The sequence below is a fragment of the Gymnoscopelus microlampas genome (assembly GCF_963454915.1).
Source record: "Gymnoscopelus microlampas genome assembly, chromosome: 4".
NCBI lineage: Eukaryota > Metazoa > Chordata > Actinopteri > Myctophiformes > Myctophidae > Gymnoscopelus > Gymnoscopelus microlampas.
Window position 1 is genome coordinate 30,311,422 of NC_139941.1, and position 124,205 is coordinate 30,435,626.

Genomic DNA, 124,205 nt, shown 5'->3' on the forward strand with positions numbered 1-124,205 from the left:
AAAGTGCAAACGTATTGGCATCAAAATGTACTTCAAGTAAAGTATAAAGTACTCGTATGCAGAATGTCCCATTTCACAAGTTTTCAAATGTATACAAATCTTTTGAAAATGTGAAGCATTGTGAGCTTGTAGATCGGCTATTTTCAAATACCCGAAATATATATATGGATGAAGTGGTTCGTTTTGTAATAATAATCAAAATCTACAAAGTAAGCTAGTAACTAAAGTTTTCAAATAATTGTAGAGTAAAAGTACAAAAATTTGGAAATACTCCACTATAGTAAAAAAATACCTCAAAATTGTTCTTAAGTACAGTACTTGAGTAAATGTACTTAGTTACTTTACACCACTGCAACTTTGAATTCATAGAAATGTGATTAAAAAAATAGGCTGTACATCATATGGTAGTTGGTCAAACTGGCGTTGATCTACTAAACCAGCCAGGAAGGATAGTGGCCATCTATTTTATCTTGTTAAAATGTGATCGAACTGATTATTAACATGCATGCATTATTTGCCAATTCCATTTGGGTACATAAATTAATATTGATTAACTTAGATAAACATAACATTCTGTTTTGAAGTGCTGTTACAGGTTTATGTTTTATTTCAGGGGAGCCAAGGAGGAATGAGCTCTACAATGTGGACAGATAAGCAAAGAGGAATCAGAGTTTCTCAGGCAGAACTCCTTTGCACGAATGTATGTGGGTATTATGGTAACCCTGCATGGCAAGGCTTTTGTTCCAAGTGCTGGAGAGAGAGAGCCCGTAAAGCTGAAGTTCAGAGGCAAGACCCTTGGTAAGGCCAATTCATGAAATCTTATTTTTGATCATGTTGAACTTTTGGATGTTGACATTTTACAAATAGGAAATTCGCTTGTATCTAAATTGTTTATGTTTGCTCCTAAAATTGTCATTTTGTGTAGCCAGAAGAATGAAGGAACTCCTCTCACCTTCTCCAAATTTGAGGAGAAAAAAAGTAGCGAGAAGGGTCGTCGAGTTAACACTATGAGGAGACTATTTTGGGGTGGGCCATCACCTCCAAAACGAGGTAAAAAAATCAAAAAATATATTCTATCTAATCTATTCTCCAGATGCTTGTCACAGCTCATGCTAGTATTTTTCTGTGTACTTGTGCAGACTTTGTGACATTTAGAGATATCCCACATTATCACTGACTTGCTATTTGCATGAACGCGATTGCTTGAAGTCAAGAGAAGTGGGCTAGTCTAATCATGGTTAATTTCTTCTGTCTTTTTAGAGTCTTCTGAAAGCCAAATAAATGCATCGAAAGCTTTCCAGAGCCTTGAGCTAGGAGACTTCACTGGTTTCTTGAAGCTACTCCGGAACCCTTCCTCACAGCGTTTACAGTCCCGCTGCACAGCTTTTCTCAATACAATGGAGGCTTACCATGTAGCTATCTTTTTTTCATTCTCTCATTGTCATAAATGTTATAATTCCACCACAAGATGATTTATGAAGCCTTACTTTAAAGCTGACTGAATGGTGTCATAACTTTATAGGACCTACCAGTACAAAAGCAGTCTGACCTTGTGCAAGATTTCTACCAGAATATTGCTGAGTATTTTAGTGGTGAGTACAAACAGATTTAACACTTTTCGCAATTTATTCTATTAGCTTATAAAGATGTCAAATCTTTGCATTTGTATTTGTATTCTACTTTCAGGTTTGAGTTTGACTGAGGCTCAGGTTTCTCAGATGATGGAACATGTAGAGAAGCTAATAATGACTCGTTTGCACAAATGGGTTTTCTGTCATGATAGCTGTGATGATGAACAGAAGGATCTAGCTCTCCAGAAGAGAATAAGGCAAGTTGTACATAAGTTCCTCTGCCAAAAACATTGCCTGTAGCATTTATCTTTGATGCCAGTGCCATCAATGCAATGGTACTCTATTATAACTTTTGTGATGTCTCGCAAAATTTGCTAGGTCCTTAAACTGGGTTACTCCCCAGATGCTGTGTGTACCATTTCCGGATCAAAATACTGCAATCGCAGTTGACCCCTTTCTACCTGCTATAACAGGTGATTCTCAAATTCAATACTTTGAGTGAGAAAAGTAATACTCATTAGATCATAATGCCTTTCACTTATACTATGCAGCAATTTATTATTGTGTTTCATGTCTACTAAGTCTTCTGCCCTTTGTTTTGACAGCTATAATTGAGATGGATGCCAAACGAGCACCACAGGACAAGCTTGCGTGTGTGTCTAAATGCAGTCAGCACGTCTTTGAAGCTCTTTCCACTTCAAATTCAGAGCCGGCTAATGCTGATGATTTTCTGTCTGGCCTAATTTATGTGGTGCTTAAGGCCAACCCACCTCGACTCCACTCAAACATGCAATATGTGATTCGCTTTGGCCTGCCCCACAGTCTAATGGCAGGAGAGAGTGGCTACTATTTCACAAATTTGGTTAGTTTACTGCAATCATAATGAAACTCTTATTGGACCAACACACTGCAATGTTTTTTCTACTGAGTATGATTCATGTTTGTTGTTAATATGTTCTGGTATTCCATTTTAGTCTTGTGCTATAGCCTTCATTGACAAGCTGGATGGGCCTGCACTGAATCTCAGTCCAGAGGAGTTCGAAGGCTACATGCTGCGGCGCCATGCTCCCTCTGTTCACAGAGGAAGTGAGAGGAAACGGATCGCCAGTGCAACACAAGATCTGCTGCATGAGCTGAAGGGTAGACAGGAAAAGCTGGACCAGGGAATGGATGCTCTCAAAGTGCAGTTACAACACTGGGAACAAACAGTTGAGGCTCAAGTGGATGATGCAATAGCCAAGTCTGTTCTAGTACAAAAAGAGATAACAGCTGAATGTGAGATGTCAAAATGTTGCTCATCCTCTGGTCAAGATGTAGCCTTGCAGGAGTCAGTGCTGGTGCTCAGGGATCAAGATAGCTGTCCACTAGATACAGACTGTTAGGTGTATTAACGGTAAGAGACTCTCTTGATTTGGTAATTGGCTATGTTTTATTTTAGGGAAGGTTGGGTACATCGGAAGTAGATTCAATAAATATATAATTACTCCAGAGAAAGGCCAGATATAAAAGACACGGTACCTCACAAAAGATCTGTTACTGCTGAGTTTGCAAGACTTAGAAGGCAACCATAACAAAGCTGTCAATTTTTAAACCAGTGCTAAATGCAAAGAATGAATATTTTTTAATGCACATTGTGAAGAGCCTCCATTTGTGCCTTTTGTGTGCATACAACCATGGTAACCGTATTATTTTTCTATGATACTTCAAGTTCATGTTAGCCTAATTGTTTGTATACATATTTTGCAGTTATAAGATTTGCACTTAAAGGAGAATTCGTATTTTGTGCACATTCCAGGTGGGTTGGCGTTAATTATAAGGTAGAGGTCTGTAGATAGTGCTTTAACCATACTTTTCACTAAGTATTGTTAAGCATTCGGGTCAAACAGAACTTATCAAACATTCTTAATGGCTTGATTTGAATATTTACTTTCTCAACCAGTGTGCCTATTTATGGACTTTTGTGAACTGTGAAATTTTAAGATGTCAATTTATAAACTGGGTCACTGAAATAAATAATGATGCTTTAGTCAAGTTTTACAAAGCTACACAATAGTTAATTGTATGTTGCCTTCAGCATATGTTTAAAGAAGAAATGACCAGAAGTGAAGTTGAAGTTTTTGTTAACGTAGTCCAGGTTATGATCTAACAATACAGGACTGTTTACATGATTATATCAACATAATATTAAACTTATTGATTTGTATGATTTGATACTTTCAGTGTCTTGTGTATTATAGGAATTAAGAAATTCATCTATATTCATTTTCAAGGATTTGACATGTTGAATCAAGTAGTTTTACTGTTGCATGGGATTAATTGAATAGAGGGGTTTTAAGAACTATATTTGGCACTTGGCATAAATATGTTTTTTGTGTTAACTGCTTCTGAAACAGAATTTTTAAAGATCACTATTATGACATCTGTTAAAAACAAAAAAAAATCACAAACGTATATTGATTATATAGTCTGAACCAGGGCTCTTGGCTAAATGTCTTCGCCATCCTCCTAGAACCTAACCTGACTCTGCCAGATGGGGGCGGTATTGAATAACCAGGTTCCCTGTGTGTGAAGCCAGCTTTTTGCATCTGGCGGAGCCAGGTAACCTGGAACCAACCTAAAAGTAGGGGCTCCCAGACCGCACCGAATCGGGGCCGAATCGGCGTCGGGAAGCGTCGTATATAGTCGGCCAGTCGGTTAGGGGTCCGTCGGGGGTCCGTCGGGACCTTTTCGGCCGACCCAGGGCCGACCGGACATGTCCAGTCGGGCTAGCCAACGGGCTAGCCGACTGGCCGACTGGAGTTGCCATGTGGCAGAGAAGTAGTGTCAACAACATGCAGCGTGCTATCTATCAGTGTTGCCAGATCATGTGAGAGAAACAAGCGACCATGTCTATGAAAACCTAGCCTGGGCAGCATTCCTTTTCGGGTATATGATCCGGTCGGAAAAAAAAAGAAAAGCGACCGGATCGCGACAAACCGGAAAGACGTCTCACCCCAAAATAGGTCCGTCCCCAAAATCCTTGATACGGCGTAGTTTAGCTTATTTTTTAAATATAAATGTGAGTGTACTTTCCAGAGACTATTTAGCGTCTGTATTATCCATATTATCCCACGGGGAAATTCTATTCCATTTAAATAGGGATTGGGGAACCAAAACAAAGCGGCACCGCAAAACCGGATCGCGACAAAACCGGAAAGAGGATGCTTTTTTTTTTTCTTTTTCAGTAGGCGTGGTCTAGACCGGATCATATGGGCCTTCAGTAACGAATACCAGGCTTTCCTCAGCTCCGTTCCGTCAGCAGAAATTGGACTTCCGGTTTTCGAGCTAGCAGAAATAAGGGTTCCGGTTGCCTTCAAAATAAGAGCGTGAATTTTTTATGTTTTTTAAAAGACACAAATCTAATTTAAAAAATACATTTATGATGTATGCCTTTTAAATGGCTCATACTAAAACACTTCTAAGTGGCAAGTTTAAAAAAGAAAGACACAATTGTATTTAAAAAATACATTTATGATGTACATATGTCTTTTTAAATGGCTTATACTAGATCACTTCTAAGTGCCAGGTTGTTCCAGTTTGAAATTGGCTATTGACCCCCATTAAATGTGCACTTAGCACTGTTTTGCACTTTAACTGGATATTGATTTGTGTGTGTTACATATATGTATTGTTTTTGTATTGTTTGTCCATTGTTGTAATAATGATGACTCTAGGCCAGGTCACTCTTGGAAAATGATGATGATATAATATTGTTTATTGCAGAAGCAAATAAACAATGATAAAAGAGACCACAAAATATGCTACAAATAATAATAGTAGATAGTGCAAGCGAGATAAAAAAAAAGAGAAGAATTTGGGGTTTATAAAGTTGATCTCACGTATTTAAAAACTAAAATACAATACAAATACAAAAGTAATCAGAAAAAAAATATTACAAATTTATATTATTTAACAACATATATACAACATGGAAACACAGCATAAAAAAAGATAGAGAAATATTAGTACATTTTTAGTGTGTGTGTGTGTGTGTGTGTGTGTGTGTGTGTGTGTGTGTGTGTGTGTGTGTGTGTGTGTGTGTGTGTGTGTGTGTGTGTGTGTGTGTGTGTACTTCTCCATAACTGAGCGCCCCTAAACTTGATAGAAAATGGATACAGACCAGTAGAGAATATTGGTGAACATTTGAGAGATAATTTGTAAAAAAAAAAAGAAAGTGGCAGGCCGCCCAGTGCGGCCTGACGTAAGAAAAGTGCCAATTTCAGACAATACTGGACACTGGACAGGAGACGGCTGTTGGCGCCAGCACTTTTTACATACGCACACGTTCAGGGAGACCCCCTCTACAACGCCACACTCTCCGCTAAGCCAGACAGGTGTATTTGGAAAAATGGCGGGCCGTCCAGTGAGGTCAGGGGTCAGAAAACAGCCATTTTTAGTGCATAGACTTCACAAATTGGGCGCTGGACACGAGACAGCTATTTGCGGCGGCACGTGTGACATACGCACGCGTTCAGGGAGACCCCCTCTACAACGCCACACTCTCCGCTAAGCCAGACAGGTGTATTTGGAAAAGTGGCGGGCCGTCCAGTGAGGTCAGGGGGCAGAAAACAGCCATTTTTAGTGCATAGACTTCACAAATTGGGCGCTGGACACGAGACAGCTATTTGTGGCGGCACTTGTGACATACGCACGCGTTCAGGGAGACCCCCTCTACAACGCCACACTCTCCGCTAAGCCAGACAGGTGTATTTGGAAAAGTGGCGGGCCGTCCAGTGAGGTCAGGGGGCAGAAAACAGCCATTTTTAGTGCATAGACTTCACAAATTGGGCGCTGGACACGAGACAGCTATTTGTGGCGGCACTTGTGACATACGCACGCGTTCAGGGAGACCCCCTCTACAACGCCACACTCTCCGCTAAGCCAGACAGGTGTATTTGGAAAAGTGGCGGGCCGTCCAGTGAGCTCAGGGGGCAGAAAACAGCCATTTTTAGTGCATAGACTTCACAAATTGGGCGCTGGACACGAGACAGCTATTTGCGGCGGCACGTGTGACATACGCACGCGTTCAGGGAGACCCCCTCTACAACGCCACACTCTCCGCTAAGCCAGACATGAGACAGCTATTTGCCGTGGCACTTACTATTACTTACTTACAATTATAACAATCTGTTCTTGCTTACAATTGGCCGCTGATCATTCAGGCTACAGTCACAATTTAACACAAAAAAATGTAGATTAATATCACAGACTGAGGTTACCTGTTGTTGTTTTTATTTCGTTTTAGTCATAGTCTTTTGAATAACATTTAATTTAGTTTTAGTCATATTTTATTCACCTTAAATGTTTGTTTTAGTGTAGTTTTAGTTGACTAAATATAATATGATTTTATTCGACTAAATCTACAGTTGATTTTGTCGTCAAAAATGTATTTTGGCAGGCCTTGATGGCGTCGTAATGCTACATTTTACACTTGGTTGCATGCTGAAATTAGCCAATCTACTGCTGTGACTTCACCTATCAAATTAAATAAAATACCTTTTAAAAAGTTCTATTGATGTCACCTCCTTATGACTCCATAATAAATCAAACCTACTCATTGGCTTTTTGGAAGAGGATGCAAGTCCCAGGAAGTGCCACAGAATATCATCAGGAAGTTTTAAAGCATCTTCTGTGTATACAGTACTGTTGCGTTGACCAGTTATTGATAGATATGTGTGGATACTCCCACAAAACAGACATGGCTATGGACAAGCCTTGCTTCTATTTCAGTTTCCCAGTTTGACATCAGTATAACATTTCAATACCATTATAAGGCACACACCAACATCTCGTTCTGTGTCTCTCTCCGTTCCTGAGATATGACTGATGTAACATTGACTGTGACTATGATTGTGACCTTGAGCCATTTTTATAGGGCAGCCTAGAGATCATTTCTACCAAGTTCCATGAAAATCTGAAACTCTCTTCTATCAGGTAATGGATGTGGAGCCATTTCAAAATGTGTGACATTTTCAAAGAGAACTCTGGAACTAATCTGAACAAGAATCAATAGGGATTTATTTGTCACTTACTCAATACAGGTACAAGCAGTGAAATGTTTGGGGCTGTTTCTACAGAGACTGTGCTAACACAACCAATATCTTTTTAGAATTATAGATAACAGAAATAAAATTACATTACATTACATTACATTACAGTCATTTAGCAGACGCTTTTATCCAAAGCGACTTACAATAAGTGCAATCAACAAAGGTAGGGAACGAAAGCTACTAATCACCAGAGGTTATAAGTGCATTTTCTGCAATAACAAGCAACCAAGAGCATACCTAGCGCTAAGGTAAAAGTGCAATATATCAGCTACCTATTTCCTTAAACAGATGAGACAAAGTAGTCAAATGAGCAGGAGCTAAAAACAAATAAAATGAAAGTACAGATGGAATGGCATGTATGATAAATCTCTTAAAACATGTATGATAATCTGTAGCAGCAGTGGCAAATGTGCAAAAATACAAGATAGCAACGCATTGCAGGCTTGCAGGCTTATGCAAAGGCTAAAATGTAATTAGATACCATGTTATGTAGACAGATGCCAGGCCATTGTTGACCTGGCATCCTATAGTTTGAATAGTTTCAATGTAGAGATTATAGATTTTTTGGGGGGATAGGGAGCTGTTAGACTGATGATTCTTGGTTTACATACAGTATGATCCTAGATTACTATTTCTATGCATTTGATGTATTACCTTGCTTACTGTAAATCGCTCTGGATTAAGAGCGTCTGCTAAATGCCTAAATGCCTAAATTGTAAATCACATTGTGAGCTTGTACAGTATATCGCCTATTTTAACTATTTTAAAATAGTCCCAGTCCCACACGTACAGTCCCAGTCGGCAAAGTGTCACCTGGTACTACCAGGTGACCAATTGACACTTATTTGCACAATGTTATTTGCACAATGCACTGACAGACACATCTAAGAACTCTCAAACCCATAGAATCACTTTACAAACAGACATTAAAAACACTTGATCAAAAACCCAACCGTTACCACCATTGCCGTATAGTTCAAAAGTATAATTTATTTAATTTTGATAGCTTTAAACATTTTGCAGATGCCTGTCTCATTTTTAAGGTTTTAAATGGGCTTGCACCTCCACCACTAAAACAGTTCATAGAGCGAAGGGAGAGTGGTGACAGATCAACAAGGGCAACTACCAGAGGAGACTGTGAGGTACCATTCAGACGGAGTGTGTTGGTAAAACAGTCTTCTCTGTTAGAGCCCCCCATCACTGGAACAGTCTTCCTACCGAAGTAAGAGAGACCAACAACTTTCTAACCTTCAAATTCAACCTTAAAAGATGGCTAAAAGCTAACCAAATTTGTAATCATGAGTAAATTTCGCCTCCATTAATCACTGATGTGTCTCCTCCTATTTTACTGTATTGTACTATGTCTACTTGTTTTGTATAGTTGACAATGTCTTTTTGTATGGATAACTATACCACTTTTTTAACAGCCTGCCCAGGGACTACAGATGAAAATTAGCCAACTCTGGCTCATTTACATGGACGTGAATAACTGACATGTTGATCAATGTGCATTGTCCCTGTTAAATAAATAAATATAAATAAATGTGCACTGACAAGTGATTCTGACGTATATCTGCATGCTAATCGTCTATTTTCACTATTTCAAAACATTTTTTTTTAGAGGGGGTCTGAAAATGGCTGTTTTCTGACCCCTGACCTCACTGGACGGCCCGCCACTTTTCCAAATACACCTGTCTGGCTTAGCGGAGAGTGTGGCGTTGTAGAGGGGGTCTCCCTGAACGTGTGCGTATGTCACAAGTGCCGCCACAAATACCTGTCTTGTGTCCAGCGCCCAATTTGTGAAGTCTATGCACTAAAAATGGCTGTTTTCTGACCCCTGACCTCACTGGACGGCCCGCCATTTTTCCAAATACACCTGTCTGGCTTAGCGGAGAGTGTGGCGTTGTAGAGGGGGTCTCCCTGAACGCGTGCGTATGTCACAAGTGCCGCCACAAATTCCTGTCTCGTGTCCAGTGCCCAATTTGTGAAGTCTATGCCCTAAAAATGGCTGTTTTCTGACCCCTGACCTCACTGGACGGCCCGCCACTTTTCCAAATACACCTGTCTGGCTTAGCGGAGAGTGTGGCGTTGTAGAGGGGGTCTCCCTGAACGCGTGCGTATGTCACAAGTGCCGCCACAAATTCCTGTCTCGTGTCCAGCGCCCAATTTGTGAAGTCTATGCACTAAAAATGGCTGTTTTCTGACCCCTGACCTCACTGGACGGCCCCGCCATTTTTCCAAATACACCTGTCTGGCTTAGCGGAGAGTGTGGCGTTGTAGAGGGGGTCTCCCTGAACGCGTGCGTATGTCACAAGTGCCGCCACAAATTCCTGTCTCGTGTCCAGCGCCCAATTTGTGAAGTCTATGCACTAAAAATGGCTGTTTTCTGACCCCTGACCTCACTGGACGGCCCGCCATTTTTCCAAATACACCTGTCTGGCTTAGCGGAGAGTGTGGCGTTGTAGAGGGGGTCTCCCTGAACGCGTGCGTATGTCACAAGTGCCGCCACAAATTCCTGTCTCGTGTCCAGCGCCCAATTTGTGAAGTCTATGCACTAAAAATGGCTGTTTTCTGACCCCTGACCTCACTGGACGGCCCGCCACTTTTCCAAATACACCTGTCTGGCTTAGCGGAGAGTGTGGCGTTGTAGAGGGGGTCTCCCTGAACGCGTGCGTATGTCACAAGTGCCGCCACAAATTCCTGTCTCGTGTCCAGCGCCCAATTTGTGAAGTCTATGCACTCCAGTGAACAGCATTTATCCATTTAGATACATTTTTTATGTTATTAAAACAGTTAAACACTTTTTTTATTACAAATATACATAATATGTGTTTTCTAGCTTCGTTTAAATGCTTAATTTATAGTTTTAATGTGCAAATGAACCGTTTATCAATGGTTTTCAATGGTTTCTTTTTACTCTAGAGGGTACTCTTATTCTGAAGAGATCGTCAACCGGAAGTCTTATTTCTGCTCCGTTATTTCTGCTGACGGAACACAGCTGCTTTCCTCCGAGGTGGAAAGACTGGTGATGCGAGGTTAATGAAAACCTACATTCACTGTTTCTCATTGTCGCTCCCAGAGAGAGAGATTGATTGATTTGACCTACTTTTGCGCTGTGGTGATGTAATTAATTGGGAGCAGGTGTGTAAGATTCCAATAGTATAAACATTTTAATTGGCTTTCATATACTCTTAATATTTTCTTTTCAAATTAGATTTGGCCTTATAGATCGAAATGTGCTCAGTTTTGGCTATTTTCTGGGTGCTAATTTCAATAAATTATTTAATGTATTTAATTTTGATTATTCGAATAACCGTTTTCAAAAATGTTGTGTACACGTCAGCAGTGGTGGAAAAAGTACTCAAATGTTGAGTAAAAGTATCAATGCACGATTTTCCTGTCAATAAGTTATTTTTTTTAGACACCAGTCCCCTGTTCGTTTGTCAACAATGATCTAAATGGGAAGTTTATTTCAGCAGCTAGAATGTGACTGGCTGTCGGGTGGAAATCTTGTATGTTCCTTTTCTATTATTATTTAAAAACAATTTAAAATCGTGAAAATAGCCAATCTACACGCTGTAATTATTAATAATTAAGAAATACTATATTTTAAAGAGTGAAAAATCAACTAAAGTCATTATTAGTGCAAGTTCAAAAATAGCAGATCTACAAGCTCAGAACGCGTGCATCGCAACACGTTGTGAGCTTGTAGATCTGCTATTTTCAAATAGATTATAGGTATAAAATAGGGCTAAAGTGGTTAATGTATGTTTTATAATGATTTATATCTGCAGATTAACTAGTAACTAAACATTTCAAATAATTGTTGTGGAGTAAAAGTATAGACAATTGGAAATACTCCAGTAAAGTAAAAGTACCTCAAAATTGTACTGAAGTACAGTACTTGAGTAAATGTACTTGTTACTTTACAGTACACCACTGCACATCAGTGAAGAAAAAAAGAAAAAACGCTGGGAACATCCATTTACAAGTGACTTTGCAGGGAAACAAGCCCAAAGTCGCTTATAATAAGCAGACCTGGCTGCCCTATACCCTAGGCTGAAAGCAATGTCTCAAGAACAGCAGAGGGGGCGCTGTTTTTCCTTTTTATTTGTAAATGGGTTCCCACATTGGGCTGGGCATTAGCATTTCAATGGCAAGTCGGCTGACAGACTAAATGCCAACTTTTGCCAACCAAATACCAGTCTGTTGCAGTCTGAAGTAGTCTGAAGTAGTCAGAACCAGTCTGTTTGGTCTGAAAGAATTACCAAAAGGAAAGCACTATGTGGTGACATAGCTACATATTCCATTTCTCCTTGTTCTAATTGAGCTCAGAGACGAGAAAGTGTCGCAGACATTTGCATCAGTAGGCTACAGTAAACCAAGCCCTGCAGAAGAAAGATTATTTGGATAACTGGAACTAGTTTGTGTCAGCCACAAACTATGTCCTGCTAAACTAGAATCAGCTTCAAGATGTCAAGATATGTTATACATAATAAATACATAAAATAAAATAATAAATTCAGCCCTTTTATTTTGACTACTGCTTACCTTGAAGGAGATGCATGGTGCAATTTGTTCTTGTGAATCGATGCCCGCCCCGATGTGTGAGCTTATGAATTTGGCCATATTCACAGTATATGCCAAGAAAGATGGGACTTGTCATGTTAGCGGTAGATGACATGCGTGGCATTATCATCAAAATGATCAGTGTCATGGCAAATCTGATGTTAATCAGATGACAAAATCTGCTAACCAAAGTTAAATATGTAAATCTTACTCAGACCAGGTGTAACAACACAAAATGTTAACATTACGAAATTGTCAGAGAAATTATGTTTATTATGCTACACCTACAATAGATATCATGCTCTCAGTACAAGGGGAAAACATCTAAAGACCCATATTTTCCATTAAAGTTTGTTTCAGGTTTAAAACATATTTTTTATTACATTTTTTCCAAAATGTTTCTTTCAGGTCAGATTATTTATTTTTTATATTATTATTTTAATTTTATTTTCTAATACAATTGGTTGCCCATGTCTAGATGCTCAGTTGATATGATTTTGTTTAGTTAAAGTTCCTGCTGCTTTCCAAACTAGTCTACAAAATAGACTGGTCTCAAGGCAGGGGGAAAATGGTGTAATGTTCCTGGTGTTTTTGCTCTCTAGAAGTTGCCAGGCAACCTAAAGCCAATTGTAAACAGCCAACGGACTCAAACGGAGGTCCTCTGAATGACTGATCAACTCTGTTAAGACTTTCTAAATTAAAAAGATAGATGTAAACTGCGTTTCTGACTGCATTTGTGGGATAAGGGGACACGTTGGAATGAACTATCTGTCTCCAACTCGGATACAGATATGGATTCTCAGATGCTTTCTTCTGTGTTGGAAAAGCAGCTTCACAGCCTCTGCCTGAATGACTTTCCTTGTGGACATGGCAGTTGGGTGAGTCAATTACATTTTGTGACATTTTCCAGATTAGAACTGATACAAGCCTCTATGGAAAATGTGTATCCATTTGGTCAGTATTATTAGTACAATGCAACTGTGTTAATTGTAGCATACTTTTCTTTTCACCAGAATGAAATACAATTTAGTATTAGTAAAAATGTGTGGCTTTGTTCACAGAAGGCCACCAGTAGCTTATTTGAAGAGCAGAGCTGGGGCTACACAGAGCAAAATGAGGGCCGGGAGGGAGCAGATAAAGAGGGCCAAGAGGCCCTTGTTGATTTACTGACCTGCCCTCACTCCCCATGGCAACATAAAGGATCATGGAGCCCTCAAGTTCCCGGCTTGAGACAGCTGTCTGTACAAAGATGTGAATGCCTTCATGACAACTTCATTTACAACTATTTTCGTACCCTACGCATAATAGACAAGGGAGTGAGTATACCAATTTTCTCTCCTCTCCCAGATTTTGTCACTTTAAATTTGCAAGTTAACCACTCTAAACCTGGCATTCCCATTTTGGTCATGTCATTATAGGTGAAAAATGTACGATCTACAAGCTCACAAGCTCCATCTGTGAGCTTGTAGATGGGTTATTTTCCCTATTCGTTCACTGACGTATTTAGGACTTAATTGGCTAACCCTATGGCCAAGATCTGCATGACACTCATATTTATGATAATCTACACAACAGTTAATGATGTGGTCTATTTAATTAAGTAAAAGCATGCACGTCCCAAAAAAAATAAAATGCTAGGTGCAGGGCAGAAGCGAACAACAGTGAAAGAATAGAGTCCACACACTGCAATATGCTCAAATCTTATTTAATTGTATCACTGCTACTCTAATTAGAAATCACTGAAACTCACTTAATATTTCCCACCTTTTCAAAAAGGATGATACTTTGTATTTGACCCTTGTCTTTTTCTTTGTATGTATTTAATAGGTATTCATCATTGATGATGGCCTGTTAAAGTTCTCTAACCTAGAGGAATTGGTGCTAAGCGCCAACAAAATCTCTGAAGTCCGAGCAGAGCATCTCCCCTGCTCTTTGAGAGTGAGTCACAGTTCAACATAAGGTTGTTAAGGTTTACTAGAATGTTCACAAGTTCACAGTGTTTGGGTGATGTGGATGGTGTGTGTCTGCATGTGTTTAATTTAAACCCATTAAGACCTGAGGCCGATTCTACAAATGCCTTCTAAATCAGTAGTTCTCACACTTTCAAAATGTTTCAAAAATGTTCAAAAATAGCAGATGTATAAGCTTGTATATCTGCTATTTTTAAGCTTGTTTATCTGCTATTTTTGAATAGCCAACACAACAATCTAAAATGACACAGATGCTTATTTTAATGTGTAAAAGTAACAAATTATGTCCTTATTGGTTTTTAGTTTGTTTTTAGTACATCAATTCCAGTTGATCTCATTCATCTGCAAGAATTCTGTTCTTTATTGTTGTTGTTTTTCCTTCAAAGGTTTTGGAGCTTTATGCCAACCAGGTGTCGAGTCTTAAAGGTCTAACTCACCACCAATGTCCTGAATTGCAACATCTGGGGCTTGGTTCAAACAGACTGGGTTCCCAGGAAGATATCCGGTACTTTACAGGAGCATTCTGGTGAGTCGTCACAGACATGAAGGCAAATTAAGTTTTTAAGGCCTGAAGTTCGATAAAACTGCCTTGGGGTTGTCAGTTAGTGCTGAAATTGAACACAATACAACTAGTGTAGAGGCTTCATGAGAGGACAATGCCTTTTGCTCACAACTTTAAAACAACACATACTATGAATTGGCAATGTTGGCAGCCACACATTTCAAATGTACAAAATATTAGAGGACATTTTCTGTCCTGTGTCAGAGGACAGAAAGCCAGTTTGCGTAAGACAGTTGAAATAGAGATTTCCAATATCTTATTTATTGTTTATTTATTGCAGCTTACTAGTACATACACCTGCAAGTGAATGGCAGTCTGTAGGCCTGTGGTGGTGTTCTACAACATCCTGGTTGTGTCTACACAACACATATACATTTTCAATGGTGGATTTCCTTCTCCAAAGTGCTTTACACTGTGCATTTCATTCACTCCCCAATGGTGGAGGAAACCATGCAAGTCACCTGCTCATCAGGAGCAGTTCTTGCTCAACAACACTTTCATGCAGCCAGGAGGAGACGGGTATTGAACCAGGATCCTTCCGATTCCAAGACAGCCACTCAACCACCTGAGCCACTGCTTTGTACAGGCCGGCAATCCACCTACAGTAGCCTGGAATCAGAAGAATCACTTCAAGAGGAGACTCTTCCTGGCAGAGCTTGGGCAAGTTTTGGTAAATGCTCTAATTCAATGGCACCACCACCATCCCTGTGAGGAGTGTGCAGCCCCCAGTCGCTCCCCTCCCCAACAAGGACAGAAAATAAGAGGTGCAAGCTTTATGGCACTAGAGACTGTAAAACCAGCCATATATATGCCACAAACCCCATGCCTGCCAGGACGGTTCATGTTGATGCTTTGTGCATAATATGGACTTTACAATACATTTTCATTTAGAAATACATTTTCAGTGTCTGTTCTTTGTATATTCACTAGAATACTCATGCCACTCGTTGAAGACATTAATGATTTATGGCTTTTGGGTTAAATGCTAAAAGTGTTCCCAGTAACTGAAATAAGAGGGGGTGCAGCGAACACTGGAGGAAGGTTGCGATGATGCGATACGATGCGATAGTGTCTCGCTCAGTGGTTCTCAACCTTTCCAGGCCGTGACCCCCCAAAATAATCATACTAGAACTGAGGACCCCCCAAGCACTTGGAATTGTAGGAGTTGACGCATTCAATTTTGTGTGACTCTGTTCCACAGATAAATATTGTGAAAATAGCCGAGCTTGTAGATCGGCAACATTTTTGCCTCTTTCTTATATTATTTGACAATTTGACCAATGTTGGATTTTTTTTTTATTGTATAGTTTGTTGACTTGATGACTTTTGATGCAGTAATGGTCTTTTTCTAATCAATTTAGGCATTAAAAAGGTTAAAAGTCCTTAAATTGTCACTTCACTGTCATCTGGGGACCCCTCCACCCCCCCCAAAAAAAAGAAATCTTGTGGGGACCCCCCTGTGAGAACCACTGGACTAGCTGACACCAACTCGGGACTCCTGAATCGCTGCCCTCCACTCCCTCCTATCCAGCATCAGGGTTGAGAGCCCTGGAGTGTTGCTAGCTCCGCTAATGTGTCTACGTAGGTGGTGCACCTCATTCTGCTCCTAGCTGTGCCTTATGTTGGCTCCCACAGCGTCAGTACGCTCGCCACCAGTTCTGGGTGCCACACACAGTGACCAGCAAGCCTCATTCTTTTCTCCCTGACCTTGTCCATGACCCGCAGGGGGCCTCCGTAGAGGTTCACATTTCTGATGTGGTCCACCCATGTGACATCAAGTGCCATTTAGCATTCTTGTGTAGACGCAATTCAGGGCATTTTCCTGCTGTGATGTTAGCGTCCATCTCTCTGCCCCTCATACTGTAGCCTCAAACAGCTTCCTCTTGAGGTCATCCATGTCAGATTTCCACACTCTCCTCATCTCATATGAGGCATTCCAGGCAAGTGCCCTCCGGACCTTCAGATCCTGTTCTGTCGAGGCAGTCCAGGCACTGAGATATTTGAAATCCTCGACTACCTCGAGCACCATCCCGCTGGCAGAAGCAATGGTTTGTCCTCCTTGTTAAATGCCATTACTTTTGTTTTCTTAAGGATAAGGATAATTCCTTTTAACAGGTCGTTCATGAAAGTCCTTGCGGTCTTGTTTCCAATGAGAACCTGTGAGCAATTAGGGGTTAAGAGTCTTGACATTGAACTTGAGGCCGATCTTGCTGCACTCCATTTCTACTGCCGGTAGTAGTTTCCTTCCTTTCTCTGCAGTGTCCGAGACCAGGGCAATGTAATCTGCACAGTCAAGGTTGGTGATCGCGATGGAATATGCTTTGCTTCTGTCTCTGGACCAGCGTGAACCCCAGTGTCTCCTCCCTGCCACTGATTGTGGTTAGAGGAAGGTTAACTATTGCACGAAAGTGGAGAAAATAACAATCACAATTTCAGTTTATTCCTGTGGAACTGTTTAAAATATTTAATCCATACTCAGATGTTTACAGATGTGTAAGATACAGTTGTACAATAACAAGGTGGTCATGCTCTCTCCAAACGTGTTTATTCATCAATTTCAGGCCAAAGCTAGTATCACTGGACCTGAGTTGGTGCGAGTTTCAGGTACAGCAAGCCCTGGTGGATGCCTTAACTACCCTACCTTGCCTCAGGACACTGGTGCTTGAAGGGAACCCTCTTACCCTGACACCTTCCTACCCAGGCTTCATCGTGGACAGTCTCTCATCACTTTTTTACCTTGATGCTTCACTGATCACCCCAGAAGACCGGCATAAGTTCAAAGGCCTTGCCAAATTGAGAAGTAAGACCAATCAGCATTGCATGTTTATTACATGTTCTGAGTATAAAATAATAGTATAGATTAAAATAGAACTGTTCAGTGATATCAGTGATAAGTCCCATATTTTGTATTCACATACTAACTGGTTGAGCAAAGACCTTTTGTCTCTCTCTTTTTTGCCTCATTTACCAACAGCTATTTTCATTTCCTCATAGCTTTGTCACAAGCACAAAGAAAGGCTACACTAAAATGATCATTCTCAACTTTAAAAAACAGAGAATATCACTCCTCTTTGACTGATCAATCTATACATTATTTTATATATTAATTTATAATTTCAGTTAAAACTAAGGTAGAGCAGGATTCAACAGTTAGGCCATGTATTTTACCTTTAAACATACATCATGGTCACTCTCTTTTAACAGAGTTGATCGTGGACCAGGCTGTAGCAACTGTAAGAGTGGGTAGGATCAGAGGAATCTCAGACCCTCATTTATCTGTGGATGAGAACACCCCAGAATACCCTGCCATCTCTTACAGCTATTTTGTTACATACGAGTTCCTGAGTGACCAACCATCTTCTGACACGGTAACCCTTCCCACATTTGCCTTGAACTATTTTGTGATGACAGGGGTTCCCTTATATTGATAGTTAACATTGTGGGACAATGTTCAACTTGATTTTGTTGATGTGGAAAGTCAAAGCATATAGCGGAAAGTGGGGAGATCAAAGAGAGAATAAATGTCTTGAGTCACATAAAATATTAACGATTAGATGGAAATTAAAATGTTATTTGTATGAGTTATCCTAACCTTTGCTATATTTTTTTCTTCTTGTGATCATTTCTTTCCTATAGCCAGGCAAATGTGACTCTGAATCATTATTTGACAAGGTTGCAACCATATCGCATACAAAGGAAGTTGATGTCACTGATATTTACCAAAAATCAAGCAAGAATTATGAACACATGTCAATGACTGACAATCCAGCGTTAAATATGGAATCTAGAGGAATTACGCATGATACACCGCCTGGTAATTATTTATTTTTATTTATGCTGCACTCTTCAGAGGCAATCTAATTTAGCAGCTTTATTGTGTTAATGTAAGACCTTATATTGCATGAAACACCCAGTAACATTGATACCAGGAAGGAAAATAATAATAATAATAGTAATAAGCTTATAGATGAATGCTGAGAGATGGGCAAGTTACACTCAATATTTGCTGCTTTTTAGTTAATAGCATGCTAAAAGAGAAGAGAAATTATTGTATTTTGAGATAATTTGGTTAATGTATCCTTATTGTAGCATTGTGATTCAGGGTGAGTTTTCTGTTATAGACTGTCCATTTTCTGTACACTTATGGCTAGACAGACAGTAGACTGACCATTATGCAACATTGTAGCCTTCATGACATGTTTGCTTGTGTTATTTATTTGTATACATTCTGTATTTCCCCACTCTCAATGGCCTCCTCTGGTTCTATTTCATATAGTGTTGAGACATAGTACATCAAAGCTTACGTGGGCAGAGTGCATGGACTTCCTCCATGCACATTCTTTCATTGTGAGTGATCTTGGTTCCTTGAAGAGATTCCTAAATGAAGGAATTTGGCTTAGGATAGAGGAGGAAAAGGTACAGCATATTTGGTTTGAGCTGTGATAACATTCATATGACATGGAATGATATACTGTTATATGATTATGTTAATCTTTCACATTTTAGGTCCTTTCATGGCCTGCACCTTCTTTGGAAGTCCCATTGACCAAACCCACCCAAAGCCAGAAAGACAAGAAAGCAACAAAAGGGAAAGAAGTGAGGTTATTATACTGTTATATTATCACTAGCATAGCATCCAGCTATGCTACATGCATAGCTGGTATTACATTTATAGGGGCCATCAATACAGCTAAAGTGGTATTTGACCCTAAAGAGAACACTGAAGATTGAAACACATGAATGGGCACATCTAAAAGACATCTGAAAATATAGCTACTCCCCTTTAATAGGGTGCTTTTCAATAATCATGCAAAGCATATGAATGTTGTTTTCTGGATAGCAAATATCAGTGTGAACTCCTAGCGAAATGTTCCCAAAGACTTGAGTGTCGTTTGACCAAAGAACTGCACATGGAGATATGATGAGATGTGGTGCGGGCCCTGGGCAGTGCGATATGGGTGGCTGTATGTGGGAGAAGGACACCAAATTAACTGGCAAAACGTTCCACTTTGGGGGTAGAGTGATATTGCTGTTCCAAGTAGATCACAATCAGGATGAAAGGATCAGCTTCAAGTTATTTTATCAGATGATTTTGAAATTGTGACCAGGCTCCAGTCAAAGCCAGCTCCAAAGACAGAAAGAAGAAGTGTGTAATTGACATGGTCCAGGATGCCCCCATCAGAACAGTCCTCAGGTCTGTCCATGTCCCTCTCCAGGACCTGGTCAAACAAAGTCAGAAAGTTGGGATTGTGGGTGACCTTGGTGTCCTGGTCACAGAGCCCAGCATGAGGGCTGTGGAACCAGTGGAAAAGGTAGGTGGAACACTGTTAATTTGTACACATACTGTACATTTGGAGTGCAATGCCAAAACATGTCACTTTGTCATTTTTAAATGATTACAATTACAAAAGGTCTAGATATAAAGCTAGTAAAAAAAGAGAAAAAGCTTAGAGACAAGTTGATTTGAATTTCCCAACGCTATGTTGTTTTAGGATTCAACAAAGAGAATCAAAGATGACAAAAAGAAGGACAAGAAATCCAAGTCAGGCAGAGACAGCACCGTTGGACAGAAGAATACACCAGTTCCCAAAGGTGAGCATAAATAAACCCAGGCTCCTTTATGCATGCTCTCAGAGCACAAGTTCACATCATAAGACATCTCCAAATTTGTAATCATCACCATCCAATCTCATCAGTTTGGGACCTGTCACAAAACAATTCATTTTTCTTTACTTTAAGTTAATCTTAGAGGAACAAAGACATCTTGTATTTCTAGTCAAAACGATCACTCAAACTTGGAACTTTCTGGAATCAGAGATAGCTTTTAAAGTCTTGTTTGTGTATAGAATACAATAAGGACATTTGATTTATCAGATTATCTTGCTTTTTAAAGTAGAACTTGTACACAACCATGACCAAGACCAGTGGTGGACAATGTACTCAACTCCAGTACTTGAGTCAAAGTATACTCCTGGTCAAATGGTACCAGAGTTTGCCTTTGAAAATACACATGTATTCAAAATTACATGCTTTTAGAAATGCAATTCAAACGTACAAATTACAAAGTCAATGCATTGCTGTACTGAAATGTAGACATTTCCCCCCAAAATTCCAATACATTTCAAAAATACAAATACTCAAGTACAGATACTCAAAATATTTATTCAAGTACAGTACTCCGCATACTTAGTTATTGTCCAGCATTGGCCAAGACTTTCTCTTGGCTGTTGACATCAAAGATTAGGGAATTCTAATGAAATACACTCTCAGATTTCAAAATATATTCAGTGAATTTATTGTAATGGCAGTGGTACGGCAGTGGCATTTCCATTCACATTCATTCATTTGATTTCCTTGCAATATACTATAGGTAAGGCTATTAAGGTTCAAAGCTCCTAAAGAACATTTTCACTGTCCATCCTAATTCTAAAAAGGTGGGTTAAGTATTACGTCCTCCAATGCATTTTCCATGCCAGCGTAGCTCAAGAGATTAATCCAGGGTTTATAAACGTAAGATTTAGGATTCAAAGCTCCCATAGAACATCTTCATTGTCCATCTAAATCCTGAAAAGGTGGGTTAAGTTTTATGTTCTCAGTTGCATCTTTCATGCCACCACGGCTAAGAGAAAACTCTGGGGTTTATAAACCGAAGGTCTAGAGTTTAAAACTCCTGGAGCACATTTTCACTGTCCATCTACATTCTATAAGGTGGTTTAACTATTACGTTTCCTTTTAGATTGTCCAAACCTGTGTGGCTCAAGAGATAAATAAAGGATCTGAAAGCAGAAGATATGGGGTTCAAGGCTCCTGAAGAACATTTTCTCTGTCCATCTAAATTCTAAAAGGTGGTTTAAGTGTTACGTTCTCTTTGTAGCATATATACCTGTGTGGCTCAAGAGATAAATACAGGGTCTGAGAGCAAAAGGTTTGGAGTTCAAACCTCCTGAAGAACATTTTCACTGTCCATCTAAATTCTATATGGTGGGTTAAGTATTACGTTCTCTTTGTATCATATATACCTGTGTGGCTCAAGAGATAAATATAGGGTCTGAGAGCAGAAGGTTTGGGGTTCAAATCTCCTTTAGAACATTTTCACTGTCCATCTAAATTCTATATGGTGGGATAAGTATGACGTTCCCAATTGTAGCTTCCATGCCAGCGTGGCTTAAAAGATAAATACGTGGTTCATAATGCCAGGGTTCCTGGTTCAAAGCTCACTCAAAACAACTCAAACAACAACTAAATAAAAACTGAAAGGGTGAAACAACTAAAATGAAACTGGGATCAATACAAAAACGGGTGGTGGAAAAAAAACACTGAATAATAAAAAAAACACTAAGCAATAAATAAATAAATAAAAACTCAAGCAACTTAATGTGAAAAAACAGAGCCCATAAAATCACAAAATTAAAGAAAAAAACTTTGCATAATATGTAAATTTCTTAAGCTCCTCCCCCTGGGGGTGGGCTCCCTCCATGCTCCTCCCTCTCCTACCGGATTCTTAAGCTCCTCCCCCTGGAGGTGGGCTCCCTCCATGCTCCTCCCTCTCCTACCGGAGCTAAAAGAGGGCGTGAGGAGGGAGGCGGGCTTCATCCATGCTTCTCGCCTTAAAAAGACCGAAAATTGAGATCTTCCCTGACCAAGATTCAAACCCACAACCATCCGCTTGTGAAGCCTATGCGTTTCTCTTGCACCACCAGGCCTTTCACATTAATTAGGATTTTGAGGTTATATTTAAAGTTAAAGCAAGAGGTGACAGGTCAAAAGATGAAAATCCACAGCAAACACCTCTACCCCTGACAGAATGACTGAATCTACTAGATACACCCTCTGATGATCAGGGAGAGGGTTCATTATGACACAACTGAGATTTAGGTTGTTTAAAACCATCTGTTAGAAAACGTTTACTCTGACTGAGTCTGAACCCAGATTTACACTTTCATTGAAAGCAAACAGAGAGATGTTTCTTAATGTCATAAAAATTCATACCCTTTTTGTCATTTATGAATTCCTTAGTTTGAGATGATCAAAACTATAGCAATTTTGGTGTTAAATCAAGTAGGCTACATTGTTCTCACTTTGGACTGGACATTAAAAAATATGTCTGTAAAGTTCCTCAAACAGTGCTGTATTATGACCACAGATCCTCTTTGATTAGCTGAATTAAGTTTAATAAAATACCACTTTGCACTCATGGCATGCAGCATATCAATCAAATCAATGATCAATTATAGGCCGAGCTCCATACTTTGTTTTGAGGTATTCTAGTGACTCAGGGATAACGAATTACGTAAATTGAATCCAACCACTTAAATGTAATGTATTTATTACAACAACCAAACAAGAGTTTGTAACAAAATGAGGAAACTCACACAAACAAAGAACGTTTAAATGATTTTATTAAAACTAACATAACCCCATATGGGTAACCGGTGTCCCTCAGGGCTCAATACTAGTGTATTTTCTGTTTTGTGTTATTGTGGGGAAAGCTTTGGCTGAAAATAGCCGATCGACAAGCTCACAACGTGTCATAGTGAGCTTGTCAATCGGCTATTTTCTGCTATCCCCACAATACGGATACTGGGGTGGTTAACAGTGCTTAAAGGGAAAGACCACTTGGTAGACGTTTGGGTTGTGTAGTTACCTTGCCATGATGCAACTCCAAAGGTGGGCAAGAAATCTAAAATAATTGCTCCATTGATAATTCAAAATATGCTCATTGAATTACATTGTATGCTGAAACAGCTCTCAAAGTCACTCTTTTAGCACAAACGAACGCAAATAAAGTTGATTCAGACAATATAAAACATCACCAAACCCAGTACCGTTTGTTTTTGAAATATAAGGCTAACATCCCGTTGATTTTGCCATTTTTATTTAAAAGAAAACCCGGACTGGATCCGCAGACCAGGATTCGGATCTTCAAATTGTAAAATCAGCAGTAAGTTGACATTTTTATAAAAAAATAAAAAAAACAGTACTGGGTTTGGTGATGTTCTATATTGGCTGAATCGCTTTGTGTTCGTTTATGTGCTAAAAGCGTGACTTTGAGAGCTGTTTTACCGTACAATGTAGGCATATTTTGAATGATCAATTTCTATTCAATGGCGCAATTATTTTAGATTTCTTGTTCACCTTTGGAGTTACATCATGGCAAGGTAACTAACTACACAACCCAAACCTCTACCAAAGTGGTCTTGTCCTTTAACAACCTAAATCCAAAAGGCTGGAGTGCTTCAAGTGAGCTTCATGGTGAGAGAGGGGAAAAGAGTGCAAACCAGCCACCTATTTTATAGAGGACAATCCAGGTGGGCCAGATCTCCACTGATGACACACTCCGCCCTCCAATCATTCTGAAACATATGACACATGATTAGTAGCCATGACAACCACACCAGTTACCCTGACAACCCCCACGATTGTCACAAGAATTAAATATAAAAATAGATAGCTGTGCTGTAAACAATTTAGGCTGACAAGAACAAAGTATTATGGCATTGAATAGCTTTCTTTTTTTTAACAACAGGACTATGGCATTTTGTTTAAACTAAAGTATTGTATGACTTAATTTTTTATGACACAGTTGATTTCTTATACCAGGGGTCTTCAACCTTTTCAGGCCAAGGACTCCTTAGCTGAGACAGAGATGAAGCAGGAACCCCTCTACATATTGTATAAAATTGTGTTTCAGATTAAACTTAATTGTTTACTTGGTCTGCTTTTTCCCCCCTCTACACCTATCTCTTTGCCAAAAATAGCCGATCTACAAGTTCACAATGTCAGTTTGTAGATCTGCTATTTTTGGCTAAAGTTCACCTCAGAAAAGGGATGCTAGGGTTCAAGGGGTTAAATATTGCATTATAGAATGGGTGATGTCGCTCCATGGCACTGGCATTGTTATAGAGCCAGCTTATCCAATCCATTATTGATAACCAATAGTTTATTTAATTGGCATTTTATAATAATAAAAAGAAGTGTTATTAGTTAGAATTTCAAACTTTGTCAAAGAAGAAATGGAGTGTACATATAAAAGGCTTGTACTGTACCTTATCGTTTCATATTTCCTCATACAATGTTTCTCAGTTGAAACAACTCCTCATTTTCCTGTATAGGTAAAGGCAAAGGACTAAAGGAAAGTGAGGCTGATGTCCGCATAGAGGACTCTGCAGCTCCCATCCAACATGAAACGTTAAGTGTGGAGTTCACGTTGCAGCTTGAGAAATGGCAGTCAGCATCTGAAGCCCTTCAACTGCTTTTGCCACAATAATGTGCTCTTCCAGTATTACTACTTAAAGCAACAATATGTAACTTTCCTCCTCTACCCCAGATTTGAACCTGGTTTCCTGCTTAAGTGCTGACATTTTTACCATTGAGCTAGGTGAGCCGGCCTGCTTGCCCCGGGGGATAAATTGAATGTTGACCATCAGGTCAGAATTCGTGTCAGATCCTGTGTCTAGGTGAGACATGACCTTTGACTCGATCTAAACGTCTCAATAGAAGAGCAGGGAGACAAAATACAACCACCAAATTTGTGTAAGTTATATTGTATTAACATACTCTACCATACAGATAGGACAAAATGTCATTTTATTTGTTAAAAAAAGAGGCTTTCATGTTTTTGTCTGTTGTCTTGAGTGTCATGCTCAGGGACACTTCAACATACAGCCGGGACTGGGAGACAAACCGGTGATCTTCCGATTATGACCTTTCTACCCACTAAGACAGGGATCTTCAACGTTATTCAGGCCAGATTAAAGATAGACTTTTTTGGGGGGGGGGGGCTCATTCCTGCCCTCCTGAAGCCTATTTTATGCCCCGTACACGAAAAGAACCGATTTTACGCATGAACGCATTATTAGTTTGAAAATCTGTCCTTAATGGCAGTGGTTCTCAAAGTCGGGTCCAAAGCAAAATGTGTTAATATAGCATCAAAATCTGTTTCAACCACTTTAACCCTACATACAGTACTGTACATTGGCTATTTGAAAATAGCCAATCTACAAGCTCACAATGCTTCACAATACGATGCGTTTTGAACTTGTAGATCTGCTATTTAAAATGTTTCATTTTAATTAAAATGTTGAATATTTTCAAAAAACACTGCTTTGTGACACAATTGTGTAACGGGGAGTATAAATTAAGATTTACCCAGGAAGTAACGGACACAATAACTTGTTGGTAGTGCACATTTTGTGCCTTTGCATGTCTCTCCTTTTGTTACAAACCTGAGCCAGTTGCAGTGGTGGACAAAGTACAGTATATTCAAGCAAATACTCAAGTATTCTACCCCCCCCCCCCCCCCCCCCCCCCGCCACCCAAACAAAAGATACCACGAAAAAAATAAAATAAAATAGCTGATCTAAAAGCTCACAATGCACATTGTGAGCTTGTAGATTGGCTATTTTCATCCCTTCAATCCCTTCCTAGAAATGAAGTGGAGTCAAAAGTACAATAATTTGAAATGTAGCGGAGAGAAAGTCATGAGCGAGCTTGCAAAAAAAATCTAAACAAAAAAAAACTCCAAAAATGTTTACGTGCAGTATTCAAAGTAAATATACTTAGTTACTGTCCACCACTGATCAGTTGTAACAGTATGAAGATTGCATACATGTATATGTTTTAGTTTTTCCTGGAGGGGGATTCTTTATTTCATTTGTGACATAAAACAAAATTCACACAATGATCTGTTCATTTTCTCCTTTTTTCATTTTGTGTTCCATGGATGTATATTGTCACTGTCAGGTGGAAACCTGTAGGTCCAAAACCGTTACTTTTCAGGATATAGAAAAAAGAACCTGTGTTCAAATAGATCCAATGTAGTTGTTTAGTGATACCTTTCATTGGTTAAACATTTATAAAACCCACTTTAAACACTTTTTTCAAAATAGCAGATCTACAACACAATGCGTTGTGCTACTTTTGCGTAACACTCTTGTACGAAGTAGGGCATTAATTTACGAAAACATAAAGGTTTAAATATTCAACCCCAATGTTATGTTAGCAAAATGGTAATATTAGCATTTGTGGAATATAAATAAAAACGTTATTTAATTGGTTGCGCAAACAGACACCTTTTTAATAATCAAGTCATTTACAGTTTCAAATAAACACCTTTTATGATATTACATTACATCCGTCACCCCTTGACATGTGCAAACAATGTTAGGATACTGATAAGTTAACAGATGTGTGGGAGACCTTTCTTTAACTAAAGTATCTTCTCACCCACACTACTGAACATAGCAACACAAACCATTTCCCATGCCCCCCCATAAAAACCAAAGTCACCCATTTAATCACAATACATTTATATTTGAATTATCTGCACTATGTAAATGTTTGGGTACTGACTTCAAGGAGACAGTTCTCCCATAAGAGCGCTTAAGGGCTGGCTTGGACATTAAAGATGCTTGGCAAAAACAAGCACACAGACACACACGTTACCAACACGCCCATGGGCACCACATATATTCTAATGTGCAAATATCTTGATTGTGCCAACAATGTTCCTGGGAAGGTTTCAGAAGGTCTGGTCGTCATTACAGGAATCGGTCCAATGGCCAAAGGCCTCACAGATATCGCAGTATGGTCGTTCGTCACCTTTACTGCCATGGTACGTGGTGTGTGGCACTGGCGGAGAGTCTGGCATCTGCATCTGTGTGGGGCAGTCCTCGGTATCGTGGAGGTCCCAGCAGTCGCAGATGTCACAGAACACCCTCGGCGGTTGTTTCTTCTTGACTGGCTCCTTGTTTGAACTGCAAATAGAAGTTGTTGATGCGACTCTCAGTAAAACTACAAAGTGCTGTAAATACAGTATCAATGAAAGTATTGCCATTTCATGTAATACTACAAAATGTCTGTTTATTTAATTGTGTTTGACAATTCCCACTTGACCATCCCCCCCCCCCCCCCCCCAATTCAGTCGTTATGCCAATACCCGATTCCCCATATGTTGCAGTCCAAATGTTTATGAATAGGTTTTGAAATATGATTTTTAAATGTAAAAAAAAGGGGGGTATTTACCTGTGACCCATAAAAGTGGGTCTGTGACCCACATATAAATCTCAACCCATTGTTTGGGAAACACTGTTCTAGTCCCTTGTCACTGCTTACCTGATTTCCCATGTATTCTAGTCACTAATCACTTGTCATTGCTAACTCCTACAGTTGGGCCAAGGGAGAGCATTGACAATCACGTCTCTCCCCCGGAACGTGACCTCAGTGACGCTTCTTTTCACATGACAAGGAGCAGTTTCACCAGGAAAATGTAATGTAACACATGCAGAGGTACAGTACATCCTACTGTACCCTATCCTACCTCCTAGTTCCACACCCCACTTAACAGGCCCTAACCCCAATTTTGTGCAAATGGACGCCTTGGCCAAATCAGAGGCACCAGAGGATTCAAATCCCTCGTCTCCACCTTGATGGGCAGGAACCTTACACCCTGCGCCACCTGGGTCCCTAATGTCAAATTCTTTTAGGGGAAGCTTGAAATAAGTTCATTATTGGATGTAGGACTCTAGGCTCACCCGTCATAGTTATCCAGCTCGTTGCCATTATTCCCGTTCAGAGGAGCCGCCGCCAATGTCTCAAGCTTGCCCTTGAGTTCTTCATTCTTCCGCTGTAGGTCAACGATGACAGTATTCAAGAATTCAACCTGCAAATGACAAAAAGATAACTGCAGCTGTAGAGTAATTGCCTTTTAAAGAAAGAAAACTTTCACTTTTGAGAAACTTTATTCTTTTCTCTCTATTGTTTTAACCCTTTCAGACCGAGAACGCATCCGTGTCATTTTAAGATTTCTTTGGCTATTCAAAAATAGCAGATCTACAAGCTCATAGTGCGGCACCGAGTGCCGCGCTACGAGCTTGTAGATCTGCTATTTTTGAAAAATTGTGAAAATATGTGCAAATCTTTGATGCAAATCTCTTTTAAAGCGAACATTTGTAACTCAAATATTTGCTTCTGGGGGGTCCCTGGAACAACCTATTTTGAGATGGAGTCGGCAGCTAAATACATATAATTTTGGGGGTCCTTGACATGAAAAAGTTTGAGCAACACTGATATAGAAACATACGTTTTTCAGAAAACTGTTCGGATTTAGAAGACATTTGTAGAATCGGCCTCAGGTCTTAATGGGTTAAATATAGAATAGATTGTCCAATGCTGTAAACCCAGCTTATTACAGGGTCCCCACACATTTTTAGCAATGAATTTCCAAAACTTTTCCAAAACTTTTCCTGAATATTTAGCCCAATTTCCAGGCCTATATAACAATCATTCGGCGCAATAATGTGTCTCTTACTCCTATGTAGAATGCCCAAAGATAGGCAGCGTAGCAAAAATAAAGTTTGAGACATACATTATTAGGCTGCCGTCACACAGCCCGTTCGGCGAAAAACTACTTATGTTACATATTTCGTGTAATATTATTCATGTTTATGAAAATGTTTTGTTTTAACAAAATCAATAGCCAAAAACTATGCATAGCCAAATATTTTTCCAGGACCCTTGATAAATTCCAGGACCTTTGATGATGTTTGATCAATTTCAAACCTTTTCCAGTACTGGATTATTATTTTTTTAATTTCAAAATATTTCCAGGAATTTCATGACCGTGGGGACCCTGTTATTATGTTGCGTATAAATTGGTTGTTATCCAATCAGCAACCTATCCTATTACAAGGACAATGAAAACCACAACAGTGCCTAGACATACAGTATCTTAAATATTAAATAAAACCAAACCCCTAAAGGTGTTTGCACACTGTACAATTTTGGTCATCTTACTCATTCATTGCATCACATATAAATATCTATCAAGCATCAGCTTGTAGATGGCCATCCATGACCCTGTGAAATGAACGACTTAAGACACATGTTTTTGACACAATGTAGACGTCTGAGACGGCCAAAATCGTACAGTGTATAAGGCAAAACTATACATCATCACCGTGAGTTTTGTGTGTAATATTGATCCCCGACAGATTGGGTGTATCAACCTTTAATGCCTCAACAATCTCACATGTCATACATTTCTAAAGCTACATATTGCAGAGCTCTGCGTCTGAGCCATTATATGGTACATTTTGACCATTATTATTTGACATAATGTTTTGCTTCCGACGCCCATGGTAGAGCCGGATTTGTCTTTGAAAGACAGCAAGTGGTTTTACCCGCCAAGAAATATTAATATAAGAAATCTGTACACATCATTTTCAGAATGTGAGTGCCTAACAAGAGCCACTGTGATATAAACAGACACACAAACATGCACAAGTGAAGCTGATGAAAAACAGTAACAAACCGCTGCCTGATGGTGGGATAAACATCAGAGACAGGGGAGGAAGAGGGGAAAAAGGGATTTAAGGATTAAAAAAAGGAGGGGGAAAAGAGAACATTGAGATTTGAATTAGATGGCAGACAGCATAGCAGAGCAAGCCATCACTAACAGAAAATACTGGAGGTATTAAAGAAGTCAATGAAGAGCTTCAGTTAGCCTATCATAATAGCACCAAATTCAATTGACATGTCCAATATATTATTACTGAAATAAAATGAGGGAAGCGGTAAAGTCGTGTAGGCAAACTTTTCATATTTTAAAATCTAATTTTACCTCTGCAATAACAGTGGATTACACATACTCATTTTTGTCTCTTAATATGAAGATCAACAGTGACTTCAAATGTAATTAAGACACTACATGGCAGACATAAATATAAGATATGTAGTATATTTCTGTAAATGGTCCAATGCCACACCACTGAAAAAAATAAACTCTGTACCGCTACCCAAAATATGGATATTATATCTTTAAAATATAGTAAGTGAGATTGATATATCATGACATGGGAAATCTTATGGGCAAAGGTAGAGAAGCATTTTTCACATGAAGATCTATATGACAAATTAACTTTATAAACTATATCATACACATTTGGTCTGCACCTACATGTACTGTAGGACAGGATTATGATTTAGTCAATAGTCATTATCATTATGGATACCTGACTCTCTGCAGTGTCCTTATCTTCCCTCAACTGGTCCAAGACTGCATCACCTAGAAGAATCAACATTCAGTACATTTAAAGATTACCATGAACCCTCAAATAGCCTAATAGTTGATTTATTAGCAAACTAAGACAGCAAACATTCAAGTTATCATCATTGCAAAAGGTACAGAAGAACTATTTTTTTTGTAGGCCTGAGTTGTGTTACCTGTGGGTTTACTGATGGCATCTGATTTTGCAGCCAGGTTTTTCTCCAGGCTGTGAACTTGTTCTTTGAGACGGGCCTTGTCCTTCTCTAAGGCTTGAATAGCACACTGCAGTGTCTTAACTGTGGCACTGTCTTCACGCAATACAGACAGCTGCACATGAAGAAAAACAAAGCAGGTCAATGGTGATAATGCCTCTGGCCTATATGATCCGATATGCCTGCTGAAGGAGTGATTCTGAAACACTGTAAGGAATCAGTAGCCTAATAACAGAGTGCATATCCAATTCTAACCTCATTTGTTAGAGTCTCCAACTCCTGGTTCTTCTCCGATATTAAGGCACTCTTTTTATGTGTAGACTGCTGCTCCTTGTCCAACTTCTTTTTCAAAGAGCTCTCACTATTAAATGAAAAGCACATGAGTAAATGGCAGACGTTTACAATCACACTGAAGAGGAGCTCCCAAGCAGGGGAAGAAAATCGGTACTATTTAATCAGAACCGTCTTAGTGGTATTCCAATCTTTGAATTTAGACTTAGCCCCAATTTATCTATGTATAGTGCTAATAGACCGTTTGTTCCCGCCACTCCCATGTTCTGAGAAATATTGTTAGTTGACAAATATTATAGTTTGACAGCTCGCACATTGATTTGCATTTGATTATCATGGTTTTTCCACATAAAATGATTGCTAATTTTTGGAGCCAGAGATAAAAAATCTCTTCCGCATCCCATTAACAAGACCTGCAGTATGCACGGGAAAAAACTAATAAACTACACAATAAACAAATAAAATACAGTCAAACGTTTATCACTACCAAAGAAAGATGGATCTACAGCATCTAATATCAATCAACTACATACCGCACAGTAAGTAAGACGACAAATACAGGTAGTAGCAGTTCGTAAATAGACAGACAAATGAATAAACATGTACCGGTAAACGAGCGGTATGGTACTAACTGCTCTGTCATTATGTGTGTTTAACTCGAACCAGATTCCAATACTCCTTTGAAAGCCACTGACTGTCTCCATCACAAATACACAACAGCTATCAAAATACAAATGGCTTACATGTGTTTTTAAACATGCTCATACATCTAATAAAGAGTGGTTCACTATGCACCATGCCAACAATGTAACCATGTCAACACATCAGTATCATTGAACATTTTAACGTTTGTTTTATATGATTTGTACCTTTATTACAATTCATGTAATTATAATGGCCGGGTTTCCCAAAGAGCTCGTGCGTAGAGCATCGTCGCAGGTTCTACGACGGGTCTAACGTGTGTCGTCACAGGCTGCGCAATACCTTAGCAGGCACGTAGATTTCATGTCATGCGTGGCCTACGCAGCTTGCGTTCACAGCTGGGACTCGGCGAAATCTACGCCTCTACCCTCATTAGTAGCAGGTGGTTGTGCCCCTACGTGCCATCTAAACTGGCTACGTGTGTGGTAAAAGTACATTCGTGAGACAGAATGCACACAGCCGTCCCCGCCTACTCCTGGGAGAGGAGTAGGCGGGGAGTACTGTCCTACGAAGCAGTTTGTTACGAGCGCTGACACCCATCGTAGCGAAATAGATGAAAAGACCGACGACCACACACACACACACACACGGCCGTAATTTTTAGATATATAAATTACGGCCGGGCCGCTGCATAACGTGCGATGCCTGCTGACAGCTTGCAGATCTGTTCTTTTGGGTAGGGCGAGCGGCTGCGGTGCTTCCTCTATGCATGAACCCGAAATTTACAAATTGTACTCTCACGGATGATCTGATCATCTAATAAAAATATTAAGCATATGCCAAGTTAACTAAAGATATATAAATGATGCTGAGCTAAACATGTTTCCTTCATTTCAAAGTTTTATAGTTAAACGTTATGATGAAAGTCGCCAGTTCCTCTCACGAAGTAACAGCTGTTGCGCTCGCCATGTTTCTGAATGGTTAAAACATCTTTTGAAAATAGCAGATCTACAAGCTCACAACGCATCACAAGCTTGTAGATCTGCTATTTTCAAAAGATTTTATGCATAGTAGACTTTGGAAACGGGACATTCTGGGATCGAACCCGAAGCTCCCACTCACCAGTCCGACGTGTTATCAGTCATGCCAATAAACCTGCCCGATAACCAGGTCTATTGCACGCTACTTCTTGCTAATTTGACTGTGGGGGCTACATATAGAACCAGCGCAGCAGTTATATATCTATATCTATATCGAGATAGAGATAGAGATAGATATATTCCTAAACTTTCCTAAAGTAAATTCCCCCCATTGATGCTAAAAGCTGTCAATCATGCAGGGGGACGCCCCCTCTATCCTCTATCCAACAATGGCCGCCGTCTGTTCATTTAAGAGCAAGAAATGTCACCTTAAAATGCATTTTAATACATTACAGAATGTACCTAAAACAATGTAAGTGTCCAATACATATAAAGGTAATTTAGATAAAGCTCCGACTTTATGTTTGTATATATACAAAAATCTGTATATATATATATATATATATATATATATGTATGCAAAGGGTGTTTAAACTATAGTAGGACAGCACTACGTCAGTTTACGTAGGCTTTACGTAGGCTTCGTCCAGGAGTCCTTTACGTGCATGCTGTCTCACGAATGTAGTTTTAGCACAGACGTAACGGAACCTACGACGATGGTGTCTCCTGAAGCCAATTTAGATGAGACGTTGGGCACACACAGCTGCTACTAACGAAGATGGTGCGCAGCGGGGTTGCTACTGCGCAGCTGCGTGGAGGCTCCTACGCAGCTTCTAGGCTACGCAGGAGCTCAAATTCGTTTGGGAAACGCGGCCAATATTATTGTCATCACCTGGGCAGGTGAGCTGTGTAATTTCACTGACATTAAGCTGTGTGTGTTTAACAGCACAGCCTGCATTTGTCAGTGCAGTTTTGAGCTTGGGGAAAGGGATGAAAATACCCCCTCCAACCGCTCTGGATACCTAGAATCACTGTTGCTGGTCCCCCAGCAGCAGCAACGTTTCACCATAGGGTTATTATGGTATTCCCATTCTTTTTATTAATGTTGCCAATTATCGTGTATGCGTGTTACTTTACATTGCATGTCAGGCAGCACTTGCTGGCATGGTATGGTGGGCGTTTATTTTTTTAAATAAAGTACACAAAAATAACTCAATTGATTTCATAGCGAATAGGGAGTGTTGGCATGGGAGGACATCTCTATGAGTTAGAGCACTATGGGAAAAATGACCTACTGTACATGCTGAGACAAGCTAGGTGGAATGATTAATGAAAATTGGCACCAAATGGCTCCAACGAGTTGGAAGTAATGTGACAGAATGTCACCCACCATTAAATAACCACAAAACAACAAAAAACGCATGCGTGTGGCATTATCTTTTGATATAAGACCAATGGATAATGATTGTCGCAAAGGAAATGTATCACCGTTATTAGGCTCTGCCTTACAATGATTATGACGTGTGATGTAACATTAAAAGTCATGGGATACCTGAAGGCATTGTTTGGTAGGCTTTGAGGGCAAAACACAACAATGTTAACACTTATAACAGCACATACATAGTATGATCCAGCCAGTCAGACTGGTGAAAAAGAAATCATGGTTTACAGCTCTATTATCCTTTTAATGGGACCACAACAGACTATTTAATGTGACGGCCCTGCCCCCTCTGCCTTCACTGATGGCTAGACGGCAGCCTGAGTGAGTAGGGCGGAGTCGGGCAGGCCGTTAGACCAACTGGGTGAGGTTGTTTGGAAGAGTATATAGGGAGCTCTCCCACAACCTCTCATTCTCTCTCTCTCCTCCCTGAAAGCAGGATCTCTGCTACCTGGCCTGTGGGGCCTAACACCTTTGATTTCAGTTCATTTACACACCTTATACAACACTCACACAGCACATTCCACACATCCATACACTGCATTACATTACTGATTACTGACTTACTCATACCTCATATTTGTTTTGCTTTTGATTATGATTACCTTGATACATTCTTTAATTAATTATGAACAATAAATATAATTTCAATGTTTGACCTTGTGTGGACTCCCTCTTTTTGCCATGTATAACCCTAGTGCATGACATTAAAGACATACTATTTTGATGGATCTGGAATTTAAAAGTTACTGCCACAACCAGCATCACAAAATTACTACTTGTACACTTACCTTTGTTTCAGCACCTCAAACTCTTTTTTGAGTTTTGAACACTCAGCCTCCAGCTAGAAAAAACAAACACATAGACGTTTATTTGTTCACTCTCTGTAAATGAACATGAACAATAAGTGCAATGCAAAATGTTCTATGATGTGTAGAAAGTCAGGTAGGAAAGATATTAACCTTGCTGTTGCTGTCAAGCTCCAGAGTCAACCTGTTGTTCTCCACCTGCAGAGATTCCAGGGACTGGGACTTCATGGAATTTACCTCTTTAAGTGCTTCACTAAACACAGAAATATAACAAATAGCTCATGAATTGCTAGTGTATCTTAGTTAGCCTAAGTCTGTGTACAAGCTTGTTGCATATCTCAAGCAAACTCCCACTAATGAAACTCAACAATGCCATTCGAGATTGACTATTTTCACCCCAAACTAAAAAATTATAGTATACTCACTTTTCCTGACACAGACTTGTGATCCTCTGGCCTTCAGAACCAAGCTGTTCCTTGGATACATTGAGATGATCTTGGTACTTGGAATTCTGTTGCTTCAACATTTCCAGCTAAGTCAGAAAAAATATAAACAATATTTATAAAAGACATCCTATATTAAAATGGGCTAATTGGAGGGCGGGCGGGTACTCTGACAAAGCCCCCCGATACTATGACTCAGAAATATCAGTCGGATTGGCGGTGTGAGGGCCCGAATCTCTAGTATTCCCAAATTTTCACAAAAGCAGTGGTACTACTCATACCTGAGTTTCCATTTCCTTCTTAGAACGTTGGAGCTGCTCCACCAAAGCCTGAGCTTCAGTCTTCTCCTGCAGCAGACTGATTTTATCTTTTGTCAGTTGGTCAAGGGCCTCAGCAGTCTTCCCAGAGACCTCGGCAACCTTGACAGTGAGGGAGTAAAAATATCTTGATAAGAGGAATACATTACCATCTGGACAATAGGGATAGGTTGCGGTCAACAGCTATTATACCCATATTACGAGATCTGTAGATATTACAAATGAAATAATTCCTATGCTAACATCAATCAAATTAAAGTACATATTGTGCAGAATTAAATTGCATGCCTTGTGTGTTAGCTATCCTATACATTGTGCCACTATATCAATTAGGATCTAAATATTGCAAAAGATCATGCCAATCTAAATTCTAAGAGATTTGTGCACGGTTCAGGGCTCTTTCCAAAACCAGGCACTACCTGTAATTTACGTGAAGCACTATGGAATTAACTTCCCAGATCTTAAAAGGACCATACTGCCATCAGTACATGTCATTGTCTATTCACTGCTTTGTCCATTTCATACGAACAATTTTCTGTAATAGTTAGCTAGGTATCAGTAATGGACCGGATTTGAATTTCCACTTCATGTTTTGGCCTAAAACTCTTTGATGCATCTCCCCATAAAGGCTATGCCAGTGAAGTGGCCTTTTATAGTGCCACCATGAGGCCGTTTTGAAAACTTGAAAAGGGGGTGGAGGTTTTTCCTTGGCCTACTGAGAGTGTGCGTGTAGCTTCACGCCGATTGGTCCAGTGGTGCTGGAGATTTGCTGCTCACAGACACATACATGGACAATTGTCACACAGACACATGGACGGATGGACAGGAGCAAAAACAGTTTCCGGCTTTCAGTCGTCCGGCTTGATGGAGACAAAAATGTAGTTGAATTGCCTATGTCAAGCAAGGTTTTTATGGAGGTGGATTTTCCACACTGCACTGGCTTTCTTGCAAATGAAACAGACTATGGTATGCTTTGGAAAATGGCTATGACTTGTAGTAAATGGGCTAACATGCCAGGCAGTATGGTCCTTTAGTCTAAAACTATAATTAAGGGGTAATGTATAATGAGGTGGTCATTAATGGAAAATAAACCAGACAACATATACAGACATTTGTAACCCTGTGGACTCAGAACGGATATTTCGTAAAATTGTTAGGGAAAGTAGTTTTTTAAGTATATAGCTCCGGAGAGCGGCTTTCTACTGATATTTCATTATTTGCCATCCCCACTTCTTTTGCTCTATAACTTGGAATTCTGATGAGAAGCATTTCTCATTAAATTCAGTCAAAGAGCTTGAAAAGTTGGGTCAAATAAAAGTAAAAATGAATAGTTCCAAGTAGGGTTATACATCTATATTTTGTAAACGTCAATAATGGAACCTGACCTGGAACCTTAGATCACGTTATAAGTCCACAGGAAACAACAATGGCTTGGAGATAGTTTACCAAATAGCAGTTAGTGAATGGAAGATAGAAATTAGACATAAAAAAGAAAAGCAGGACAAAGTGACAAAGCAGCAAGCATGCAGTGAGAAGAAGGCAATACATCTCCAGCCATTCTAACTGAACATGTAGGTAAGTGTCAGGGATTGTTATTAGGGGAATACCTCAAGCTGCTTAGAAAGAGCATTTTTGAGTTGGGTCTCAATCTGTGTGACTTGCTGTGTGGCTTCATCTCTCTCCATTTGCAGAGCATCTCTCTCAGCTCTTAGTTTCTCCACACTGATGGAAAGTTCTTGGCTTGTCATCACATTAGCTGATGCCTGTTTTTCTATAAGGTCTTTATCTTTTTGTAGGGACTTGGCATCAACCTCCAGTTGTTTCCGTGTAGCCTGCAACTTCTCCATCTCCTTAAGAAGCCTTGAACGTTCTTCATCATTACTCTCCTGGATACTGCGGAGAGAAGAAATGTCTTGCTCCAACATGCTTTGTGTAGCTAAAAGAGCTTCCTTTTCCTTAGCAATACAGGCAATCTCTTTGCCCATGTCTTGCAGCTTAGCTGACAAGCTTTCTTTATCTCCTGCCAACTGACTGTTTTCTTGTGCTTTCTGCTTCAGTTGTGTGGCCAAGGACTCAACATTCACAATTAAACCTTTCTTTTCCTCATCAGCTGTGTTACGGCAAGAAGACACGTTGGCATTTTCTTGTGTCAGCGTTAACAACCGCTTCTGAAGGTCTTCAATCTCTTTGGTGAGACCATCATTGCTAGAGGTTACTTTGTTCCGTTCAATGGTTTCAGCCTGGAGCTTGGTCTCCAGAAGCTTCTTGGCCTCTGACACCGATTCTATCTGACCCTTTAAATCCTGACTCTGCTGAAGTAAACTCTCTTTCTCTTTCTGCAAGGATTTAGCATTTTTGTCAGCTGTTCTCTGATGTGATTGTAGTTGGTCACAATCTCTAGTGAGATTATCTACCTGTTGAACAAACTCCAAACGAACCTTTTCGGCATCAACTTTCAGTCCGTTATACTCTTCAGAGAGTTGAGCTTTTCCTTTCTCAAGATTTTCCATGTCAAACAGATGCGTCTGCAATTTCTTTTGTAGGTCTGCCTTGTCTCGTTTTAAAGAACTCCTCTCTGTTTCCGCCTCATCTCTTTTAAGTTTGGTTTCCTCTAGCATTACTAACATACTGGAGTTCTCCTGAGTAAGATCAGAAATTGCTTTGGCAGAACTGTCCAATTGGTCCTTCATATTGTGGATATTACCAACTAGACCATCTTGCTCTTGAGAAAGAACAGTTTTCTCAGACATTGCCTTTGTGTATTTCTCTTCTAATTCTCCCTTCTCCTGTATCAAATGCTCAATCTCCACCTTTTGCTGCTCTAATGATGATTCTATGGTCATCTTCTGTTTTCGTAGAGCATGTAGAGATTTTTCAGTTTCTGCATTTTGGAGACGAAGTGCTTGCTTCTCTTGCTCAAATGATGAAGCTTCTCCTGTCATTTTCTCCTTGGATGCTGACAATTGTTCTGTTGAGACCTGAAGCTTTTCTTTTAATTCGTTTCTCTCCTTAGTCATTTCCTCCTTCTCAGAACAGACCTTTCGGTGGGATGCAAGCAAGTCCTCTTTCTCCTGCAGAAGGTGAACCCTTTCAGAATCAGTTACTTGACTGCTTGTCTTGAACTCTTCCAACATCTTGGCCAGGCTTGCTTTTGAGGCTTGAAGCTCTTCACAATCACGGACAGACTTCTCTAAATCTTTTTTACAGATATTAAGCTGATTCTGGAGCTCTACATTGATTGTCTGGAGGCTCTCTTTGTCCAAAATGGCTGCACTGATTTTAGTAGACATTTCAGTCTTCTCTTTTGTCAGTGTTTCCGTTTCCGTCTGAAGCTGTGTATTCTTCATAGTGAGCTCCTCTTTTTCTAGGCTCAAAGATTGAAGCTTAGCCTGCAACTCTGCATTCTTAGCATCAAGAGCTTTTTTTGCATTTCGGGCGGTGTCTCTCTCCAAAACTACATCGTCTCTCTCTGACGTCAACTTCAACCTGCTCTGACTAAGCTCTTCCTGAAGTCTGTTTCTCTCTTTAGAGATGTTTTCAAAATCTTCAACAAGTTTCTTCTTCTTCGCTTCAAGTTGCTGAATGTCCTGCTGATGCTTCAAGACCATCTCATTTTTCTCTATGTTTTCCCTTTGAAGTTCCTCAATGCGGGCTTGATGTTCAATTTCTGCATACTTCAGTTTTTTTGTTTCATTCTGAGCATCCTGAAGAACGTCTTTGAGCTTCTCCAACTCCTTGCACAAAGAAATCTTCTTTTCATCCAACTGCTTGTTGTTGATGAGTAATTCCTCTTGGTCTTTTGAAAGCTTATCTCTTATCATTAGGAGTTCTTCATTCTTGAGGGAAAGCTCCTGGTAAGTAACCTCTAATGCAGATAACTTGACTTGTACATCTGACACTTGCTTTTCCAGTCCAGCTTTCTGAGCTTTAACATCTTTACTTTCCTCAGACATGTGCTCAAGATCTAAAATTTGCTTTTCCAGGTTTTTGGACAACCGTTCAACATCCTGCTTGGAGGAGTCAAGTTCAGCAGAAACACACTGGGAGAGTTGGGGGAAAAAAGGGAGGGGCATATAAAAGGAAATGGTAAGATGAATCCAAACATAAACCAAGCAGATATGGGCAAAAATAATATGCAAATGGAAAGGTTAAGCTGGAAAAGCATACAAAAACAAAACCAAAGCAGCCAAAACCACACCTGGAACCACCCTGAACTATGCAACGTAAAGTTGCATTACAGTTTCACCTCACCACTGCAATAAATCTAAATTCCATCACCAGTTTTCCTCCGTGCTGTTACATCACCACCAGCCTATGTAAAACAATGCACTTTATCCAGTCTTAAGTAGAATTCCAGCGAGTTCCAGCGCAGAAAGAGCGAGCGCTCAACAGACAGAATGGATTTGGTCTGATTTAAAATTTCTATCCACTAGAGGGTCCTTGTGATCACTTTTTAAAACACCAATGTGCAACATTTCTACTTTAGCATAAAATAACCTGGACAAATCTGATTTGTAAACATGTCAATCAATCAAAGTGAACTTTTCAAAACAGACTTCCCTAAGCATGGTAGTTTATACAGGTCAAATCTAGCGACAGAAATGACAGCATGCTGACCTGATTCAATCTAACTTGAACCTAACTGGTGCATCACCACTATAATAATGTAAATGGTTAAGGGCTCACTGGTAGGCCATGAGGAGATCACAAGTGGGCCCCCAAATCTTTGGCAAAACACTAGGCCTTCTATGATAATGTAACATCCTATTAAATATTAATTCATATTTAATTCATATTAAAAGTCATTTTTTCTTTAAACCCTTGAAAAATCATTGTGATACAGATAAATAGGAACTTAAATATACTATATTGGTTCCGTTGCTCGAAGCCAGAACACGAACAATGTGCAACGATCGATCTATCGATTTGATAGATAGTTAAAATAAACGTGCTCTGAGAATGCACAGATTGGCTGCCGTGTGAAGTGGCCAGATGGGTGGGCCATGAACACTTTAGAGATGTTCAAGTGGACCCTGAGCCAGGAAAGGTTCGGACCTGTTGGCTTAAGGCGCTTCTTGGAGATGAACTAATCTCTTTAACAACCTATCATCTCATTATTATACCTCACTGCCTAATTGTCATCCCCAAGATTAACACACCTGACCAAAACAACCATTTCTAGGTACTCTGAAACATGGTAAACTAAAATCCACAACTCTGTGGTTCCAGGTACTCACCTGGAGCTGTTCCTTATATGATTGCAGCTCGGATACCAACTTCTCCAGCTCCTGGGTTCTCTCCTTAGAGGAGCTGAGCTCCTGCTTCAATTTGTCAGCCTGACTTTGCAGTTCCTCAACTTCCTTCACATGGAGCTCAGAAGCCTGAGAGATGGCCTTCTCCTGTGAGGCCTTCAGCTCTTTAACCACGGTCTCAGCTTGTTGCACATTTGTCTCCTAGACAATATAAAAGAAAAACACAATACATAATAAGCAATAACGTACTGTAGTTGTTTGGATGGGACAGAGTTTGATGGATACATTTACGGTGCTCAGGGGGATAATAATAACAATAGCTCAAATGTATATAGCGCTTTTCCAAGTACCCAAAGTCGCTTTACATAAGGAAAGGAAGGAACCAACTTTAATAAGAAAAAAACGAAAACACTAAAGACATAAGAGCTAGATTAAAAACAATAAAAATAACTTTTTATCATGGCATGGGTTGGAGAAACATTCTAACTAGACCTCAACTGGGAAAGCTATCCTGAAGAGATGTGTTTTGAAGGAAGTGATGGAGAGGGTGTCTTTAATATGGTTGGGGAGCGCGTTCCAGAGGGGGGGGGGGGGGGGGGGGGCAGGGATACATGTGTATGCAGGTGGAAAGTCTCGGGGACTGTCCGTGGACTTTTGCCTTTCATAGTCAAGTGCACTCAAAGCCCACCAACCCTATTTTAAAGACAGCATTTCCCATGGACAGGTCACAAGGACCTCCTTGGCAGATGTCTGCTATAATTATGTCTGCATGGACCCTGCAGATGTCAGTTTCCCCTGTCAACTCACCAAGTTAACAATCTTCTCTTGGAGGGTGCTTATTCGAGATTCAAAATCATCTCTGGTCTCTTTCAGTTCCTGGTGTTTGCGGGACAGTTCCTGTTGGTGTTGCTCGGATACGTGTGCCACCTGTTCCTTTCCTTCTGCCAGTTGGCTCTGTAACTCCTCCAGTCTCCTGTATGATTGGAGAAAGAACAAGTGTAGGGGTCCAACAGTTAATTGAACTAATCAATTTAATCGATTATAAAAGTATTTTAATAACATAACAACACATTCTATAATTTATAATCTCACAATACGTTGTGTTCCGCAACGTTTTGAGCTTGTAGATTGACTATTGTCACTATTTTTGCACAAAAACGTATTGATTTAGTTGGTTATAAAAAAATAAGTGTCAATTCGCTGATGTATCCAAAATAATCTCCCAAAAATAAGATAACATAATTATAATATAATATATATATAATATAATTCCAGCAAGAGATGAGTATTGATTACACAGATCAGTATGAAAATGAATATGAACGTATATCTGTGTTTCTAACAACTGAGATAAGCTTTACATTATGTTTTACAGAAATTCACTTGCACAGAAGGAGACACGTTGATTTGAAAACACAAGAAGCAACTTCTCATATTCCATTCTTTTGCATCTTTTACATTCATACGCATCAGCAACAAATTACTGATGCATACAGTGTCTGAAACCACAGTTACCTTTCTTTCTGCACTCGGTCTTCATTCATTTTGGTGAGCTGTACAGAACTACTGCCCGAAGACTTCACCATGTCTGAAATATCGCTTTCCAACTTGGCCTTGTCCTTAGTTAGCTGATCAAGTTTCTCATCTCCAGATTTTAGTTTCCTCTCCAAACCTAAGTAAAGATATGGCATTAAAGTTAAGGTCATCAGGTTTCTATACAGTATTAGAAAAACTGCCAACCTGCTTTGGGGTGGCATGCTTACTATGATTCTTTTTCTAAGTAATGTTACTATTGTGTTTGTTTATTTGTGTTACAAATTGTAAAACAAATTAATATTACATAAACAGTAATTAATCATTATTGTATTATTTCTGACCTGTAATTTGGCTTCTTAGATTCTCAGATTCAGTGGAAAGGGATGTGCAATGCTCTTCCTTTTTACTGAGCTTGTCAAGCAGTTCTGGAAAAAAACAAAAAACAAAGCTGATGTCAACAACCATCATGTCATTAACAGAATCATATATACAGCAGAACTTTAGATTATGAGGTAATACTAAAATCATGAGACCTATATCTGACTAGCATAACAAATGATCTCATTTACCTTGCATAGATTGTGCTGCTTTAGTCTGCTCTTCTGTGCTTTCAGCCAACGTTCCTTTCTATGAAAAAACATTTAATATCAGCTTAATGTAAAATCATGAAATGCGCCATGCACTGATATTACAATAATTCGCATCAAACTAAAAGCAGGGCCTGACTTTGGAACCCATCCTTATCCCTATACAATACATGCGCCTCATATACAAAATACACATATACACAAACATGACTATATTCACAAATTTTAATTGGCTATTTGTCTTCAGTAACTTCAGTAAGCTTTTTACACCATTTGCCCCTGAAATTGTTTGCATCATTAACATTCCTCAGTTATCACATGTGATGCAGCAGCTTTTCCTCACAAAGTGATAGGTGTATGGTGGAAATACGAACCAAGTAAGTTTAATTAAAAGTTTCAAGTAATCCCCCTGTAATTCTCCCAGAGGTCCCAAACAAAATTAAATTAAGAATGTTCATTTCATTCATAATCCCAAAGCAGCCACTTTTAAAGTGGAGTTTTATAGATTTACAAACTCGAGCTTTTAGATGGGCTATTTTCGTCGAGCGAGTGAGTATAAATCAGACATTAAGGCTCACCAGGGTTCCCAGATCCTGCTGCAGATTGTCCTTGTCCTGTTGTACAGTGGTCAGTCTCTGCTGTAAGGAAATCAGCTCCTGCTGTCTGCTGTCCAGCATAGAGCTCAACTCACTGACCTACGACACAGGTCAGATGATAATAGTATGGGTACTGTGAGAATAAAATATCAGAAGCAAGCAAAAGAGAGAAACTTTGTTCATCAATTATTTTCATTGTCGCCCCAATTTAACAGCGGCCCTTGACGGTTGGCCTGGGGAGGATGTAGACAGCGCATCTCCTCCAATACACATGGAGTCACCACCACTTCTTTTAACCCGAGTTTCACCGGGAGGGCCTAACGGGCACTGGGTTTTCACAACATCTCCCCAAGACCCACTACCCGCTGAACAGGCGCCCCCAACAAGCCAGTAGGGGTCGCTAGTGCAGTGACAAGAACACAATGCTCTGCTGGCTTCCCACCTGCAAAAACTGCCAATTATGTCGGTTGGTGCTTCCTGACAAGCCCTGGCCTCCGGAATTGAACTCAGGCCATTGTGGTGGTGGCCGACTACTTTATCTGTACACCATGCTTTTGTGTGACGCTGTAGTATGATCAAGTAGGGGTCAATTTACAAAAAAACTCAAAAAGTTAAAATATGGAGATGAAGTTTCTGCCCGACAGCGACGATATATAGCTCAAATCTAAGATCACAGAGATGCTTTACCGGCTTTAATGGGTTAATACAACAACATGAACATGACATTGCAGCAGCAAACAGCAAAGGAGGCAAAGGAACCCACCTTGACACCCTGTGAGTTTGCCAGGGTTTGGGCCTCCTCAAACTGGGTCTTCAAGGTGTGGAGTTCCTGGTTACCTTCAGCCTCCTTGGAGCGCATTGTCTCAATTGCTGCCATTTGTTCTTTGGTTTCTCTCATCTTGTCCTGCGCCTCTTGGGCCTCTTTCTCCTCCAGCTCCTTTATCTTTTGTTCAGCAGCATGCAGTTTACCCAGCACATCCTCCATCTCAACCAGATGTTGTTCCTCAGCAGTATCGATGCTGGACCGCACAGACTCCTCCAGTCGCTCCTTCTCTTCGGTTAGCAGCAGCAGCTTTGCTTTCAGAGCCTCCATCTCCTTAGCCCAGGCTCTAGTATCAGCCTCATGTCTGCATCCAGCATTTTCTAAAGCTAAAGTGTGCTCCACCTTCATCCTCTCTATGGTGCTCTTGGTCTCCACTAGCTCTGCTGTCTGGTCACCAGCCCCTTTGCTGAAGGACAACTTTAACTCTTCCATGGTCTGCTGGTGAGAGGCAACGTTTGACTCAAGCTTGCTACGCCATAGTTCAATGACGTCTGCATTCTCCTTCTCTGCCTGACTCAGGCGCATCTGTAGCTGCTCATTGTCACCAGACAGCTTAACGAAAGAGGTCTGAAGTTGTGCGAGCGCCTCACTGTGGGTCTTTTCTTGAGATTCCAGTTTCTCCTTGTATTTCACCTGTTCCTCTTGCTGCCTTGTTTCCTGGGAGGCCAGCTGAGCCCTCTGTGAGCTTATCTCTTCTAGGAGAGGTGAAAGAGTAGAGTCTGAACCCTCAGAGCCCTGCTGGGACTCTAGTCGTAACCGCAGATCAGCTACCTCTCTGGTTCGCAGCAACTGGTCCTTCTCCAACTCCATGATTCGGGATCTTTCTGAAACAGTGGCCACCTGCAGGGTGGATAAATCATCACCAATGACACAAAGGACAATCTCACGCATGGGAGGTGCGGAAAAAAAAAAGAACAACATGATTCCTTAAAAAGGTAGAGTAAGTGACATTTTTTGGCTAAAACAAAACTTTTTTATTAAAAGGTTAAAGCACTATATCTCATTGCTATAGAGTGTTTGTTCAGGAACAGGAGTCTCCCCATCTCTTCAGCTCTTTAATAAACAGTAAATACATTTTCAGGTAGGTGACACAATTTCAGCCAATCAGGAGAGAGTACCCATTTATCAGTTTCATTTTTATAGTGTTCCAGTTCCAATTGTGTATGCTCATTTCTTGGTGTCATCACTTCCAATTTCACTTATTTAATCTGTATCCGGACTAAGTTCTATATCCTGATTGGATACAATTGGTATCACAACCTGAAAATGCATTTTCTGTTTAATAAAGAGCTGGAGAGACATGAAGACTCCTGTTACTGAACAAACACTCTATCGCAATGAGTACTATCAGAATATAGAGCTATTTAACACTTATTTTTACCAAACAAAAACACGTACCGTACCTTATAATAAAGCTTAATAAAAGCCATAATTGGGCATTTTCAGATTATCCATAATGGAAATCATTCAATATCAGACACCAACAATTCATAGGTCAATAAAGAAAAGCAGTAAAACTTGGCCCAACCAATAACAGCTCTGATTCAATTCACTTGTTGAGTTTACAAGGCGGACACATGCTTACTTTTGATAGCAACACAACATTATACTGACCTCTTCTGGGTATAGAGGGTATGGTCAAAACTATAAAAATTGACAATTATTTCCACCACTGATATAAACACGTTATAGATTGGAATATTATGTTAATTATCATCACTGACGCTGGTATTTAGAAGATATCAGTGCTAAACATGTAGATAACTGGTGTTTCTATTTTCAGTCAAGTGTAGGGCATAAGGTATTGGGATTTAATTTGAATTTAAAGAACACTTTAGTGTAATTTCTGATATATATATATATACCAGGAACATTTACATTTTGTTCAGCTAGTTTAAATTAATATCAAAATGTGTAACTATGACTTTCAACCTCATCTGTATAACTAAGAGATTTAGAATTGTATAACTATGGATACCCCTTTGTGGCTGTGATACCCCAGGTGAACACAAAGCAGCACAGTCCAGGAAGAGGCACATGTTAAAGACTTGCAAGAGGTGGGGAATTGGACCCACCAAAAAGCAAAGACAAGCGGGAGGGTACAGGGAAGGAGAACAAAGGATAGTCAGGAAACAAGTAGTTGGGCAGAGGTTCATCTGATGAAACGGAGATACAGTACAATTTACCAGTAAAGCCAGGATTAGATCCTTCAGCAACATGGAAAAATGGGTATGAAAAATGTGACTCAGTCAATAGATGTAGATCTAAGTCTTTCAAGTTATTAAAGAAATAACTATTGTATAATTAAGTCAGAGTTTGTGAAGAAAATACCACACTAGTGAAAATTAGTGTGGTAGTGCAAATTAAAAGTGCCAAAGGAGTGAAATATAATAAACCAAAGGTCAATCATTTTCTTCTATTATGTGACGTTTTGTGGTGTTTTTTTATTATTACATTTAGTCTTGTTTTGTTATAAACCCTACAGATGGATTTGGGCGTTAACCACAAGCCCACATGAGGCCCTGACACTCCTCAGCAACACTTGTGTTCCCTTTGTCCATTTTTCTGCCATTGTCCCCGTCCCCCATTCCTCTTTCCAAGAAAGCAGCAAGCGGCAGAGCGGAAGCCATTACCCTAGTGTCTTCTAACTCTCTTTGGAGTTTCTCAGCTTTGGTCTTTTCAAAGAGCAGGCTCTGTTCAAGCTCCTTAATGTGGGCATGCTCCAGTTTGGTCTGCGTCTGTTAGTAGACAAGGGGAGAGGAAGAGAACACACCAGTGCCACCATCACATGCCAGCCCAATGCAGACAGAAAGGCCAGGGGGATAGAGTGGAGTGATTAGAATGTTGGTGTCTGTTTGTAGGATGGGGAGAGGAGGGGAGAGACAAGCAATGTTGAAGGGAGGTGATGTGAGGGTGAAAAGGTACCCCATGCAGAACATTCAGGTGGGGCCCTGAACAATGGTACACAGGGATTATTCCAAGGAGTGGATGGATGGAACGTTACATACAGTAACAAGCGGTTGTGTTATGGATATGCGTATGGGATGCATTTACAAGTAATCATGCAACATTATTAGACCTGGTGAAGAAAGCAAAGAGTTCACTGTTATGATTTACACATATTTTGAGTGATAAATTAGAAAAAAAAAACTGACTTCACCATGAAGGCCTACATTGAGAGAAAGCAGAAGTGGTTATGTTCCCCATACACTATTTTACTTAAATTTCCAACATGACTACGCATTCTTTCAGACATAAGTGAGGAATTTACATGCTTGTGTTCATATTAACCTAAAAAGCTTGTCAGGGTATCATAACCAACCTTGCTTTCTCTCTTATGTGATCAGGCCAATTTAAGTAGAAGGTCCATTGATCCTTTTTAAACAACATTGACACAAAGTGTAACACTTAAGAGTATGGGGCTATGGGATTTGTTTTTCGTATTACTTGATTTTTTTATATTCTCTCTCTACTCTTATCTGTAGGCTACCTATCCTGTTACTATTATTGCTGATACAACATTTCCCCCCAGGGATCAATGTATCTATCCATCAATCTATCTGGGTTCCCCATTCACGCCCTAAAAATGTATGGTGAAAAAGTATTCTTAATTGCATTTCAAGGATACCATTTAATTATCGATTTAGTGCCCCTAGTCTTACATGTTACAAAGTACATTCACTTTTAGTTTCATCACAAGAGGGGAATACCACTGAGTTTCAGCTTTTTATGGGACATTCTGTGCCCATGGCCAGTTCAGAAAAACATTTACTATCATCTTACTGAAGGACCAATAGCACTACAATAACATAACACTTAAGAATGTTGGAGGTACAGTGAAAAACACCCATAAAATGTGTCCCCCATACTGTGTCTATGGGTGCAGCTTCAGGCTGGAGTTTAATATGTAATGACAAATTAAGAGTTCTAGCTCTTAGATGTTTTTGCTTTGGGTGTGAAATATTGACTAATGATGCATGCACTGACCTTTCCCATAAAAAAAAAGTGCATGAATTCTTAAATTGAGTGCCATTCCCCTTTACTTGCATTTGGGGAGTTTGAATTGTGGCCAGTGACTAGGCAGTGAAATGGCAGGGGAGCATCTCCAGTGGTTCCATGCTAAGCACTGGGCCAACATGAAGGACAAGAGGAGGGGGGGATAAATCACATCAATGAATACAGAGGCACTTGGGGTTATAACACAACATTAGTACACCTTCAGCAGCTTGAAATCCACATAAAACAATAAGCAAGTAGACCACACAAAGTAGTGGCTTGGTCTCTTTCTTGTTTTCATTTTTTATTTTTATTTAATTTATGTATTTTAAGCTGCATGCATGTATTTAATACACGTGTAGACATTGGTAAGTATAAAACGGTTTGTTAGTATAGAAAGGAAGATAAAGGGGTATTCTAACCCTGTTGTATTCATTTCTAAAGATCTATTTTGAGGAGAGACGCCTTCAAGGATGATCACCTGACCGGTGTTGCACTGTGGAATAATAACATAAATCTTTTGATGAGAATCAATACAGATATGAGTCCAATTGTCCGTCTCGCAAACTTAAGATAGGGACATGAATCATCTGTGACATTTATCAAAGCGAAGGCTGTGTTACAATAGCAGCTGCAGTGAAATAACTGTTCATAAAAGCTATGACCTGTCTTGATGTCAGCGCCCAAACAGAAACAGTTTTCAGATGCTGGAGAACATGAGAGGTTTTGCGACCTCATGAATATATGAAGGACACCAGCTGTGGATATTAAGTTTTGTCACAGCAGAGCTCTGCAAGGAATGATGGTATTGATGACATTGTCATCAATACCATTCTTTCAATACCATGGAGAGAATGAGGTTTCAGACAAGTCATTTATGGAGGAGGAATGCAGAATTCATTCATCCATGCAAACAAGTTGACTGAGACTGGTTATCTATTGCCAACAGGAACTGCAGATAATGTAAATGCTCAGTCATTGTCATAATTAACTGGCTCTGACAAGAATGTCAGTCAATTGCATGTGGTTGCTATCTTAAATCATAATTAACAGCAGCCAAGTAGCCAACTGGAGATTAACTAAGATGTATCTTAATTTGTCAATTAAGTCTGTATTAAATGCATCTTCTAAATCACTCATGTCAAGGGTAAAGAAGCAGTCCTGAGATCCATTGCTGTTTTTTTTAAACAAATGTGTCACTGCCTGTACTTACCTCCAGATCTCCTTTGGTTATGCAAGCTTCTTCCACACGGAATTGGAGGTCCTCCACCTTCCTGTTAAAGATCAACAAATCCCTTATGTAATTTGAGCACATTGGAAGAAACTGAGAATGTCTAAAATGCAATAATAAATAGGGCATTTGGCTGAGCTGCTCCAGTCAAGACAAGGGTTTCTGCTAGGCATTTTATTGGCTGGCCGTGACCGGTAAGATTTCTCTGGCCAAACGTTACATTAATCGACCATAATGTAATACATGTACGCGTGTTTGCAGATACATGTGTGTGCAGTGCACCACCCAACTGATCGCTGTACCTCCTTACTGTAGTGCAGCGATTCTTGACACTTTTTTTACAGATGCACTGTAAATGTTCCTGTGTTTATCCATAGTTTCTACAGCATACCGTATCTACTCCATCATGCAAGGGTTTTACTTGCCAAAAAGAACAGATAGTCAGGACGGACGAGAGATCTGCTCTTGGTATGCAACACCGTCGAACTACAGTAGGGCTATAGGCTGAGCAGTGAGTATGTTTGGGGCTTTGCGTTTCTTTAAACCTTAATACCTAAATACAGTAACGTGCATTTTAGTTTGCTTTGTTACTGTTTAATGATGTCACAAAGTGCCTCCACCACATTACTCCACGTCATTGACAGTCCCTGTAACCCAGGGGTTCGCGGGAGACTGACGTGGGGTCGCGAAATTATTTTGGGTCATTAAAAAAAAAAAAAAAAAAAAACTTTTTTTTTTTTTTTTTTACTTTTTATTCAACAGAATGGATGAAATACCATCTAAAATGATCACAAATGGTACATTTTACCATTTTAATACATTACAAATGCGCACCGAACGTGCAAGTTTATGTGCATAAATGACCTCCAGGTTTAGGTGGGGTCGCGAGTCAATTGCCGCTTTATTTTGGGGTCCCGGGCTGAAAAGTTTGGGAACCCATGCTGTAACCTACTTGTATAACATCTACGACTATGCGAGACCTGTAGGTTATCCTGACTTGCCCCTGTTTTATTATGGTCCTTTGGGTCCGTGCCGGTTTACACCAATCTGCGTGAAAATGTGCACACACATTTTTTTTTATGCCGATCGATGTCTTGATCGAGACAAAAAAAATAATTCTTCCTCTTCCTGACTAGATGTACCTCTGGGAAACCTTACCTCCGCTCCTCCTCCAGCTGATTCAGCAGCTCCACTTTGTCTTTGTCTGCAGCCTCCACCAAGCCACGTAGCTGATCCATCTTGCCCTCCATCTTAGGCATGAAAATAATCAATATGAATATAGGGAAAAATGCAAGCACACACGGTCACACACAAAATGTTGCCTTTCCAGTTCATAGTAGTTAAGCCTTAATTGATGGAGGATGTTCATCACACACACACGCACAATGTAGACTTTCCAGTTCATAGTAGTTAAGCCTTAAGAGATGGAGGATGTTTATACATAGAGTGGTAGTCAATTAGCTGTAGACCGCAGGCATTGTGAGTTGGTGCTGACCTGCTCTTGGTCGTCCCTCATTATGTTCAGTTCTTGCTCCACCTCCCCAACATGGCTGGTGGCCTTAGCAACCTCAGCCCTCTCCATGTCCCGCTCACCCATCAGCTGTTCAATGTGCTGTTGCTTCTCCTTCAGTGCCTCCTGCAGGGCCGTGGTACCAGATATCTTACGATTGTACCGCGATGACGTCTCTGTGAGCTGCGTAGGGACAGAAGAGAACCATGTTCAAGTTGGTGAAATAGAGGAGCGCAAAAAGATGCCTTTCAGCCTCCTTCCACTGCCCCTCCACTGAGTTTATATGCCGGCAGGTCTACTGAACTCATATTCATATAGTTTTGCTGCTGCTGTGTGTGCACGTCTCACCAGGCCAGTGCGGCTGGGCTTGGCGCTGACAGAAGATGCCACAGAGCTCATGGTGCTGATGGAAGAGGCGCTGGGACTGCGCTTCAGGCCTGATGGAGTGGTCACTACCTTTCGAACGGTCGTCTTTGCTTTGGCTGGTGTGGTGGAAGGGAAGCCAATGCGTGACACCTTGTGGACTGGCGCAAAGAGGCCATACTTGGGCTGGCACTGAAAATATCTGAGATGTGATTGGCAACAATTAGACTAATAGGTTTCATAATATTCATGTAGCTGGTTAATCAAAAGTGCTTTTCTTTCTAGAGAGTGGTTTGTTTACCTTGTGCCTGCCACTGCCCCGTCATTCTTTCCTAAGGGTTCATCCAATTCCACACCGCACCACTCGCCTTTGGCAAAATCTGTTTCCCCAAGGAAACGTACCACTCCAGCTTTTGTACCACCAACCTGGAAAAGAAATGCAAAACATTTAATCCACACACAAGATCGGACAGGATTCGAGACCTTGGGTGAGATAATACCATCACCATAGTAAAAAATATATAGAAAAGAAAAGAAAAAACGAATTGGGTGCGTGCCTTGCAAACACATAAATGAAACTACTGTATGCTAAAATATGAGCATGTGATTACTTCATATTCAACTACACAGATGTATGGTCTGCTTGTGACTCAATTGATCTAATTCTTTTTGTGAGGGTATTTCCTCTCCAGCCTAGTGTGTGAGTTACAGACTTCCTCTTTTCATATTGTGCTATACAGCCTCCTGTGGAGGAAGGGAGAGAAAAAAGGATTCGGTCAAGAGGAAGGAAGGTACTTATAAAGGACAGCATATGGCTGTGAATAGGAGGACAACACAGACACGGATTAACTACACTAAATACAACGTCAGTGCTACTATTTCCACTGGCTAGTGAGGTGATAGGAGGGTGAAGCCAGGTGGGCTGAAGTGAAGAGGTCATATTGCACACATACATTCCTCAGAGATTACCATGGAGAAAGGGGAGGAGAATGCCAGTGAGTCCTGTGACTCCTGACCAATAACCCGCCTGTGTTATTGCGATTATGACACCTAAAGGGCAAGAGGTAGATTTCTAGCCACCCACCTTCCTTCTCTGGGATAATATCGGAAACAAGGATATAAAATCAATAATAATAAATGACTGACTCCAAATATGGCCCTTAAATACAATGTTCTTGACTTTTATTTTTTATTCCGTTTTCCTACTGGATTACACATAAGTGTTTGCAAAAATGTGTTTTTTTAAAAATTGGAAATTCTGAGATATATAACGGAATATTGTATAAACGTTACCAAAACACGGTCACCCATCTTGAGCTCCCTCTCTCCTTTCTTGACGGATCCAGTCTCTGAGAGGTTGGAGATAGATTCACTGTTTGCACGTGCCAAGTTGGAAGTTGTTATAGTAGCAGATGTGGCTTTTTTGGGTGTGGTTGAGGGAAGCGCTGATTTTGTAGAAGGTGTATGGGAGGCCACACTACCAACTGAAGGTGTGGGTGAAGCGGCACGGGATGGCGGAGCCGTTTCAGTTCCGTTGGCATCTCCTTCTGTGCGAGACAACTTAGACGGACGGGTGAATATCCCCCGCAAGGCCTCACACTGGAAGTAGCGGACCCCAGCTACTGACCCATCATTCTTCCCGATGGCCTCATCCAGAACAATACCTGCCCATTGTCCTGGAGCAAACTGTGTCTCCCCAAGGAATTGTACGACGCCTGGTTTGTTCCCATTAACCCACACACGCTCGCCAACATCAAAGGTTTCCTCAGAATCCTGGGGCTCTTCACTGACACTTGCAGCTGTTTTGTCAGCCACAGTTGCTTTGGGTCCAGCTATAAGGGAAAGAGTGATAGGGTGAAATAGCATGATATTCTAAGTCTTCTTAAGTTATCGTAACTGCTTGAGAAACCGTGAGCCCCTTATTGCAAATCAAAGCAGATTGTATAGGATCAGAGGAGAACTAACCTCTGACCTAGACAGTGCCACAATAGTGTCTTGTAGCTCATATTTGAAAAACATTCCAAATTTCTTCCAGTAGCAGCAACCACTGCTAGGAGGAGATGTCTGGTAATGGATGGTGATGGAGAAGTCTTACCTGTGCTTGGGGCAGCCTTAGTGGCTGCTGTCCCTGTTGTCCTGGCTATCTTGCTGGGCATTTTAATCCCACTGGGTTTGGCTGCCATGATTCCTCTTGTTAGTGGTGGAATCCAGAAGGCTTGTGTCTGTCAGTGGGCACAAACTGTCCGCAGACCATCAACACGGCTTGGCTCAGCTCTGTGATACCAAAGCGGTCCCCTCCGCAACAAAACAACAAGCCCAAAGTAAATAAAAAGAAAGAAAAAAAAGGAAAGGGGAGAAGGGAGTAAAAAGGATGTTGCTGAGAACGAACCTGTTGGGGAAAAAAAAGATGTTTGTACAAGTGAGTGCAGTAAAGTTTAACTGCACTTATACCTCACTGAAACATTTTTTAAAGCAATTGACATACCATTAATTAAGCTATGCAGTCACATTACGACCTGACCAATCTATTGGTGGAACAGTATTATTAGCCAATATTGTCCGTTAAAGGGTATGTTAACCATAGGGCATGAGAAGTGCACAATGAGATTTGATACAAGCACTTATGATAATCAGTAAGATTTTTATGTTAGAAAAATCCACAAAATACATGATTGTCAACAGATGTACAGGATTTATTTTTCTTCTTCCTCAATAGTACTATTGGACTTTTATAAACATTCACCAAATTCATCAGATATAAAGTCAGGCTGCCTAAAGAATAATACCTTTGGTTTACCACATGCTTACTTACAAGTTATAGCAGTTCAAATGCCATTCGTAGTAGCAATGACAGCCTTACTCAAAAACTTCTGTTTATGAGTCAACTAATAGCTAGCCTAAATGGAAAGTATACATGTGACTTTACTGCACATCATCACCCAGTGACATGGTGTGGTGTAGCGTCAGTGAAGGGGCGTTCTGGTTTTGTTATGACAACAAGCTCTGCGGCACAGGACAATCCAGGCAAGACCTAAAAATAATGGCTGGCACAACCCAGTCAACAAGCAGTCTCCATATCCTACCACCTTCATAGACATTTGTCATGCCATCAGGCCCATGATTTTGACCTGGCCATGAAATAAAAAACACTTCCACAACAGCAGCTCATAATCCATCATTCTGGGCTGTCAAATGGACTGACCGGTGGCTGCCTCCTTCCATAATCCCTAAAAAGAGATTACTGCAGGACCACCACAACCAGATTACTAGTTTTACCTATATAAGTGGAGCCGATAGCTGTATGCACCGCAAAGCATGGTCTCACTGTTGTTGCCTTTAAATACCCTTTCATGCCTTATGTAAAGCACTCTGAATTGCTTTCCTTTTATATTAAAACTGTCTTGTGGGCATCACAAATGTAACATCCAGATTTGATTGGCTAAATCTGGTTACAAACGTGTTACAAATGTAACATCCGGATTGGACTGGCCATGCTCTGATCAGCTCTACTAGATTTTTAGGTCGCAAAATGGCCTGAAAATCTAGATGTCAAGGCCCCGTAGTGGCCGGAACATCTATAGCCTTGCTAGCAGTCTGGCAATGATTAAATGGCCTTGACATAATCCAACATTCGTTGTTCAGAAATGTCTTGATGCCCTGGAAATTACTTAAATGATTTAATCCAATAGCAAACATCACCAATGAGCCTTAAATTTCAGGAAATCATAATGTATACTATGTTAAAACATAGACCTGTACTATCTGGAGCATGTTTCAATAGTGGCTTGTATCAGAGAAGAGTAAAATTATATTACTTTAAACTCAAACCACTCAAAATTGCAGCCAGGACTTTGCAAAAACTTCAATTGTTGTGTCTTACCATTATTGTGTCTTACCATGAGCAGGGTTTACATAAGTAGTATCATGGTAGTTGTATATGAAAGGGCAATTAGCACTTTCTCTTTCAGCACTGGCTGTTGAGGCTGTTTTAACAAAGTCCATTAAGAAAAATTACTAACAGGGCTGCAAATCCATTTAGCTTTAGAGCTTGTTTAACAACATCACAGACTTACAGGAACATAGCTTTGTTCCATTCCTATTAGCTGGGTTAACCAAAACAACTAAGAAGACACAGCCTCTTACTCATAGTCATAAACACACCAAGATATTCTCAGTTCAGAATGAAGGGTGGTCATCAGCTAGCACGGACCTACTTTGTATGCAGTGTTCCAGTTTTCCCCTGCTGTGCCTTTGAATGATACCGTTTGGTGCCCTCAGGTCAAGAGGACATTAAGTGCAAGCCCTTGAAAGAAAGCATTCAAATGATTGATGCTTTTGTGGTACAAAAAAGGATACAAGAAATGCAAGCCGACTGACTTGCTTCCAAAAACAAGTTCATTCTGCTCTGAACAAAAGCTTAATTGGTAGAAATAAATGAATTAATATGCAAAACCACCAAACATTTAAGACACTATGGATATATCATGGGCAAGATCAAGAGAATGTTTCAGCTCCCATTTGAGAGCTGGTGTAGTCAGCTGAAAAAGATCCACTTATGCTGCAGACGTCTCTCATTGGAGTAATGGTAATCTTTCGCTGCTGACTCCTACTCTAATCTGTAGCTAGGAAAAAAGCCAAGGACCATGCTCTGTCAATGTTTGAACTCAAATGAATGAATTCATTGTGTAATGTGTATTACAAGGACTTGTGTATTACAAACCCACAACCTCCTCACACTATGCTCAACTAGGCTACATTTGCTTAGGCAATACCAAATCTCTTATAGTTCAGATTAATGTATGTATTATTTAACAACATGGTTAAGGGCATGCCCTGTAAAACAGGGCAGAGATTTAGTGTACTTCTAACCGACTTCCAAGTGACAGAAGCTTATGAACCCAGCTTCAATGCAATGCACAGCCTTGCCCTCACTAGAGGAATAAAAACAAACAACAAACTTGTTAATTATATCAATGAAAATGAAAATCAATCAACACAGCTGATGCCAACCAAAATGTAAATTGGAGTTAGTGCATCCTGTAGAACATTCCACATTTAGCAGAAGCATGTTTTGCTGACATAAGTACAAAAAGCAATACACAGACAAGCAAAACTTGCACATTTTTACTAGTAGGAACTCTCTGAAAATGCAATGTTAATATCCATGTATGTCTTAACATATAGGGAGTGCCTTTTACTGCTTACACCAGTAACCTAAAGATATTGTGGCACTGTCCATATTGTACACCTTTACACAAGAAGCCAGAGGGCATATTTATGAGATTCTAAGACTTGGTATAAAGACTTCATTGCTAGTTTATAGTGAGTAACAAGAGAAAGCATGCAAGGTTGCTGCGGTCTCCATGCACTCAGAAAAGTATATTTTCGGATTCTTCTCGCATGGCCATAACTGAGTTAGCAGAAGGCCACACAACATAGTCTAATACTTCCTTTTGAGGAAACATCTGCTGGGATGTGTTTTATGACGCCCACACTCTGCACTGGCAGAGTGTGAAAGCGTGAACAAAGCATAGAGAAACATTTGTGCTACTTTTAGGCTTCTGTTGTTAATAAGTAAACAACACTCAGAATTAAACTTAAACTTATTAGATTTATCAAATCATTAAAATTAGACAACTGTGTATTAGCTCTGCATTCTCTACAGGCCTGAATGAAACTAGGGTTGGGATCCTTTAAGATTTTAACGATTTCGGTTGCTTAACGGTTCCATTTAACGATTCCTATAGGGGTTCCAAATGGACCCTTACAGGTCTGTAACTCGGAGAGTGCACAAATGGAACCCATTTGGTTCAATTTGTACAGTCTCAGAGTTATGGTGGTCCTTACATTGAAAAGTTTGAGAACGACTGGTATTGTAATTGTATAGCCGATGTGAAGTCCTAATACCGGCTTTGACAGTGTCATAAAAAAAAAAAGGTTCCGGAAACGGTTCCAAAAGTGATGGAACCGAATACCGATTCCGGTTCCTCAATGTTGGATCCCGTTCCTCCGGTGCCGGATCCCAACCCTAAACTAAACTGTCCAAAATACTGTAGCATAGAGAAAACAAGCACATGGATGCCATTGTCTTAGGTTAAGCTAAGAAGACTAACATCACAAACACTACAGGTCGAGTCAATTCAAGTTCACACATCATAAAAAAAATGAAAGAAAACGTTGGGTCAGGTGGGTCAAACAACTTTCTTCTTTGCAGAGCAGTCTAGTATAGCCTGAGCAGGATTGATGGCTTCAAAGCCCTTATATTCAATTCAAACAAATTGAAGGGGTTTTCACTTTCAAAAACTTCTGGGGTTATTTTAATCGTGTGGCCCCAGAAGTTTCTTGATTCAATATTTAGATATTTGATATTCATTTTATCAGACACGCCCACCTCCCTCCTACCCATTGAACTTCAAACTCCATTTGAACTGGGTTAGACTGAAAACACACGTTCCTGGTTTTGGTGACTGATATTGTCCTTCTAATGCGTTGGGGGGGGCGTGTTTTTTTCAATGAAATTTAGCTTTTTGTGTTGTTTGATCTTCTCATAATTAAAAAAATAAAAATAAATAAAAATAATAATTGAAAAACACGCCCCCCCTCACACATTAGAAGGTCAATATCAGTCACCAGAACGAGGGACGTGTGTTTTCAATGAGTCTAACATGGTTAAAATGTATTTGAAGTTCAATGGGTAATGGGGGGGTCTGATAAATAAATATCAAGTAGAAGTATCTAAATAATGAATGAAGCAACTTAAAAACTGTCTGCGGTGCACACAAAAGCCAGAGTAGACGTTAAAATGACCCCAGAAATTTTAAACTGTAATACCCATTTAAGTAATAATTGGGCTGTCTTGGTGAGTCAAGAAGAACATGTAGTCTTGAATTTGAGTCCTGCTTGTGATCTCTGTTGCATATCATCCCTGTCACTACTGTCCCACTCATGCTAATAAAAGCATTTAAAATAAGAGCTATGAAAATAATGACAAATGGGGAAACATGGTGAAACTAGTTGGTGAATAAGAGGTTACATAGCAGGCCAGGAGGGAGACGTCACATTTTGAGAGCACTAAATCACAGAATAACATGATGTCACAAGGTCACACCTTGACTGTTGTTGACTCCCCAAAACTGTCTTTAAAATCCACTGTCGTCTACCAACACAGTCCCAAACCAAACATCTTGTATTATGATTAAGATCCAAGGTATTTAATATGATATCGATCCACATATGAAACGCAAATGACCAGTCTACTCGCTCGATTTACCAAACTCCCAGGGACACACACAGCACACTCTCACTCACTACTGACTACTTGATGAGGTGGCACGTCTGGGTTTAGAAAAGTACATCCGGAGGTTAAATCATCTTAAAACCATATTTAATCATAATAGTACAACTTAAAAGGGCAACGTTGCATTATTTTCCGATCATTTGCATTGCCAAATCACTTTCACATACGAGTAAACAACCAACTACCTGCAACCAGTGACCAGGTACTTAGTAAATTCCACAAGTCCAACTCCGCAGTGTCACGGGGACTCTGAGCTCTGTGCCTCAAGTTGCCATGCCCAAATGTAGAGGATATAATGCCGCTAAACATAACCCGCTGTGTGGGTTTGTTCCATAATACACACCAACGTCATCTCGGTCGTGCTAAAACGGACCCCATCTGAGTCCTTTACGATTTAGATGCAATTAGTAGCTAACTAACGTTAGCACCGAGGCCCAGGCTAGCTAGGAGGGCTGGCTTGGCTTGGCTTGGCTAGCTGCTGTTCAACTGAACTGTCAACTTTTACCTGGCATTTGGTATTTTTGCCATTGATCCACATAAACGGGCAAACAAGTGCAATCGAGACAGATGAGCTCAACGCGAGCTTTTACTTACCCGATATATCGTCGATATGAATCGCGTATTTATGAAGAAAACTATATTTAGCCAACAAGCTAAGTGTTTAAGCAGCACGACTACTGCTTACAAGGAGAATGAGGCTGAGACAGAAACAGCAGGCATAGCCCAGCAGCTCCGCCGATGAGCCGTCTGTGGTCCGACCCGACGCACAAGGTAACTTTGTTTCCCTTGAAACAAGTGCAAGGCAGCTGCCTGGCTGACACCTACAATGCTCTCCTAGATCACAGGTTCGCAACCTGCTGTGGGTCACATGATTGTTTCTTTATTTTAGGGAGGGCCGGGGTCCCCAGATGACAGTGAAGTGACAATACATTAAATTAAATAAAAACAAAATAAATAAAATGGAAAAAAAGACCATAAAAACTGGTCAAACATTGACCAAATAATATAATAGGCAAAATATTTGAAAATAGCAGATCTACAAGGAGGCTTTCCATTTATCTGTGGAAGTTGGAACCGACTCAAACAATTCCTACATTCCAAGGGCTTGTCAGGCTCCCAGTTCAAATATTATTTTGGGGGGTCCCGAGTTCAAATATGATTTTATTTTCATTTGTATTGTTTTGTTTTTTTGGGGGGGGGGGACTGGAAACCAATTCCGCCAGACCACCACTGAATAATCTTTTTTTTTAAGCTCTCACAAGTCTGACTTTATGTAGGCTAGAGTTCTGAGTTTAGATACTTTATTATTTGGATGGGACAGGATATTGATTTGATCCATTAAACTAGAAAATAGACCTACTGTTCCTCAGTGTCTTGGTAGCCTAGTTATGCATGTTGGTAGTGTTAAGAGTAATTTATTAATTCATTTCAATAACTCTACGTGATTTAAGGCTGTGTAAGCGATGTTTGCTATACAGCCTACGTTGTTAAAAAGTTAAAACTCTATAGGCTATTCTGATCATTCTGAGTCATTGGCTTGTTCAGTCAGTAAGTGCCCTGACACACTGAAAGTCTCAAGATGCTTGCTTGCATCATCAAACCCCCATTGATTAAATTGATTACAATGGTTGCAGGCCGGACGGGCAAAATCTTTGTCGTTCAGAAGAGGCTACACTGTGGCTACAGAACTTTATATTTTCGAGTGTGGAGCGGGGCACATACCACCAAAATGCTCATACATACACAATTGCAGCACTTTCTCAACTGCAGATTCTGTATCCAGTTTACATGCACAATTCCCTGGAGAGACAACACCCCTTGCATGTCTCAAACACATGAACGTTACACACCTGATGATATAACAAACATTTTCCATGTATCCATGTATAACAAAAAAGTAAACCAACACATTGTAAAAACAATAAGATACTCCTCCTCCTCCTCCTCCTCCCACAACACAGTAACCGGTATGGTGTTGTGAGGACCCACAGATTGGCAGCCTACTATCTGCTTGTTCAGAAAGGTTTTAAATACCTGTGTCACTTATGACCTCACTCTATCTCTGCTTCCCTCTAGGGGCTACACGTGCTATACAGCCATCTTCCATGATTTTCTAGATCATCCTTCATAAGGCCATCTGTTTAACCAACCTCTTCCCTACCTCTGTCGCCCACCTGCAAGAACATCTGTAGGACTGAGCTCTTGGCAGTCAAAAACAAAGAAGAAAAAAAAACAAAGGAGGAAAAAAAGGAAAGAAAAAAACAACACTGATAAAATAATTGCAGAAAAACAAACACTTGCTACCTGAAATATTCCAGACCTTGCCATATAGGACAACAGAGTAAACATGGTGTCTCTCCACTATCAAACACTTTTAACCTGTAGTAGCCCTATTTCAATGCAGTTTCTTGGGGGAAATTACATGGGGACAGGACAACCAGACAATGGTTTAAAATACTGTACCATCCTTGGTGGGTGGCTGGCTCTACATAAGTCTCTGGCAGTAGTTGAACTTGTTTCACGTTAGGCCTCATCAAAAGCAACGACTTCAACGTTAAAGACAAATATAGTCTGACTGAGTCTATGCATCGTCTCAGAATTGAAAGTCCACAGTTAAACCAGTAAATGGGAGGTGGAGATGGAAAAGAAAATAAATTAATCATGTGAATCCAGGTAACGGTGTGCCTCCAATGTGAGTATTGGACTTCATGTGGCCAGTCTGTGATGTCAGTCATCTATGACGTATGTCTCCAAATATGGGCAAGGTTTCAGCCTGATCCGAGCGTTGCTGACTTCCATTAAAAAAAATGAGTTAGATATAGCAAAAAATATTTAAAAAAACTATGAAACTAAGTTAGCTTACTGGCAGTGTGCACAAGAAATCTAGCACTGATCAGGCCAGCAGTTTAAGGAATTTGCTTCAGACACACAGACCAACCTTCTGGCCTCCTGTAGAGCCAAGCTGTAAACATTTTACTATCCTGCACTGTGTTTGAAATTATCACGTCTGGAACTCCATTTACCCCTACACCAGTGTAGGGGTAAATGATGTTGATAAGACACCAGTGACATTGCCAGTAGAGCTTCTGCCGGCAGGGGGAGGGCCTGGGCCAGGGGACATATTCATTCATTGTCGGTTTCGAAAGGCCTTGTCTTGTGGTTGTTTGTTGTAACCAGTTTGGAATGGGTGGTGGGCATGCAGAGCATGAAAGGTTTCCAGGTCTGCCTGACCTGCAGCCATAGACAGTGTTCTCATCTGTGGAGTGGGTCCAGGGCTGATAGAAGTATGCACATCTGTAAACTTCTCCGTCATCATGGGCTGAGGTACAGCTGGATACCCTGATGAAGGTTGCAAGCGTAAGTAGTCAGGTGATGGTGCCCGCTGTGAAAAGACAGGGGATGAGGCGCCCTTATGCAGAAGTCCTTGTAAAGGAGCAGAAGAGGTTGCCGGGGCATCAGAGCCACTCAGCAGACTGGCAAGTGGAGTAGGTGAGCTGCTTCGAGGGGGACCCTGGCCTCCCAGAAGCCCCTGGAATATGTTTTTTTGCTTTTGAACAGGCACTTGACCCTCAGGCAGCGGGACTAGAGCAGCATCTGAGGATGGATTGTGGGAGTTGGCTTTGGGGTAGGAAGGCAAAGTTCCACTTGCCTTCATGCTGCTGACCAATTTATTAAAGGCTGACATGTCAGGGTCATGTGAGTATGGATGAACACTGGAGCCACCGGTTAATGCTTCCTCCAAGTGCTCAGCCATGAATGGTGTGCCATCTCTCTGTGGAGGGGAAACCTTTTGCACCTGTAGTTCAGTCCCCAGCTTCATCCCCTTCATTTCTCCCTCCACCTCCTGCAGAGATAGCACCATTCCTGAGTTGGTGCTCTCATGTAGCCGAGCTTTGTTCACGGACAGACTGGAGAGGAGGGGTTTCAGGTCTATTTTGGCCTTTTTTAGTATCTCTAAGATGTCTACCTTCTCTTTGTGCTCTGCCAGTCTCCCCAGCTCTTCACGCGGTGTCGACCTCAAGCTATTGGAATGACTACCTGAAGGGCTCAGGTTACTGGAGAACCACCGGCTGAAGCGACTGGCAGATACTATCATAGAAGGCAGCCCTGATGTGGTCTTCATGTTTAAGAACTGGTTGAAGTCAAATTCTCCAGCTGAATGCTCTGGCAGACTGTCCGGGTATGGGACCTCCTTATCAGCTGTTGAGGCTCTGCCCACACGTGGGTCCTCTGCCTGTCCACCATTACATATCACTGCTTCCTTTAGAGACACTTTCTGCTTCCTTGACAACTGAGACGTACACTTGTCATCTTCCAGGATCTCATCATCAAATCCAGTGAGCTCAATTGTTTCAGACTGGCTTGTGGGACCTCCAGAGAACCACTCTGGTTCTTCCTCTGCATAAGATTCATTCCTTCGTCTCTCACTGAACACATGTTTGTCACCAAAATCTCTCCTGAATTTCTTGTCTTGTCCACGTTCCCGTTCCTTCTCTGCACATGCTTCTTTGTCAAAGGCTCTGATGCGGCCACTGCCAATTCTGCGTGCCCCACTAAGACTCTCATCCTTATTCTCCAGGGGACTGATGGGGCGATCTGTGTGGGGTACAACTGCAGCATTGCCCTGACACCCCCCACCAAAGGTGCGCCTCTGTGAGCTGAGTACAACATCCAGATTGTCCTCCTTTAGGCACCCAAGAGGGTCTGAGATTCTGCATTTCAAAGGAACTCTATCGTCCCCATAGACTTTCTTAAAACCACCCAGTGGAGAGCTGCATATCGAAGTGGGATATAGTGAGTCATGCCACTTCTCAGGATCCCAAACACCATCACTGTAATATCTTTCAGGGAGACATTGTGGCCTTTTGTTGGAGCGTGGCAATTCCTTTATATCCAAAAGCTCCTCCTTGGTGTATCTGTAATAAGTTGTGGTGGCTGCCATTTCCTTCACTTGATCACCATTCTTCTGCTCTTCAACAAAAAAATTGTTCTCCATTACTGACCACTGGACAGGTTTTAGTTTAAACTAGTGCAGTACCCGTTACCAGAGTACATAGAGGCCAGTCTATAAGGTCATTTATAACGTCAGCACTATGACATCATTAATTTCCATATTGGGCATATAGAGAGACAGATACACAGATTCACAGATTCATCACAAATACATATCATATATATATATATGTATATATATATATATATATATATACCAAATAATTTAAACCAAATGATGTATAAACATATTATATATAATTATATTATTGTTAACAGAATATGTACCTGGGGGAACATAGGAATGACTCAATGACCCATGTTCTCAGATACTGTGAATTAATTCTCTCAACGTCACTGAGTAAGTAGGTTGGAGTGGCTTATTGTCAGTATCGATCTGGTGGTTGTCCAGAACCAAGAACAAGGGTGTCTATCCCCTTTTCAATGCACTAGACCCCTGGGAGATGGATTGCTGAGGTGGAGCGCAGCACAACACCTGCCGTCAGCTCCCAGTACTTACTGTACTTCACGTCTTGGTTACCCAAGCCATGCTACCCATACGGGTTGGTGGTGCCTGGGATTGAGCCCAAAACCTTATGATCCAAAGGCGAATGCTTTACTGACTGAGCTACCCAAACTCAAACAACTTAATGAACATCACCATTAACTATCTACGTGAACAGTTCAGAGAATCGAGATGACTGACGCATTGGGAGGGCTCGTCTGAGGATGATGTAGAGGGATATGGTATCATTGAAATCCTTGACCATCAAAACAACTTTTATAAAAAAGTGAATGATTCACCTCAGATTTGGCCTCTGGACTGAGAAGTATCAACCAAAATAAATACTTATTGTGTATACTAAGAAGAGATTATATGCAATTCTGGCCCCAGTTATGGGTTGACATGAAATATGCTTGCCTTGAAATGTCATTCTACATCATCTCAGATACCACGATTTCCTTGTAAATCTTCTCACAATGTCACTGAATTCACCATTATCACCTGAACAGTTTATTATGTTGTACATGACATCATTGTAATTCTTGACCATCCAAAACATAGGTTTACTGTAGACATGTCCATATTATCATGTTTGGTTCAGGAGATATGATGCAAAATACATCATTTGGTTATCGCGGAAAGTAAAACGGTCCCCATGGCTGCCACAAGGCGTTTTGTGATGGTTTCATATCTGAAATGTTTCATGCTTTTATGAAAAAGTGAAAGATTTTTGGACATTTACTCGGTTTAAAAGTCACGCCAACGGTCGGAGCAGATGTTGGAGCTTAGAGGTCCCACGGTATTGGAAGGAGAGACAGGATATCCATGACCAAAACAATTTATTTCAGTCTTGCTTTCATCAGGATTTAGATATTTTGTGTCCATCCAGTATTTTGTATATTTTAAGTAGCGGCTGTATTGAGTCATTGCCTTTTAAGAGGCAAGTAGATCTGGACATCGTCTAGACTAGAGGACGGATGACAGATGCCCTTATCTCAGGCACCGTCTAACAAATTGAATGCAAATTTGGCATGTGCAGTACAGAGTGGGAATTGGATCGATCGATTGGGAACAACATTCTACATCATGTTCCCGGTTGGCCGGTGCCTGTTTATAAATAACCCATTGATTGTAATATCTAACATTATTATTAGTACTGTGATCACAGGTACTGCACTGGGTACTCTTTAACGGCTACAGCGAGTACTCTGACAAGGGGTACAATGGGTATTGCATTACCAGGTGGGGCGTGCATCCTCAATTTGCTCCTGACTTGCACAGTCCCCGAGCAGGCCAAGTCTACTAGATATTTGGATCATCACACCATGCAAGCACATCTGTGTCTATAAACCTTTTATTTTTATGATTAGGTTATGTATGTCTGAATAGTATGTGGTCACCTCCAACCATCTTTTGGACATGACCTTCCACCTGTCACTTGGTCTTTCTACCATTTAATCTTAAACTGTATGTGAGATGCCTTCCGCCTTCACAATGCATGTGATTAAAATAATTTACTTATGAGAATAAGTAAATAAGTAAGCATTCATGAGAATTAAATTAAATAAATATGAATGCAGTACTGTATGTTTCTAATGAGCAAACATGAACATTTCATGATACAGCTTAATTTTATTGCTTGTGTCGTTTGAAAAACATTTGAAAATCCAATTAGAAATATTATCCTGATCCTGACAGAAAAAAAAAATATATACATATATAAACCAAATCCTGGAATATGACATGTATTTACAATTGCATACTATTATACAGTCCAGTCAGCTATAATTAACTATAAACTAACAGAGGAAACATGGGAACATGCCAATACCCGCATATCCCTTATTTTGTTTTTAAACAAACTCAATTTGTATTCCAACTTTAGAGAATTTGTAATTCTCAGATGTATAAATGAGACTGTAACAAACCAATTAGAAATACCCTGACAGATGAAATCAGCAATACTGGACAGGGGAACCTTAAGTGCACCATGTCAGATATTGAGTTAAAGATCTAATTATATAAAGTTTAATTTCCCTGTGTTGTGACTTGATCATACAGTGCATGCACATAATATGCATGTTATTCAGATTATGATACCTTGTATTGAGTCATTGCAGACAGTGACACAGACTGCCTCATTACAATAGTTTTGCAATAACTTCACAGTTGAACTAACCAAAGTGGGTTTAATGGCAAATGTTAAGAGCATGTCCCGCTGAATCAAAAATAGACAATGTCATAAATATTACTTTTTCCAGGTAAAAACTGGTCAAGACGAGACCCTTTTACAAAAAAATTGGAATAAAAAAGATTCTCCAACATAGTGCTGCAAAATAATTCAATGAAATACTGAACAAGATCTACATAGTTCAGTGTCATGTTTTCTGTACACAAGTATCAAATTCACATACAGCAAAACATTCAGTTTTGTACAAAAATAAAACTCATTAAAAAAAAAACTGGTCACAATACTCAACCCTTATACTTCTGGAAAATATTTAAAAAAAGGAATCCCTGGGTTTTGATCTAACATCTCATTTTTTGTTTTTTGCCAAATTCCGTGGTGAACATTTTAATACGTCTCTGATCTTAAGGTATGTCCCTGTGGCCTCAGCAACTTCAGTAAACTCTGGTGTATCCTCAAAAGGAACAATTCCAGCTGCAAACCTACTCCGATGGGGTACTGCTATTATCTTCTCAACAGAGATGTCATCTACAACCTCTTGAGTAGGGAGATCTGGAACAGGGCTTCCAGGGCTAACCTCTTCAAATTTAATTGGACCAGGGCTCTGAGGGCTATCTTCTTGCTCTCCGATTGGATCAGGGTTCTTCGGGCCATCTTCTTGGACCAAGATTGGACCAGGGCTCTGAGGGCTATCTTCTTCAGCTTTGACTGGGTCAGGGCTCTGAGGGTTATCTTCTTCAGCTTTGACTGGGCCAGGGCTACGAGGGCTATCTTCTTCAGCTTTGACTGGGCCGGGACTCTGAGGACTATCTTCTTCAGCTTTGACTAGGCCAGGGCTATGAGGGCCATCTTCTTCAGCTTCGACTGAGCCAGGGCTGTCTTCTTCAGCTTTGACTGAGCCAGGGCTATGAGGGCCATCTTCCACATGTGTGCAGACTGGACCAGGGCTCTCAAGGCTGTATTCTTTAGCCTTAGTGGACATATCAGCTTTCGTCTGTTCTTCACTATTTTGACAGTTGGCTTCCGTGGATCCCTTCGTCTCAGGTACTCCTTCTGGTTCATGATCTTCCATTTCTGATTCTGTGTCTACGTGGGCAGATGTAGAAATACTTGGCGAGCTGGGTACAGGTGTTCCCAGGGCGGGTGTCTCACAATCACTGTTAGTGGCTGTATCTGCATTTTCCAGAGCTGCCATGATTATCCTTTGTTGCTCTTCTAGCTCCTCCAGTGTCAGGCCATCCTCCACATAATCAGCCTGGTCAATCACTTTCCAGGTAGTTCCTCTCATTGCTGGAGAGCGATTAGAGGGTGTGGTAGGAGGGGTGCCTTTAGGCAGAGGGGGTCGAGTCGGAGTAGCAGGTGGTGTACCCTGGGGTAAAGGAGGTGGTGAACTGAAGGCAGGCGAGCCAGGAGGGAGAGGAGGCTGGAACTGAAAGGCATGTGGGCTTGGGTAAAACCCAGAGGTGTCTAGATCTAGGAAGATAGAAACAAAGTTATCTAAAGGTAAAAAACAAAACACAACAAATATTCCTGTATAATACATCCGTCATAAAGAATACATTCTTCCCCACACGGTTTGGACCTCAATGTAGTCCTGCGCCTTATTCACATGTCTCTTCACCAATATCACCAAGACAAATGAGCAGTCAGTTAGAAAAAAAAAAAAAGGTACTTAATGAATTAAGAGATTCTGAAGAACCATTACCCGAGTCTAAATCCATATCTGAGCTTCTGTCGGGACTGGACCTTCGTTTCTTTCTTTGCTGAGAAGATGAGACAGAATCCTGCCTTCTCTTGTTGCAGATGGCACCAGGCTGTTGGCAGAGCACATCATATGAGATTAGTTAAATTACAAAATTAATTAAATACTACCTCTTGTCTCACAGGAAGTGTCCAAATGTATTGCCACTGGTTATGACACTACTGCATAATTGACTAGAAAGGATGGCATACAGCAGGGGTAGGCAACATTAGGCACGGGTGCCAACATTGGCACAAGGGAGGGTGATCACTGGCACACTGGCATAAGTGTGCGAGATTTTTTCCTTTTAAAATTAGATATTAAAAAAAAAGTTTTGTCAGTTAAATTAAGTCCACTCACATCTATATACGAACTACATCCTGCAGATAATTCTGCATTTAATTCAAACTCTGAACTCTGACTGGGGAGGGAGTCTGGGAGATTGGTGGGTTATTGCTCTACAATATAATAATACGCGATCTAGCGCATGGACCGTACGCTCAGGTTTTTAGCTGCGGTGGACTCGGGATGGAGTTATGATTTCTTTTCTACTGTACCACTCATCCTAAGATATAATAATATCATATAAAAAGGTAAGAAAAAGGGCCTAGGCCGTGGCGTCGCGGTCTAGGCACCCTGGTTGAGAATCCTTAATAGCAGCGTGCCGTGGGTTCGCGTCCTGTTCCCGACGGCCTTTGCTGCATGTCTCCCCCCATCTCTCTCCCCATTCTTCCTGTCAGACTACTTTCTCTGTCCCTCTCCAAATAAAAGCAATAAAAAAGCCCCAAAAAAAAAATCTTAAAAAAGGTAAGAAAAAGGTAAGAAAAAGGTAGTCCTGAATTCTCCTTTAATGTCGATATGGTACACTGACTAGCTAGAAAATGAAAACGTGGCACTTCATGTCAAAGGTTGCCGGCCCCTGGCATACAGCAAGGACACCAATTTGTAAAGGACTTTAGCTTGGCACATTGATACAAGGTAACAGTAGTATTATTGCAGTTATACAAGCCTGTCAGTGGTCAGACTTCTTTCCCCATGACACCATACCAGGTTCCCTTTGAGACCTACTGTAGTTTGTTTCATTAAGCGCTGGACATAACTTTTAAATTAGCACATTCCGATCTCGGGAACGTATTTGCCCATTTAGTCACTATTTACAGTGTGCTGTCACACAGGGGCCAGCCATCTGGAACAGGATTTGTGTAAAGGTAGACCAATCACAGTGTACCTCACAACTCAGCTGATGCTATGCCAATCAAAGCTCACATTGCTATACTACATGCATACATACAGCAAAGTTGCATAGCAAGTGATCAACATTAGCATACAAACCTCAAGTTATCATGTTAGAACATCATTGATACTTCTTTCATAAGAGTACACACCTAGTAAATTGCTATTCATAGCTATTGCTCAGGGAAGCCATGGCACTATTGGACTCTTGTTAAAAATTAAATGCATTTTTCCTAGATTTGGTTGGGAAAGTTATGGCTTTAGTGAAGCATCGAAAGTGCTTTGTGTTTTGACAATTACAGCCTTTCTGATTATTACCTCTGGATAAGTGTTGGACAGGTAGGCAGCAAAGTTGTGCTTCATGTGGCTGTTCTGCATTGGAACGGAACCGTATTGCATGAACTCCTGGAAGAGAGACAAAAAGGTTTGTTGGATTAGTACACAGACTATTACTGTAGAATTGGTATTCTAACAACCACAGATGGACATGACTTGGTGGCTGTTGAATATAATTTGTTTTCACAAGCAATTTCTACATGCCATGTTAAATAAACAGAATTTTAGGTTTTTAGAGTAAAGACTCCCACAATCGCGGTAATAAAGCAGTAGCTAAATACAAAGTCTGGGCCAGGGCTATGAGATCATTATTTTAATTAAAAAATTGCAGATGCACCATAAGCTTGCAGCGCCGCACTAAGTGAGCATGTAGAGCTGCTATTTTCGAGAACCACTGTTCTAAATCCTAAGTGTTTTCTGAAAAACTTAACAAAAATCTACAATGACAGGTGTTTTCCCAGTTTTAATGGGTTAAAATACCTATTGAAATTTCAGATGGAGTCACAGTGAAATGTTTCTCTGTTGTAAAACTTACATCTTTCATTTTTGAGGGTGCAGGAATATTGAAGCCTGGGAAATCTACCAGCTTGGAAACATCGTAAGAGATTTTTTGTCCATTTGCATCACCTTCTACAGCTCCATCACTTGCAACTAGAATAAGAGAAAAAAGGATAAATTGACAAATGTATTGTCATGCTTGTCTATGATTTGCTGTACCTGAATATGGGTTAAGCAGAAACACACCCTTTCCATCGTATAGCGCTAGGCCAGAGTTTTCAAGCTCAGCTTCTTTGAGCCAACCTGGTGGATACCCCAACTGTCTCATGCGGTATATCAGAGGAGGAAGGGTGTTGACACCAACTCCCAATGCTGCCAGTAGTTCCTCGCTATTCAACGCCACAGGAGGTAAAAGACAAGGGAAATGAGCACGGTGCAATTATTTAACTTTTTCTACTACAAAAACACTTACAACATGACAATATTACCTTAAGACTCCAGGTTTGTATTTAGCAAATCGCTCCTCTACTTCATCAGCATGGTACCGCTGGTTGCTCAGGGTGGACTGGTTGCTGTTTTGACTGAACTCCTTTCTTCTTTCATTGATTGTAGCCATATCTTTTGGCTAAAGCAAATCACAAATACATCATTAAATAACAAAATGTGTCCCTACGTTTCTACATGTGTACCTGGAATATATCCTCTGTATTTAACCCATCCTAACTATTAGGAGCGCCCTGGGAACAGTTGGGGTTCAGTGTCTTTCTCAGGCACTTTAACCAGGAGGCCAGGAGGACCAGGGGTCCTCCTGGCAAAACACTCAATACATTTTTGGCATTATACAATGGCTTCCATCTTTATTCTTTACATTTTGGACTTTTGCATGTTGGGTACCTATTCTGTAATTCTCCACTTCCTTGTGGATCAACTTGTATTCATGTCATATACAAACAGTATCCTTACCTTAGGGCAGTCTCTCAGCTGATGTCCACCTAGTCCACAATTGAAGCAAGTTGGCTTGGGTCTACAATGAACACATAAGTTGCATGCTGTGATTAGAGGGTTTGCCGCAGTTGCAGTCACTGAAAGTCAGAATCATATCACAATGTACCAAAGTACAGCTTCATTCATACTGTTACCTTCTCTCTTTCATTTCTATGTCTTGTCCAGCTGTGCCAATAACTTGGTTGAAGATCTGCTCGTATCTTTGCAACAATTCAGGAATTTATCATATAATCGACAAGAATGCTCTATGTTGTCAGTATCCCTGGTCAAATGGCATAATATTTTGATTAAAAAAACATACAAATAAGAGCATATTCCTGGAACTAATTCATATCACACACACACACACACACACACACACACGAGTGATCCATGTAGACCTGAATGAACAAATTCTCTGAGCAGGCATCAGGCAGTCATAAAGATACGTTGGAACTTCCCACCCTTCAGTCAGCTGGGGGTTTTCATTCAGCAAAGGCTGTCCCAGTTTATCAACACTAAAAGTTGTAAAATACATGACACTTCCAACCATCTGTAGACGAGAAACAAGAAATAATCTTTAATTAATGTCTTGTATACGAGGCTAGAATGAATCACTTGTCAAACAAACTGCTTTGATATGTCTCACATTTAAACAGTGATTATTCATTTCCCAAGCCCAAGGTATTCACTTGCTACCAATGTAGATGAGGAGTTAGGCATTCAGGCACTTACAAAAGTAAGCACACCTTAGGGCCGTTCACACTGAGCACTATAACTACAACTATATCGTTCACCACTGTATTACAAATTTCTATAGTTGGTGTGAAAACTATATTTGTATAGTTATAGTGCTCAGTGTGAACAGCCCTTATATCTTCAAAATGTTTGACAACTAATTATGAATTCCACAAGGTACTCACACTAAAGACCTCTGTGATTTTCTTGATACAACTGCTGGACTTTGTCTTCTGGTCTTCCTCCATGACAAAAGCTGAATTCTTCAAGGGATAGGAAATGTTTAAGCCATGTCATATTTTCTCTGATGTTTACAGATTCATTATATTTAATGTTGTACTTGTAGGAGAGTACCTGAGGTTGCATATGGAAGGAACTATTTTGCTTTCCCTGATTCTGGTGCTTCTGAATCACACTACAGATACAATCTTCAATTTCTTGTCGACACTGCCTGAGAGATCAATTTAAACAGGGTCACTTTCTATCCATGCCACATATGGACAACTAAGCATAGAGCAAGACTAACCAATACTTACTTTGATATGGCATTGTTTGCATAAAGGATCTGTAAAAGTGGGCCATCAAGATTGACATCTTCGACTTTGAGGCCACTGTAACACAGGGTTGTAAATGAATTATTATTAGGTGATTAAATAGTGTTTTTAAAAAACATTTATGGATGCAGGTCCACATTTACCTTGGCCTCGTCAAGATCCTCAGCTTTCTGCTTAGACTTTGATGTATAATGTGAGTCAAGGAAATAGAGATAACAATACCTTGTAGATCTGCTATCTAACAAAAAAAGTATTAAAAAAGGTAGGGTAAGTGATATTTTTTTGGTTAAAACAAAAAGTATTTTGTTAAAAGGTTTAAATACTATATTCTGATAGTAATCATTGCTATAGTGTTTTTTCAGTAACAGATGTCTCCCTGTCTCTCCAGCTCTTTAATAAACAGAAAATACATTTTTCGGTAGGTGTCAAAATCTCAGCCAATCAGGAGAAAGTACCCATTTTTAAGCTTAATTTGTATAGTGTTCCAGTTCCAATTTTGTCTGCTAATTTCTTAGTGTCATCACTTCCAATGTCACTTGTTTAACCTGTATCCTGATTGAGTTCTTTGTCCTGGTTGGATAAAATTGGAAATGAAACTGAAACTTAAACGAAAATGCATTTTCTGTTTAATAAAGAGGTGGAGAGACAAGGAGACTCCTGTTACTGAACAAACACTCTATAGCAATGAGTACTATCAGAATATAGAGCTATTTAACACTTATTTTAACCAAAGCAAATAACTTACCCTAACTTTAACAAAAAAAGTGCAAAATGTGATATATATTTTTTTTACATTTTAACACAAATGTTGTATGGGCGTCCCTGGCATAACATATTTTCAGATGGGGGTCCGCAGACAAATACATATTAATTTGGGGGTCCTTGACTTGAAAATGTTTGAGAAACACTGGTTTCAACAACATTAGGAAGCAAGTGCAAATAAGCATCTACACTTTAGAAACAAGCCCAAAAACCCCACAACTAACAATAAAGCAACTTTACAGAAAAAGCCCAGAATCGCTTATAATAAACGGACATGGCAACACTGCTGCAAAGACAACAATCATATGTTTTCGCAGCTTCTTGTCATGTTCTTCTTCATCTGCACTCATTTGCATCGGAGTCTCGCAGCGCGGCGGGCTAACGTTAGCCTGCTAGCAAACAGCGCATTTGAACAAAAGGATATTCTCATCCGTGAGTCTCTGGATAATCTCCTCGCACTCCTCCAGCCTGTCCCTGACGTGGCATGTGTCTTCCATGCCCTCATCGTCCGTGAAGCGAATGTGCGTGGGGACAGGCAGAGAGTCGCCGAGTTGTTCAAACAGTTCACTGTCACCAAAATCTACCGCCGCCATCTTCCACTTCTTGTCTGTGTGACACAAGACGTGGGTTCAGAGGTTAAAGAGCTACGCCGAGCTACGCAGGTCTCTCATTGGCTCTGGCAGAGTCACGTGATAAGAAGAATCAGGAAGTGGCAAGGATACAGGATCGATATCATAGAGTTAAAATCGATATATGCTCTATGTACAGGATAGATGGGCACTAGGGACATCTGGCCACCTCGATGTAAAATTGGCTATTTTGTCCAGAATGTTAAAAAAAAATAAAACGTTTTGAAAAGTAATGCAAAGTATACATGATGTGAACATGCACGGTACACTTTATCCTTCAACTTCTTATTTATGTCTCAAAATGACTGGATGACAGGTTTTGTAGCAATTGTAGAAATATTAGACCTTCGTCGAAAGTTTAAGCATGTTCTAATGCCCACCTATCCTGTTACCAATGACAAAGATGGTCAATTTATGAAGATAGATATACCATCCCAAATTCCTAATTGGAGCCACTATGTACACAAATGGTCTCCTAAATGGGCGCCGTCTGATCTCGCGAACGTCATATGTTTAATGGCGTTAGATCGCACGAGCGTGTGTTGCTGGGACAGAAAAGGCCGATAATAAAGTAGATTTTCTCTTGATTTGTCTCTCTGGAAAAAAAGCCATTTTAGTATGAAAATCTCGGGAAGATTGTGTGGCTTGTGACGATCGGGTCAACATGTAGTTCAGTGACCAGTGACCACGGAGTTAAAAATGGCACTAGTTCAGAAGCTGTGTTCACATTCACGTTCACTCTTCTATATTAGAAAGAATCATAGGGAAATAATAGACTCCAACCTGCTTCCGGTCTGCTAAAAAGGCGGCCGCCTACTCACGTCACGCAGGTACAGGAAGTAAACAGTGTTGCCATGTCCGCTTATTATAAGCGACATTTGGGCTTCTTTTTCTGTAAATATAAGTGGTTGCGATTGTTTCTAAAGTGCACTTGCTTATTTAGGCTTGCTTCCAAATATTTTGATTATTATTTAAACCAGTGGTTCTCAAATATTTTCATGAAAATGGTTTGTGCCAGGGAGCTGACATGAAAATGTCAGATCTAAAGCTCACAACGCGTCGGTCGCATTGCGACGCATTGTGAGCTTGTAGATCGGCTATTTTCAAATAGCCGATCTAAAGTACTCGTGAGGCCTGCCCTATTTCCTCCGCGGTGGAACGGCTGGTGATGCGAGGTTACGTGTTGCTTCTTTTGGGTTTGTTTTCCTAGACCTGGCTGCTTATTTCTCTCATAAAACCTGGCAACACTAGAAGTAAACCGGAGATGACATGTCTTTCTTTTTTATGGTCTTGGATATAATGGTCATTATCTAAAGCCTCTCTGTGTTGTGCGCTGTGTTGTCTCGTCTGCCCCTCGAAACGTGTGTATCATCATCTGTCTCTAATACATCCGTGATCTATCTTTGATAACGTTTCCATTTTCAAGCTTCAGGTCTTCCTGCTAGAGCAGACTGTCTGGTAGCAGCTTAGCAGCTGAGACTTTGAAGAGAGGCTGTCTTTGTTTCAACTTTTCGACAATGTCAACTTCCACGACTGTCCAGTTGACTTTACCTCGTTGCAACGAGGGCTCACGGAAGATTCGTTTTATTGACATGGTTGACCAAACATCGTTCAGGCTGTCAGAATGTCCAAACAAGGTGGGTAGACCAGGCTATGAATCAGAGCTAGGTAGACCTATGTTTTAGCCTACACACCAGTGGTGTACTACTCACCACTGGTCAATAATGAAATGTAGAAATACTCTGTTGGAAGTAAATGTTCAGAATTCAAAATTTACATGAGTAAAGGTACAAAAGTATTGGCATCAAAATATATGTAAAAGTACCAAAAGTAAACACTGCGATCAACGACCTCTTGATTACACATACTGTAAATGAAAAGGGCGAAATTCTAATTCCCTGCATTTAAGTGCTTTGGAGAGGTGGAACATATTCATAACTTTTTGTTTGTTTCTATTTCAGGGTCCAATTGTACCGTTGTATTTAGGTGCTGATCTCTTCTCCAATACTGACATTCGTACAGAGAACCATCCCAGATATCATGCAAAATTTGCCAAAAAAGGATTGGCCACAAAAATCTATTTTTCCTCAGGTAACCCGACCGTACTCCGATCTGAGAGATTGACTGTGATAGTGTCATTGTTTCAGAATTGCAAATACAATACAACCCACGTTATTTTCGTCATGTTTTCTGACAGCATTTAGGTTTCATGAGTTGAAAGTTCCATCTACCAGTAATAGCCTCTGGTTCTACAGCATCCAAGGACTGTTTCGAGTAGCCTTTGAATTGTACAGCAAACAAGAACAACTTGAGGTGTTGGAGAACTTCCAGGTCAGATTATGCATGTTTCTGCATAGCTTTGCAAATTGTTTTATCAAAAACAATAAATGTGTTAAATCAAATGGCAAATATTCTGATCTATATCCATTGTATATTCCCTCTTTAGGATGTATGGAAATCCCAAATACATGACAACCCTCTTCAGATGAGCTACAACTTCTGTGTACAGTGTGACCCCACAATGTCCAGTAGGATGATGTATTGTGAAAACTTGGAGGTCAAGCAGGTGTCACATTTTCAATTTGCTAAGGAAATGGTGACTTTAAGTCAGGTGGATACAGGTCCCTCAGGTGATACCTCAGTAGATCATGATTACTGTAACTTACCTGCCGAGGATTTGCAAAGAGAGCCTGCACCACTCAATTCATTTACCCTGAGACAAAAACTGCACAGCTTGGAGGAAAAAATAACGTGTAAGAGTCAAGGCTGCACATGGCAGCCTGAGACGGTCTTCATGTTCCTGGACACTATTGATCACTATATAAATGGTAAACTGGAGGAAAATGATGTGACTGAAACTGTGCTAGCACTACTGGAGGCCAAGCATTCAGATTCAGTTTATTCAAGTCAACTGCTAAATGCTATAAGCCAGTGGCTTGGCCAGCAATTCCATGCTGCAAACAGTAGTATCAGTCATCAAGTAGAGAGTTTTAAAGTTCAGCATATTGAGCGAATCAGTGACCTTCCACCTGCAGAGGAACTTGTCACAGAGCTTTTTCCAGAAGCCATGCAAACACTGCTGCTTTATTGGATGGGCTTAAGTGAAGAGTCCAGTCTAGAGAAAAGACACAGCGAGTACCCCATCCTACTCCTTATACTTGAGTTTGCAAACCACAACCTCATTACTGGTGTGGCTCATGTGCTGTACTCAAGTCTTATATGTAAGTAGGAGTAAGAATGATGAAGTTGGAATAATAAATTAAGAGTAATTGTAATCAAGCATCTGAAAATCGTATTTTTATTTATGTGTCAAGTTTGTATATATTGTAATGCATATTTTCCCCTATCAGGTTCAATAGCTAATGAAACCGTCTTTCATCTGATTATAATAGAAATCATATTCATGCAGTTGTTTGGCAATAGTCAAATAGTAATTGTGCCTGAATGTGGAGACATACAAAATACCTTATCCAACACAAACTGACTCATTTTAATTACATCTGATTACTTCTTTCCCCAAGTCCAAGCATTTCGTACAACAATCCAACGACTTTTCTATTCCAGAAAAAAATGTGGATTCCAATAATGCTACATCGACTTCAGATAAAATTGAAAAGCATTTTGGTAGATGAATGTAAACAAATATTAACTTGACCTAGACAATGTTCCAAATCAAACAATCACTTTTAGTAGAAAAAGAAAAAGCTATCACATTTTTTTCAAACAAATATCTAAGTTCAAACAGCATCAGTCATTTAACTTTTGTAAAGATGTACATATTACTAAACTCTGAGACGAGCTCAGTATTTCACTATTTACATTAGAATGTTCCAAGATGTGAGATCTTTTGCTTCTAAATAAATTACAGATCAAAGCAACATCCATGCAAGCTTGAGGGCTAGCGGTGAGTTGATAGACCTATATGATTAGTCGAGAGACACCAAAACAGCACAATGTTTGGCACTAGATCATTCCATCCATTCCACGTGAAAATGCGGACCCAAAACCAAGGCCCATTCCTCTCTGGGTGTGGGTCTGAGACCTGGCCATCTCATATTGAACATCAAGGTTTCTAAACATTTCCTCTTGCTGTTGAAGAGTCTTCAAACCCTCCTCATTCAGTGGTTTTGCGGCTTCACCCTCCTCATCTCCCTATGAATAAGACAATCTGTTAAGTCTGGGGAAATTCCATGGGTGGTCCATTAAAAAATATAAATGGTGAAATGCCAGTATAATTAAAAGGGCTCTTACGTACTTTGATTCCCATTAGTTTGCGAAATTTAACATTTTGGTCCTTGTTTCCGAAGTTGAGCTTCTCCCACAATTCAGCTGTCTGCGATTTGTCCTTTAAGAAATATTGAGACGCAGTCAACATCAAAGACTGAACTGGTAAATAGCCACACAGACAATGGAGAACCACAATATGAGAACATACATACTAGGTGCTGGAACCAAGTGAATTCTTACCCCTGGATTCTTTCCCTGCCATAGCTTCTTCCTCTTTTTCTCCTGCTCAGCGAACTTCATGGGGTTTACAGCAGAAGGGTTGTAATAGCTGGGTACAGCAATGCCAGTCTCTGCTAACGTTTTGGCTTGAAGGGCTGCCATCTGTGCTGCCATGGCAATCTGAGGAGTTACCTGGGTCCCAGAGGCCAAGAGCGCTGCCACATTGAGAACGGGGTTGGTGGTGGTGGTGGCAGCTGCAGCAGCCGCAACCACTGTGTCACACAGCAGAGGAGTGGCCACTAAAAACAAAACATGATTAGCACAGATGAAAGGCAATGTATGCATTCTGAATGAAATGATAAAGTCTCCAAGGCAGTGTTATTCACCTGCAGCTATCTCTTGTTGTTGCTGTTGCTGCTTCTCCAACATCTCCTTTTCTTTCTGCTCCTGTAGCTTTTTGGCCCTTTCCAATCTGCAAATCAGCATGAAAATAGTTCAAATTAGTCACCATTATTTGGAAATTAATGTTTAAGGGGAATAAAGCCTCTCTCACACATTAGTTTCTCTGAGCTGTTGCAATACCTTCTGGCCAGGGCCTCTTGTGCATCCATAGCTGTGTTTCTGCCCCGGAAAGCTGGTGGACTCACAGACCTGCTCCGACTCTTTCTGCGCACTTTCTCAATCCTCTTCTTTCGCTCCCTATTCAAAAACACCCAAATGTTATCAACATACTGTTAAAAGACAAAGGAAAGGCAATAAAGTTATTCAAACAAACATGTGGTAAATGTTTCACAAACTCACCTGCTTTTACTACGGCTTTTGCTACGGTGCCTGTGTTTGGTTCTGGAACCTGACCGAGACCGTGCCTTCTTCTTCCGGTCCCGGCTGCGTGACCGTGATCGCCGCTTGTCTCTACTTTTGCTGTGATGCAGCCTGGAAGCAAGGAATCACTTAAATCATCATGGAAATCAATAACATGACAACATATTCAGTTAAAATGATCAATAACAGAGGACTATATTATGAACTTGGCTAAGTGGCATTCCCAGAGTAACAATAGTAACATATTTCTTAAACATTTCTAAGGCAAGTGCAAAGGAACAAAAACAAACAAACCAGTCAGCATTAATAAAGCTTCCATTTCAATTTGCCTACCGTTAACTGGAGGGGAACAGACCCTCTTTTAAAGCTAAGCTCAACTTCATCACACTCACAGATAAACACATTCACATCTGGCAGCTGGTAACCATGGTCTATGTGTGCCAATGAGCAGTTCCATTCTAATCGACTTGCTCATGGGCAAGAGATTGGAATCAGTCACATTCTAGTCATAATCCCACTTCAATAGACTACATTTGGTTATTAACTACACTCACTTTTCCCGTGAGTGTGACCTTGAGTGGCTGCGTCCCTTGGAGGGCTTCTTTTCTTTGCGTCGATACCGCTCCTCTCCATTCTCTGTTGAAAGTCTCTCCTTCCCCTTTTCGCTCTGCTCATACAGCTCATCTTGTTTCTTGGATGACTTTGACGGCTTCTCAGGGTCCCGCTTTCGTGCCTGTTTTAAGAAGAAGTTGTCTCTTTCAGGAAAATAGTGCAACAAAAAGAGTTAGTACCATGGCCTTCAGCAAATGATACTTATTTAAGTTGACAGGTTGAAAATACCTCGTCACAAAAAAAAAATCTATTTCCATAATGTATTTTAAACAACATGCTCATGAGTGAAATGTATATGTTGAGCTTGGTATGACTCAAGCAGTATGAATGTGGGAATAACGTGATGAGGTCAGCCAATCTTCAATTAATTTTGACATTGCTTAAACATTTTTCTACAATGTGTGTGATTTCATAATTCAGACTTTTAAAAAGGTCAAATCTAATTACCAAAAGAAAAAGGAAAAATAAATGAACAGTCCTGTGACACACCCGTTGGCACCAAAGTGAATGCTATGAACAGTCCTGTGATACCCCTTGGCGTTTAAGTGAATGCTTTTGTCAAAGTACATGAGCTAAACTAACCACATCAAACTTTTATATTAGTTATGTGATACCTAAGTACTTTGCATGTTAATCCATTTGACAAGTGAACCATTAATAAAAAGGAGGAAAGAGGCTCCTCTGAAATTCCCCAGTGTGGGAGCCCTGAAAACATGCTGGCAAGTGTCAATATCTAATTCTCAGACAGAACTATTACTTGGATGCACATTGCACAAGGTTATCAACAAAATAACCAAAATGTAACTGAATCCAGTGATGTGTATATATAAGGATGGACATCCAACAGAATTATGGCAAATATGTATTAAAATATTTAACTCACCAAATAAACCAATGCAACAGCCAATTTAGTTTTAAAACATCAATTCCTGAACTGTAAAACCACCTCTACGAGATCTTCCATAGTGTGTGCTATTTGGAGCCACACTAATGTACCACAAGACAAGAATCAACACCTATAAATCCGTTGATGCTCCCTGCTTATGCACCAGCCTCTGAATCATTATTCTACTTCCCTGCTCAATAGGATTTCACCTTGTTTTCCAGACTATGTAATTTAATAACTAAACATTAGCAGAACACTAAAGCACGGGAGGTTGTCAATGCATGCTAATTGTTCAGAAAATAATTAGTCTTTCACTGAATCTGGCAAAGTGATACAAAAGGTATAATTAGACTTATGATCAGGTTATAAATGAACCAATAGGCCCAATTATAACAACGACTATTTAACCCATTTAGACCTGTAACACCTTTCAAGCTGGGAACGCCTCTGTGTCATTTTAGCTGTTGCTATATATTATTACAGTTGTCGGGCAGAAACCGCTTATCTCCATATTCTAACTTTGTGTATTTTTCATAAATTAATGCCCTACATGATCATACTACAGCGTAGGGATGCCACCGATTATTCGAATTTTAGAATATTCGTTACAGTCTCCATAATCGAAAATGATTTTTAAAATTCGATTTTAATGAAAAAAAAAAAAATTTAATTATTAAAAAAAAAAATTTTTTTTTTACTTTTTTTTTTACTTTTTACTTTTGTATGCCTTAGTTTCAATCAAAATATATGCTAATACTAATATTATAGTCTTAATAATTGTAAATGGCCACAGTTTCAGAGCGTTTCACTGTTTCAGCCCAGCCCAAACATGAACTCTGCAGCCGCACTGAGGCCCCTGCTGGAAAGCATCCCAGCCCAAACATTAACGTAACTAATAATTGGGCCGCGCAACCCAGAAATGACCGTGATAATGCTAAAACAGGAGCGAAAAAAAAAAAAAAAAAAAAAAAAAAAGTTTTTTTTTTTTTTTTTGAAAAATATTTTTCAAAAAACGGCGCCTTCGAATAATCGAAAAATATTCGCCAGGGCTGTCCGAATTTCGAATTGGCTGAAGGTCAGATTGTGGCATCCCTACTACAGCGTCACCAAAGTATTAAAAGCAGCAGACTTTTCCAAAACGGACTTTTCAGGATTCAAATGAAAAAATAGCATAATTAGCAGATCTACAAGCTCAAAATGCGGTGCTTCGCGCCACGTTTTGAGCTTGAAAAAAATGCCAATTATGCCATTTTTTTTATTTGTATGCTGAAAAGTCACAGTTTTGGACATGAGGTTTCCACCCGACAGAGACGATATATAGCTATACGTTTTTCTGAAAGAAGGAAGCCGTTTTTACAATCTGCCTCAGGTCTTAGTGGGTTAAAGATAATTATCCATGGGATTAAAGATGTGCTATTTGTTTATTTGTATTAGCTGAAAGTGTCTTTATGCCCATCCATAGCTGTAAAAGAAACAATAGTTAATTCCAAATTGTTTACTTAATTTTGTAAAAATAAAAGGCAAATATGAGTTGATGGCTGATAGTTACCTGTCCCAGTAGTAGGCATATAATTTTGCTATGTCAGCAGGGTCTTCTGTTCAGAGTCTCTTCGTGCATTAGCACGCTGAGTATGATTTATTGTAGAAATGTTATCATGTGATCTACACACAAGATTTTACAAAAAAATAAGTCTACTCTTCACTCTTCACTTCATGTAAAACGGCTACAATTAGTGACAGATATCCAAGGAGGAAAGGTTCCTTTGAGACATGTCAACATAGGGATGTCAAAAAAGGGCATCTTTCCATGTGAATAAGGCCCTGTCCATCTGGAAACCTATAATTCTTTAGCGTTTAATCTATACATTTGATTTAACCAGATGAAATATACTTACCACAATCTAAAATTATCTATAGGCACTGAAGATTTGCATGAAAATGAAATCACGAATTACCTCTTTGCTCCTGCTGCGACTTCGTCTCTGCTTCCTGTCACCTGTAAGTAGACAGACGTTTTAAGATATACATTTAAACCTTAGTCAGTTTAGTACATTACAAAATCATTTCCCCTGTGGTTCTGTGTAGGTAAATATAGTCCCAGCTAGGACTAACAGACTGATGTTTTTTTTAACATGTTATCTAATCGTGTCAGATCGATGCGATGCAAGATTGCGGTCTAGCCAACAACACCAATTCGGGACTCCTGAATCGCTGCCCTCCACACTCTCCTGTCTAGCATCGTGGTCTTGAGCTCTGTGTCAGATCAATAGGTGACCATATTATGAAGATTTTGATTATATTAATCTTCGAGTTTGATATAAATTTCAACGCCCAAAAAGGGCAAACAAGTCAAAGTACTACTTACGTTTTCTGTCCCTGGATCGTGACCGCGAATGGTGGTGTTTGGAGCTTCTGGGCGACTTGGAGCTCTCTGTACTGTGTTTTTTTCTGTGATGTGCAGGTGAGCTTGTTTTGTGCAGGTCAGCAGAGTCGTCGTCGCTTGCCTTAAAAGAATGGGCATGAGTTATGACAGTTGCACTGTATTTTCAGGTAGAGGCAGTAGCCTACTATTGGTACCCTTTAGATACGTTTTTGAAGTTACTGCCTTATAGACACAGCTGCTATGTTCACAGCTGTACTTGTATTGGTGACACAAGCGTGTGGATGCAGGAACCCTCTAACACCATTTTTGTCTCAGAGGAGGGCTGTGGACAGTTCAGAAACCCATCTACCAGTGACATCATCGATGGGGAATCCAAGCTAATAGAAACTACAGGCTTTCTATTCCTGGAAAGTTAGCATGCTATAATGGAAGCCATTGTTCTTGCATTAATAAAATTCTAAATTAAAAAAATGTAATATTGAAGAAAAAAAACTTCCTAACGATGATGTCACTGGTAGATGGGTTTGTGTGTCCATAGCCCTCCTATGAGACACAGACTGAGTAGAAAAAAATGACACAATTTTATCAGGAGCATTAGTGAGGATCTATTATATGAAGATAGGTTGAAAATGGATGAAGCCGTCCTTTAACATTATAAAATCAGTATCAGTTGAGTCAAATTAATTCGTCTTTTTGCATTGATTTTTTTTATTGTACTTGCTTTGTTCAGGAAGAGACTAGAGGCTCATTCATGTGTCTCTAGTGGGAATCATTTATTAAATATAAACCCCAATATGAGCACAGTTTTCTGTTGACAACAATGGTTCCATGTTGTTGAGCACAAAACAAAATAGCATTCACTACATAGACACATGTGACTACACATTCGTGATTTAAGTACGGTTTATTGAAAGCCTTGCCTAAAATCTGAAGAAAGCTGTTACTATTTTTTTTTTTTATCGTGTGGTTTCAACATTGTAGACCATTCACTAATAGGCCTAACGGTGACTTAAGGAATTCATTGTCACTAAGTTAGCCACAATAAGCCACGCAAGCTAAAACCATTGCATCAAATTAAACCTCCGTTGGCGTGAATAGAATTCCAGATATTCAATCGTTTTGTTACATCATATTGTTTATATTATGACCATCGTTCAAAAGTAGCGTCAGTAAGTCAAGTGAATTGTCAAATTCTACTGAGTAGCTAGCTGGGAATGCTAGTGTTAACCTTCCAATGTACAGACGAGTCGGTCGCCATCTTTATGAACCTAGACATCTAAATATAATCACGAGCTTACATCGACTTAATGCAAACGGTCCTATAGTCGTGCATCTTTGACACTTCTCTAACATTACTCACCGACATGTTGGCTTTGAGGTAGACTCTCTAAGTAAGGCGACTGTTCTTTGTTTTGATTTATCCTGAACGGGTACAACGAACTGAACGACAAAGCTTACTAGCCGTCGTCGTCGTCGTCGTGTAGCTTACTAGCTCAGCTTCTCAGCTGCTGAGCGGATGTGGGCCTTGGTTGCCAGATTGTATCTCTGACATCCCCCGAATGCAAGTTTACCCCCATCAAAATTATCAGTATTAAAAAAGGCATCTGTCTTATTAGAATAATCACACTACCCTGTATATGTGTCCATATTCAGCGGCAGTTTATTAAAGGACGACTTCACCCATTTTCAACCTATCTTCGTATAATTGGTCTTCAATAGTATAAATCCTCACTAATGCTTATGATAACATGGTACCATTTTTGTCTACTCGGTCTGTGTCTCAGAGGAGGGCCGTGGACAGTTCAGAAAGTTTGAGTTGCTGATGGCATGTCACACCAATATTTCATTGCCTGCGAAACACCGTGAAAAAGAGACTCTCCCGGGTGGATCTGGCAACCCACTCAACTTTCGCATTCACTTCCTGTCGAAAGTGAAGCTCCGCCTTGTTCATCCCGGATGGAATCTACAGCCCGCCAATTTCTGAAGTTACATGTTTATCTTCTGTCTGTCAAACCTGGTCTGTCAGTGGTTTGTTTGATCTGCTTTAACGTGTTGACACTTCAGACGCCAACGCTATAAGTCAGTTTTTTGACGGTCTGACCAGCTGTACACTTTAGCTGTGAGTAGTAGTGTAGTTTGTGACTTTAGAGCAAAAATACATACGGATTTACTAGCCTGGCGCGACCCAATCTCGGTACCAGACTCTCGCTACTAGTAATAATTTGCCTGTTTCCCAATGACGGGCCAACAGTAGGTAATATGCGCTCTAACAGGGACGTTAAGTGAGTGATCTTAATCCTTTCGTCTAAGTTAGAGAACTACAATGTGGAACGACGTTGAACTTCTAACTAACGAGGACACCAGCAGTCTTCGGCTTCGCAATGTTTCAGTCGCAGATGAAAACAGTGGCTTGTATCAAGTGGATACATTGGTCAAAATTTCCACTGGTGAAAAGGTAATTCTGAGCGTTAGAATGGTCTTACCATGCTGTATGGTTAAAATATTCATGTGATTGACAGACACCCCAGACTGTCCTCACAACACACCTTGCATTTGCTCTACTCTTATTCCTTTTTAAACTGCATTTTTCAAACTATGTATTGACCAACAATCTTACAGAAATGATTGTCCTTTTGCAGGTGCAGTCCAATCCGCATCTCTATTCCTCTAGTGATACGAACAGTAGCATTGTTGTTGCTGACAGAACCATCATTCTGTTTGATCAGAATTATCAGAACATCCTGCTGCACCTTGACTTTGGTAAATATCTCTTTGATATTGCTTGTTTCAGCATCAATTAGTTTGTGTTTAGATGTCATTTTTGTTTCTTTGGAGCTTCGTCGCCTTCTGTGAATCAGTCTATTAACCTTTTTTTCATGGTACATATTAAACCTGTGTGCCAAACATGATGGATGGGTAGCTCAAACAAATTAATAAAACTATTTTGCAGAGAGCTGTGTGACTGTACTGTTTAGTCTAATAATTTTACCCTAAAATATATTTGTTTACTAATGAGGGCTGGGGGGTGTTACTTTTTCTTCCAGAAACTGCTGTGGATGCAGTGGATGTGTGTCTGGAAGGACAGTTTTTGGTGGTCTGCGAAAGAAATGGAAACCTCAATTTGATATATGTCCCACAAAAGAGGATCCTCCTCACCAGGGTATGTGTGGTTTCAACAGTGTCCTACACCTTATGGGATTATAGCACTGTCCTCTTAACTTGTATTGTTATGCAGTACTTGTCTGAAGTCACCCACGATATTTAGGTGTCTCTGCTTGAGACGGTCGACCCAGCCATAATGAAAGTCTGTATAACTATCCAGTGTGCTTTCTAATGGGAATGAAAGGAATGTGATTTGTTTGATTAATACAAAGGAATATCTTGCAGGCTTTGGTGGAAAAAACATGTAAAAGAAATGGTAAAACATACCGGCATCTCGTCATAGAGGAGGATAAGGTCTCATCAGGTGAGATTTATTTCTAGCTTGTTATTTGAAACTAGTTTCTGAGATGGACTGCTATAATCTGGATTTGAAGGGGAATAAATTGAGCCTTTTGTGAGCAATTAAATGGATGAAGTTATGGAATGTTAGATGTTAGTAATGCCAGGTTGGATGTGTTTTATTGTTTCATGCTTGCAGGGATGTATCGCATTCTACTCCTCATAAACAAGGGATTTTTCCACATCACAAACCTTGCTTTAGTGAAGATCCAGACGGGTATGTGGTTATTATGCAAAAGATTTACTGTATGCTTATGTTGTAGTTTATTTGTTTTCCATTATAAATGTTCTATCCTTTTTTCTTTAGCCATTGACAAAACGGATGTCGGAGCTTTGAAAGAGGTAATTGAAGACAACTCTCATATGCTGTGTGTATGTATGGATAGTAGTGATGTGTTGCTCAGGTTTTTTTTTTACCCGCCCGCTATGAATGCCCAACCCGCCCCACCAAGCCCGCGAAAATATATAGAGGTCAACAACCCTCACCCGTCCTGCAACCTGCCCAAAAAAAAGGCAGGCTATTAAGTGCCATCTTGTCACCACACTTGCTTTCCAGAGAGAGAGAGAGAGAGTTGTTTTTCCAACAACAGTTAATTTACATCCACGCAGCATTTCATTCATAATTGTTGTTATTCCAAGCAATATAGGGCATAGCAGTGGCGGCCATTTTCTGGTTCCACCGCCACTGCTATGCCCTATAGTAGGTTAGTCCGTAGGAAATGATCTACAACGAAATTATCAATGGATCATCTCCTGCGCTTGTCACCCCGCAGTGTTTATTGATTCACAGCGCGTCCTTTACTCATTTGACTAATGTTGTGGCTTGCTTTTCCAACAATCGAAAACTAAAGCCACTGTTCTTGACGTAGTATATTGTTTCATACTTGCGTCTCTCTTTGTTTACAAATAATCGTGGAGATCCAAGTTGCATCGATCCTATTAATTTCTCTGTGTCAATAGATCCAGCTGTGCATAATTAATAACACAAGCTCAGATTATATAATTACGTCTGAATCTTAACCCGGTCCCACCTGCCCTGCGGGACCTGCAGGCAACGGATCGACCCACAAACCACTAATGGATAGGTAGATATTTAATCAAATTTTGCTTCCTTTCAGCTCCAGTCTCTCATCAAGATCGACTTCTGCTCCACCAATGAGTTACATGGGGAAGGATGCAGTACAGCAGTGATGTTCAATCTAAGCCATGAAGTACATCTCATTATTGGGGTACATATGTCTTTACCATCCTAGAGAATAGTGTTAAAGGCAGAAGATGGATTTATTCCTCTAAATGGAGTGCATTGAAGGGACCGCACTAAATGAGCAAAGCATGGCCACCTGGGTGGTTCAGGCAGTAATTTAATACCAAATTATGCTTGGCCTTTACAACTGTCTGTACACAATCTGTTTTAAAGGTTTCATGACGTTCAGTTTTACCACACATTAAAAGTCTTTGTCATGGTCCTTCAAACGTGTATAGAAAGTTTTAACAAAAAAATCCACTCCATTGATCCATGGCAGGTGTTTTTATATCACATTTCTAAAGCCTTTTCAACTGCAATGAAAAAAGAAATCTTTGCCTGCGGGTGTCGCTGGTGAGGGATTTTGCCTGTCAATCATCGCCTCTGCTCCGCCTTCCCCAAAGGAAAGGATAGGGGAGGGGAGGGGCGAGGCGGAGAATGGGTGGGATTAATCGACAGTGACCTCACTGTCGAAGGGCCAAGCTCAGATAACTTTTCAGCCTAATTATTCAGAAAACCCCAGACCACAGAAAATCCACTGAATGTTCAAAGTTCAGATTTATTGGGTGTAATTGAGGTCATAAAACCCCCAAAAAAACCTAAAAAATAAAAAAAGTGAAAATGAATGTCATAGAACATTTAAGGAGGAGATGGCTCTTAAAATGTTTTGCTTGAAATCACCATGGCGGCACTGCAAAAAAAATAAATTAGAATCAACTTTGTACTGGGTCCAATTAAAAGGTGCTGTAATTGTTTTTAATACCAAAAAAACTGGTTCTTCTCAATTGATTGCTTTCTAAAGGGGAATCAAGAGGACGTTCTCACCCACTGGACATTGGAACCACATCAGGCCACTATGCGCCTTGCACACTCTCTGGATTCTAGCTTAATCCCAGGTGATTTCTTCCATCATGTAATTGTATTATCAGTACTGACATAATTACGAGATTTTGCCCGATTCAGTCAAAAATACATTCTACGTCAGAAGAGAAATTGTTCTTAAAGCTGCAATCTGTAAACTTGTATGTCCTACCTTGGATTCAAACCCAGGTCCTCCACATGAGCCCCAACATTTCTACTGTTGAGCTAATACATAAAGTATGTTTGATCAGAGGATACAGTATATTAAGCATTTGAGCTTAATAATACCACTTGTCAACCAGTCCTACTCGACCACAGATTACATTTCTCCACCATCCATTTCTCAATAGAAGAGCAGGTAGACCAACTATAACCACAGCAGTTGTGTTAATTACATTGTATTAACATGCTCTACTATAAAGATTACAGCTCAGTGGCCTTGTGTTTAGAGTGTCCGCACTGAGACTGGGAGGTCTGGGACAGGGTTCAATCCCTGGCCTAGTCATACCAAAGACACTAAAAATGGGACCCAATGCCTCCATGCTTGGCACTCAGCATTAAGGGTTGAATTGAGGGAAGTCCCTGCTACATACTACTACTAGCGTCATTACACTACACTACACTACATACATCAAGCTACCTCACGCCACGGAAACAGGAGAGAGGCTCCTGACCTATGGGCTGGGATTAAAGTTCTCAGTCCTGGGGACTGATTTCAGTCTTGAGGATTCCATGTGCCATGTTTAAAAATCAAAAATCACATATTGGGACATGGTCTGAAAATAATTTTCAGTCTTGGGATTCTTTTTTGCTTTAACCCCTGTATGGGCCACATGGCTCTGGAAGGTTCTGAAGGTTTTATTCACACACAAAACAAAGTTATGGATTGCAGTTTTAAATGTACTAGAAAAAGATGCTGCTCTCCTGGTTGGAGAAATGTGTTGTAGGCAGTTATCAGGATGAGTTTCAAGATATAATTGTTCTTTTATCAGATATTTGTTCTTATGAAAAGTGTAATTTCTTGCCAACTGTTGTTTAAGCTGTTGTTTCTCTCACCTTCACTTGCAAGGTGTAAGGAAGATCCTGGTGGTGGAAAATCTGATCTATATTCTAGACACTGAGGTAAGTTCAAAAGTGTCTGTTAGTTCCCTGATATGTCTTCTATACAGGTTTATGCTGTATTCTATCAAAAACATTTCAAAATGAATTGTGAGTTTTTTGTTTTGCTTTGTTTTTTTAAGAATGGTCAATCCACCCCTTTTATATTTTTTTGCTTTATTTGATCAGACCACATGAAAGCAGAGAGTGGTGTATATAGGAGAGGCACATCACTTAGGCAGAAAGCTGTGGCAGACTGGCAGTATTTGATCCTAGAAAAGTTGTGGCAGACTGGCAGTATTTTATCCTAGGCTAGCAGCGAGCAATTTAGGTGCTACCGGTAATTACTATATGACCCATTGTCTCTTGCAATGCAACTATATGCAGTCTATAGAGAACGGCACATAACGGGGCTAGCGGCGTTCCAGTAGTAATAGTGCAGGGGTCATAAGCACTGCACTATTGGTACAATTATTTTTCTCTCTTGGTTTCAGGATGTTCTGAGTATGTGGGACCTACATTGTCTGGTCATGATTTGCTGCTGGCCTGATCTTGCCATACATGACTTCCAACTCATCACAGAGTGTGACTCAGCTGCCATGGCGGTGTATGTACAGTATCACAATTTTGTGAGATATTACTTGCTTATGTATTGTGTGATTTCTTAGACTGAGTAAATATTTTTTAATGTAACTCGATCTGTATTTCAGCCAAGAAAAGGGCAGCATGAAGAAGATGATTACACTGACCAAGAAGGACAACCACAAGGTAGCCTTCATATTTCTTTAGAGGGGATTTGAAAGATGACCGGCTGTGTTTCCGGTAGTCTCCTACCAGAAACACAGCCGGTCATCAAATTATTGGCTTAGGAATGCGTCAAAAACAGAAAAATCTCCATGAATTCAAGGCTTCGAGGGGTGTGTAATTGATAGAAAATAAGTATTTTTTGGGGTGAACTATTCCTTTAATGTATAATCTCAGTATGTTTTCTTTTGTTTAACATTTATTTAGACGAGCACACTTCACGTGCGCTCTCTACCCTCCATGGCTGTTCTCTATTCTCTCGATGTCTCCTCTACCTCTTGCCTCGTTCAGACAAAAATGAGCATGGTAATTATCTACAATCTACAATTCTTGCTAATTGCAATATAACCAGTTCTTTGTTGGTTTCAATAGCCGTACACTGTGCGACACATGTCAACTTTCATTTCAGGACACAATTTATTTGCTTGAAGGGATATCTGAGAACCCAGAAAAGTAAGAGTGATCTTTAACATTTGCCATTATTGATTCATACTGTAAATGATTCACAGTGAACATTTGACCATGATGTGATATCTGAGTGATGGACGTTTATTTATTTTTATCTTCAATTAGCCCAGAGGAGCCTATATCTTTTGTTGTCATGAGATGCTTCACAGAGGCTTTGCCTGAGAACAGGTAACATACATGTCTTGCACTAATAGTTGGAATGTAAATTGAATCGGCCTATGTCATATGTGATGTCAATAACAGAAGATATGTGAGGTCAATAATGGAAGATAAATTGCACTGTTTACTGTTCCCAGACTCAGCAGGCTTCTCTACAGGCACAAATTTGAAGAAGCTGAAAAGTTTGCAATAACATTTGAGCTGGATTTGGAGGTCAGTGTCTCTTCCAAATCTCTTTTTAAAAATATAACAGTAGCCAAATGTATTTATATTATTCATTCCACAAGGAACTGTGAATATTGGTTGATTGACAGTTAAAGTGACTAGTAGTAGCTAGGGTAAGTGATTTTTTTTGGTTAAAACAAAAAGGTTTTTGTAAAAGGTTAAAGCACTATAATTTGATAGTAAAAACAGATATTGAGTATTTGTTCAGTCTCCCCATCTCTCCACCTTTTTAATAAAGAGAATACATTTTCAGGAAGGTGGCAAAATGTCAGCCAATCAGGAGAGAGTACCCATTTATCAGCTTTATCAGAGTGTTCCAGTTCATCACTTCTATTCTACTCTATTCTACTATTCGATAAAATTGGTATCCCGATCTGAAAATGCATTTTCTGTATACTAAAGAGCTGGTGAGACATGGAGACTACTGTTACTGAATAAACACAGTATAGCAATGAGCACATGAGTCAATTTAACATTATTTTAATCAAAGGAAATCACTTACCCTACTTTTAGTTTAAGAGCACTGATGCCCTTTCGGAATACATGCCCATTCATTTATGTAATATCCATGATCATAGTACTTGAGGCCAGGCTATGACTTCAGTACTATGACGTCATATTAAGGACATCAGGGATCTCCATAATATATGGGCAGACACACAGGTTTGTTTATGGTTATGTCTGAGTCATACGTGACGTGGCCGTGGTCCTGCCTATATATGGTTGTATTGGGTTTGTTTATGTCTGAGTAATCCGCCCGCCCTCCCATTAGCCAATTTTAATGTGGTTCTGCCTTGATTAGGGGATTTATACGGTACTGTACTACTGACAATGCTACTTCTTGCTCAGCTTGTTTACAAGGTGAAGCTGGACTTTGTGCTGGAGCAGCTGGCTTCTGCTTCAGTCGGGGGTTATGGAGACAACGTGTTGTGTGAACTTGTGGAAGAGGCTAACACCAACCTGATGAAAATCATGGTGAGCATGTCGTCACTGTTTTGAGCGGAGTGATAATATTATATTATAATTAGCCATAGCCACAATGAAAAACAAAGTTTTCACAATTAGCCGTAGCCAAAATTTAAAACTTTATCAAGTTTTCACGCTTTGCTGATGGAGGACTATTTTATGTGTTGCTTAGGATGAGCAGTATGTGGTGGAATACTGCCTTAAGATGCCATGGCCCACCTTTGAGACAGCAGAGAAGATGCTGAACCACACTGCCACACGATATGCCTCTCTGCATATTCAGGAGGCTTTGGCCAGATTGTCCACATTCTGCAGTCTCTATGGTCCGGATAAGTTCAAGTAAGTTCACCGGTGTACCACACGACCGTATGGAATGAACCGAAATGTTTTTATTTTTATTGCAGAACTGAAATGCAGAGTTTCACACCAACATATTAAGCTGGTGCACCATACCCATTCGCAATAACACGTGGAGTAGTGTTGTTGAAGAGGAGTGCTTGTTTTTCTCAACGTCCTTAATAATGAACAGTGAAACAACTTCTACAGTTCTTTTTTTTAACCCACTTTGAACGTAATGTAAAATGAAAAAGTTCACATTTGTTTGATTTTCAAATAGCCTATGTATATAGGGTTAAAGTGGTTAAACAGATTTGATGCTATGTTATCTAATTTGGCTGGGGAAGCCCTCAAGGACCCCTGAGGGTCTGCGGACCCCACTTTGAGAACCACTGCCCTAGAAGTTGGGTATTGTTGAAAGTTGAAACTAAAAATATGTAGTTTTAGTAAATTACAAATAAAAAAAATCAAGGACATTTCTCTAGTATCTCTTTGTATCGAACCGTGAATGTACACAACAACAAAATTGATTGGTTTTGTTTGGTTACCTCCAGTGGCATTGCCTGGATTGAGTTTCTGAACTGCACAGACAACTTTGGAGAGATCCTGACCCACTTAAGAGAAGGCAATCTGAAGGGCGCACAGCTACTTTGGCTCCGACATGAGGTAGTGTCCAAATTGTACAGAACGCTATCATTTAAAATTGTGAAATCTTATTGTTTAATTCTTTTGATGTTTTTATTAGTGTGGTTGCCCAACAGGGCAACCAGACTATAGTACTCTATACTCTTTATTTATTAGTGTGGTTGCCCAACAGGGCAACCAGACTATAGTACTCTACACACTTTATTTCTTTATTTATAGATAAACAATACTTTAGAGCGCATCTCCTCCCACAGTTTTTATTCCCCAATGTCGTGCCATATATCAAAATGACCGTCTTGAACGGGAATCGTGCGCGTGTATAGGGCTAAGAGATTGGTTGAATAGTTTAATTGATATTAATTTATTAGTGCATTAAATTTCCCCATCCACTTTAATGTAAAAGTCAAAAAACTCAAATTCAAGTATTTTTTTCTCAGAAACCTTAACAGCTAGAGTTATCAGATTTGGAGGGATAATTTATAATTAAGTCCCAAATTATTTAACAAAATATCACACCATTCGGCCTCATGGTGGCGCTATAACAGCCCCCTTTACGTTTTGGCTCGTAACTCTTGAACCGTAGGTCCTAAAATCAAAATTTCTTTTCACCTGGATTCCTTGGGTCACGACGCATCTCCCCATATAGGCCACGCCCATTTGCGTCAGGATAGATTTTTTGATATTGATTTATTAGTGCATTAAATTTCCCCATCCACTTTAATGGGAATTGCAAAAACTCCCATTCAAGTATTTTTTTCTCAGAAACCGTAAGAGCTACAGTTAGCACATTTGGAAGGGAGGTTCATAATTTAGTCCAAAATTATTAGAAAAATAATTACACCAATCGGCCACATGGTGGCGCTATAACAGCCCACTTTACCTTTTGGCCTATAACTCTTGAACCGTAGCTCGTAAAATCAAAATTTCTTTTCACCTGGATTCCTTGGGTCCCGACGCATCTCCCCATATAGGCCACGCCCATTTGCGTCAGGATAGATTTTCCGCCATTTTGAATTTCCTTCAAAACACACTTTTTGCTCCTTTTCCTTCAAATTTTGTCCTAATCTCACACAAATCGGTACAAGTGATCTATGGACTCATGCGGTAAAGATATCCAAACGGCATTTTGATTGTCCTTACCGTTCGTCCGTAAATGGCTTCCAAAGTTAGCGAGAGGGGCCCGTTTGACCAAAAATGCCATAAATCACGAACGAAACGTCCGGTCAATCCCAAATTTGAATCACATGTCGAGGGTGGTATACTAAACCAATCCCCAAAAGCATTTCTACTTTGATCCATAGGGGGCGCCACGAATGCTCAAAATGTAACCGTTTGATGCAAAAACCTTATTTTGGGGGGATCGATCCTCTCAAAATGAAACGCAAGTGATCTCAGGAGTGACGACACAATGTAATTGGCGCAGCCTCCGACGTTATTCCTCCCGGCGTATTCCTCGAGTCCCGGCGGCCGCGACCCGCGACCGGCGTCGGCGCAACCACACTCTGCAATTTCCCCGGAATTGCGACGCGTCTAGTTAGTGTGGTTGCCCAACAGGGCAACCAGACTATAGTACTCTATACTCTTTATTTCTTTATTTATTTATAGATAAACTTTTTTTCAGACGCATCTCCTCCCACAGTTTTTATCCCCTAATGTTGTGCCATATATCAAAATGACCGTCTAAATCGGGAATCGTGCGCTTGTATAGGGCTAAGAGATTGTTTGAATAGTTTAATTGATATTGATTTATTAGTGCATTAAATTTGCCCCATCCGCTTTAATGGAAAAGTGACAAAACTCAAATTCAAGTATTTTTTTCTCAGAAACCGTAAGAGCTAGAGTTATCAGATTTGGAGGGATAATTTATAATATTGTCCGAAATTATTGAAAAAAATATCACACCATTCGGCCTCATGGTGGCGCTATAACAGCCCCCTTTACGTTTTGGCCTGTAACTCTTGAACCGTAGGTCCGAAAATCAAAATTTCTTTTCACCTGGATTCCTTGGGTCACTACGCATCTCCCCATATAGGCCACGCCCATTTGCGTCAGGATAGATTTTTTGATATTGATTTATTTCTGCATTAAATTTCCCCATCCACTTTAATGGGAATTGCAAAAACTCCCATTCAAGTATTCTTTTCTCGGAAACCGTAAGGGCTACAGTTACAAGATTTGGAGGGGAGGTTAATAGTTTTTAGAAAAATTATTAAGAAAATAATCACACCAGTCGGCCACATGGTGGCGCTATAACAGCCCCCTTTACCTTTTGGCCTATAACTCTTGAACCGTAGGTCGTAAAATCAAAATTTCTTTTCCCCTGGATTCCTTGGGTCACGACGCATCTTCCCATATAGGCCACGCCCATTTGCGTCAGGATAGATTTTCCGCCATTTTGAATTTTCTTCAAAACACACTTTTTGCTCCTTTTCCTTAATTTTTTTCCAAATCTCACAAAAATCGGTACACGTGATCTATGGACCCATGCGATAAAGGTATCCAAACGGCATTTTGATAGTCCTTACCGTTCGTCCGTAATTGGCTTCCAAAGTTAGCGGGAGGGGCCCGTTTTACAAAGAATGCCAAAAATCACGAACGAAACGTCCAATCGATCCCAGATTTCAATCGCATGTCGAGGGTGGTTTACTCAACAAATCCCCAAAAGCATTTCCACTTTGACCCATAGGGGGAGCCACAAATGCGCAAAATGTAACCGTTCGATGCAAAAACATGATTTTTGGGGGGATCAATCCTCTCAAAATGAAACGCAAGCGATCTCAGGAGTGACGACACGATGTAATTGGCGCAGCCTCCGACGTTATTCCTCCCGGCGTATTCCTCGAGTCCCGGCGGCCGCGACCCGCGACCCGCGTCGGCGCAACCACACTCTGCAATTTCCCCGGAATTGCGACGCGTCTAGTTTATTTATTTATAGATAAACTTTTTTTCAGACGCATCTCCTCCCACAGTTTTTATCCCCTAATGTTGTGCCATATATCAAAATGACCGTCTTGAACGGGAATCGTGCGCTTGTATAGGGCTAAGAGATTGGTTGAATAGTTTAATTGATATTAATTTATTAGTGCCATTAAATGTCCCCATCCACTTTAATGGAAAAGTGAAAAAACTGAAATTCAAGTATTTTTTTCTCAGAAACCGTAAGAGCTAGAGTTACCACATTTGGAGGGGAGGTTCATAATTTTCTCTGAAATTATTTGAAAAAATATCACACCATTCGGCCTCATGGTGGCGCTATAACAGCCCCCTTTACGTTTTGGCCTGTAACTCTTGAACCGTAGGTCCGAAAATCTAAATTTCTTTTCACCTGGATTCCTTGGGTCACTACGCATCTCCCCATATAGGCCACGCCCATTTGCGTCAGGATAGATTTTTTGATATTGATTTATTTCTGCATTAAATTTCCCCATCCACTTTAATGGGAATTGCAAAAACTCCCATTCAAGTATTTTTTTCTCGGAAACCGTAAGGGCTACAGTTACAAGATTTGGAGGGGAGGTTAATAGTTTTTTGCGAAATTATTATGAAAATAATCACACCAGTCGGCCACATGGTGGCGCTATAACAGCCCACTTTACCTTTTGGCCTATAACTCTTGAACCGTAGGTCGTAAAATCAAAATAAATTTTTCCCTGGATTCCTTGGGTCATTACGCATCTCCCCATATAGGCCACGTGCATTTGCGTCAGGATAGATTTTCCGCCATTTTGAATTTTCTTCAAAACACACTTTTTGCTCCTTTTCCTACAATTTTTTTCCAAATCTCACACAAATCGGTACACATGATCTCTGAGCCCATGCGGTAAACATATCCAAACGGCATTTTCATGGACCTTACCGTTCGTCCGTAAATGGCTTCCAAAGTTAGCGGGAGGGGCCCGTTTTACCAAAAATGCCAGAAATCACGAACGAAACGTCCGGTCAATCCCAAATTCAAATCACATGTCGAGGGTGGTTTACTCAACAAATTCCCAAAAGCATTTCCACTTTGACCCATAGGGGGCGCCACACATGCGCAAAATGTAACCGTTTGATGCAAAAACATTATTTCGGGGTGGATCGATCCTTTCAAAATGAAACGCAAGCGATCTCATGAGAGACGTGACAATGTAATTGGCGCAGCCTCCGACGTTATTCCTCCCGGCCTATTCCTCGAGTCCCGGCGGCCGCGACCCGCGACCGGCGTCGGCGCAACCACACTCTGCAATTTCCCCGGAATTGCGACGCGTCTAGTTTGTCACTGCTCTTCATATTTTATAAATGTTATTGTGTTTGTATTATGTTGGTTATTATAAGCTTGTTTTGATTTCATTATTATTATTACTTCTACATAAAGTGCAAATGACAAACACTTAAGATCTCTGTAAGGAATATCATGGTACGTTATTGATAATGTTGTTCTCTGGACAGGGAGAGATTTCAGAAAAGTTTGACGAGCGTGGACTTGAAACTCTGCTTGTTTCAATCCCAGAGGACCTACCATCCCAAGACCTCTGTCCATGGTTTAGAGCTGTCATTGTCCCTTTTGTAAGGAGGGTGCTTCCCAGAGGACAGGTGAGATGTTACAGAGACTTAAAGGAATTAAGGTATGTTTTCATATTGTATGCCGTTGACTACAATCAGTGCCATTGTCATTGTGCCAATCATCAGGAAGCCACTGTTGTCTATTAATTTAAGTACTGTATGAGAACTTGAGACTTATGTCGCCTTTGTCATCCCTGGAGAAAATATTGTTTCATGAAAATGTCTGGGACTTCTTCATGCAAACATTAATATTTGCCAGAGAAGCAATTTTGTGGGTGGGTTTATCACCTGAAAGTTTGAAGCAACTTTTTTTTTTTATTATTAAAATTATTAAAATAAAAAATAAAATAAAGAAATATTAAAATAAACTACACACACAAAATCGTATGGCGGTATGATGTGGATGTATCTATGTACATTAGTATGTATAACATTTATTTTAATTTTGTGGTAAGTGTTCGTATTAAATTTCTACAAAATACATTTGTAGAAAATCTTGGCGAGATGGCTTGAGCTGAGGGCAAGGAATCTGGAGTTAACAGAAAAGGTAAAGCAGTAGTTAAGTAGTATTTATTTTCATCTTTATAATGTACTGGTATTTGTGGATGAATTTCCAAAACAACTAACATTGAATACAACCTTTTGTTTCAATCTACACAACGGTGTGCCAAGCAAATTGTAATAGAACATTCCGATGAATGTTGGTCAAATAAATAATAAAACCAAAAAGTAACTGAAATGTTGAATCAACTAAGTCATCAATATATCCTGTTCTTCCAGGTTGCCTGGCCACAGAATGGACTTGACATGGCAGAGCTAGGACTGCCGTCCTTATGGATGTGGAAGCAGTGTGTAAGATTACTTCTTTCACACTTCATATCATATTTGTGGACACGCTGGTAACATGCTACACATATTGGCAAAGAGTAGCATATGAAATATTTAATTGTTTTCAGGATGATTATTATGGTGCAGAAGAAATAGAGAGCCTAAAATCCTTGGTCTCCAGCCTGCACCAGTTGTTGGACCTTCATAGAAAGTACAGCTGCCGACTGTCCCTCTCTGTCTTTGAAAAGGTGTGTGTAAATGAAACATTGCACTTGCAGTCACGACATATGTTCCACAAATAGCACAGACTTTAATTTGGGTTGTTTACTAATATCTCTGTTCATCTTTCCGGTGAACCTGGTAGGGAAGTGTTCGGAATGTGGTGTTTTTCATGCTGGATAAGGTGCCGGCTCCAGAGCTTATCCCCACCGCAGTGGAGAGCAGCATCCTGCCATATTGCTTAGAACATCAGATTCCTTTTGACGAGTTGCTCCTACAGTATATCAAGGTATTAACCCACCATAACCAGACCCATTGGAAAAAAACATCACACATCAAATTGCCGAAATGATTTTGCTGTTGTGAAGAGATAACATTTTCTCTCTCTTTGAAACTGATCTAGGATCTGCTGGAGCGCTGCAGTTCCCAGACCACAACACTATTTACAGAGTGGGAGGCTAAAGCAGTGTCTGTATTGGGATGCATGACTGACACTGACGTGAGTTCTTGTAGCCAAAGCTTTATGAACAGGAAACATTTATTGGCCTCAACAAGTCATGGCAATTATTAAAACTATTGATTGCAACTGTTGATTATTGATGAAGTTTGAAATGAAGTCTCAATCTCCCATCATTTTGAAGTTGTTACAATTTCTGTATTGTGTATAGTTGATGGTGGATGCTGTACTGGAGATCATGCAGAAGGCTGTGGTGCCTTGGAGTGAAGTGGTGGAGACGCTGGTGCAGCAGTACCTGGAGATGGAGGGACCAAAGTATGTCACCTATGACTTTATATGGTCTGCACACTACAATGTCATTTTTTAGTAATGTACAAGTAGCCACTTGATGTTGGATGGTTTACTGTCCCAAACCTCATTATATTTTCCCATTTGAAAGTCGAACGAGATCTGTGCTTGACACAGGGAAAAGCCAACGACCAATTCTGAAACCTTTAACTACAGCAAAGTCTTTCAACACAACACAATCACTGTAATTGTTTTTCAAGTTCACATTCAACACAACACAATCACTGTAATTGTTTTTCAAGTTCACATTTAAAAGAGCAAGTTAAGTTCACACAATTTAAAATAGTTAGAATTCAAAATACAAGTCTGAGTTCAGTACAATTTTGAATTAAGTTCACAATACCACAAACATTAACTTTTTCATGTTCATTTCTTCTGTTTAAAAATCCATCCCCAGCCCCCAGTCATTGCCACTGCCCACTTCCCAAACTAAACTGAATTACTGCATACTACTATAGAATAACAGACAGAGATTACTTTTAAAAGGACAAGAAGGAAATAATAGGAAAAGACTTAGAGAATTATCAAAGAATGGAAGCAGTATTATTATAAGTGTGCAGGGTTTACGCATTTCTTTGTCATTGCTGTTGAATCCTACTGGCTCACCTGCCCGTGAGGAGCCCCCACCGGGACATAGAGCCTCTGTCCTACTACTCCCGCCCAACACTCCTTACTGACAGGTGCCTCAACCTGTAGCAGTACAGTACATGCAGTAACAAATATCACCCTCTCCGCTCAAGTTCAGACACATGCAAAATTTTGTGTTGTATGGATGTTTTGACTGTTTTTGAGGTTGCACCCCTTGGTCCATGAGAGAGACCATATTGTTCAACCGTAAACCTTTATGTAAACCTGATCCTTGAACCTAGTTCTTACAGCAATCTGATGCAATTAGCAAAGTCCAAAATAATATGTTCCCTTTATCTTTTTTTACTATCTCCAGACAAGAGCTTTTGAAGGAGAGTTACCGTCTGATGGAGATTAGGAAACTGCTCCGAGGCTATGGGATTCGGAACTTCAACCTCTCCAACAACACTCAAATTATGGTATGATTTAGATGTCAATTATTTATTCATTCTGTTACCCATTCATGTAACGCGAGTTACTCAGGTATGACAGCCTTTGCCATGGATGCATTTGAATGCAGAAAAACACTGTGATTTGTATTTCCCTAGACATTGATTCGATACATTATAAAGCAAGATCTACCATCGTCTTTAGAGGACTCCATAAAGTTGGCTGAAGCGTACAAACTTACAACTTCTCAGATACATTATTTGTATCTCATCCAGTTGATTGGCCAAGGCAAGGTATGTTGATCATCATTATTAATCTGTACTTTTTTAAATCAGAAGTTGTGGCATGCTAGTATTTATACTGGGATCAACTTATTTTACAGTTATCTGATTTGGTCTAATGAGAAGCCTGTGCTCCCAAAAATAATTCACTTGGAAACCAGGGGCATCATTGTATAAACCTCTGAAATGTTAACAATCTAGCAGGTTTCTTTAAATGCTTTTTAATTGGTATATTTCGTTTGGTATCTCCATGTTTTATTCAAACTCATAGTAACTGGCTACACTAGAATACTGTATAGTGCATTCATATGGGGAACAATAACATTGCGGCGCCCAACCATTTAATATGGGAATTTGTGGCCTAGACTGGATCCGGGCATCCGGCTAGTCAGTTTGGAACGAAAACCAGGATTTACGCCATGTGGGAAGCCTGGTGATGCGAGGTTAGCTAGTATCCAATGGAAAATGCTATGTTGTTCGCAGACTGAGGCATGCATGACTCTCCTGAAGAAGCTGTCCTCTGCAGAGTTGGAGATTGTGATAGATCGTCTTACAACCTGGGCTAGACTACAGCTGGAGGACAAAGATCACATATCTGATGAGGTGGGCAGATGTCATTGCCTGCATGTAAATTCTATGAATTAGTCTTTGTAGTTTTCAGTGTATTTTCTTTAATGTGTCCTTTTTAAGATAAGTGAACATCAGTAACATTTGTACAATAATGTTGCAGTTCAGCATTTTCACATTCTGTGTTTGTTTTAGCAAAAATAAGTTTAATTTTTTTGTTAAGGAAAAACGCATGTACCGGTATACTATTTTATTATTTTGCTGGTTGATTTTCACCACCAACAATCAGCCATCCAGACAAAACACAGGGTCTGAAAATAGTGAGCAGGGACCCAATACTGTGTGAAATGTTCACATCATTAAGACAACATGTACGTCTGAAATGTCTATTCAACAGCACAAGAAGCATCAGATGGTTGTTGCCCAAGTGATGTTGGAAGCATTAAAATACACGCAGATCAACCAAATATGTAAGTAGTCTACTTTTGTACTGCTGAAAGTAATAGGTGGGTTTGAATTTCAAACGATGTTCATCCTTTAAATAATACATCATTAATGAAGATTGCATTTTATAATAATGCCATTTTCTCTTTCTCTGTAAATAGACTTCTCTAATCTCTCCTGTGCATCAGGACAAAGACGAAGCTTTCAAAATTCGATAATTTATGATTGTGTCATCATGTAAATGCCATGCTGTACTGTATGTATTGACCCTACGTTTTCATGTTTCCTGCAGCTGATGCACTTAAAAGTCTGGAGTGTGAGAACAATCTAATCATGTTTAAGGCCATCGCCAACTTACAGGTATAGCTCCTTTTAATAGAACATATTCTTTGTTAGTCTCAGCTAGGCCAGACGGCTGAAGGCCAGAGACTATGTTTTCATGATAATTCCTCATAGGAACATTGAATTGATCATTGGATCATTCCTTCAAACAGTAGGTTAGGTAATGACTAGATATTTCCTTCAGCTCGGTTGAGAGACGCATTGTTGTTAAAGCCTACAATGAAGTAAATGTCTAGTCCAGTGTTTGTCAAACCTTTTTCATGTCAAGGACCCCCAAATTGATTCGTATTTGGCCGCGGACCCCCATCTGAAAAGGTTTTGTGCCAGGGACCCCCAGAAGAGAAGATTTGTGTTAAAAATGTTTGCTTAAAAAAAAGAAAATCTTAGATTTTTCAAAAATAGCAGATGTACAAGCTCATAGCGTGGCACGAAGTGACGCACTATGTATAAAAATGCCTTTTTATGCCTTATGTAAAGCACCTTCAGTTGCCCTTGAGTATGCAATGTGCTGTATTACAAATGAATTTCTACACTTTGCAGGAGGACTTTGATATCTTTTTCACTCCAACAAACTATGCTGACCCCAAAGTCCGAAAGCAGATCCAGGAGTATCATATCATCGCCTACGAAAACACGCGCAATAGTCGTCTATCCAAGGGGAAGGTCACAGCCACCACAGTGGTGGCCAACGATCCTGACGGCAAGACCAAGACCATCTCAACAGAAGCTGGTCTGCGTCGTCTGGGAAGGCAACTGCAGCACACAGAATCAGAGCTGTGGTCTGACCTGGCCCTACGTGCGCTGGGGGTGGGCAAGGTGGATAAGGCCCTTAAGATCCTCAGGTCAGCAAATGTGTGGGTGGTTAAGGAATCAAGAGAAAGTATGCTAGTCCTTGCTAATCCTTAAGCAAGGCTTTAAAAAAAATATTATTCCTATTTACAATTGTGTTGTCCACTCTGCAGACATTTGTTGTTCAAGATTGTTTCCATACCTTTTATCTTATTGAAAACTCGTACCAGGCCACAGATAACAGCTGTGGCCACAGCTTTTATAATTATAATATTGGCCAATATCATATAGTTGCCTTTGCTAGTTTTCGAAATTAGGCACTGTTGACAGACTATGCCCCTGCCAATATACAATACAATGTTATAATAATAATAATAATAATTATAATATCTCAATAGCGCCTTCTAAGTACCCAAAGACGCTATTTATTGTGACATTGGTGTGGGATGTTTATCAATTTTCCTAGTGCCAAAACCCCATTAAATCTTGAAGTTGTGTTTTCTAACTGTTTGTAAAGCGAATGTCAATTGCCAACTCAATCCAAGCCAATCAAAGACACTTTGGTAGAGGTTTTGGTTGTGTAGTTACCTTGTCGTGGTTTAACAATTGGTGAGATATCCTGCTCTGTTGAACCGTTGATTAGAAAATAAGAATCCAAAAATAGTCTCTTAGACTTGCATTGCATGGTGAAAGTCACTTTTTTACCACACAAAGGAACACAAACTAAGCAGATTCTGCCACTATATAACATTTAAAAAACTGTACGGCATTTGGTTTAAAATAAAAATGTAAATTTGATGTTGATTGAGCTAATCATAGTAAGAAGAAAACCCAGACTGGATGCGCATATCCGTATCTTCAATGGTAAAATAAACAGGAAGTTGCCTTACTGGGTTTTGTGATTATTTGCACATAAATGAATGTGTTTGCATTCATTTATGTGCTAAAAGAGTGACTTCGAGAGATGTTTCATCATACAATGTAAAGTCAATGAGGGGACTATGTTTGGAGATTAATTTCTAATATATCTTGCCAATTGGACTAGTTACACTAGTAAGTAACTACACAACCCAAAGCTCTACCAAGTGTCCTCCTTGTGCTTTAAAGCAAAAACAAATTCTGATCAACACCCTCCAACCTTTGACTATGTATAACAAGAATAAAGTGGGCTATGAATGAAAAGTAGGGGTGTGCCGATACACTAATTTCACGAAACGATACGATACGATATTTGGCTCACAACTTCGATACGATTTCGATACGATACGATACGCACTTTTTTTATTATGAAAATATATGGAGGAGAAAAAAAGAAAATGCAAACAAATAATTCTGTTTTTGCATTATTCAGACATGCAAACTTGTAGCTTTTCAGCTACAATAGCCGTTTTGAATCCAAATAGTATGACACCTGACCCGAAAAAAAACCATGTTGTCACTCTTTTCACTTCGGGGCCGTTTGCATGCCTGATTATTATGATTGCAAAAAAAAAAAAAAAAAAAAAAATTCAAAAACGATATTTTTTTCCCCAAAACGATACATATCGTCGCGAAAACGTATCGCGATATATCGCGGGACGATATATCGGCACACCCCTAATGAAAAGGCTCACGTCTTGTCTGTTCTCTAATTTCTTCTACCCCAAACAGTGAGCTGTATGAGCACCACTGCAATCCCAGCACAGGAAAGGTACTGTTCACTGCTGCCCAGAGGCTGTGTCAGATGTTAGAAGATGATGCGCCCATGGTGATCGCTGATGACCTGGACTTGCCAGCTGTCATCCACAACCTGGCCTGTCAGGCTGTAACCGTGTGCCACTCAGGTAAATGGCACTGGCACAATTACATCCAGACTTAACTGTACCTTAACCTGAGTTTCTGTGAAATGTTCAGTGTTTATTATTCAGAGAAAAGTAACTAATATCAAATCAATGTCATTGACTTTGAGTATCTAGAAAATGTATTGTTCTCCATTAAAAAGCATCAGGTGAAAAGACACAGATGTCTACATAGCCTGTACATGGTTTGCAGAAAATGCCTAGTGAAGTGCTCAAATTATTTGAACAATCTTAACAATAAACATAATGCCTTAAAGGAAAATGTTAAAATGGTTTCAGACCTGCTGCTGGATTGTTTGGAGCTGTGTAAGTGCACACGGACAGCGGTGGACGTCTACAATCAGTGTCAGTTATCAGACAACTATGGTTTCATACCCAAGGTCAGAATCTCACTATCTAACAGCACTCTGTTGACTGTCCAAATGATGGCCTGGCCCTTTGCGTGATAGTTAAGTGATGTTCACTGCTAATGTTTCATGGAATGATGACTTGTCAAGAATTGTTATTGTCTCGCCCCCTAGGGTCCGGGCGAGACTAATCGCTCCTCCGTTCGTCTGTGCTATCCATGTTATAGGTTTTTAACCAATCACATTGCTCATATTAGTTCACGTGAGGGGGGTTGGCCTTAGCTCTGAAAAGTGCAGTGTTCCGCTCCGCCCATGGTAATTACGTTTGGATGTGTCGCCACATTGCGTGGCTACGTCAGAGTGACGTTGTTGTATGGGTTGGACTCACTGACTAGATCAAGACAGACTAGAGAAAGTTACAGGAAATTAAACCTCTGTAAAGGGCTGTGAAATACATGTGTGAAGTGATATCAAAGTTAGTTTCCAGTGTAATGGCATACTGTATTACAAATTTGGTGACCGCTAGGGGTTGAAACCAATGAGTGGTCGCCAAATTCCAGATTTCCAGCTGGTCACCAGTTTTGATGTGACTTAACTTAATGTATTGGGTCCCGTCTGCTTCGTTGACACAGACAGAACTCAAATTTGTATTTGTAATTTAATGTAGGCTAACTCATTTCATGTACTACAGACACTAGATTGGATACACCTTGACAAAAAACGGCAGCTTTTATTTTAAAATGTTTGGATTTGGATTTGTCACAGTTTATAATCAAAGCTGATCTCCTTGTTACCTCAGAGTAATTCTTTGATTATTCATTTTGTGTAGTTTTCCGTTTATAATGTTTTAGAATAACCATTAATAACCCCCAATTTAGTGGTGTTGTTGCAATAAGTCAAGACCACTAGAATATTGACTGATTTAGCAGATTATACAAGTATAGATGTCCCACTTATGTCTCATATAACGTGAAATCACCCTACTATTGGGAGTGGGGGGTTAGACTTTAAAGGTGATGGCTCTTTTTTTCCTTCTTTTTAACACATACGTAACACAAATATGAAGCCTACCCCAAAAAAAACTACCCCAAAAAACAAAGTTCAAACCATTTCACATGCTCAAATCTACACATAACAAAGGATGCATTTCTAAATGAAAAGTAAAGTCTGTTTTTTTAATAGTTTTAAATTGTGCATTTTCCAAAGGATGCAACATTGGAAGCAGAAAATGATGCTTATTCCAGTTTCCAGGATCATTTTAAAGAGGATTGCATTGTTCTGGACTCAACATCTGTACTACCAGTGCAGTATGAGATCACCAACAGCTTGCTGCCTGTGTCACCAGGTAAACAAAATGGCTTTTAGCATTTTAGTGCCTGGATTTGTGAAATTGTTAACTGGTTTATTTAGATATTGTGCAGTTGAGTTCAATGTTTTGTTTTTGTTTGCAGATAACAAGCTCTATCCACTGGACTGCTCTTGTCTGTCGCAGTGTTCTTTTGCAGATGGTACCTAACTACTTAAAATTACTTTTACCGTCTTTTAAAAAGACAAGTTAACAGGATTCATATTTGTTCGGCCAAGGTGTGAGCCTTAGTTTTTATGTTGGATCATACCTGTCCCTCCCATAGGTTCAAACTACCTGCGGCCTCTCCTGGGTCCCCTGTCTAACATGTTGCAGATGCTGCAGGAGTGCAGTCAGTTGGAGCTGGCCCTTAGAGTACTAGTCAACTCCTATGGCATCTGCTTGCAGCATGTTACTTCCAACATAATGGACCCTAAGCTCAGCACACAGGTATAACCTACAGCAGTATCACAGTTGTGGTCATACAGCTTGTGGCATCTGGACTTGAGACAGTTGCAAGTAATATATGCATATGGGTATTGAGCTATGTATTTTTTCTCATTACTCTTTCAGCTTTATGGAAAAAATAAACTAATCCAGTACTACTCTTGCGTGCAAGATGTACAGAAAACAACATTATCCTCTCTCAATGTGGTTGCTGTGGGCCTCTTGAACAAGGTGAGTTCACCTGTGAACAGTCTGAAAAGTTGTCAGTAGAAATGATCACTTGTATATTTATGTTATCTTTCTATATATTCCATTGTTTGAAGGTATTGAACTGGAGAGAGGTCGATGGTGACTTGGCTATTGGACTTTGCACTCTTCTATCGAAAGCTGAAGTCTTCAGAATACTTTGGAAGATTATTGACAGCACCTGGCAAAATTACAGCAAAATCTTGGTATGATGAAATGGTTCATTCATTCACAAAGAAAATGAAACGCATACAACATAGTCAAAAGCATCATACCACACAGGAATAAAATTACAAAATAACGCTTCTGTAGTCAACGTTTTCTTGGTGCAGAGTCCCAAGGAATTCCACAAATCTATAAACAGTGGAGTGCATGATTCTGTTCGTTCAGTATTTTCAAATGCACAGCCCCTGAAAAAGGCGGGAGAGCCAAAACGAGTGGCTGATTTTGTACATCCTCTTGTACATGACATGACTGAATTGTCCTGAATGCAGTCTGTAGTAATAGAGCATTTTAGATATCAATGTATTTTTTCCATTCACCGTTTGTAAAAAGTTGGTTCTATAGACTGTTAATTTCTGTTAACTGTTAAAGGGATAGTTAAGTCTTGGATTTGGATTTGATATCGCACATCTCACTCCATTCTTGTCAAAGAGTTTTTAAATCGGCACACGATTACTTAGAAATGTCAACTGGAAGTTTGTTAGCATTCTGTAGCAATGCCAGTGGGAACAAATAAAATGCACGTCTTATTTTATTTACTTTTTTGTAATCATTCACTTTTAATTTTCTAATGTCAGGATGTGGCCATGGTTGGAGCGCATCTCTGCCACTTGTATGAAGAGGAAGAGGAACAAGAAAAGTTTCACTCGGTCATCACAGATGCAGAGTGGGGCATCAAGCTGGGCAAATTAGGGGTTTGTATTGTAGATGAAACCCACAGTTTAATATTCACTTGCTTATTTCATATATAGTATTTTAACATAACTGGCTGCACTTTTGGAAATCACAAGCTGTCACAACAGGGCAGCAGATATTTGTCCTATGTAGATATGGATTTCAGAACGTCTCATTAAGTCATTTCCATATAATTATATATATATATATATTAAAAAACTGACATTATTGTCGAGATATGGACTAGCATAAATATCAGAAGTTGTCCCTTTATCTGTTGCCCTTCCTTTAACCCCATGTCTTTTCCTGCTTGTAGATATCCATCCAGTCTGTTTTCCGCCAGCGCCCAGAGAAGAAAAGTGCTCTGATCCCAGTTCTGGTGAAGAACAGGAGCATCACACCTGACATCATCCTCCAGTACTGCAGGTCTGCTGGCCAACAGTTCATTTTGTTGACTTCGGCTTAATAAACATGACGTTTATTCCGTTTAACTCACATTTATTCACAGTGAACACTGAACAGGCAGTAGCACAACAACACCGGATCCCTCCATATTCACATCTGAACACAACAACGCTCACTGCACATGCATTAAACCCCAGTGTGTGTGTGTGTGTGTAGTACCGTATAGTGTACAACAGAGGAGCAATATATGTTAATACATTGGTCTTCTTCACAACTGTATTGGATGTGTATTTCCATTATTTTATCCCTGTGTCATGAAACAAAGCTGTGTGCATGACAGCTGATGCAGTTGACTAAAATGATCACTGGGAGTTGCTGCATGCATGAAGTCTTTCTAGATTAGATTGACACGTTCCCCTTTGCTTCCAACAGCACCTTTGGTCTAGATCGAGACGAAGTGATCAACCGCTACATCACAACACTGCTCCTGCTGCAGGAGGAGGAGGAAGACATTGGTGCACCTGGTGATCCTGGGATAGGCCTGGAAGAGGTGCAGCCTCTGAGCCATGGGGATGCCCTGGAACGTGTCCTCCAGATCATTCCAATGCTGCAGAGCACCACCAACCTCACTGACAGCCTCAGTGCTGCCATGCTCAAGGTCTGTCATTGGGAGATTATATATTCTACCGCTAATTAGTTTATTGTTTACTCTTCTTATTAACTGAATAAGTTCATTACTAGACTATTGATTCTTACAACGGGCTCCTAGATTTATGTCCTGTTCAGTCAGCTTTTTGTTATAGATGGTGACTGTAAAATATTGTTGCATGCTTATGTGATGTTTTTTGGATAATGACTGTATTTATTATTTTCCATATGAAAAATACCGTCCTCCTGCAGCTCAGTCCCTATAACTATGAGAGGATTGAAGTTGTGCTCAAGATCATACAGACAGCTGATGAGAATGTCACCAGCTTCTCAGTTAGTCAGGTATGAATTATTTTTCAGAGATTGGGGCAGTTAACGTAATCACTTGATGTCTTTAAAAAAAACATCCATAAGCAATTGATGTCTTAACCATCTGCAGGCAATGGGCCTCGTTCAACACCTGAGGTCCTACAAGCGTATCTCACCTCCTTCAGACGTAGAGAGCACCTATCTTTTGGAGAACGGCTTGGAGCCTACTCCCCTGTCCAACAGCAGATTGCCCGTTCACCTGCTTCTGCAGACCACTCATTTCTGGAAGATCATCTGTGAGTTAACTAGTTACCCCATTTGGTGCTGCATTTGGTATTCTGCACTGGTTGCCTGTTATTCTAGAACATCATGGCTTTATCTTAATCATTTTATTTCTCCCCTTTTCCTTATTTTAATACATGTCCGACATTTACATTGTAAACTAATTTTATTGTTTTCTAAACTAAATACAAAATAAATGTGTGCAGTACACGGTGATCCCCATTAGTTTAGTTATGATTAGAATTCATCAATTGAACATTCAAATATTTCCTATTTAGCTCCTGAGCTCAGTGAGGAGACCTTCCCTACTCTTCTCCTGATTAGCAAGCTTATGAAGGTACAGTATACAAATGTATACAATCTCAATCTGATATGTGAAAAAAAATTAAAGCACCTTAAATGTACATCCATCAGCTGAGCTATACAATCTAATCTGTGCATTTAATGTTGTGTATTATGTTTCCTTCAAGGTGAGTCTTGACAAGCTTTACATGTCTGCTGTGAACCACATGTTTGATAAGAGAATGAAGCCGCTGATGTTGGAGCAAAGCAAGAAGGGCCAGAGGCATGTTTTACACCACAAGGAGACTTTCAAAGTGGCCAAGACAATGATGGAGTATATCCACTGCATACAAAACCTAGAGTGGGCTGCTGCCACAGCCCATAGGATTGCTCAGGAACTGCCCCCAGGTCTGATCTGTCTGTTCATAACAGACACTTGACATAGCATTGCTTAGTCTGTTTATACACATGCATCATATTTTCTCACTTATTTTACGTATTTTATCGATTTATAGGCCTTGAGAAGACTCAGTCACTGCGGTTCTGCTTATCTCTTGGTGATAAATGGCTAAAGGACCCAAACATTGAGGTCAGTCTTCACAGTCGTAAGTTATGTTTGATTGTAAATCTGTTGGGGTTTAATATTTTTGCTGGTCTTATCCTGAGCAGGAGATGGCACGGGCCAAGGTTGAGTCCTTTTTGTCCAAGCTGAAGTTGCAGTTCCAGCGTTCAGCCACGGAGAACGTCATGATGGCCAGTCAGCTCAACAGCCCAGAGCTTCTTAAACTGACTGGGTTGCCAGCCAGACTCATAGTCGCACTCTATGAGCACATCAGTGTGGAGCAGCGCTACAAGAATTCAATGAGTCAAACCTATCCTGGCAAGTACCACCGCTATCACAAATACTGTAACCACAATGCTGCATTCTAACTTACAAGGGCCCTATTTTAACACTAAAATTTGCGCCATGGCACATGGTCTTAACTTGCGCAGTGCGGGTGTGTCCTACAGTATATAGATGCTAGATGGTGCTATATAGATGCTGCCAAATGGGGGAAGATATGTGTCTGCGCCTGGTGTAAAGGTTTTGGCATGGTATGCAACTAATGAGGCAAACGCTAAATTTCTCTCCATCTCTCACCTTTAAACCAAGGACTTGTTTTCCACTTTCAATATTTTGATCCTGGTCTCCCAACTGGCCACAGATCCCCGACATGCTGCGATTTTTATTCATAGTACAAATCTTCCACATTATTAGAAAGCCTTAAATACGGACTAGGACTGATTATTTTGCTAAAACAATCCCTAATTATTTTGCTAAAACAATCCCTAGTTCCTAACTTAACTTCCTAACCAGACATTTGCTGTATCTGTGGCTTTTGCCGTCCAACTTGGCAGAGTTAACAATGAGTGACTGCACAACTACACCTTTTTGCTTGAAATTATCTTAAACCATAGTGATTCATAGTGTGAGTGCTAGGTGGACATAATTAAATGTTTTTATGAAGATGATTTGTCTCTGAACAGACATTCATGCTGTATGTAAGGAAATAGCCACCATCAGCAAGGTGGATCTTCTGAAGATAAGAAATATGCTGTTGGAGAAGTGGATCTGTAAAACTGGCTCAGCCATGGCCCAGGTTTGTTTGTTTGTCTTTTCAGGCTTTCATTGCTTATATTTCAAATAGTAAGCTAACTGCAATGGTTATCCATCTCCATTTTATTCTGCTTATGTTATGTATTTCTGTAAAGTCTGCAGGGTTGAGTCACTGACTAAAGGTTACTTTTCCTTTTTCATGAAGGACATCAACAGTCAAGAAAGTGTTAGCAACATTGAGGAAGACCCAGATTTAATGAGGTACAGGCATTTTTGTAGTGTGTAGTAGTTTTGTTTTATCAGTTCCATATTGGTGAAGCAATTGAAAATCCCACAAGAAGGTGAAGCCACCCTGTTGTATCTTCATAATGCTATTATAAATTGTAAAATACTTTGCTTAAGGGATATTGGCTATGCAGTTGCCTTTTTCTCATAGATGTTAATGCAGAAAGGCAAAAGTAAATATCTATAACTATGTGCTGTACTCAACTGTAGCGTATGTTGTTCAGGGTGGTGCATCTGCTGCAGGCTTACCCCATGGACACTGCTGTCTGCCTTCTGAGCCCCTTATTGTCTGTGGAAACATGGGTGAGTAATTATGTGGGATGAATCAAGTTTGGATGAAAGGTCATGTACCTGAATTATCATGAAATCGTTTAATAACATTTTACATTTCAAGTGTTCCTGATTGACAGGCATGATTTTACCCATTAAGACCTGAGGATGATTCCACAAATGACAAATGTCTTCTAAATCCGAATCATTTTCTGAAAAACGTATGTTGCTTTGTCAGTAGTTCTCTAACGTTTTCATGTCAAGGACCCCCAAAATTATATGTATTTGGCCACCGACCCCCCCCCCCCCATGTCAAAATATTTTGTTCCAGGGACCCCCAGAAGCAAAGATTTGCGTTAAAAATGTTCGCTTTAAAGGAATATAGATATTCAAAGATTTGCACAAATTGACACAATCTTTTAAAAATAGCATATCTACAGGCTTGAAGTGACGCGCTACGAGCCTGTGGATCTGCTATTTTTTTAATAGCCAAAGTATTGAATAATGCTTTTTACTTCAAATCTAAAATGACACCTATGCTTTCTCTGCCTTTTCTTTTTTTTTTACATATTTTTGGGGCCTTTTCTGCCTTCATTGATAGGAACAGTTTTCATTATTTGATTCTTTGTTCAGCCCCATGGCAGTTCTGGACCTCGTCTGACCTCCTGCCACCGGAGTCGAGCCTTGCTTTGTCTCATCCACCTGGCTGATGCTGCCACTCTGGAGGCCCAGCTCCAGATCCCCTCTACAAAGATTAAGTAAGTTCGTCTCTGGTCAAACATAGAATCATGTATATGGGAAGGTTTATGCATATGCAAAGTGTGTGTCAGTGACACCCCTAGCCAAATATATCCCTAATGCTGCCTGCCGGTAGCCTGGTAAACCCTCCCTTCGGAAATCTCATTTCCATTTGATTTCAGGAGTGAGTCTGGCCTGATCGCCCATTCTGCAATATTGGCTGTGTACGCCAAACTGACGAGCCTATCAGCGTCGTCGCACATCGTTCTGTGATTGACAGCGACAGTTGGCCAATCAGGTGGCGAGTACGAGTGAGCCCGAATGGGACCGAGTGCAGCCGACAAAAATGGAACGATCCGCCATTGTTTCTGTGGCCAGTTACACTGTTTACTTTCGTTTTTAAAACGCTCTCAAACTTCGTTTTTGAGGCACGGAATTTACTTTTAAGATATCGTTTGGATAGAATTTAGTTGTTTAACTTCATATATGTGGTCAATTAATCCTGACAGAGCCTATTTAAAAATACAAATTTAGAGAACCGGGAGGGGCGGGCAGTGCCACACATTTATCCGAATAAGGCAACCTATTTTGGGCATGGCCGTCTCAAAAGTCCCGTTGCGTCACATTAGCCTGGAGGTCTGCTGATTGGCTCGAGGGGAACAACGATCATTGGTTGAAGGGGTTGTCAGTCAACGGTATTACTCCCGCCCAACTCCAGCCCACAGCCAATATTGCAGAATGGGCGATCAGGCCAGACTCACTCCTGAAATCAAATGGAAATGAGATTTCCGGAGGGAGGGTTTACCAGGCTAGCCTGCCGGAGGTTAGGCATTGATGAATGCCAGGTGATCATTGGTGTACCACATAACATACCCATCATCGTATTTATTCCAAAAGACAAGAATATAGCGTTTAATCAACACTTTAACGTAACTTTTGTCATGCGCTGATTGGTCAGCTACTGTATAACACCCAGAGAAGATAATGGCAGATGACCAATCAGCACCAAGCAGTTGATCGTTATATTACATACCCATAATCTTATTTATTCATACAGACTGTGAGATTACAGCATTTAATCAACACTTCAAGTTAACCTTTGGCTTGCACTGATTGGACAGTTAATGTGTAATGTCTACGGCCCATTGCTGCCTCCCACAGGTCGGGAGTATAATGCAGTTTGTATTATTTTCTCAGTGCAAATTATTTACACTGGCCACCCAAATTATCCTGTATTTTCCGTTCTATGACTCGGCCACCGTTGACTGAGTTGGCTCAAACTCCTCTCTGATTGTTGTCCAGCTCTTCAGCACTTATATCCTCCACTCTCAATAACCTCCTAGCCGTGTCCAGCATACTGTGTCGGCCACACGCCGAGTGACCATTTAATTTTTAAATACATTTTTTTTTTTAAACGATTACAGCCAAAGTATAGGCTATTACTACTGTACAGTAAATCGCCATTGATTTATTTTTCACACTGTCAGCTAATTTATATTACAGTAATGTTAACTGTATGTAAAGGAGTTGAACCGGCCAACATGCTGTTCCCTAAATTTGGTTTGTACTTCGTCGTATAACGGTGCCGCGCGCTGAGCACAAGCCCACAACGCGCCACAGATCTAACGTGTAGTGGGCTTTTAGGTCGGCTGTGTTCCCTGGCTGCGTGACACCAAAGCAAAAAAGCAGGCGCTAGTTGAGCTGTCTCGGCAAGAACGCAGTCAATCCACAGAGCTGCCAGCGATACACAGCATTTGACACAAACAACGTCAAATGTTATTTGTGCCTGGCGAATATTCGAATTTGACTTCTCTCCCTCTCGTCAGTGTGGACCTTATTCAAGCCTTATCGTGTGTGTGTGTGGCTTCGAACCCATCATAAAAATGATTCACTGATGTTGTATTTCCCATGCAGGTACTACCTGAAGTGTTACATCTATGTCTCCCATCTGGAGGCCTTAAACATTCCTTACACTGTGGAGTCATTCCTCAACAGTCCCAAAGAGGGCATGATTAAGGGGTTGTGGAAGAACCACAGTCACGAACCACAGGTGCTGTACCACTGAAAATATAAGCCTATTTTGTTACTTTAGATTGAATTGTTCCTCCTCATTGAGAGTTAAGGTCATTACACACCGGGGAATATACGCAAAATTCGGACTCGTTCCGAATAAATAAAAGACGCTTTTTCGCTCCGTGGAAGCTTGCATTGACTTTATACGTTTTTTTTAAAAACGTATTATTCGCATGAAAAAATCACGCCCGGTGTGTAAGGAGCTTAAGGGTGTTAAAGTGATATATGTATACATGTATATGCCGTGTGTAGACATTAACTGAAGTAGTCTCTCCGCAGGCTGTGCGCTTGGTAGCAGATCTTTGTCTGGAGTATCAAGTGTTTGATCCCCAGCTGTGGAACGGTTTACTGCAGAAGCTGCTAAGCTTCAACATGGTGAGAAGATGAAGTTTGAACTGAATTAAAGAATGATCTTTTCATGAAAAGTAGTACTTGTAGTAATATAATGTATAGTCAGTACTAAGTATTGCAGTTAACCTGTCTGCAGATGGTCTTGTGGTAAAGACAACATGAAACTGCAAATCATAGAATTAAACTTGGAAGAGGAAACATTCACACTTACATGAATCCTGGACACATTTAGCTCTAATGTTTCAGTCCTCCGACCTCTGTCAAGACATTCAGGAGCCATGGTACTAGAATACAATCTTTTTAGAACTTTTTCTACTTGCTAACGCTACTACATATTTTTTTCTCTGTTATTTTTGTAAGTGAGAAAGATGAGTTTAATCCCTACTGTTAAAATGAATTGTCTTTTTGTTTTTCTACAGATCAGCCACCTCCAGAAGGTGCTGGAGGCATTGGCTGCTGTTCCCTCTCTGTGGCAGGTAATTTAGATTTAGATCTCAACAAACTAATGTTGTGTTTCTTCTTTCTTGACTCAGCAGTGTTGCACCACCACTATGCGAAGAACATTTTACGCCATGGCACGAGGCACGAGAAGCTATGCACTAAGTTGTCTTTACTGGGGCTTATAATGTAGACTCTACATTACTCTACAGTAGAGCACCAGCATAGCCATATTTCCAAGTTATATATAGTCCATATGGATTTCTGGAACATTTAAGATCAATATAGACTCATCCAGCAAAACAAATGCTTATAATGCCTTTTTCAATTTTGATAGTAATTAAGTTTAGTTTAGTTTAGTTTATTTAGCACATTGTTAAAAAAAATAGAAACAATACATATCAAAGAAAACAAGTTGCTGTGCAAGGAAAGGTATAAGCCGGCAGGCTTATTTGGAATCCTTTTCTTCATGGAAGAGGTCATTAAATAACAAAGATTAATAAGTTCAATAAGAACAATACAAAATAATACAAGTTTACAAGGGGAGCAGCAGTGCAATAAAGAAATAAAAACACAAAAACTGCACAAAAAAAGAAAAATTACAAGGCATAGTCATCAAGAATCAGGCAGTGACTCCTCATAGAGGAAACCAATATGCAGGATGTAGACAGATGACACACAATGACTTTGAATTGATGAAACAGTCTATGCACTACTCATCATGTTGCAACATAATTTAGTAACTCACTGGTTACAAACTAACTAGTAGCTATAAGCCCTTGTAGCCTAATTTAGGATGGAACTAGAAAAAGTGCTCCTCGGAGCACAAGTCTCCGCCAGGTCAGGCAGGTTGTTGTGGCCTCCTGGTGGCGCTATAATAGGCCAATGGGAAAAGGGTGGCATTTCTTCTTAGGCCTTTCACAGCAATCGGACACTGCATTCATGATTTGAGGCATTTTGTTCCAAAAATGTGTTTTGCTAAATTAGACCTGCTGGTGGCGCTATAACAAGCCAATGTGAACGTGAAAAGGGGGGCATTTCGTCCTCGGCCTAGTCGGGATCTGCATGCAAAATTTCACGGAAATCGTACACTGCGTTCATGTTTTGAGGCATTTTGTTCAAAACTGACCAATCCTGCAAACTTTGGAAGCCACTGTAAGCCAAATACTGTAGGATGGATCAAATATTGGACATATCCACAGAATCATATGACTATGGAGATACTGTGTACCAATTTGCGTGTTTTTTGGACAGAATCTGAAGGAATAATCTCCAAAAATGTATTTTACATAAGTCGGCCTCCTGGTGGCGCTGTAAAAAGCAGATGTGAAAAATGCAGTGCAGATGTTTTTCCTTGGCCTCTATGGAGTGTGCGTGCAAAGTTTCACGCAGATCGGTGCAGTTATAGTTAAAAATGCATATTGGCCTGTTATAGCGCCACCATGAGCCTGATTTGAAAAATGTCAAGTGGCATTTCTTCCTAGGTCTAGTGGGAATGTGCGTGTGCAATTTTATGGAAATGGCAAGCTGCGTTCATGATTTGAGGCAGTTTGTTCAAAACGGGCCAATCCTGCAAACGTTGGAAGCCAACCTTAGCCAATGAGGATGGAATATGAAAAATGGGACAGATCCGGGTTGATCACATGACTATATAGATACTGTGTACCGATTTGCATGACGTTTGGATAAAAGCTGTAGGAGTAATGGAAAAAAATGGGTTTTGCACAAATCGGCCTCCTGGTGGCGCTATAACAGGCACATGTGAAAAACGTGGGGCAGAGGTTCTGAATTGGCATCCAGGGAGTGGGTGTGCACAGTTCCTTAGCGACCGGGCCAAAGGTGCCGGAGATTTGGTGGTAACGGACAGACACACACACACACACACACACACACACACACACACACACACACACACACGGAAGGACAGGGGGCAAAACATACTCTCTCGCCATGCCTTTCGGCCTGGCGGAGACAATTACATTCAACTGATGCAAACCTGCCCAGGTGATTATGCATTGTCTGTAACACAGAAGCAGTCAGTCCTTCTCAAAATGAAAATGTATTCACAATTCACATTTATTATTCACACACATGGAGAGAGGAAATAAAACCCAGTTAGTTTACAGCATTTTATAACTAAGTGAATTGGATAAAACATTGAATAATCTCTTGTGACATTTCATTGTCCACACAGATCTCCTGTTTTTCCCGTACCTGGAGGAGCATGATACTGGCCCCCTTTGTCTCAGGTATCACATCATAACGGTCACCAGCCTCTATTGCATTTCAATCTTTAAATGTGTGAAAATAACTGACGTGCTTGCTGTTATTTCTTTGATTGTCACAGCATCTGTTCCATTGAGTCCCGATCAACAGGCCACCCTCCACAGGACTTTTGCTCTTCTTCTCAAGTAAGCTCTATTGAAAATGTTCTTGTTGCCTGTCATTCCAGACATGGTGGACATGTGACTGGATAAATGAAAGGGTTCATGGGACAGCGGTGACCTGAATCATGGGTAATGTTGCCTGTCTTGGTCTTTGTTTCGACAGGTGTCCGTTCCTCTTGAATCTGGACCTGATAGGAATTGCCAACCGCTTTGCCCAGTTTGGTTTGTCAGCCTTCGCACTGGGATCTCTCCTCCTCATCCCCTGTGCCGGGAAAAAGGAACAGCAGATCCAGGTGACTGATTAACAGATTATTTGGCCAATTTCCGCCTCCATCTACCTGAACGCTCGCCACTCATTGACAATGAATTACTAGACATCAGGCAGTTGCTTCCCAAGTGAAAAGCAGTTTAACCGCTATTTAAATTTACATGACAAAAATCATTGCACTGTTTTAGCATTGTAGCTTAAATAGAATGCTCTGCATTGAACTTGTCTCGGTTGGATTTTAAATCATGTATTTAGATAATAAACATTAGCTATTTATACTCTGATGTCAATTATTGCCTGTGATTGTTGTAGTGAATATAATATGTAGAAATACATATTATATTACTGTTTTATTCAATTATTCATTCATAATTCTTCTGCTTTGAGTTTTATTCTTAAAGGGAAACTAGGTAACTTTTATCCTATTTTTTTTATACATACTGTATGTATATTCATATTTTAGCCCTCATTTCCCTCTATCAGCAACTATATTATTGTGCTGGTGTTTCCTTGCAGAAAGACTGGCTGTATTTTTGTTTTGTTCCACTGTTTATGTTGACATTCATCCCTTTTTGCAGGGTTTCCTTTCTCGCTCTAACCCTGAGACTATACTGAAGCAAGTAGAAGAGCTTATGAACAGTGGGGAGTTGGCTGGAATTCCATTGCAGGTTAGATACTGTCATTGTCTCCGCCAGGAGACTATGTTTTCACTTTCCGCCCCCCCCCCCCCCCCCCCCCCCTCGGCCAAGCTAACATTGGTCAAGCCTCACGTGACACGTGACAATACGTTGAAAGAGTGTGCTCTGATTGGCTAGTGAGACGCATGACGTATAGCGGCCTATAAATAGATGTGTCACTTTGAAAGAGTCTTGGTCTCTTTCAAAGTGAGGTAAGACAGGAATAATCACGAAATGGCTGAGAAATGGCGGAGTAACACTTAAGACAGGATTAATCAAGTAACACTTAAGACAGGAACAGTACTGGCGGAGACCTGTGCTCCGAGGAGCACATTTTCTAGTTGCATCTTGTATTACTTTTCTCTGAATTATGCATTGAGATAGTGTTAGAAAGAATGTTTCTAAATGACCTTGTTAGATGCTATAGCTTTGGGCAAGAGTCACAATTGGTCATTAGTCTCTGGACCGGGCAGAACGTTGCGTCCGCCCAGTGTTAAATAGGGTTACGGTAGCAGACCCATTATCCAGATCATACTTACTACATACTGAATGTCTGTTATGCCAACTAAAACCCATGTGTATAAAAATTTGACTTTGTGGCTTAATTCCAGCTCACACACTGACGTCTCTCTCACCCATTTTTTTTTTTCTCCAGCATATGCTTCTTAATACAATCACAATGCGTTTAAACCAACTTAAATTAAACTACTGTAGGTTGATTTGACTATTTTGTGTGAAACAATTTTGTTGTTACACTGTTGTACTGATCAAAACCTGTATTTTGTGCATTGCTACCTCCCCAGATCAAGGACACAGTGTTGACATTCATCAACCAAAATGGGCAGCAGCATAAGGTGCTGAAGACAGAGTACTTCAAGTAGGACTGCAGCAGTATGGTACTTAGCAAATTATGTTTTGGGATGAACTACTTCGCTACTTTACTTGTATTTCTTTGTAATAATATTGTTTAGTATTTGCATATTAAAATGGTAAATGGTGCATTTATATAGAGCCTCTTTACAATGTGCATTACATTCAACCTTTCATACACGCATTCACACACGTGACGGCGGAGGAACCATGAGAAGTACCAGCCTGTTCATCAACTGAACGTTTTGGGTTCAGTGACACTTTGACACTAACACAGGGTGAACCGGAGATCGATCCGGGAACCTTCCTTTCCCCAAGCGGCTGCTCTACCTCCCGAGCCACTGCCACTCTTTCCATTGTAAATACAAGACAAGAATAAATGTTCCCCAAAAAACGTGAATCATACTGAGAAATTCTTTGAAGAACAGATAGTCCATTATTAGGATTTGAAATTCGTTTTTTTTTGTTATTCATTCATAGCTCTTACCTATATTTAATGTAGCCCACATTTCACTGTTTTTTAAAAACAATTTGTAAAGATTTATACATTTACTAGCATTGATTAGACCGATTACAAAGCCCCACCCCCCAATAGCGATTGTCCAATCTTAGCTCAGCAACCGTTGCCATCTGCCATGCCTGGTGATAAGCTTAGAATTTTTACAGGGGCCAGTTACGAATTGCAGCCTCCTGTAAGTACTCTTTTAGAGCGGTTTTGAATGAGAGCAAGGAGTCACACTTTTTTATGAGAGAGATCTCGATATGTCCATGTATGGGCATATATGGATATCCAGTTGTCCAGAACCGCAAATTCAACCCCTGTGCCAATTTACAGGGTATGGGCATATACCATCAGTGGTGGACAAAGTACTCAACCCCAGTACTTGAGTATGCATTGCATCAATGCATTGCTGTAATGTTTTCACAATGAATTTATAGAACCTTGTAAGTGATGTAGTTTGTCTTCGGTATTTGAAAATGTATGTTTATTTATGTCTCTGTGTGTTTTTCATAACATGGACTTCAGATAAGGCCATGGGCTGAATCAGCCTGACAAACCTCAAAAAAGGTGTTCTTGGAGGTTTGTCAGGCTGATTCAGCTGCTGATCAGCTCGTTCTTCTGCTGCTGCTGCCGCCATTACCATGTTTTGTTTTGAGTTGAAACAAGAACTGAAAAAAGTGGTGGATATATGGATGGGTTTGCGTTCCTGGATGACTTACTGTATTTCTGCTTTTATGTAGATCAAGGGTCTTCAATGTTTTTCGTGGCCAAGGACCCCTTAGCAGGGACCCCATACTGTATATTCTTATTTTTAGTCACAGACAAAATAAGAATACAACCGAGACATCGTCGTTGAAATTGTCAGCCAGCTCTGTGCAGTTTTGGTGAAGTAAAAACTCCTGACTGTATTGAATGGGTAACTGAATGGGTAACTTATGAGCTTGTAGATTTGCTATTTTTTTTCAATCGTGATTTTCTTTTCTTTTTTACTTTTTTTTTAATACATATTTTTTAAAGTGAGCATTTTAACTCAAATCTTTGCTTGGGGATTCTACAAATGTCTTCTAAATCCTAACACGATTTTAAATTTATGTTTCTATAATATCAGTGGTTCTCAAACCTTTTCATGTCAAGGACCACCCAAAATGATATGTAATTGGCCACGGACACCCCCATCTCAAAATATGATGATGTCCCCCCCAGCAAAGAAAAAAGAAAAAGAAAAAAAGAAAATTAAAAATGTTGGCTTTAAAAAATATACTTATATATTCAAAGATTAACACACATTTTCACGATTTAAAAAAATTGCAGGTCTACAAGCTCGTAGCCTGCACTCAGTGCTGCGCTATGAGCTTGTAGATGTGCTATTTTTGAATAGCCCAAAGACCATAATGACACAGATGCTTTCCCGATCTTAATGGATTAATGTCTTTGGCAACGAGTGACTCCCTAGTCCCTGTGTAGCATGCAGTTTAGCCTGTAACCTGTGTAGCATGCAGTGCGTCCATCGGGTGCACACATAAGAGCCAACCAGTGCTCGAGCACCTGCCTCTTTGCTTTCATAAAATAAATTCTCTTATTTAAATATCGGTCTGCTGAACCACAGTTGCTCTCTACCCTGCTCTCATTCAATACAATGTCTGTAGGTTAGATCGTTTTGTTTTCTCATCCTGATAAGTCTGAAAACGTTTTAGTTGAGCATGGCCGCCATGTTTCTTGTTAAAACCAGAGTAGGCCTATAAAAGGCACGAAAATAGCAAATTAAGTTGCAATGTCAGCCCTTGCTCTGCGACACTTAAACACGCAGCAGAAGAAGGACATTTCTCAGACATATGTGGGTGTGAAGTGTGGTTTACGTGATAGGACATTTTGCAAGTAACACTCAAAAGTAGCTGACATTTTCAAACATTTAAAACAAAACAAAAAAAGGGTGGCCCCCCTGCAGTGACTCTGAGGACCGCCCAGGGGTCACGGACGGACCTCCTGTTGAATACCCATGATGTAGATCCCAGTGGAGAGTGCCAACTGTGATAGGTTAACTTCTTTGGAGAACACAGTTGTGGCCAATTGCATTTTAGGGAAGGAAAAAAAAGAACAGCCAACCTAAAAGTAACTAGTTCTTCAAAGCCTTCCTAGAAATGTAAAGTATGTAATTTCTCATAAACCCGAGGCAGTTTCAACTGGTTTCCTCTGCTAAAAGAAAATTAATCAGGAAATGTTTGCATCAAATTATGCCAGTCATGATTGTAGCGCATGAGTCAAGATTTTAGAGGCAATTATGCGGCTGCAGATGTAGTGGGCACCACTCAAAAAATAAATATATCACATGCTCTTGTTTTGTCTTCCTAATAAGAATAAGAATAATGTGAAACAAGTGTTTCCGTACGCCGGTATTTACCGGCCATTGACCATGAAATGTTTAATTGGCCATTAATTAAAAAACAACGGTGGCCGGCTGGGAAAATGCTGTTAATAGGCTATTTTATCATTTAAGCCTATTATTGATTGATTGATGTACTTTATTTAGTAAGACATGAGAACATCAGTACATGGAAGTACAAAACATGCACAATACAAGGTCTACTAAACTGGGAGACTCATTAAGCACTAAGCTTGTTTAAGATGAGATCCCCATGCACAAATCATGATGACATATAAGAGACAGACAGATATACACAACTACCATACAGAATGTCATTATTATTTGGATAAAGTAGTATAACCATCATAATCATTTAACGTTTTTATCATGATTTGACAATGAATGTCAGTGTGGGTTCATTCCCAACAGCCTGCTGCTGCTGCTGTGCCTCACAGCGCTGCAGTTAATCTGATAGATCAGCGGCTGATCTATCAGATAACTGCCGCGCTGCAAGGCTCCTTTGAATTGAATTGGAGAGAGAGAGAGTTTCAAACTCAAAGTTTAAACTGACTATACTGACTATAGTGATTGTGTGTGTGTGTGTGTGTGTGTGTGTGTGTGTGTGTGTGTGTGTGTGTGTGTGTGTGTGTGTGTGTGTGTGTGTGTGTGTGTGTGTGTGTGTGTGTGTGTGTGTGTGTGGAGACATACGGACAGACAGACTTCACATTGTAATTAGGTACATGCTGAAACCATACACAAAGTT

General features: G+C 40.2%; 8 protein-coding genes across 14 annotated transcripts in view; 4 read left to right on the forward strand and 4 right to left on the reverse strand.

Moving 5' to 3' along the window:
* Positions 1-3,780, forward strand: part of LOC311043710 (rab5 GDP/GTP exchange factor-like) — a 4,482-nt gene extending 702 nt beyond the window's left edge. Inside the window, exons 2-9 of the mRNA XM_084055060.1 lie at positions 614-798; positions 926-1,050; positions 1,261-1,412; positions 1,523-1,592; positions 1,687-1,828; positions 1,950-2,044; positions 2,177-2,433; positions 2,546-3,780. Coding sequence (XP_083911186.1) covers positions 629-798; positions 926-1,050; positions 1,261-1,412; positions 1,523-1,592; positions 1,687-1,828; positions 1,950-2,044; positions 2,177-2,433; positions 2,546-2,953 — 1,419 coding nt within the window. The 5' untranslated portion in view covers positions 614-628 and the 3' untranslated portion in view covers positions 2,954-3,780. The remainder of the gene's footprint in view (positions 1-613; positions 799-925; positions 1,051-1,260; positions 1,413-1,522; positions 1,593-1,686; positions 1,829-1,949; positions 2,045-2,176; positions 2,434-2,545) is intronic.
* Positions 3,781-13,020: 9,240 nt separating this feature from the next.
* Positions 13,021-25,028, forward strand: LOC311044054 (leucine-rich repeat-containing protein 43-like; the record flags this gene model as incomplete). The annotated part of the gene is made up of 10 exons (XM_084055475.1): positions 13,021-13,107; positions 13,291-13,545; positions 14,057-14,167; positions 14,586-14,725; positions 17,323-17,561; positions 17,966-18,129; positions 19,268-19,357; positions 19,870-20,073; positions 20,254-20,353; positions 24,874-25,028. 10 exons carry the CDS (start codon positions 13,021-13,023, stop codon positions 25,026-25,028), a joined length of 1,545 nt encoding a protein of 514 aa, XP_083911601.1.
* Positions 25,029-26,393: 1,365 nt separating this feature from the next.
* On the reverse strand, positions 26,394-59,880 carry clip1a (CAP-GLY domain containing linker protein 1a). Of its 6 annotated transcripts, none has more exons than XM_084055275.1 (26): positions 59,724-59,880; positions 53,928-54,221; positions 53,126-53,664; positions 52,134-52,258; positions 51,818-52,034; positions 51,455-51,652; positions 51,118-51,209; positions 49,942-50,002; positions 47,366-47,470; positions 44,673-45,572; positions 43,892-44,008; positions 43,296-43,353; positions 43,068-43,151; positions 42,706-42,862; positions 41,998-42,163; positions 41,176-41,391; positions 37,546-39,978; positions 35,903-36,040; positions 35,604-35,710; positions 35,332-35,431; positions 35,161-35,213; positions 31,274-31,379; positions 30,983-31,133; positions 30,772-30,824; positions 28,294-28,421; positions 26,394-27,516 (listed from the first exon to the last, which is right to left on the reverse strand). In XM_084055275.1, the coding sequence occupies exons 2-26, from the start codon at positions 54,013-54,015 to the stop codon at positions 27,282-27,284; spliced, it is 6,627 nt and encodes a 2,208-aa protein (XP_083911401.1). In that variant the 5' UTR covers positions 54,016-54,221; positions 59,724-59,880; the 3' UTR covers positions 26,394-27,281. The 6 variants fall into 6 exon arrangements, with proteins under 6 accessions (XP_083911401.1, XP_083911402.1, XP_083911404.1 ...); XM_084055276.1 differs by lacking the exon at positions 59,724-59,880 and adding an exon at positions 59,315-59,455; XM_084055278.1 differs by lacking the exon at positions 59,724-59,880 and adding an exon at positions 59,315-59,388 and having other exon boundaries at positions 53,928-54,127.
* Positions 59,881-62,256: 2,376 nt separating this feature from the next.
* On the reverse strand, positions 62,257-64,125 carry LOC311044055 (eukaryotic translation initiation factor 4E transporter-like; the record flags this gene model as incomplete). The annotated part of the gene is made up of 1 exon (XM_084055476.1): positions 62,257-64,125. The coding sequence occupies one exon, from the start codon at positions 64,123-64,125 to the stop codon at positions 62,257-62,259; it is 1,869 nt and encodes a 622-aa protein (XP_083911602.1).
* A 2,119-nt stretch (positions 64,126-66,244) lies between these two features.
* Positions 66,245-74,333, reverse strand: zcchc8 (zinc finger, CCHC domain containing 8). Its single transcript, XM_084055313.1, has 14 exons — positions 74,083-74,333; positions 73,042-73,082; positions 72,881-72,955; positions 72,699-72,795; positions 72,530-72,607; positions 72,056-72,159; positions 71,762-71,827; positions 71,586-71,646; positions 71,111-71,247; positions 70,869-71,011; positions 70,660-70,775; positions 70,107-70,193; positions 68,520-68,628; positions 66,245-68,287 (listed from the first exon to the last, which is right to left on the reverse strand). Exons 1-14 carry the CDS (start codon positions 74,251-74,253, stop codon positions 67,164-67,166), a joined length of 2,409 nt encoding a protein of 802 aa, XP_083911439.1. The 5' UTR covers positions 74,254-74,333; the 3' UTR covers positions 66,245-67,163.
* A 1,234-nt stretch (positions 74,334-75,567) lies between these two features.
* On the forward strand, positions 75,568-77,543 carry LOC311043691 (uncharacterized protein). Of its 2 annotated transcripts, XM_084055031.1 has the most exons (5): positions 75,568-75,591; positions 75,716-75,926; positions 76,251-76,380; positions 76,487-76,620; positions 76,736-77,543. In XM_084055031.1, the coding sequence occupies exons 2-5, from the start codon at positions 75,807-75,809 to the stop codon at positions 77,516-77,518; spliced, it is 1,167 nt and encodes a 388-aa protein (XP_083911157.1). In that variant the 5' UTR covers positions 75,568-75,591; positions 75,716-75,806; the 3' UTR covers positions 77,519-77,543. The 2 variants fall into 2 exon arrangements, with proteins under 2 accessions (XP_083911157.1, XP_083911156.1); XM_084055030.1 differs by lacking the exon at positions 75,568-75,591 and having other exon boundaries at positions 75,601-75,926.
* A 218-nt stretch (positions 77,544-77,761) lies between these two features.
* rsrc2 (arginine/serine-rich coiled-coil 2) lies at positions 77,762-84,963 on the reverse strand. Its single transcript, XM_084055029.1, has 10 exons — positions 84,799-84,963; positions 83,421-83,559; positions 83,011-83,051; positions 80,112-80,290; positions 79,537-79,668; positions 79,318-79,434; positions 79,122-79,207; positions 78,757-79,034; positions 78,545-78,634; positions 77,762-78,441 (listed from the first exon to the last, which is right to left on the reverse strand). The coding sequence occupies exons 1-10, from the start codon at positions 84,802-84,804 to the stop codon at positions 78,253-78,255; spliced, it is 1,257 nt and encodes a 418-aa protein (XP_083911155.1). The 5' UTR covers positions 84,805-84,963; the 3' UTR covers positions 77,762-78,252.
* A 498-nt stretch (positions 84,964-85,461) lies between these two features.
* Positions 85,462-120,941, forward strand: kntc1 (kinetochore associated 1). The gene is made up of 59 exons (XM_084055018.1): positions 85,462-85,893; positions 86,078-86,198; positions 86,483-86,598; positions 86,826-86,904; positions 87,079-87,156; positions 87,247-87,281; positions 88,058-88,168; positions 88,985-89,078; positions 90,113-90,165; positions 90,636-90,748; positions 90,852-90,909; positions 91,153-91,251; positions 91,355-91,398; positions 91,519-91,581; positions 91,710-91,785; positions 92,647-92,772; positions 92,936-93,102; positions 93,654-93,765; positions 98,173-98,316; positions 98,777-98,833; positions 99,067-99,138; positions 99,243-99,362; positions 99,479-99,622; positions 99,737-99,832; positions 100,002-100,105; positions 101,082-101,184; positions 101,314-101,448; positions 101,920-102,039; positions 102,401-102,473; positions 102,740-102,807; positions 103,330-103,631; positions 105,229-105,401; positions 105,696-105,796; positions 106,970-107,108; positions 107,215-107,271; positions 107,395-107,558; positions 107,682-107,786; positions 107,879-108,007; positions 108,602-108,718; positions 109,015-109,124; positions 109,536-109,761; positions 110,004-110,093; positions 110,191-110,356; positions 110,621-110,679; positions 110,813-111,032; positions 111,140-111,213; positions 111,294-111,504; positions 112,152-112,264; positions 112,427-112,482; positions 112,731-112,809; positions 113,410-113,534; positions 115,429-115,564; positions 115,867-115,962; positions 116,358-116,414; positions 118,571-118,625; positions 118,724-118,787; positions 118,927-119,056; positions 119,610-119,699; positions 120,512-120,941. The coding sequence occupies exons 1-59, from the start codon at positions 85,762-85,764 to the stop codon at positions 120,587-120,589; spliced, it is 6,435 nt and encodes a 2,144-aa protein (XP_083911144.1). The 5' UTR covers positions 85,462-85,761; the 3' UTR covers positions 120,590-120,941.
* Positions 120,942-124,205: the final 3,264 nt, after the last annotated feature.

Coding starts and splice junctions, on each gene's coding strand:
- rsrc2 (XM_084055029.1), bottom strand. Junction 83,052..83,420: donor ACGATCCAGGGACAGAAAAC/GTAAGTAGTACT, acceptor GTCTACTTACAG/GTGACAGGAAGCAGAGACGA. Junction 79,669..80,111: donor AGGTCACACTCACGGGAAAA/GTGAGTGTAGTT, acceptor CCTTGCTTCCAG/GCTGCATCACAGCAAAAGTA.
- clip1a (XM_084055275.1), bottom strand. CDS start 54,015: ATGGCAGCCAAACCCAGTGGGATTAAAATGCCCAGCAAGATAGCCAGG. Junction 51,653..51,817: donor AGCCCAGCCGCACTGGCCTG/GTGAGACGTGCA, acceptor GTCCCTACGCAG/CTCACAGAGACGTCATCGCG. Junction 42,164..42,705: donor GACCGAGTGCAGAAAGAAAG/GTAACTGTGGTT, acceptor CCAATCATACAG/GAGACTGGAGGAGTTACAGA.
- kntc1 (XM_084055018.1), top strand. CDS start 85,762: ATGTGGAACGACGTTGAACTTCTAACTAACGAGGACACCAGCAGTCTT. Junction 91,582..91,709: donor GAGGCTTTGCCTGAGAACAG/GTAACATACATG, acceptor TACTGTTCCCAG/ACTCAGCAGGCTTCTCTACA. Junction 107,272..107,394: donor GCAGTGTTCTTTTGCAGATG/GTACCTAACTAC, acceptor TCCCTCCCATAG/GTTCAAACTACCTGCGGCCT.
- LOC311043691 (XM_084055031.1), top strand. CDS start 75,807: ATGTCAACTTCCACGACTGTCCAGTTGACTTTACCTCGTTGCAACGAG. Junction 75,927..76,250: donor TGTCAGAATGTCCAAACAAG/GTGGGTAGACCA, acceptor TTTCTATTTCAG/GGTCCAATTGTACCGTTGTA. Junction 76,621..76,735: donor AGGTGTTGGAGAACTTCCAG/GTCAGATTATGC, acceptor TTCCCTCTTTAG/GATGTATGGAAATCCCAAAT.
- zcchc8 (XM_084055313.1), bottom strand. CDS start 74,253: ATGGCGGCGGTAGATTTTGGTGACAGTGAACTGTTTGAACAACTCGGC. Junction 71,828..72,055: donor GAAGGGTGGGAAGTTCCAAC/GTATCTTTATGA, acceptor ATTGTTGCAAAG/ATACGAGCAGATCTTCAACC. Junction 68,629..70,106: donor TGTCCAACACTTATCCAGAG/GTAATAATCAGA, acceptor CTCTGCCAACAG/CCTGGTGCCATCTGCAACAA.